This window comes from Dysidea avara, chromosome 5 (assembly GCF_963678975.1).
Source record: "Dysidea avara chromosome 5, odDysAvar1.4, whole genome shotgun sequence".
Lineage (NCBI taxonomy): Eukaryota > Metazoa > Porifera > Demospongiae > Dictyoceratida > Dysideidae > Dysidea > Dysidea avara.
Window position 1 is genome coordinate 9,811,993 of NC_089276.1, and position 144,179 is coordinate 9,956,171.

The following is a 144,179-nucleotide window of genomic DNA, read 5'->3' on the forward strand; positions in this document are numbered from 1 at the left end:
ACGATCATCAAAGGCAGCGGTGTGCCGGAAAGCTACTGATAACATCCACATAACTGAGTTTTCCGGTAACGAACAAGTAACCCATATCTAACCGGCCTCTATACAGCTGTTTCATTGGGGGGACCAATTGAAGCAGGGCGGACCACTTGACGCAACTTCACATGGTCCGGCCGGACAGCCTGAAGTGCGCTAGTTGGTCCGGCCGGACCACTTGGGGCGGGGGACCATCTGTAGCGTGACAGGGCCAAACATAGCCATAACCAGTCAACCATAAACTGCATGATTAACATCCATACAGACACACAAGTCCTAGTCTCGCGTGGCCAGACCCTTTCCGCGCAGCCGCTTATCGATTGGAAATTGTAGCGCGGCGCTTATAATTTCCAATCGATAAGCGGCTGCGCGGAAAGGGTCTGGCCACGCGAGACTACACAGGTCCGACTCCTCTGTACCCAGTTCATACGTATACGTGCATTTATATAAAAGTGTTGTGGGGTGTGTTCACTAGCTAATAGCCTACACCCATACTGCATGGCTATCAGCGTTGAAACCGTCCTGCTGACCCGAATTAATTAAAGCCGAGGCGTGCGATAAGAACTATGTTTCGGATAGTCTCGAGCGAGCGAGTGAGACTACGTTTTGAGCGTTCGAGTAAATATTGCAACTTCAGCCTAACTGTAGGTTGAAGACCACAAAAAAAAAAAAGGTCATCACCTACTGACAATAGCTACCCCTCACCATAGATATCCTCAGTTTCGTGCTACATACTGTATTTACAAATAAATGGGCGTAGCTGAGCGTGTGTTGGTAACGCGATAAGTGGGCGTGGCTCACGAAAGAGCTACGCGATAGCGTTTATAAGTTCCACCTCGTCAAACGAACAATTTCGTTTCTCACGTGATCCAATCCCGGTCAGACCCGGATAATTAGTAAACCGGGTCGGACCCGGATGACCCAGGAGAAAATGTGATCCGGTTGACCCGACCCGGTTTCAACGCTGATAGCTATCTCTTCACTCCCTACACCCGCCGCTATGCTCCTCTACACCTGCTGCATGTGCTCGATTCATGTATATATCACATGAGAAATCATGGTCACGTGAAGGTCTTTTCTTTCCGCGAGCTTTATGTACTTCACACTACAAAGATTACAGCAGTAATAGTTGTTTTTCGCGAAGTGCAACATCTTTACCTTTAAGGAACTACAACTGGGATGTCTGCTCTAGCAGGTGTTCCCAAACTATATGACACTCAGGTGTTCCCAAACTATATGTTCACTGTTTAAACTTCTCACTGCACGGGCCATGATCCAGGAAATATTTGAACAACAGATACCGTACGCAAAGAAATTTTGACGTCAAAAAAAATTGACGAATTCAGACTTCAGCAGATTTGACGAATAAAATGTTGACGAAAATGAAGAAATTGTAGGCAAAACCTGTATTTTTAAGGGCGCTTATAAACATTTGACGAATTAAACTGATTCGTCAATTTCGTCAAACTTTTTTGACGTCAAAATTTCCTTGCGTACGGTAGCACGTGCAAACATAACAAAAATAAAATTACAGGCGCTTTTGTGGTACAGTGTAATGAATGGCTTGACAGTTACGGTGGACTGGTGATGCCAGCGGCGGAGGAAGTAGTTGATATGAGGGGGGGCTGGGCTGATCCAGACTTATTTCTATAGTTTGGTAAGGTGAGACCAAAAAAAAAAAAGGTCACAACCAACTGACAAGAGCTTTCCACTTCACCAGCTACCATTTCTAGCTGATAAACTACATAAAAATCCTTACATAGCTCGCTACACACTGACTACTTTATTAGAGTGACTGCTCTATTAGAGTTTCTCGATCTTTATCACGGTTTTCAGCCCCACTCCAAGAAAGATAATTTCTGTGTGATATCATTCTCAGCAGACCGAGGGGGGGCTTTAGCCCCCTAGCCCCCCCCCCCCCCCCCCCCCTTTCCGCCGCCTATGGGTGATGCCACACCTCAGAGTGCTTTTGCGTGGTGGTTGTATGGCTTCTCATACGGAGGTATGTATTTCTGTGTGTATATATAACTTTGGCTGATTGGCTACTATTTTGGGACAAGACAAAACGTACATGCTCCTCTGAGAAGGAAGCTCCACAGGCACAAAGAGCAGGTGTTCGAAGAGGGGGCCACCCATACTGCAAAGCCAAAGCATCCTGAAACAACGCCATGTGCAACACTAAGTATACGTGGTCATTGTGGGAGTTAGATCTTTTGCGTAATGTGGTTGGACAAAAGTAGAGGTTTTTATTTATTTATTTATTTATTTATTAGCAAAACCCATAGAGGTAACACGTTTACCATTTTTATGAACATCGAGAGCATTTTAAAAGTAGCACCTCGATTTGCCCAAAATTTTGCCCAAAATGCTTTCAGGAATTTCCCAAACTTTGTGCTCTTCAGTGTTCCAATATGCTTAGCACATTTCTTACAATTATATTGAAACATTTTAATCAGTTAATGTTCTATTAGAGTATTTCATTACAAAGTGACTGTTCTATTAAAGAGTATTTGATCTAAGGAGCTTATGTACAATGTATTTGAGTGCTCTATTGCAGTTTCTACTGACTGCTAAAAGCCTATAATACGGTGTATCAATCCATTTTCATGAAATTACTCTCCCTAGTTTGAAATATCCACCTATTATGCTGCTGCATGGCATGGCACTCCAGCCTATTATACTTTTTAGTATGCCGATGCAGGCCTATACCCAAATATCTATATTGCATTTATGTTTCTCTGGCAGTAGCAGTCTATAGCTACTGCACCTGGTACATGTACAAATCAATACAATGCAAACCCACTTCAATGGGTTTTGACTATCCTCTCTCAAAAGGATTTCTCCAAAATGTCCAGGACACACGCTAACAGAGCATGCAGTCACCTATTATACAGCTGGAACACCATCTGAGGACCATGTCCAGGTATATTCATTTCAATAAGACTGTGGATTTCATTGATTACAACACTTAAATGTTTATATTAATTTGGATGATCATTATATTAGAGTAATTGACTGCTTTATTACAGTATTTCAGTCTGGCTAATGTCCTGGACATTTTGGAGAAAAATTATGTAGACATTTTTTAAGAGAGAGGATAGTCAAACCCCCAATTAGGTGAATTTGGATTGCATGTATGTGTACCAGCTAGGCTGCTACTGTCAGAGAAGCACAAAAGCATAATGTAATGTAGCTATTTGGACAAAAATCAAGGTGTGGTCATAGTACATGTATCTATTAACTATTGAACAGTAGCTGATGCTCTCAATGTTCATAAAATAGCTTTGCATTTGATATAGATAACTATTTGATGTGCATGAGCTTCACATGTGGCCGAATTTAAGATTGCACTACAGAGGTGATTTTGGAGTTTTGTAATTCATGAGGACTAATTAAGCCAAATACGTATCTGCATATAATATTTGGAGAGTAGATTATTAGGGCAGACAGCCAAGGCTGATTAGGCCCTGTACACATTACAAACAATCAATTATGGCTTCTGTAAAGTTAAATTGTCCATTTCAATCACTAGAGCATGATTCACTTGGATGGCACAGTAGAGCTTCCCCCTAAAAACTGAAGTGTACATTTCACACAATAAGTGTGCCCTGTGACACCAAAGCGCATGTGTGCTGCTTTGGAGTCACAGGACATGCACACTTTTGTGTACAAAGCACATGTAATTCCACTTCATTTTTCCAGTGCTCCTTCGTTTACACGGCTGTTCAATATAGATGATGATCCTAATGAAAGGAACAATGTTGCTGACCAACATCCTGAAATAGTGAAGCAGTAATTGAAAGGGATGATTGAGTATTAAGATCTTAAGTCCAATTCTGTCAATTTTGATGGTGAATAGACACCTTAGCTGGTTGCCACACTAATATTATAGATAAACTGAGAATTGAGATTTGCTCCATACTAATCACAATATTATAATAATTTCTTGGCTACTTGTACACATAATATTAATAATGGCATACTTATTTCAACAAATCCAGTTGTACGGGTTTCTAGTACCACTGTACTTGTATTATGCATAAATGAGCACAAATGCATAAACTCTATTTTGATTCTATCTGAGAAAACAATGTCCAACTTTCCTTATCCTACATACACTATTATACACAAGGACTAGCTTTTCCCCAGACAATTTGCTGTACATGTTACAACTGACAAAAGTATTGTATTTCGCTTGTGTTATATACACATACACGTAAGTACATGTATATGATGTGCGCATGTGTGCTCCTTTAAAAAGAAGTAACCACACATCACATGCTTGTAATTGTAAGCATGGGTATTATAAATATGAGTATGTGCAGCTAAATACTATTGTTTGTATGCATACAGTATATGAATACAAAACTTACATGCATGATCTTTGCGTCTTCTGTTGAGCAACCTCAACAATCATATGTACACTTGTACAATCACACTGCAATCAAGCATGTGCTTGATCAACAACCACAAAGATTGTCACCATTAACTAAAGTATAGCCTCCTTAAAATGACAAAACTCTCACACAATAAGAAAACATGTATATGTGAACGGTTAGCACCTGCCTATTAAGGCTAAGAAATCTTGGCCCAAAAGTGGCTAAGTTAGACAGATTACATTGTATTACATTTACTTTTGGTTAGTGTAGACAGGTAAACATATTGTACACTCATAACGTTTAGTAAAACTTTTGTAATTTTCAACTCTAAAATAATAATATTCAGTTTTTATTTGAACCGTTCACATATAGTTGAGGTTTTCTTCTGTATGGGTAGCCACAAGTTCAGCTGTTGTAATGTCATAAACAGAATTCTGAATTTGTCCTTCAGTATGAAGACGTTAGCTAAGTTTCTAAACTATAAAAGTAATGCAAATGTAAAAAAGACACTCTATAATAAAGTTGTCTTGTATAGTGTATTTACCACAATAAAGCAGTCAAAAGACGACAGTATTGACAGCCATCAACTATTTCTGTCTATGTACCTCATCAGGTCTATGGAATGTATGTATAAAGTTGTCATACGTTAATTATCTGCCCTTGATTATCATCCTGTAAAACTAAAGGCAAAGTAATGTTATTTAAGCCAGCACCTGACATTGCAAATTAGTTGAAGGAGGTCTATACTGCAACACAGTGAACGGTTGGCCCTTTTATTGATATTTGGTCAGATCTCTTAATTTCATATATATGTATGGTGGCAGCAGACACCATGGTAGAGCAGTAACTTGCGTATACTTTGGTGAGTATGCTACATACACAGCTGACTTTGGGGTTTGTTTTTATCACATCTATGATTATCACTGAAGACAGACTTATAAATGTATTGTACTGTTTAGTTCAACGTTTGGCAATATTATTCCAGTATATAGACTCCTGTGCAACAATTTATACTATAATGAGAAACAAACACTTACAGTGATCATGTTAATGACAATACTACTAGGAAGTCATGTCATTATATAAGCTTAATGTGTGAGGTGTTAAATTTATCAAGTTGCTAGGTTGAGAATGTCTTGTAGAAAGTGGCAAATGACACATAATAGTGCTCTACTCTCTCCTTCAACTGCTTCACAATGTCACGTTCAAGTTTTGCAGTAACATTTTGGTGATAATTAAGGGCAGATAAAGCAACATAAATATACATTTTAAGGGCATAGGCAGGGGGGGTTCGGATGGTTCGGACGAAACCCCCCATTCAAAGGCAGATTTTTTTTTTTAATTTAAAAATCACACCAAATCTTACAGCTCTAGAGCTCTCCGGTAGCTACTTGCCCACTGGCGCTCCTCTGTACTACTTTTGAGGGTCATATCACATTAATGCTGAACCATATCTATTGCATCACGTGATCAATTGCGCACGTGATGCATGGTTGAAATGGCGCGAGTGAAATGGCGAAGGACTGTTCAATAGTCGGTTGAGGCATATTACGAGGCAGCAGCTGCTAAACTTGAATGGTCGTGTTATACATGTGTCAGGTTAGCACAAACTGTGAATTGTTAATGTACGTTTACTTGATGAATGGTTTGTTTATTGTTACATGTTGTGGGCACGTGATGTCTCTAACATATTGGAGTACAAGCCAAGTCTGAAGTTATTGACCATCAACAGGAGGACCGGCCGAGAAAAATGTATAGCTGGAAGAAGTATTGCCAACTAAGGGACTCGAGTGTGGAGGGCTTCCGTGTGCTAGGAAATTGAAGTTGGCTGTCAGTATGTTGTCTGGAAGTGAAGATTAGTTGCTTTTACAATAGGTTTATAGTTTCTATAAGCTGCATAAACAGCAGTGTGTAGGTTTTAGCTAGTTAGATGCACAAACAGCAACTTTTAATGTTACTGCCTAAGGGCACATTTTGTGTATGTATCACTTTCTTCCAAACATGGTCTAGGGGAAGCACCCAGGCCTTCCCCTTAAGACATTCCACTTTCATTCTGAACCCCCTCCAAAAAAATCCTGGCTACGCCCCTGCCTTTACAATGAATAGCAGCTTTATGCATTTCATGGCAGCTTATACATACAAGTGGCAAATATGTCTAAACGCATCTATATAGTATTTGTGACCTGATCTTGGAAAACCTACCTTTTTGGCACATCAGTCAATTTTCTGTTTTATAGCTTAAATTAGGTGCTCGTCTACCTTGTGTTAAAATTTCAGCTCAATATCTTTAAGCATTCCTGAGATATGGCCAATTTTCTGTCCTGTACATTACAAACTAACTTTTATGGTGATGTATTGAGTTGTGAGTTATTAATGGTGACAAATCACTTTGTTTTCCAATAATTCCATTCTTACCATCTAAAATACTTTAAGACATTACTGATAGATTAATGAAGTATTCTTGGTACTTTTCTGCAATTAAATTCCATGTATCATTGTCTAAGACTAAGTTTTAGCCTGTCCAGCAGCTGAACAAATCACCCAGATTGTAAGTTAATTGTTATCCCACGCACATGAAATTACTACATGGTCTGATATAATCACCCATATCTCCTAGAAAAAAGAAGCTATGGGTGTGAAACTTCACAGCAAAAAGCTTTAATAGTTGCTTTATCCAAATGTGCAAAAAAATGAATTTTTAAAAGTGTTGAAATTTTCATTTGAGTTTTCCCAAAAAGTTTGCTTGTGCCCAAAAGGTAGGTTTTCCAAGATCCGGTCACATTTAGCATTTCAGTTTTAATTTCAAATAAGGAATCTTATCAACGTTATATGTGTGAAATCCTCATGGAGTTCTAAATATTTTGGAGTTCGCTAATTTATCTTAGTCTCATCATTGTAAAGTTGTTTCTGCCAAGGCCAGGAGATCACTTAACCTGTGTCAGTTTATGGGAGCTATATACCACAGCTGTAAAACCTGTACTTACAACTTTTTAGTTAGACCACTGCTGTAGTACACTTGTCAAGTGTGGAGTTCACATACTGCTTGTGGCATATCTGGCTTAGAATCCATGTCGTTAGGCAGGCATGTGAAAAAGGCTGGTGGGATCTTAGTTCCAGGAAATGGAATAAACCATCTGATGACTGTTTAAACTCAGTGCTGACCTAGTCTCACTGATCATTATAACTACCTGTCTGTGTCAACACTGTATGCAGGGGGCATACACAGGAATTTTGAAAAGGGGTTTCCACACACAACTAAGTGACTGTTATATTAGAGTATTTACATTGCCTGACAGTTGTATTAGAGTACCTTGCAACGCTGTTGGTCAGAAGAGTTGCTATCATATGAGAAACCATTACTTATCAACTAAGGCAAAGGTTTAAAATGTATCCGACTTCATGCAAGATTCTAGAAATCTGAAGTTTCAGTATAGTGTATGTAAAATCCAAAGGGGTTCTGGAAACCCTGGGTATGCCCCTGGTATGATATCTCTAACTACACTTAATTTTTTATGATTACTACGTATTACTACAATACTTCCTGCACCAGAGCTCATAAACCGTCTATTGTACCTTTACAGTCTTCTATCAACAGTTACCATTATTCCTTTTTGTGAATGCTGTGTTTTGTGAACTGATACACTCACTATCAAAACTGTAAATTCTTTCCATCATGCCATTTATCATCTTTTTGTACTTAGCTTTTGATCTGAGCCTCTGCATGTGTGTTCTTTTGCATTGTACGTTGTGTTATTATCCTTTGCCCTGGTAATAAATGTTTATGTTATTTTTGTATTGTTTATGTTGCCCTTTTACAGGCTATGCCACCCTGTCATTTTGACAAACTAGATAAATAATAATAACAACCTGACGAGGTACATAGACAGAAACAGTTAATGACTGTTGTATTAGAGTGGTGTAACCAAAATAGGTAGCTTATTTATTTAGTTAGTTTACATGCAGGATTTATGATGGAGTGCTGAAGTTGGGTTTTAGACCATCACCAGGACTAAAGGTTGCAAAAACAAAACAGCTATTAATACAATCCATACAAAAACAACCAATGCAAGCTGTAAAAAGATGTGGTCTTCAAAAGCCTGGGTGAAAAGAGTTGTGAAATCTAAGGTAGTATTCAAGAAATGGCTGCAATGATGTTAATATTAATAATGCACAAAGCCATTATTAAGATTTATTAGCATTATTGCAGCCATTTCTTGGCTGCCACCTTTGATTTCACAACTTTTTCACCAAGGCTTTTGAAGGTCACATCCTTTTCTACAGCTTGGCTGTTTTGCATGGACTTCACTTCTTTTTGTGTTTTATATACCCATAACCATGCAGTCATAAACTGGCTTTGGGACTTGTTTACAGAAACAGTGAAGATAAGTCACATTATCGACTTCATTTGATGATTTGTTTAAATATAGTGCACATTTTGTTTGAGGACTTCTAATAGAGCACACATAGAATGTTTTATATAGAGCAATCTAGATTTTCCATTGGTAGATCTATGAAATTATAAACTTTTACTATTAAGTTTTCTGAACATTTATAAGGTATAAATTTAGTGAGCTGATCAGCTGACGGCAGTGGTTCAGTGGTGAAGAGGGAAATAGGAGTGGAGATCCCTGGTTTGAACCCTGGACACGTTTCATGACTCCCATGGAGAAAAATTTTTGGTATATTTTGTGTTTTCGATAACTGTTATGTTAGAGTATTTAGACCCTGCAATTTTACACCAGGTTGGTTTTCTCCTTGTTACTTGATGTGATTTATTTGAAACTACAAAATGTTGAGCTATGATGGTTAACCTATGCACAGACCAATTCTCAAGTTAATATGCAAATCAGGACATTAAGATTTCCCTATTTTTATGCAATTTTCAGGCATTATTAATATTGATAATTAAAACTACTTGACAAGGATTACATAATCAAAATGTCCATGTGTGATGATAAAGGTGAAATATTGAACTTCAGTAAACATAAGTTTCTGAGTATAATTATTCTACTCAATAATTCAACTGAATTGTATATTCTATAGAGTGCACGCTTATGGGAATTGTGCTGATAACATATTATAGATCAATTGATGACTTAAACAAGCAACCACACAATCCTATATAATAATAATAATAGGTACAAGTCTGATTCTTTCCTCGATAAGTTTACTCTATAATATTATGTTGATACACCACAGCAAGAACCAACTCTCTGACAGAATAAAGATGATGGTTGCATAAAATAAAGTAATAATTATATTCCTGGAGTAGCAATATGTACATAGTATAAAACATGTAGATAATGACAAAATTTATGCAAATATTCTGAGTGATTGAAAAGGTAATGAATATGGTGAATAAAATCTGAATGTCATTCAGGCATACAGCTAAGTATTGGGTAAGTATATTAATGCCTTAATCACCCCAATTATAAACATTATAACTCTTCACTCCTGACACTGACCTAATTAATGCTATCATGTAGCCATTAGCTATCTATACCATTCTATCCTTAACACAATTTGAACTATAATCAAAGCCAGGTAAGGTTGAATACAATACATACATGCAGTCACAGCATGCATTATTGCAAATTCTACAATTTGATGTTTCAAGTTTTTGACAAGACATCCAGGGATATCAATATTTTTGTAAGATTTGAATTAAATGCAGGAAAATGCAATTAGTAAAATTCCCTTATAGCAACCAACATGTCAGAAGATGGAGTAAATTAAGGTACCTTCATGGTAACATGCTGTATTGGTTTCCCAAGTACATGCCTTGGTGCGCTATAGCATAGAGCACAATAGCACAATAATATTATACATAGAGTACAAAAGGTGGTTATGTATACAGACTGAAGCTCCCATGCAAATTGGATTCTCAACTTACGATTACAACAGTCAGATACTCTAATAAAACAGTCGGGAATAACTGAGTGCAAACTCCTCCGACAGATAATTGTCTAATAATGCTTGATACTTTCCCATTTTAACCAGGGGGTGACAGAAGTAAAACTGCAAACACGTTTGTTGTATTGATGCAGTCATAATACAGCCATTAGCACACTGACTGCGAACAAAATATGACTAATGTGGTATGATATTCAAATACACATAATTATAATGATAATATCCAGTGCACTCACAAACAATACACATAAGTTATCGTAACACTACTTCAACCATGGTGTCCACACACCACCATGGAAATCAGGATCTGACCGAATATCAACAATAGGAGCCAACTGCTTGACATGTGTTCCATTGTAGTACTCTATTCTCTCCTTCAACTGCTTAACAATGTCAGGGTAGGCTTCAGCAACATTATTCCTTTCATTTGGATCGGCCGTCACATTAAACAGCCAAGTAAGGGATGGAGTAGGAGGAGGAAGCTCTATTGACCCATCCAAGCCAATCCAACCATCAGGACAAGCATCTCCTTTTTGTATGGGTGCCATGCTACAATTAGGCATGCCAGTTATAAGCTTCCATTCACCAACCCTAATAGCTGCTTGCCCAATATATTCCCAGACTTTATTCAGGGGATCTAAACCTATGAGTATTTCTTTACGAGGTGTCTTACTATTAGTAGTAATTGTTGGCCACACGTTGTATCCATCTAAAGCCCACTTGTCTTTATCCAGTTCCAAACCAGCAATACCTTCTACTATTGTTGGTAGCCAATCAGTTGCATGAATTAGGTGGTTATTAACATAGTTAAGTTTCGGTAGTTTAGAACCCCACACAAAACCAACACCTCGAACTCCACCTTCAAACACAGTTCCTTTGTTTCCCCTCAATGGCAAATTATTACCACCTTGCCTAGTCTGCCCTCCATTATCAGTTGTGAATATAATTATAGTATCCTCCAGTAAGTTATTTTGTTGTAGTTGTTTAGTAATGTTTGCAATTCCCTCATCAGCAGCTCGTAGCATACCACAAAATATGCGTCTTCTTTCATAAGGAATATCTTGACACTGATCAATATACTTCTGAGGAGCTTCCAATGGAGCATGCACTGCCTGATATGCAGCATAAATAAAGAATGGTCCTTTATCACTATCATGATTTGCAATGATATCTTCAACCACATCAGTGAATATGTTAGTACTGTAAACGCCATCTTTGTCTTTCACAGGTGTGGTATTGTTCCTGAAATCCAGTCCTTTAAAAATCTCTGAATCACCAACTGCCGCAGATGGATCATACACTGTGTTATTGTAGAGGGGTACTACTGAAGCTTTGTGAGTGAAATAATCTTCCACAGCATCATAATATCCATAGAAAGTGTCAAATCCCCTGTAGGTTGGGGTGTACTCCCACTTGTGCATACCAAGGTCCCATTTGCCTACACAGTGCGTAGAATAACCGCCTCTCTTCAACTCGTTAGCTATCGTGGTTTGGTTTAAAGGGAGAGCAAAAGCTCTACCATTTGTGATTACGGTATGGGCCAATCCCATGTGATATGCATAGCGACCGGCCATAATCGCAGCTCTTGTTGGTGAGCATATCCTTTCGACGTAGTACTGCTCCAGGCGGATTCCTTCGCCAGCTAATTTATCGATGGTCGGCGTTGGTATGTCGGAACCCTTGTAGCCGACGTCATTCCATCCCAAATCGTCCATTACTATCATAAGAATGTTGGGCTTTTTCATAGACGCATCTACACTCTCAGTTTCAGAGCTGCAAGTAAGCAGCAGCAGCCAGCTAAGCAAGAAAACGACCTCCATTTGTTCTTGTGCTGTTGTGTAACGAGTTTGTCAGACCACTACACAGGCGCGTGTGCGTGGGCAGGGTTAGTCTGCATGACCTCAGCCTCATGACCTGGGTTCGGCGCGTTGATGAGCCCGTTCACGTTTTCACAAATCGCGAAATTTACGGTGCGCAAAAAGTTGGTGTGATTTAATGCACGTGTACTAGCTATACATGCATGATTTTTTTTTGGTTTGGACATTGCATAGTGTCATCTGCAGTTGGTACTTTCAGCCACATAAGGTTGAATAAAGAATTTTATATATAGAATTAACATAATAAATAGATAAATTCTAGTGAATCCATGGTGTCCATATGCCGTGATGAAGTGCCGGATCAGAACGTAAATCAAGTTTAGGTGACAATTGTTTCACAGGTGTTGCACTGTGTTCCTCTAGCATCTGTGTCAACTGTCCCACAATGTCAGGATGATCCTCAGCTAAATTGTGCCTCTCAGTTGGATCAATTATAACATTAAAGAGCCAAATGAGGGATGGATTCGGTGGAGGAGGCTCTATGGTTCCATTTGTGTGAACCCAACCACTTGGACAATTAAGTTCATATGTGTTACGTTTTGATTCCATACTACAGTTAGGCTGGCCCCTGATTAACTTATAATCTCCAACTCGTATAGCTGCCTGTCCTATAAATTTTTTCATTGGAGGGTCTAAGTTTATTAACACTTCCTTGCAAGGAGTTTTACTATTAGTAGTAATGGTTGGCCACACATTGTACCCATCTAATGTCCACTTGTCTTTATCCAGTTCCAAACCAGCAATGCCTTCTACTATTGTTGGTAGCCAATCAGTTACATGAATTAGTTGGTGATTATCATAGCTCTGGTTTAATAACTTAGAACCCCACACAAATGCAGTACCACGGACTCCACCTTCAAATACAGTAGCCTTGTTCCCCCTCAACGGCCAGTTTCTACTTCCCTGGTGAGTTTGTCCACCATTATCAGTTGTAAAAAGAATTATGGTGTTATCTAGTAAGTTTGTCTCTTGCAAACGTCGAGTGATATTCGCTATTCCCTCATCAGCAGCTTTTAGCATCCCACAAAATGTATGTCGGTTATCATAAGGAATATCTTGACATTGATCAATGTACTTCTGAGGAGCTTCCAATGGAGCATGTACTGACTGATATGCAGCATAAATAAAGAATGGTCCTTTATTACTATCATGACTTGTAATAATATCTTCAATTGCTTCTGTGAACAATGTGGTACTGTACTGTCCCTTTTTATCCATCACTGGGGTGGTATTATTTCTGAAGTCAATTCCATTGAAGAACAATGGAGAGTCCAAGTCAAACGTGGCATTGATGATGGGAGCCACACCTGTTATGTGAGTGAAGTAATCTTCCACAGCATCATAGTACCCATAGAAGGTATCAAATCCCCTGTAGGTTGGGGTGTACTCCCACTTGTGCATACCAAGGTCCCATTTGCCTACACAGTGCGTAGAATAACCACCTTTCTTCAACTCGTCTGCAATCGTGGTTTGGTTTAATGGCATACCAAACGGAAATCCGTTCGAGATGACAGTGTGAGCCAGGCCCATGTAGTAAGGATAACGGCCCACCATTAACGCCGCCCTTGAAGGTGAACACAAAGATTGTACGTAGTACTGCTGTAGGCGAATTCCTTCGTTGGCTAGTTTATCGATAGTGGGAGTGCTAATATCGGATCCCTTGTAGCTAGTATCGCTCCATCCCAGGTCGTCTATTACAATCATCAGTATGTTAGGCTTCGTGGCTGCATCGCAACTAACGACGAGAGACGTAACGAGTAACACAAAAACCCGAGAAGACGCCGTGACCTTCATGGTTAATTAACATGGCGGCACCCGTCGTAGCCGCTTTTAGTACGCGGGGACATTAAATTTTGTAACCCGGGAGCAGAAATAAACTAGGCTTAGGTCTCCATTTTTGATGATGTACCTGTAAAAAACAAAAAAAATTATGTATATACACCGTGTTTAAGCGTAGGTGACAGTTTTGGCTACAGATGCAGTGGCAGATCTAGAAATTTTCAGAGGGGGTTTCAGATTCCACTGAACTTCAGCCTAGCTGTACTCGAAGACCAAAAAAAAAAAAAGGTCACAATCTGCTGTACAACGTTATAATTGTGATTTCCAAAGCTAAGCTATGAAGATTTTCACCTATCACTGACACGACGACTCGTCAATAAATTTGGGGCACGTGCTATTTTCAGAGGGGGTTGCAGCTGAAACCATTGCAACCCCCCTGTATCCGCCACTGAGATAAACCTATAGACTGGAACATTACATGTGCACACACAAATAGTTAATACCATTGCTACATGTTGGCATTGAACACAACACAAAATACACATGAACCACAAATATTGCTAGAAAAAAAGGAAAAAATGAAAACAATTCATTTTACGGTTACTATTTTCAAATCTTCAGCCCTAGTGCTCTTCACTTGTAACAACTGAGGATTCTGTTTCGGTTGAAGGCCCATCTATGGTCTCTATAGTACTAGCTGTCTTGAAGTCCTTTAACACTCTCAACAACTCCTCCCATTTGGTGAAGCACTGTTGGAAAAAAGAGAAACAAAAACAACTGCATTTAAAATAGCTATGTACACTTTCTTGTTCTTAATTCCATATTGTGTTTATTAGCTACTATTTATTAGCTACTACTATACTTTGGGAATGGTCACAGCTAGTTAATGTCCTACCATGGTTGGCACTAGATAGATAGCTACCTGGTTGGGTCAACCAGGTCTGCACAACCATGGTCAGGTATACACTTTTCAAAATATCAGGGGCTGTATGCAGTGACAATAGAAACCAACCTCTTCAAATTAACATGAAAGGCAGTAGTGGGCATGGCTCCAACTACACAACTTGTACATACTGTATTAATGAGAGAATTTTACATACTGTAGATGATATGAATGGCTTCCTGATTTGTGCCTTCAAAACGTGCGACAGTCAAAGCACTGAATGATTGAAATATTCTAATTGAACAGTCAATCTTCTAATAGAGCAGCCGCATGTATTGATTCAAACCTGCTTTCAGGAGATTTGTGAGGAATAAGAGCAATCTTGTTGCCTGATAACTATATATAGTACAGAAACTGGTTTTCAGCTTCTTTTACGGATGATACACTATGACTATTATTGAACTCATTAAGTTTAAAAGGAATACAAAGCATTGTGGTGTCAAATAATAGGCAGACATGTGCATTGTGGTGTCAAATAATAGGCAGACATGTGTATGTACATATTTCTGTGCTACAACAATTTACCTTTTGGTGAAAATTGATGTGATTGTCAGCGGTCGCTGTCATTAGCTGACAGAAGTCAGCATCTTTCTGTTTGTGCCAGTGTTCTATGTCCATCCTTAGATCAGCATTGCATTTCTCCAGATCATCCAGTGCTTTCTCTGATTGTATAGTCACCTAACATGTAAGTTTGCCACATGCATGTGACATGTATACATACACACGTGCATGCACGCACACACATGCACTAAACACACATGCTTAAAGGTTAGAGACCAAGTTCAGTGGATTTTTAAAATGTGAGGCAGACCTGATGGTTTTACAACACTGAGATACAGGTGTATGCAGTGCATGGCCTCTAGTATCACATTTCGGGGAATATATAACACTTTTGGACTCATAAACGAAACCTCTTAGCTGATAATTCAATTTCATGCTAGAGTTGTGCGATTATCTAGATACATCCAATTATCAAGACTTATCGAGACAAAGATAATAGGTTTATTATAGACAATAGTAAACTACTTGTATACTGTACCAAAGAACATCTGACAGTGTAGTACCTCTAACTCTAGGTCACACTGCTAAAACGACTTCTGTATAATCCTCAAATTGTAATTTGCTCACTTTACTGGTTACATTACTGGCAGTTAACTAAAATATGTATTTGCTTTGATTATCTGGATATGTTAGAAAACCAAGATAAGTTCAAAAGGAAATATCAAAAATTCAAGATATGTCTAAATTTGTTATTGCAAACCTCTAATTCAGACATATAGCTGCACAAAAGTCCAGTTTGGTGGCTTTGGTAATACCTCAATATGGCTAAATATAGGTATATTACAGAGCCGTAGCTTCACCACTTACAGTTTCTACATCTTTTTCCAGCTTGGGTAATCTTGATACCTTAGCAGCTGCTTTCGCCTGCAAAAAAGCATTTCCACACTAAACACATAAACTGATACTATCTTGTAGTGCTGCAATAACTTCCTCAAGTGGTTTCAAATATTTTAAAAGCAAGCACATGACAAAGTACAATATCACATTATGGTATTCAATACAAACTGACCTCATCCCGTGCCTTACACTTCTTTGCTTTCTCCTCCAACAGTGTATCACTGTTTAACTGCATCCTATCCCTGTTCTTCAGTGCACTCTGTGTATGAACAGTAGTACACCATTACACATGCTCTCATACAGTAAAATTTGTGTAATCAGGTAACTGCATAATGAGGTTACCCGGCACAATAGTCCCCAAATGTATCATTTGTATACAAAGTGACTTATCTAATGCAGCCTCGCCAGGTCAGGAAATTTTGGCCCAAAATTAACAATCAGAATAGAAACTGTAGGTTCTTCAAAAGTATGTATTACTTATTACTACAATGTTACAGTTACATCTGGAAATACCCAGTAATATTGTATGTTGTTAAATAAAAATCAATCAAGTTGTCTTGTTTGAGTAGTTCTGTTCGCTAGATTAACAACTGGACTAATTTTTGACTAATAAAAGTTAATTTTCGGCTATTGTTTACCTAATTCAGTAATGCGCTAGTTAAATAACATGTTAGTGCTCGTTAGGAGTGACCGGCAATGTGTTGCTACAGCAATGTATTACTTTTGTAAAGTAAGTATCCATTACATTATTACTAACTCAAGAAATGTATGCAGTAATATATAGAGGTTATCCGTTTACATTATTGTAAGTTAGTAACAGTTACTAGACATCATATTTTTGAAGCAAAAATCAATGGAACCCATGCAAGAAAATAAAAATAATAGTTATACAGGCACAATGTGGAGTCTATGAAATTTATAAACCCGAAGGCCCGGGCTGTAGCGCCCTCGCTTCGCTCATGCACTACTAAGGGCCTGAGGGTTTATAAATTTCATAGACTCCACATTGTGCCCGTATATCTGCTTTAGACTCTATTTCACATTACACTCAGATTACTTACCTGGTCCACGGCTGTTTCTGCTGTAGGCTGGGCAAAAGCGGCTGGTTTTCTTGCAACAATACTAGCGTCATGGCAACTATGCGTCCTCACGTGACAAAATAATCATGCTCGTTAAATCACTGCACGTGAACAACACATAGCGATTGGACAAACCTAGATTTTGAGCATACGTTATATTGTACCTGAAGACGTGGAGTATATTAGAAAACAAGGTGGAGTATATGAGATTTATTACCCACCCAAAACAGAGTCCAACTTTTTGTAATTGTGTACAATTGAGGAAAGACTGGGGGAAATCGCAACTCCGAGTGAGTTACTTATATTAATAACCAATTGAAGAGCAGGAATAAAGGAGATTGGGTTAACTCTGTGGTACATATGAAGCAGCTGGAGTTTCATAACCCTGTTTCTTCCAGCTGCGAAGCAATATTACTAAGCAACGAAAACATAACAAATGCACCACAGCTTTCTTATTTTCACCGGCATTCTTCAGCCTGTAACTCACTCTTGCTTCACGCATCCACAAAGATAACCTGTAACTATATGGAAAATATTTAGTGTGACGTGTCAAACGGACAACCTCTATAATTATTACTTCATTACTATCAAGATTTCATAACATATATACTGAGGAGAGTATCCTACTCTCACATACCCTTGTAGAAGGGCGTATTGTGAAGTTATGACGTAACAACAAGATGTTGTGGTTTGTGACATACGAGCAGCCATAAAAGTGCAAGAATTGTTAGCACTATTTTACACTCACGGTGCTTAGGATAGCCGTACTCGCGAATGGCCTAGCAAGAAACGCCTACGAAGTGGACTTAACCCATGAAGGGACAATCGTAGTTTGGTGAGAAACGCTTAGAGCTGGAGTTAATTTGGTTGCTAACAACGATGTTAGGCACACGTTAAATTTATTTATTTTTTGAAAGTGAGATTTTAATTTTATTCCGGCCCTAATGGCACTCCCATCCTCCCCAATCTCTAGCTAGAAGTTAAACCTAATTTATAAAAAAAAACATGTTAAATCGATACCTTATCCTCCACTTGTTAAATTGATACCATGTTCAACTAATGACATCATTAATTATACAAAGAAACTCAGAAGTTCTACGTCATAACTTCACGATACGCCCTTCTACAGGGGTATATGAGAGTAGGATACTCTCCTCAGTATGTATATATATTATGAACTCTTGCTACTATTAATATTACATTGACAATGTGCTACATTAACAATACGTCATGTCCAGAACTGGAAACTGTATATAACCAGTAGGGCTGAAATGGATAGCAATTTTATTATCCAGATATCCTGAACAAACTCTTTCTGGATATCCTATGGATAGTGACATCATCATGCACTTGCTGTTTTAAAAATTGTATATATTATGGATATTTCAGTAATTGTCTGTTTACATAAAATGGTAATATGAAAATATGTACATGGCAATGGGTCTTTGCTCACCAGTTTTTTTTTTTGTTTTGTGTGTGTGTGTGTATGTGTGTGTGTGTGTGTGTGTGTGTGTTCAATCGTTGTTCTACAAGGAAAGTGTAGTAAGGACCCAAGATAACTCCAGCCCACTCTTGAAAGCAGTTACACAAACAAGTTCCTTCAGGGATCTACTTGGCAGTGCCAGAACTCTAACATTAACCATTTTTCTATCATGTTTTCAGTTGTGTTTAGTGGCCAAATATAGCAAATCTGTTACACTATGCAATTATTAATCATGGGGTAATAGACCCTTATATACTCTTGTATATGTATACAAACTATGGGTTCAGCGCTTCTATAATTCATATTGACTCATCTGTACGACTAATACTAGAGGGTTTGTACTGTCAGAGAAATATGACTCCAACTCTAACTGACCTGCACTGTGGCACAGTATAGCTGATATTCCTTGACCTTCAACTGAAATGTCAGCATATTATCCATGTTCTGTAATGTATGTGTGTGAAATATCCTTCATGGTTAACCGGTAATGTCTTACCAATTGTGTGATTGCCTTACAACACTCGTTGTTACAGGTAGCTAGTTGGCTGAGCGGGTCAGCCAAGATCATTTCTGAATTGGCCCACGAGTTGACAACAGGATAGAAGTCTCTGTTGGCTGTTACAAGTGCTACAGAGCAAAAATGTTGAGAATTATCCTGTGCAAGCATACACATAAACACACAATACATTATATGCACACAAAGCATAAGAAGTAATCTGCTTCCCATATAACAGTGGAGATCTAAAGTGGAACACTACTAGGAGACACTGCACTATGAGCAAATTCTAATCAGCGAAATGCAAAGCATGAGCCTTCTAGGAGAGATCTGGGGGGCTTTAGCATACATGTTTAGCAACTAACGGTTAACTGAAACTTGTAGCTGACTGCTCTATTAGAGTTATTGCATTGACTGTTCTATTAGAGTAATTCAATCTTGGAAAAAATGAAAAATTAGTCCTTTTATGATATTTCTGACTGAAATTACTAATTCCAGTTAACTGTTTTGTATCTTAATCTTTGTAAAATTCAATTGAAAGTGATCTGGCCAAAATTAGGTAGCTGACATTGGACCAGCCTGAGCAGTTCCTATGCCCTTTTAAACATGCATACGTATGTACATCCATCATACATACGTATGTCATGCATACGTATGTACATCCATCATACATACGTATGTATATCCATGCATACATACCGTACATACATACATACATACATACATACATGCAGTCATGCACTTACCATTTCGCTCTTCTTGTAGCTTGTTACCAGCTCTCTCTACAGCAGCCAGTTTCTCAGACAGATTACTGGCATATTTCATATGCTTTGCAAAATCCTGATCAGGGTTACGTAACCATAGTGACGCTGTGGCCTTCTGCATGCTATCTGATAAGCCACTCCAAAAACTGCTGTTTATACTGCCAACTTGTTCACGGGCAAATTGCTAACAATAATGCAAGATCATGTGTTATTGACCAGCTGTGTACTAGTGTGTGTGCGTATGTATGTGTGTGTGAGCATGCACGCGTGTGTAGTGTCAGGAGCTTATTAGCACCTAAAGCATGAAGACATGATACCAATTATTGGCCAATTAAGTTAAACCTCAAGTCCATATAGGGTAGTCATCTTATATTCACTGCTGCTCAGTGGTTTGTTGCATCATCACCTTCAAGCTGTTTATAATAAAAGAAGCCATGATAAGTTTAGTTATTTGTAAACTGAAAAGGTCAGTAACCATTTTGTAAGCTTTCTCTTTCTCTCTCTCTCTCTGCTGTAAGGGATTACAGAACTACATTGAATTTACCATTCTTTTAACACCACAACAGGATTAACACTCTATGATTGTTTATTAACTGCTAGTACGTACTTGTTAACATAACTAGGAACAGCATAGGCAATTACTGCTCTCTATATGTAAGGACATGTGACTGTAAAGACATTCCACGATAATTGTTAAAATACAACTATATCCTGAGTGTTGTGCTCCTTTGCACCTTGCAGTACTTATGACCTCCTAGTAGTGTGTATGTGTTATGTGTGTATGTGTGAAAGAGTGCAAGTCTAGATCAATTTTCCACTCACTTCAGATGAAGCTGTAAGGAAGATCTTAAGGTATTTGTCAAATGTCAATATCGGATGCTCCACAAGTCGTGTCAGGAAAGTTACCAATGCCAGTTTCCTATTATTAATGAACTCTGGGGACAAGTGATTTAGTAGCTTGCTTAACTGCTTGCCAGGTAGTGGCTAAATTGAAGGGGAAAAAATGAAAAGAAGCACACAATTCCTTATTCATAATGTAAATAGCATAAAAAGTGGACACTCCAGTATTTAAGGATTATTGATGGTGCCAAATTTCACTAACACAATGGAACCCTTTTAAAACGGACCACCTGAAATAAGAGCTTAAGCAAGGAATATTAACTAAAAGTAATGTCATTAAATGTTAGTACAGGTACATGCATAATATTTAGGATCAACAATGGCACACACATACGTACAGTACATACTAAATTTTCAAATCAATGAATTATGTGGAAAGCTCGAGTTACATGTGTTTGCTTCACATATACATACAGTATGATACTATAAATTCTTGTGGTCCTAAACACATGCTACTTTAATTTACCGGTACAATCAGAGATGGGTGGGTCTTTATCATCTGCCTTCGTAGCCAATCAAAATCATTGTAACGTCTCCACACCTCGTAGGACTCTTGTTCAAATGAACTCAATCTTGTGGTCTGGTTGAAACACAGTATATAAAAAAAAGAATCAAAATACGTACCTTAGTGCCATGAGGGGCACATTATTAAATTGTACTAACAATTAACACTCTACACTATATTACATTATAAGATCATTAACTACCTAATACATCATTTTAATTTGCACATAAGCAACATACATAGAAACTCAGTAAAAGGGGGTATGGCAGTCGTTTCGCTCGAGAATCTTCACCTGTCAATTCCAGGAATGAAGACACATGAACAAATGGCTGTCATGCCCCTTTTTAGCAGATTTTTAAATCACATGCATTCTTGTGCATTCGAGCACTTGCGACATTACATACACTCATAACACACACACACACAAACACATGCATGCAAGCGCACCTTTACACAGACTTTATAGCTGATAAACAATTCAGTTCCATCAAGCATATGCTTCTGGTGGTCCTCAATGGACACTTCAAGGTCTCCCTTAATCTTCACTACTGGTATGTTCCTCATGGCACCAGTACGCCCTGGTGGTGGCAAGCTGAGCTCAAGATCTGCTCTCTCATAGTGATCCAACAAACTCTGCTGTAGGTCCTCAGCTGAAAAGAATAAACATGCACACACATCAGCAATCATAAGCATGCAGTGTACATTGGGAATACCATAGGTAAAAGAAATTAGCAACAGTACTAGTGATGTCATTCCCATAGGAATGACATCACTAGTACTGTAGTTATGAACGGCAATCCTCGCTACGGGTCTGAACTTTGAATGGCCATATCTCATTAACTTTACTTCGGTTCTTCATGAATTTACCTTGACAGTTTCTTCTCCACTATTACATTGGGTGAGTGTTATCAAATCACAGCAGTACAGAGCCAGTTTGTCTTGAACTTCATTAATATGGTTGCCCAGGTGTGGCACCAAAAATTCTTGTGGTACTATTACTAAGGGCCCTGACAATTAGGCACTAGAATTTTTTCAACATTAACGAAGTCCAAATGGTGGAAGATTTGTATGAAAGATATATTATGTGAACTGAGGCTGATTCTGAACTCATAACCAAAACAAGTCAAACTCATAACAAGGATTGTCCGTAGTGACATCACTGTTGCCGATCCCTTTTACTATGGGAATACACCACATGATCATGTATACTTGCATGTAGGCTGCAGCACATGTTGCTGCAGACCTTCAGTGCTGGTCACTGTAAAGCATTAATACAATACAATAATACAATACAATGTGGACATACATAGAGTTGGGAATTAAATCAATATTTCAATATTTGATATTGTGACAACTGAAATACTACAAATACTGATAGTGATGGCAGTGGTATAATATATTACAATCAAACTATTCCAATGTATTTTATTACTTGACAACACCATGGTGTTTCAGTGAAACTATTAATGTTCCTTGATGTCCATTAGATGTACACAATTACACAATGTCAAGAGCAAATACTATTCATTAACCTCAATTGAATCATTTATACAATGTCGATTCTTAGAAATCTCAATACCGCCCAGCATTACATGAATATATTGTTTATCTGTTTAGTTTAGGTATTACTATACATACAACACAGGACATTAACCCTTAGGAGCATATTTGAGTAGGGAATTAATGGTGAATTTCCTAGAGAACTAGTAGCCAGCAGCTTAAAGCTAAACGTGACTGACCCGAACACCAGTAATGTTCCATAATTTACACATACCTAAAACTTCTCTGAACCCCTTTGAAGAAGGCTGCATGTCATCGGAAAACGGACTGAGGTGTTCAAAAGAATTTGAATCAATGTCATCATCACCATTATCTTCATCACGATGTTTTGTAAAAACATCTTCATCTGTTTTAGGCAGATCCCTAATTTTGTCGTCATCATCAGCAGTGGTGATGGTAGGAGATTCATCTGTTGATAACAACGGATCAACAACCTTGTCTTCTTCACTATCTTCTGGCTTATTTAACAATGGGTCAACATTGCCATCTTCTGATTGTGGTTTTAACTCCTGGACTTCAGTAGTATTGGTAGCAGTAACAGTATTGGATGTGTCTTGTGGTTCAGTTGACATAGTACCTGGAATGGCTTCGCTTGAAGTGACATCACCTGTTTCTGTTGTCTCTGTAGTGTTACTTTCTTCATCCATTACTGTTGAGTAACAATTGATAGTTGACGAAGAATGATAAAAAATGCTAATATACACATGTCTTTTAGCTGATGGCCATCACTACTAGTTAGGGGTAAGACTAGTACCCTGCAAGCCTGTCAGAGGCTATACCAGGTTGGTATAAACCATGGATCTGATAATTTATATACTTCACACAATGTTTATACATATATACCTAAGCAAGCCATGGTGTCTGCCTTACATAGCCAGACCATTTTTTCTCCATCATGGTGCCTCACACAATGCCTATATCAAATAAATATTACGGCTGCTCAGCAACGATATGGACTGCTTAGCATTGCACACTCATGCTGCACGCTGAGCAAACTAGTCTATTACATCATTTAGCTACCGTATTTTACCATGTTATTAATGCTAATACCTGCAAGTCACAGTGTACAGTCAAAGCTGCCAGACCACTTTTTTCATCACAGCACCTCACACAATCCCTATTTCAATTGCTGACAGTTAGAAATTACAAGTACCTAAGTACCTGTACTACTGAGCACTGTGTCTCCTTCTTCACACCTCTCGTCACACAGAAGTATTATTAAATCTTCTCCTATATGCACCACATGAAGCCTGCTCGTATAACCTGGCTGCTGAATATGTATGTTTCCACAATTTTTTTGAGCTTGGTATATATACCAAATGGCAGAAAATTTGATGGGAGGAAATGTCAAACTTCATTAATTACTTGTTGAAGATAATCAAGAAATCATAGATCTAAACACTCACTTGGCACTTATCAACAATTGATGAGTTAAAAAGAAAATAAATTCATCAAGTTGTAAACCTATGATTTTTTGATTTTCTTCAACAAGTACTTTGTCAAAGCTGACAAAGTGTGACCTTTCCTTCATTATTGTACCATATTTTACTGGTTAATAGCTGCAGCTCACATAATAGTCTGGAGAGTAGCTGCAAAGCAACCTTGAATTGTTATCATAAGAGCCACTAAGAGTTGTGGCTTGTATCTGAACGCACTAATGCAAGCATTGGTAAGCACACATTTTAAAGAAAAACTAACTGTTTTAAACCCGGAAATAGTGTTTGTAAGAGGAGCAGGGTAGATAACAGTATTAACAGATGGTTAAACAAGGTCATGCAGTCATCCATACACACACCATGGGCTACTGCCACACAAGCTCATAGCAGCCATATTCACATAGTAACCACATGGTTTTTTCAGTATATAAAATTCTAAGACAAGTCCAAAGTTTATACCAACTCAGCTGAACCATGCCTCATAGGTAAGCTCACCTGTCATATCAGACAGGCAAAGTTGAGATTTGCTCCAATATAAGCAAGGTTTTTTTATACTCCACAGTAGCAGCATCAAACCTGAGACTATTTTTGGAAGCCTCTCCTCTCCATTTGGACAAAAAGAAACATAAAACAAAAATTAACCAATCACTGATTTCATAAATCATAACCCAAACGAGCTCATGGCCTGACAAACGAGCAAACTTGCTGACATGGAGGTCAAAGAGTCATTTTAGTAACAGTTAACGCGCAAATATTAAACACGTCGTTGCTCTGATATTCAACGACATACAGCAACTACCTGGGATCAGTTATACGAAGTAACACAGTGGCTGGGTCGGATATCTTTCTTCAGCTGACGAAATCCGTACCGCTTCAAAAAATAAAGATAAAGCTAAGCATAACCGAGAAATTACGGAGTTGGCAACGAAAAGTGGCACCAGAGGCACGGACAATCTACTCACTGTATTGTACGAAAGGAGATATAACTTTAAAGCAAGGAAAGTACCACTAAACCAGTGCTATTAGTTTTCCAATAGACCGTGAATTGACACTAGTTGGTGTGCATCATTTGGAATAATCTCAATTCATAACGAGACGGAATGGTGGTATGGCAGAGGCGAACTATAGTGAACAAGATACGCGTCCCGAGGTAGTAGTATCAGCTTATGAACAGTACAGTAATAAGGCGGCAATATCCGAGCATCATGCCGCCGTAATGAACCACCCTATGTTTATACCTGGAGGCTTGCCTGAACAAGAAGAAGATTTTCTACAATATGGTGCAGGTGATGGGGCCTTCCAAATGTTCCACCGTTATGACTCCAATGACATTGTTTATGAAGTACCCAGACTTAAAGCAAAAATTATTGGTGGACGCTATTTAAAAGGTGAAGTTTTAGGAGAAGGATCTTACTCAAAGGTGAAAGAAATGCTGGACTGTCAAACGTTATGTCGGAGAGCTGTAAAAATTATGAAACAAAGAAAGTTACGACGAATCCCTAATGGAGAGCAAAATGTGAAAAGGTGAATCATTGATATACTAACCCCTAGCAATCTATGGGTGAATATAGTCAGTGTGTAGCTTATGAATTTTCAATTCATGGGTTTCATTCACCAGCCATTTTTCTTCCATAGAGAAATTGCAATACTAAGAAAGTTACGTCACAAGAACGTTATAAGACTCGTGGATGTTCTAGAAGATGTTGAAAAGCAAAAACTGTATCCTTGTTATTAGATGGTGAGCTAATTAAATACCAACACCAGCATCTTGGAAATGGGCTCTTTCTAGAAGCCATGGTGATCATTATTATTCAGTCTCTTAGCAACATGTAGATGCACCTTGTTTTCTGTAAAAAAAAAGTACATTCATTTGGTAACCATGGCATTACCTCCTAATATCATTCACTAAAGCCACGGTAGAAATCAATAGTAGAGCTGGGCGGTATGAGATTTGTCAAAGCTGGTACAGCACTATAGAAAATATCTTAGTACAAATACATACCACGGTATGGATTATATATTTGAAATAAAGTAATATTAAGTGAAACTTTCTTATGGATGAAACATGTTTAAAAGACTTTAGTGCAATTAGAAGGTTATCTTTTACATTGGTAAAGTATCTTCACATTGGTAACAGCAGGAAATAGCAGGATGATGCTATGAATCAGTTGCCATCTAACTCTAGACAGTATGGTGGTATTTTCTAAATTCATCCGGTATCATTAAAATACCTTCTATGATACGTACTGGTATATCATCCAGCTCTAATCAATAGGAGGTTGGACACCACTAAAACATTACACAAAAATTTATTTTATTGAGGAGAGTAATAATTATGTCAATCTCAGTATATCATTGTTTCATTATAGAGTGACAAATCTGGTGAAGTTGCATGTATAGTGTACTAGTGAAACATTTGAGTTACTGGAATCCCTTGTGCTGTAGTTCTTTAAAACATGGGGGTGAAACAGAAGCAGAATTTTAAGCTCTGTATTAGTTTGGCAAGTAATTTTCCTATGATTAAACATGTACTGTACTGGTGTGATAAAATAGTTAGAGCAAAAATTCTTAGTGAGAAGTGAAGTGTAGGTTAACATATGTCATTACTGTTATATTGCTTGTACATTATTGGAGCTGTTCAGACTTAACAATTCACTACAGCTATGTTGTACTGGAGTATTGTATTGGTGGTCTACAGGAGATGCTGGACAAAGCACCTAACAATAAGTTCCCTGCATTTCAAGCTCACAGGTATGTATGCATATATGGTACAAACTCATGCATGCTCTCCTCACTCTCACTCTCTCTCTCTCTCTCTCTCTCTCTCTCTCTCTCTCTCTCTCTCTCTCTCTCTCTCTCTCTCTCTCTCTCTCTCTCTCTCTCTCTCTCTCTCTCTCTCTCTCTCTCTCTCTCTCTCTCTCTCTCTCTCTCTCTCTCTCTCTCTCTCTCTCTCTCTCTCTCTCTCTCTCTCTCTCTCTCTCTCTCTCTCTCTCTCTCTCTCTCTCTCTCACGCACGCACGCACGCACGCACACACACACACACACACACACACACACACACACACACACACACACACACACACACACACACACACACACACACACACACACACACACACACACACACACACACACACAAAGGCCCTGTATAAGAGTAATGGTTTCTTGTAGGTATTTTGTCCAACTGATAAATGGTTTGGAGTACCTACACTGCAGAGGTATTGTTCATAAGGACATTAAGCCTGGGAACCTTCTGTTGACCACTGATGAGACTGTGAAGATATGTGACTTTGGAGTAGCAGAAGTGAGTATGTTGTATAGTGAAATAATTATATGGCACTGTGGTACCGCATATATAAGAGGTTTGGTTTTTCTTGCCCAAAATATCGAGCCTCCATGAAAGCTTGGCAATATTGGTTAAACCAAAGCAATGCCTTCAGAGCAATTTTTTCATATAACTGAGTTTTCTACTAATTGACTGCCTGACTGACTTCTACCTGACCGATCCCTTCAGCTCAACAATAGTTAACACTATGGGCTTGTAATCCCATTTCTGTCTCCATGCACTACTGCATAGGTGTTGATTTGTGGTTATATGTCATGGCTTAGATGCACTTCTCAGAGTACTGTTCTTTGCTTGTAATGCTGTATAACAGGTGGAAACAGGTGGAACATAGCTGAAAACAATCATTTCACTTTCAGAGCGCTCATACAATTAATTTCTATATAATGTGGCAGGCACCATTTTTTCCCCTTTATTGTGGTATATTACAAAAAGTAAACAGTGTATGTGTGTGCACAAGGGTGTGTGCCTTACACCACATAAAACACACACAGCACACACATAATGGTAACAGTTAAATGACATTTTATCTGGTTTAGGAATTGGATAATTTTAATCATTCTGACGAATGTCAGAACTGCCAGGGCTCACCGGCATTCCAACCACCAGAAATTGCAGCTGGTACTGAAAGTTGGTCTGGTTTCAAGGCTGACATTTGGGCCAGTGGAGTCACACTGTGAGTCTATGTTTGTTAACATCAGAAATTGTGTTTTTTGAAACTTTAAAAAGCCACTTACACTAACATATTGTTTAATAATTGCATGTTGAGTTTGCATCTAGATGTGAAAGGTTGTAGTTACTGTTCAATAGCACACCGTTGCCAGTGTACCATGTGACACACTATAATATAAGTGTATTTATATGTGTCTTTGCTGTTTACATCCAGATGTATATATAGACATGTGTGTGTGAGCTAGCATTGTATTTCTTTGTATTTAAGATTTCAGTTCACTGTTGGTAGACTGCCTTTTGAGGGGGAAAATATTTATAAGCTATTTGGAGTTATTTCCACTGGAGAATTCGACATGCCAAGGGATCTACCATACTCGTTACAGGATCTTCTAAAAGGTACAAATGACTCATGACGTTTACCTTTAAAATACATGTTAGTTAACGTGTGTAAAATTTTACTACTTTGCTTCACTTAATAAATGAGTAGTGCGTATCATACAGTACTGTAGTAGGGACCACAAAGGAGGCTGGCATGGCCCATGAAATACGTCACCAAAAAACTAGCCTCACTTTTACCTGATGACGATGAGGCAGTATTGCTTAGGTAAAACTAACCCAAACAGATCGACCCACAACATTTTAAATAAGTTGCTACGGAATTTTTACAAAAAATTATTAAACAGAATTTTCTACTGCCTGACTGATTGCCTGCCTGTCCTCCTTTGTGTCCCATTCATCTTTGCTGACAGTGAAAGGTGTCGATTTGGTGGTATCACGTGATGGCTTCCCTTCGCAACAGAAATCATCATCCGTATTTTTTTTCATAGTGGCTACTTGGATTGCAGAGGTGCTTTTTGAACAGTTCTAGATTTGTAATGCTGTACGTGTAATGGGTTGAACATAGCTAGCTGACAACGAAGCGTACGTAATGGATACTTCACTTTTCAGACAATAATTGGTAGCTGGGGTGCGCAGCACCATTTCTTGCGGTATGCATGGGTTCACCAGTCATAATAATTTTATTTTACAAAAAAAAGTTAACAAACAAGTACACAAAAAAATTGCAATATTCAACTACCATCCCTTATGAAAATTTGCACACATGCACACGCAAACACACACGTATATTTGCATGCAAATGCATGTAATCAAATGCCTGTGTGTGCATGTTAGTATTTGGCCCGATTACACACATGCATTTCCAAAGCTGTTGCATGTAAACGCTTGCATGTGTGCTATTGCATGCGTGCAACTTGTGAGCAGTTTAGCAGTTGAGCGACTGCATGCATGCAGCTTGCAAACGTTGGCTATTTATTTCATATTTGTATTTCTTTTAAATTTGTAATTCACATCTACAAAAAATGCGTGCAATACAATACAAAACTACAAGTCAGTTACAAGCCACAAACTGTCTGTTTGACCTCACTGCACACAATTTTTTCACAAAGATGATCTTTAGTTGAGCTTTGTCCAAAAGCAATGTAGAAATTGATACAGGTTCAAATACTCTCGATCCCACTTCTTGTCTGCTTTCAATTGTACATTTCTGTAGTCTTTAAATCAAAGGTTAAAAGTTACACTCCCTCATTTTGTTACAGAAAGCAAAGAAGCCATAATGAACAGTAGTAGTAGTATTTTATTCATGTTTAGAAATGTTTCTCCACCTGTGACGCACAACTTTCAGGGAGACTCAAGACGCCAACCTCAGCAACTCAAGGCGCCAACCTCAGCTGTACTTGTAATGTCATGTACTGCTACAACTAGTTTTCTTGTAGAACATCACATCCCACTAACAAAGACTACTTGTTTTCTTTGTACAGGTTGTCAATAGTAGCAAACAGTTTGGGCGCAAATTTTAAACATTTGTTTGTTCTCATCTGATTGGCTATTTCGTACTGTATACTGCATGTAAGCAGAAAGAGAACAGACTGCATGTGTGTAATTTGTGAGCAAACTAACCCCCTATTACAGCTAAACTTATGAAAGCAAACTGCAAGCATGCAGTATGCAAGCAAAAAGAGCACAATGCATTGCTATTGTATGAGAACAAAATGCACGCGTGCAATATACAAGTAAAATGATAGCATGAATAATGCTATTGTAAGAAAGCAAATTGCATATGTGCAATATGATAGCAAAAGAACTCACTAGGTTATTGCTACTGAACTGTATGCATGCAGAGAATATGCAAAGTTGTGCTATTGTTTTGCAACCATCTTAAGAGCACTGCACGCGTGTAGTTGCAAACCGCATACAAGTTACACACAAAATTTTCATAAGCAGGGCTCAACCCAGAATATAAACCTAGAGGGGGCGAAGTAAGTCGCTTTGGATTCTAGAGGGGTCTGGGGGCATGCTCCCCCAAGGAAATTTTTGAAAATTTAGGTGTAAATATACTCAATTTTGGTGAAATTTTACTGTGATGCCATTGAATATTGACCATTGGATTATACAACTTTGGGATCAATTAAACCTTTCCATTTCTCAAGGCTTTAGGTATAAACCTAGGGGGGGCAATAGCTAACCCAGAGGGGGCCTGTGCCCCCCCCCCCCGGCCCCCCCCTAGATTAACCCCTGATAAGGGATAGCACATTGATAAAAAGTACTGAAACAAGCTGGAGTAGTGCATGATATTAAATCACAGTAAAACAATAAGAAGTGCTATATCCCTACTGTGCTCTTCTTTTTTATCAATGTGCTATGGCCCCTACTCTAGTTGAAAATTCCTGTGTACTTGTACATGTATCATCCTACAAGAGCATGTATCTTTTGTATGCAGGCTTGTTGAGCAAAGACTCTCAAAAAAGAATATCCATTGCAGAGATACGACAACATCCGTAAGTGTGTATGTTTAGTGTGTGTGCGTGTGCACATGTATATGCGTCCATACATGAATTTGTTCACACAAGCACACCTATTATTTTTTAGGTGGGTGCTTCAGAAGCAGCCAAAACCTATCGCATCAGAACTAGTACGGTTTCCATCATACCCCACCAGTGAAGACAGATGCAGAGGGACTACTGTTCTCCCTTACCTAGAAGCCTATTATAATTACAACGAAGATGAGTTTGCCAACTCCACCCAAGCGGCACCCGTAGCACAAGGCAGGAGTCAGCTCAGTCAAACACTTCCAGCAGGCATCACTAACTTGCACTCAGACTCGGACAGTAGAATATCGCAGTATAAATCAAGAATACCTTCCCAGGAGAATGGTGAGCAGTAGATGCATCTGCACAGATTCGATTGTGCAATGAACCTCATTATTAGGGCCATCTATGTAACTGTAAAAACTGGCCTCAGTTATGGGGTGACCTTATTACATGTAGTTATTACTGAAGTTAAGTCTTTAGCTGTGTTAGAGGTGGCCATTAAGCGATGTTACAGTGCACGCAGAGGAGGTCGGAAGTGCTTCAAGCGCTACTTACAAATATTTCGTTTATTGCATATTTAGGCTAAAATTTCACACGAGCCTCAATAGTTGATTGCAATACAAAAACTAACAAATGGTGGGGCTTAATGGGGCTCATCAGATATTTAGATTGTGCTTCATTAAGGTAATGTAGTTTGTTTTGTAAAAGCCCCTGCAAAAATTATATAACTATTTGAAGCGTATCTTTTTTAGCACTGAACATGTATGTATATTCTTGTGAGCAAAACAATGTCACACTCTGTTACGTTGTCCACACATTTTATTTCATACCATAATTAATTTCTAAAGGTACTTAATCGCTTCCGACCTCCATTGCAGTGTATGGATCACAATTACTCTAATAGAGCAGTCGGTTACTAGAAATCACAATATAGCCACACATGTTAGCTGTAGTTCCCTAGTCTTTATAAAACAGCACACCCATTAATAGCTATATCATATTTGTTTATCTCATCTCTCCTCACAGTCTTATTTCCTCACTCAAGATCATCGGAGACTTTAGAAGAGCATGAAACTAAAATCCACCACAAAAAGAAGCGCAGTTTAGTCCGGATGATGAGCGAATCACAGTGCCACCAACAGTAAACAGAGCAACCATCTCTATTGTGTGTGTCATGTAATATACACAATTTATAATATTACGTACATGTGTTAATGTATGTCAACAAAGATATTCACAATGACATTGTATACTGTTTAATAAATGTAATTGTGTGCAGAAATTCATTTTTAATAAAAGTTTGAACACCTGAATTATTAAGAATATTTGCTTTGTAGCGTTGTGATGGTGGAAAGGTGTAAGGGACCAAGAATTGCCTGAGACAAGAACCAGACATGTTGAGACCACAAAGCAATGACGGGGTGTGCAACTGTTTTTCACACCTCCAATCCTTGCTTTTAGTTGTAAATTTAGATCAGTAAAATGTACTGCAGATACTATTTTGGATCTTTCATTTACACCAAATAGAGAATTTTTTCCATGAAAATACAATATATATATGCAACCTGTACAATTTGTTTTGCTGTATCTTTCCCAGATGATATAACAGTGATATATGTACATAAGAGGCTGTTAATCAGTGTCTAATTCTTGCGATAGGTGTTCTACTAGAAGAGGAATGGCAACATCATGTCTGCTGCCACGACTGTTTGCTGCGATGAATGACTCGATGGATACCACGTCAAGGCCCATCCGATACACTATGTTGTAGTTTCTGACCAATCGGATTGCTGTCCTTGTGTCAACACAACCTACATGTAATACAGTTTTTAGAACAGTATGCTTTCTCTAAAATATACATGGCCTATATACTGCCTTCGAAGCACCATGGTATAAATTATTAATACATTGAAGCAGATAGGTCATGCCTCACTAAACACATGAAATACGGAATAATTAACTTTAGAAGGAGTTGCTTGGATAACTAAATAACTGTACTGATTTGTGTACAACAGTCAAGAATATAAAAACAATCAAGCAACAGATATTATATACTCTATTAAAGCATTCACATTGAACAAGGTTTGGGTTTGTAGATTATGGTGGTAAACAAATATAATTTCTTATTTTAAGTGTGATACTTTATATTTGAAGGCAATGGACATGTACAAAATGTGTAGTGTAGCAGACATACGTGTGTGTACATGCGTGTGTGTGTCAAACTATGTATTTATGGGCTAACCAGTCCTGTGAGGATCACAGGTGTACAAAGCATTACACAGTCTTTGTAAAGGTCCATCCACAACATCATGTTGTTGTGATATTCTCTTGTACAACTGTTCAGCTTGTTTCCGTAGGCTATTATTGTGCTCCATTGTGGATGCCATGCTATAGGGAGTTCCTCTGTCCATGGAATAATCATCATCATGGGCCACTGACAGTTGCTGTGTGTTGTTTACATGATGCATCGGTGGTCCCGGTAGTGACTTTTTAATTAGTTCCACCAACTCTGTCCACCTATATATAGGCATGTGATTAGCACATGTCACCCATGATAAATCTGGAATAAAAAGGACAACCACCCGAAGCACCAAAATGATGGGTTCAAATTTGTTTGTACATATAATTGTAAATCTTCAATTTGCAAGAATTGTATGTTCCAATTGTACATACCTTATCATCCCTTGTTCCTCACAATGTTGGAATGTTTCATCCATCAGTTCATCTCTTAATGGTATACATTGTTCATGAAACACACGAGCTACCTATGATGAGTTTTTACAAGTGCAAGAAATATGATGAAAAATAAAATCCAGGAACATTTGTGTAAGCAAACGTTCACTTTTTTAATGTACAAATTTTGCTTTGCTATTCATATTTATATTACCTATCCTCACAGCACAAATGTTTCCAGATTCACAATATTAAAAATGCTATGGGTGCATACAAGTGTACTATGTATGGTACGCACACAAAATTACACAGCACAAAACATACACAACACATACCACGGTGGATGGTAACAACCCTTGGTGATGTTTGTCAGCCATGGCCAACCTTGACTCTAGTCTTTGCACATCACCATGGTTACCCCATCTTTTTCCACTAAAGCAGTCCTGTAAGTCATCCAATAATGAGTCATCATCATCGTCAATAATGTCATGTGTGGCTGCCATGGAAACTCGGTCAGGACAAGAAACTATCATACGAGATAAGACACAATCATTGTCACTAGACAAATTATTGTTTTTTTCAGTTGTTTGCCTTTCTCTATGATGAGATAATAATTTCTGATTTCTATTTCTTTCCTCCATCTCAAGGATGGTAATGCTATTTCGAGGGTGAGTAACTTGTCGCTGGGTATTTACGCTATCACGATGATTGCTGCTACTACTGTTGACAGATATCTTGGACACAAAATCTTTATATGACACTCGGTTACCATCGGTGATATCTAAGTTACTGTGGTCACAAAATTCTCTTAGTGTCTCTTTATTGATGGAGATTCCATTAATGTATAAGAGATTAGCTAATTCTTGCAACGAGATTGTCCCGCTCCTGAATGCATCAAGCCGTCTACATGAACATTCAATATCTTCTAAAGTGTGTGGCCGTTTTCTTTGTACGGTCAACAGCTGTCTGTTAAACATGACCAATGAGTCAGAAACGGTGGGTTCACTATCACGGGACAATGGCTCAAGCTCAGACGGCTTGCTATTCCTTTTGGGTGTTAGTAACTTTGGTGGAGCTGAATGAAAGGTACTCTTACTATGAGGCTTACCAGCAGCTGGTTGAATTGGGGGCAGTTTGTGTTTATCTCTTGGAGAGTCATAATTGCTATCATGGTATCCAGTCTTGACTGTTGTCTGCTGCTTAGAACTGTCAGTCTGTTCTTCTTTCAGTGTTTTCTTCGTTCCTTCTAAGGGATACTTTGAAATTTGGACTATCCTTCCATTGATTAGTCTGACATCGAAATCATCTTGTAGGTCATTGCCAAAGGGGGCTGTCCGTCTGCGCATGTCTTTTGTTTACTGGCGTTACCCAGGAGCGCTTTATTTAGAGCAGCAAAATTAAATGCCACGCGGAATGTGACATACTAGATGTGTTGATTTAACTCATGTATTGTGGCGAATTTGATGAAGATGCTAAAGATTATAAACCGTTCGTGTGGGAATTACCTCCTCGTATTCTAGTCAACCCAGAGGTTGTAGTATTGAACAATGACCGCAGCGTCATCTTCCACCCATCGACAAGTTTCGGCTGTGTCGCTGTAAGAGGATCAACTGCTCTCCGTAATAACATGGTACATTGTTTTGAAGTAGAATTCTACCCGCCTTACTTTGGGGAATCTAGAAGTGTTGGGGTGGGTACTGGGCGGGCAACCTTGCACTATAAAAGAAGAAAAGACCACACGGTGTATTCTAATACATATGATTCGCTTGTGGGATTGGATGAGCACAGCTGGGGTTTGAATTATGATGGTAACTTAATTCACAAGAAAATTAAAACTTGTTTGTATGATAAAATGTCAGCTGATGCAACAGCAAAGTCAGAACCACTTCAAATACAAGTCACCTTTGATGGATATTCTGGAGTCCTATTGTTTCATGTAAATGGTGAGAGTTTAGGTGTAGCATTCGAGCACATTGATCAACCAGTGTATCCAATGGTGAGTTCTTCAGGTAGAAACACGCACGTGAACTTTCTGTGGAAGAAATCTTGTGTTGGAAATCTACAAACTATGTGTAGAGGTGTGATTAGAAGAAACATCAGAAAGGACGTTAATTTTAATGGCCTTCCTTTACCACTGCATGTAATTGCTTTCCTAAGATTTCAATAATACTTAAACGATTTATATTTTTTACAATATTTGTATATAATTACCAATCAGGAGAATGCATTCAATAAATATAGTACATTTCATGTGTATTAAAAAATCATTGTGAGATGAAAACACTATTAAAAATATAGTGTACAATTTGTATGGCATTATCGTAGGGGAAATGCAGGGGATAATGGTGGTGTTAGTGGTGTTGAAGGTATACATATGGGAGTCTGTTGTCCTGAAGATGGTGGTGTTGTACTCTGACTGCTGCTTCGACTTCTCGTCCGCAACGACGCCACAACTCCACTATCGACGGACTCCATACACGTGGGACAATATATGGAGCGGAGTAGCCAGTCATCTATGCACTCGACATGATAGAAATGCATACAGGGTAGAAGTCTTATTGGTTCTCCAATAGCAAAATCCATCATACAGATTGGACACCTGTAAAATAACAACATACAAGCCTAATTCATGTCCACTAACATGCTAATGTGTAACACACATCAATAGTTGTACACTTATGGTGGTCATGCATGATAACTGTGCAGTGGACTGTAGTTGGGATTACACCCGACTATATTCAGTACATCCTGCATGTACACTACCATTTCAGTATGAGAATGAACACAATGATTGTTCTGGATAGCTCCTGCTATTTGTGCATACCAATGAGGTCAAATAGAATTGGTTGAATGAAGGAGTTCATAATACAAAGTGTAGGATTTTACTACAATGTTAGTGTTATTGTACTATTTATGCATACAACAGAAGTCTATTTTTATCTCACATAGAAATGTAACTTCTCAATGGTATGGCATTTACTCTCTACCCAACTCCTAATAAGGCTCTGTACAACATAGCTTGTAAACCTTTTCAGTATAATCCATTATATGGCAAAAGAAATGTACACCACACAATACTCAACACAGATTTTATTGACAATTTGGTCTCAGATTGATTTAACACATTACCAACATCAAAAATATCATGTCAGCAGTGCTGACTGTACAGGCTGTTTAATTCTAAACTCTGAAAGGATATTCCAATTTAATCTCCTACCTATTGACAAAACAGTATTAAATTAAAAGCATTACATCATGTCATAGTTATAATATCCCTCCTAAGTTCACTATTACATCACAGTGTAGACAAAATATTACATATCCTGTTACTAGGTATTGCTATCCAAACATTTAATTGTAATGTGGAACATACGTAGGTTGTGGTTAGCTACTAAATATACAATGTGGAACTCACAGAATCTAAGCATGCTCTAAGCTAAACACGGATCCAATTAGTACAAGCTATTCATACACGACATGTGATCCTACACACAAGCCATATTTACTGGAATCATATGACAGGTATATACATGCAGCAAATGGAAATGAAACTTCTAGTGAAATCTTATATCATGTTTTGACGGTATTGCAATAGATAAAGCATATACTATATATGTGTTGGGTTCTATTTCAAAGATAAGACAAAACGACTATTTTCAAAATCATAAGCAGTTAACTGTCCACTAAAAGAACTGTAACAATGGTTGTATTCATCAAGTTGATGTGTATGAGACAAAGAGTGTTAAAACTAGTATGCTTCTTTGCATATCCTCACAAGTGCAGAAAAAGGTCTTTAGTGTCCTAAACACTATCATAACATCTTGGCCTTAGTAATAATGACTCAAAGAGACTTACAAATACATGACACATTAGTGTATACAAAGTGAAATGAAATCAAGTACAGTGGTATTGACACAATACCTGCAGTGTTTAGTATGTGGACACACTGAAAGCCTTCCCATGTGTGTTATGCTCACATACGTGTAGTGCACAGCTGCACGCATGCACATGCACAGTATGTGTATGGATATAATACATGTGTGTGTTTAGTGTCTTTTGTATGCAGTTGCATGTGTACACTTGATCTGAAATTCAATGCAGTCACAATAACACCAAGACACACATGCTTCATGCATCCATACACTTCCTGAAACTAAACATACCCATGTAGTTGCAAAACAACTACAGGCACTTTAAGAATGAAAGCCATATTTTAGGTGGATGGTTTTGGGAAAGTTTAGCTAGATACCAATTGGGAATTATTTGAGAACACACTAATGAAATTCCAAATTACTGTCACAAAGATGATATAATCTATGCACAGAGTAACTCACTCTCCCCCTTTTCCAGTGGGTGATTTTGTTGGCGTGTATCTTGCAATAGGTAACGACTGTAGTAGGGAAAGTCTCTGAAGTAAGTGTAAGCGAGCTTCCTCCGACTGAAACACCGGCAGATGAATCTACAGTGGATAGGAAAAAGTAAACGTACAACACAAGGGATATAAAACACTACATGCTGGTCTTGAAGGCTCATAGCATGACAATAGCAAAACAACACATGGCATGCTATGTTTACAATTAACCACTCATTCATTCATAAACCACATCTGATACTATGGGTTGTACAGTGGTGTACCATTTAACACCACTGATATATTTACACAACCTTGACCACACTCGTTTAATATGGCGAATAGACACATACACATACGACGCATCAACACTTCATTGTGCTACAAACTGTCAACAAGCTTACTCACTTCGTATGGTGGCGGTGGCCCACGCCGTGATACCCCGTCTCGTTCGGCATACCCTGGTAACAGTGGTTCATCATCCACGCTAGGCCGCCCAACACAATTACAATGATTTCCCATATTTACTCTTGATTTAATGAGTAGTTCTATTAGCCTTTAAGCCTACAAGAATAAGAAGAGTGTACTTCGTAGCTACTTCTCTGGTGCAGCCATACGTGAGCATGTAAACAAATATCACACCTACCTTACTTTGCTTGTTCGCCTTCTCCTTTACAAGTACAATAGCTGCTTAAGGTTGTAGTGGAATTTCCGGTATCATACACACAGCTGAGTTAAATTCTACTTTAAGTTCTTGTCGCCAGAGCTCTCGTTCTGCTGTCACCACATGACGCTAACTGTTATAACTGCCGCGAGACACCCACATCGCGTGATTGTGGGAACGCGTGACAGGTTGTTTACTTCCTGTTATGATGTCACAATCGTGTCTTGACGTCATCTAACAAGTAGGCTCGCGCTAATCTGGCCGGTTGATTAGCATCACGTGAAATATACGCGCAAAATGTGTGGTGGTGCGCTGTAGTTCGAACATGTTTGAAAGTTGACCAGAACATGCCGGGAATATCAGAGCCAGTTATTTCAGCTGAGGCTCTGGAAGAAGCAGCTAAAGAAGTTGAAAAGTTGCTAGCTGCCGACTCACAGTATGCGGAACTGAGTGGGAAACTTCGAGTAACATCTCATAGTGAGTGATTGTATGTGTAGTACCACAATCGATTGTGGCGTATATGTTCAATTATAATTAATTTAATACACATGCAAAATGTACAGTCGAATAGGAAATCTTGATAAGGACACTTGTCCATGAATTGGTTTATTCCCTGAGATCAAGATACCTCTTTAATAGGGACACCTTAGTTTGTCTGAATAATTCTGCTGTCAATAATTTTGTGTTTATACTAAAAGCTAAAAATACAATATGTGTTATTTTAATGATTCTGTTGTCAGGCATGCCAACTGGCAGTGGCAAGAGTGACTATGATTACCCAGCATTAACAGCTAGTATTCCATCACTGGAGAACTTGCCATTCTACTCTCCGGCACAGAGAACACCATTACCACCAGACCTGATTGAACAGTTTGATCGTATCCATTTATGCTTTGATCCTGTGTGTGTGCATGCATGACTATGTAGTGTACGCCTATGGATGCATATGTACATGTGTAGGTTTAATACAACCTTAACTCATGTATCAGAGATGCAATGTAATTGTTCAATGGGCTTATTCCCTGAGATCAGCAGAGTTTGGATGTCCATTGATACTAACATATATTTGTGGAGTTATATTGATGGGTAAGATGACTTGTATGTCTATATACTGGACATACTACATGTCATCTGTATTTTTTTAAATCTACAAACTAATGTAATAATTTATTGTATTTCAGGGGTGATTTAGCATATTTTGATGGACTTAGTGAAGTAATACTTACAGCAGGGCTTGTTGTGCCCAAGCCAGGAATATTTCAGGAGCACATACGATTCTTATTGGTGCTCACTACGCCAGTAGATATTGTAATTCTTGGAGTTAGCTTTGCAAGTATGCGTGTCTGTGTTATGTAAGATTATATTAATATGAGTATTTCTTATTCACCCTTTTAGCTGTTGGATCAGACTGTTTTGGTGAAATGCACCTACAACCTGAGCCATTATTTGCTATACCATCAGACAATGTCAACCTACTCAACATAGCTGGATCGCGCCATGGAAGAATCTTTGCAGCTGGGAAAGATGGTTGTCTTTATGAAATAGTTTATCAAGCGGAGGATGGATGGTTCAGCCGGAAATGTCGCAAGATCAACCACTCAACCTCAAGATTGTCATTTCTGGTGCCATCATTTTTGTCTTTCTCTGAAGAAGGTATTTAAATGTGTGGTTTTGTCAGGCCTCTTGTACCTGATTGATAATCTGGTTTTGCTTTCTAGCAAAGGGATAAATTCTGCTGGGACTATTTTCACTTTGCGTTGTTTGTTAGTTAGTAGCTACAGTAGTTTCACTAGTGATACTTACATCCTTTTATGCAAGACAAAATTTTCCCAACTCTGTACATGTGCACATAATCGATTACATAGTTTGTTCATTGTTTGGCACTGAAAATTTTATAACAGTTGTATTTTGCTTACTGTATTCTCAAGCAGTTATTCTTTTATGAAAGGAAAAGGAAAGTACAATTGTGTAGCTATAAGATATTGGACTGATGCACATTTTGTTTTCTACTGACAGATCCATTGGTACAGATTACAATTGATGAGTCCAGAAACATCCTTTACTCAAGGTCGGAAAAGGGAGTGATACAGGTACATATACTGTAAATACATATGTACATACATTGTGACCATATGCCATACACTGTACACACATGCCATACACTTCAACTTCTGCTAGTCTGGAGACCATCATTTCTTGAGATCATCATCCCCACCCCAACCCCCTCCATGGAAGGTACACACTCACCCAGCCAAGGGATGCTGAATAACCCTTTTACAAGCCATTGAATTAAGGCTAGGAGAGAGAATTCACCTAGCCAGGGGATGCTATTTTACAAATTATGCCATGAAAGAAGATCCCCAGGAGGGTGGATAGGCCATAGACAATTGCAGGAACCGAAGTCAGAGACTCATGCAAAGTATGGTGTACCCCTTGTATGCATAATGTAAAGCCCTCCTGTTGGCATGCAAGACCAGCACAAAGGAGTCCCCTGACCCTGCCTGGCGTCCACCATATGGCAGAGCCAGGGGTGCTACTATTAGCCACATCACCTACAAGTGATGTGTTACCGTGTCTGCCATGTGGAGGCTGGCAGTGTGGACACACACACACACACATACACACACACACACACACACACACACACACACACACACACACACACACACTTATATGCATGCGTACATACAGACAGACAGTCACATGTTACATGCACCTTCCAACACATTACTGTATTATCATTTTAAGAGCCCACCTAAGAGCTGTTGGTGTAGCTGTGCTTGACATGCACGATCAGGTGACCTAATATACAAGAACATGTTTAGGAGGTTAGGCTAGTATATGTCATGCCATGTGCATGCTATGCTTGTCAACAGTTGAAAATATGATTAAAATGTGAAGTGGACAACCTCTAGTTAACTGCTATCTAATGCTCAGCTTGTGGTGTTAAAGTAATAATAGTTGTCACCTATTGTGAGCCCTGTTGCTAAATGTGAAGGTTTTGTAGTGTTAATGATGTACTTTTAACACAGAATGTGTTAGCTTTGAAAAGCAAAGCCAATACCTAATGCATTTGTCAGAACTATAACAAGAATAATCACATGCGAGGGTCCCACGTGTGAACCAGTAATAAAATAGGTACATTTCTGTAAGCTATCATTAAGATTTAAGTTGTCCAACCACAATGAATGCTGAAATTTATTGGGGAAAATATAATTAAATTTCTCTGATAAAACATTTAACATCTCAAAATCTGCTTGTGAAGATACTGTACATGTAGTAATGTCTCTTCGTTCCCATCAGTGTTGCTAGGACTGTATTAAAGTATGTGGTTCAATTTTGTAGGTGTTTGATTTGGGTTATAATGGTCATGGAATGAGTCGGGTGGCACAGATGAGCACAGATGGGTACATGATTCAGAGGGCGTGTCAAGTGGTCGGTACTCCTGACAAGAAACTATTCACTCCCATCGTACACATTGCACCCATTACTAACACTGAGTCATACACACTTCATCTGGTAGCTATTACACAAGCAGGTACGTGTGTGTGTGTAACATGTATTGCCATGAGTGCATGTGTGTAGTGTATGTGCATGTGTATTGTGTCACATGTAATAAAAAGTTATAAATATGTAGCATGTATATTCCTTACAACATTACTGTATCACACGTGTTGTGTGCATGTCACCCTACATGTAACATGCATGGAAAATACACATGACTTGTGCATGCTGTGCCCATGGAGTGTTACAAAGATCTGTATCAATTTTTAAATTCAAACTATGCTATGTATAACCATAATACAAAAATTGGTAGGTTTTTCCAGTCCGTTTTCCTACATTGTGTACATTGATTGACACATACGTTTGGTACTGCAGAAAGAAATTGCTGACTTAAGAGATTTAAAATATTTCTGTGTCTTTTGCTATGGATAATTGTAAATGTGGTGAAACTAATACTTGTAGTGCTGTTGTGACTCTGTTATCAAACCATGCGTGGCCCTCAAACCACCATCGTTTTTAGTGCATATGTAATTGTAACAGGACAACAGACTGGAAAAACCTGGTATTGTGTATTTCACTTCCTCCAGTCCATGCACGCAACACTGACTAACCCACTGGCAGTAATCACATTTTAAAATATTTTATGGAGTGTCTAGATATATGTGCTGTACTGATTCTCATTTTGGTGTCTTAGTAAGGCATAGGCCATGTTGTGTGTACAAATGCAATACAACAAAGGTCTTGTGTTGTTTTATCAAGTGGCTTCCTCACTGCTACAAATTTTATCATGATACTTGTGATGTGTGTATTTGTGTATTACACTCAATTTTGTTGGTGTAGGCGCAAGGTTATATTTCACCACAACTCCTGATGGGCAGAGAGGGAGGCCAGTGTTGATGGCGATGGTACATGTTCGTCTCCCTCCTGGATACTCTCCATCTTCTGCAATATTTAAACCTGGAAACACTATACATTTAGCTCATTATAGGAGAGGTGTGTAGTGTAGTGTGGAGCAAATACCAACTCTCCATGTCTGACGTGATTGGTTTTTCTTTTTGTGTGTGTGTGTTTGTGTGCGTGCGTGCGTGCGTGTGTGTTTATTCAGGTTCTATACTTTGATCTCCCAGGTACCTTGTTGTTAGCCTCATCACAGACCGACAACAGAGATGTTTTATTGTCAGTTGATCCTGACATTTTCCCCTTTCAGTATTCACTTACAGAAGCACAGGTGTGTCTACCATATATATCTCTTGGTATACTGTGTGTATTGTGCAGTGTTCATACATACGTATTTAGTTTGTGCCTAAATGTGACTATGGGCCTGGCGTGTGTGTAAATGCTTATGCATATTGCACACATATTCCTTACTGTGTACACAATCTCTTCAGGTGTCATTTCCAATTGACGGACGATCGTGGGCCATCACAGAAGTGCCCAACATGTCAGAACCTGTTAGCTCATCACGTCCCCTGCCCCCTACCATAGTAACACAACATGCACAACCGCAAAGAAGATTTGTCCTACTCACCGCACAGGTAATTAATACTTGCACTGTACTGCTACATACAGGAGAACTTGTTATTGTGGACACTAGAAACTTGTGTAATCCAAGCATGTATATAATATTGATAGTGAAAGTTAATCCTTGGTAACAATACAAGTCATAAGGTGCCCCTCAGTATATTATGATACTTTATTAAGAGTTTGCTTTCATATAACTGATATGAAATGTCAGGACACTTTTCATCATTCCCCAGTTCTTTATGTTAATGATACATGTACCACCAGTACATGCAGGTGGTAAAATCAATAAGTGCACACTAATTCAGTAAGCTATGTGAAAAGATATTGTTGATGGTTTATTACAGGGCACATACATACTGGACAAGCTTCATCCAGTGGACCAGTTGAGAGTAGTACTGGTCCAGTGTAGGGGTGCCACTGGGGAAGCTGTAGATGGATTCTGTCGTCTCTTTAAGGTACACAACAATTTAGTGTATGCTATTCTGCTCAGAAATTTCTTTTCAGTATGTATGCATGTTCCACTGGGTATCATACACATATGTATGTATATGATTTATCACAATTGCTTTGGTGATGGAGTGCTGGACACTTTTAAATGCTACCACTGCTACTAGTATGGCAGAATGCTGAATCATTATTTGTGTTGTCATTGACTATAATTCTTGGGTGATGAAAGCTTTAATTTATGCATCATTAACTCTGCATGATCATGCTACCAACCAAACTATGTTTATCCTTCTTTAATGTACTGCTAAACCAGCATCATCATCCTATAGAATTTGCTATTGCTACATATTGCTATGTGACAAGTTTCCTGATGCTTTCTTCAGAGTATTTACTTGCACCTCAAAAAAAATCTTGAATGCAACAGTAGTGTCCTAGTTTCAAGATTTCAGGAGTATGATTTGTGTGTATTTATGTGGATCATAGACATGTGCCATAACTTAGATGTGTCCATTTTTCTTTACTGTAGCCAGAACAAGTGTGTGCAATGTGTCTGGTGTTGGCCACCAAACCAGACCAGCAGGTTAGCAAGTATCTCCTCAAAAACTGTTCTATTACTTCTTTCATTGGATAGGTGGCAATGTGGGCTACTGAGGTGTTCTTTCAGTGTGGAGGAGAGCCACATTTTATGTTCCCAACCACTTCAACTTTTCAGTCACAGGCTGCTCAGCAGCCTTCACCACAGCTAGCCACTTATGGCACTCCTGGCTCCACATATGGCACCCCAGGCTCCAGCTATGCTTCTCCCAGTGTCCTGGGTAGAGCAATAATGGGCCCTGAGTTGGTAATGTCTGGTAGACACCAGGGGTTTTGTCTTAATCTGGCAAGATTAATAAGGTATGATTCTTTATCACTCTATATCTGCTATTATATACTTTATTTAGTCCCTTTTGGAATGTTGCTGTGGTTATAGAAACAACTATTCCTGGCCAGAAAGATGCTCAGGTACATGTATTGTGGCTTTGTTAAGGTTTAAATAGCTCAATTGAGCACGTTGTAGTCAGGTGCGGGGGTATAGCTCAGTGGCAGAGCATTCGACTGCAGATCGAGAGGTCCCCGGTTCAAATCCGGGTGCCCCCTCACTTTTTTTTTCTTTTTCGCAACCTTTTTTGTGACACGTTTTTTTGTATATGTAATGTACGTTTTTCAGTTTGTATTTAATGCTTTCTTTCATTAGTTTTGTAGTACATTCGCACAAGAGCAACTATCAATCTTTTCCGAGCAATTGAATTCACTTAGAAGCTTCATTGAACATAACCCACAGTTGATGGCCACCTCACCCAATACCTCAATAGTTCAGACCAGTTCCCCAAATGTTCACCAACGCCTGCTGAACTTTATGAGGCCAGAGGGAATGTCAACAGCCAGCCCTCTACAAATCCAACAAAGCCTACAAATTAAATACAGAAGTGAGTGAACATTTATCTATTCAAATAAGTATGCTTAAAAATCCTTGGTTGTTTTAAGCTTGCACATGTATGATGTATGTTGCCACTTTGGGAATAAAATTGCTTGACAAATATTATATAGCTTGAGGTTATAATGAACACTTTGGGAGTATCCTATCATAGTTGGTACCAAGAATTTTACTGTTATGTAGAGGACTAGAGGTTTTATTCATTTAGAGGTAAAATGCTATAGAGCCACACCATCTTTGTTCTTGTTTAGGTTTTTGTTATAGAGGCTCAGAGTGTAAGAATCTCTAATAACAGTGACAAGGACACACGAGGCAGAACAATTCTTATCACGTGATTCCAAACACACCTAATTACATTCCTTACATTACAAAAGAAACAATCAATAATATTACACACTTCCCCCCTTAAAATGTTAGTCCCACTTACAGAGTATGTCCTACAAAAGAAACATAAAAACAAGTCAGTATCCATAATAGTCTACTGGACGAATTACACGGCCACTGCGAGTTGTCTGTTCCACTACATGATTATTGTCTAGAGTTGGTGGATCATTCTGCTCCTCTGCGGTGCTTGATTCAGTATGTGTGAATAGGGGAGGTTCCCAAGTGAGAGTTTCAGTAATTGAAGTGTCCTTCATTAGCAGTGGACGGATCCGGTTCATGTGAATTACTTGTTCTCTAGATCCCATCTTCACCTTTACACTGGTTGCATCGATTTGTTTTAGTACAGTCCATGGCCCAGTCCACCGTGCATCCAGTTTCCCTCGAGTTGGATTACTTACAAGTACTTTTTGTCCCTCAGCTAGTCTTATTTCCTCTCCACTGTGATATGATTTCTGTTGTTGTGCTGCAGACTCAATTATGTTGGCTTATACAAGTTCTCTTAGTTCAAGGAGTTTCTTTTGTAGTCGATCACTGTACTTACTAGGATCTAGTGCCTCTGGAATGTTTAGGCTGGGGATAGCAAGAGAGGGGGGATTGTACCCAAAAAGGACTTCATGTGGTGACAGGCCTGTGACACGATGTCTGGTAGTGCGATAGATATATACTAGCAATTGGAGATGATCTTCCCAATCTTCGTCATTCTGTGTATAGCCACGCAAGAGACTTAGCAGTGTTCTGTTCATTCGTTCCACCAGGCCATCTCCCATTGGGTGATATGGGGTGGTACGAGATTTTACAACCTTAAATGCTTTGCAGAGTTCTAAGAGGATGTGGCTCTCAAAATTACGTCCCTGGTCTGAGTGCAGCTTTTCAGGTGGGCCCACCACTGTAAAGATTTGGTCTTTTAGGATTCGCACAATTCAATCTGCCTTCTGATCAGGCATGGGCATAACAAAAGGCCACTTAGAAAAGTAGTCCTGTGCCACCAAAATGTATTCATTGCCATTTCGTGACATTGGCACCTTGAGCACATCTACAGCGACTAGCTCCCATGGTCTAGAAGCAATTACAGGTTGTAATGGGACTGGAGTGTGGGGCAGAGCCTTGGCCGTTTGGCAGGTAAAGCAGTGGCTGCAATACTGGTTCACCTCTCTAGCCATACCCACCCAGTATGCAGTCTGTGATAGCCTGTCAAGTGTCCTCTCTGAACCCTGATGCCCTGCCCTGTCATGAGCTTCCTCTAGGAAGAATTGGTGGAGGGATTGGGGGGCAACAATGAGCATCTTGTCCTCAACCATGGTTGGGGATTTCACTACGCGATACAGGACCTGATTAGAGAGTTTGAGCTGGGACCATAGCTGTTTATAGCGTCGAAGGGGGAACTTTTGCCAATGGTTTGAAGTCGGCACTGTCCCTGGGTTATCTCTTAAATGTGCACAAACCATTGACAAAATAGGATCCTGGTTCTGGGCTGTGGCAATTTGTTGTAGTGTGATTGGTGTCTCTGAAGCCACAAGTGATACAGGTAGTCTGGACAAGGTGTCAGCACACTGGTTATCTTTACCTGGACGATAAGTGATTTTGAAGTCATATGCCCGCAATTCAAGAGACCACCGCTCTAGGCGTTGCGAACGGGCATGGCTCTGTTTGTGGGATTGTAACCACTCAAGTGGTTTGTGGTCAGTTTCTAAAGTAAACGATGTGCCTAGAAGGTAGTGACGAAACTTGCGTGTGGCCCACACAATAGCCAGGCACTCCTTCTCTGAAGTGGTGTATTTCTTCTCAGCTGAGGTCAGTGCTCTGCTAGCAAATTCAATGACTGTTTGTCGAGAAGTGGAGAGCACTGCACCCAATCCCACATCTGAAGCATCAGTTGTTAAGATGAAGTGGTCAGTTCTTTTAGGGTAGTCCAGGATTGGAGGTGACATCAGACTCTATCGGAGGGTGTCAAAAGCTGTTTGGTGACATGCTGTCCAAGTGAAGGAAGTCTTATTGCTGGTTAGCTCATTGAGTGGGGATGAAATGTTGGCAAACCCTGGAACAAAATTCCGGTAGAAATTAGCAAGCCCTAGAAAGGACCTGAGTTCCTTGGGAGATTTAGGTGTTGGCCATTCTGCAATCACTTTGGTCTTGTCTGTAGATGGGGAGTGGGGAGACTCCTTGGGATGAGTACTGAAAGCCTAGATGAGTGATGGAACTCTGACCCAGAAGGCATTTGGATCCCTTCAGTGTGAAGCCTGCAGACTGTAACTTCTCTAGCACTTGTCTCAAGTCGGTTATGTGAGATTCCATGTCATCTGAAAATATGATGATGTCATCTACATAATTGTCAACACAATTATGGCACTCATTGAATAGTCCATCAAGACCACGCTGACAGGTCTGAGTGGCACCAGTTAGTCCATAAGGCATTACCACAAACTCCCACAAACCATATCCTGGCCCTGGACTGAAGGCTGTCTTCTCTATGGATGCCTGGTGCATGGGGAACTGCCAATAAGTACTTTTCAGGTCCAGTTTTGAGAATACCTGTTTGCCTGCAAGACGTTGGTGGGATCTGTCTGCCCTAGGGACTGGATAAGAGTCCTTCTTAGTGATACGGTTGAGTTGCACAAAGTCTACGCAAATGCGTATCTCCCCATTTGGCTTTGGTACGTAGACAGCTGGTGCACACCAGGGACTACTGCTTGGTCTAATGACTCCCTCTTGCACCATGTCTCTTAAGTTGATGTTCGACTTGGTCAACAAGGTGGAAGGGGATAGGTCGGGGTGGAACTTTTACTGGTCGTGCATCACCTGTGTCAATGATGTGCTTAGTGATGTTGGTCTGTCCTAGCTGTTGCGAGAATAACACCTTGTACTCATCTATGACTTCCTGCAAAGCTGGGTGAGCATTCCCTGGCAGGTCAGACTGGCAGTGACTTGTGCTACTCTTTGATGGTATGGCCTGTGGCAGATCTTCATCTAAGAGTAGGGGATTACAGTTCTCAGTCTTATGAGTATCTAGAGGTAACTTAAGGGTTGGACACCCTGACCGGTGTACTGTCCCTGCTTGGATATCTAGGACGAAGCCATGCTGAGACATGAAGTCACACCCCAGAATGACAGGTATGGACAGCTGTTCAACCACTACAAAACTGTGGTCAGCTGACAACTCCCCTAGTGTCACTCTCATCAGTGATGTACCCAGTGGTGTGAAGGATCTGCCATCTGCATTAACAAGTTGTATGGACTGCCCAGCTGACATGTGTGGTACATTTATGTGCAGCTTACTAACTTCTGAACAGGAAGCACCTGAGTCAAGGAGCATTTGTGTTGCCTCATTATTTATTCTACCAGTTATACATGTAACTCTTACTAGATTGTGTGTCTGTATGATTGCTGGAATGTGTTGTGTTGTGCGAGCACTCACTTGCGTCTGGGAGCACTCCCTGCTCGCTGAGTTGGGATGCTCCCCCCTGTCGTTTCCCTGGTCCCAGCAGTTGCGTGCTAGATGTCCTCGCTTTCCACAATTAAAGCAGATTGGCACTGTGGGTGGTCGCCGCATTCTACAGTTTCTTGCAAGATGGCCTTGCTTCCCACAATTATGGCATTGAGTGACATCCCTGCGTTGGGTACCGAGGGCCATTAGCTGTGCAGAGAGATTCTCTAGTGTTGCTTCCATTCGGTCTAGTCTGGTAGTTGCCACTGTGTCCTGGACCTGGTTGACTAGCTTGGCGGCATCTGCCCGGTTATAAATGAGACAAACTTCCCTGGCCTTTGAGATGGTATCCGCAAAGCTAACTTTTGGTAAGAGTTTTAGCTGAAACGCAACTTTCTCCGGAAGAGAGTTAATCAAATGAAACCTTAGCTCTGTATCTCTCACGTTTGCCGGAAGTCCCGGTGATGCCCTGTCTAACAATCTCTCCGGCTCACGAGCTAGTTCATCGATGCTTTCTGCTCCATCTTGAAACTTCCTCACGGATAATCGCTCGCGAGCAGCCAGTCTGTCTTCCTCGGTGTCTGGACTCAGACGGCGAAGGAGCGCCGCCTTCAGGTGTTCGTATGAGTCCGTGTCAGCTTCACCCAGAGAGTCGAAAACCGCCCAGGCACGGCCTCTAAGCAACGTAGGAAGACGTAACAACTTCTTCGCTTCATCCCATCCATTCGCTGCCGCACACACTTCAAATCTCTTGAACCATGATCGAGAGTCTTCATCATGTAGGGGTTCGGGTAGGGCAAGTCCTACTCCTGTCGCCATAACTGTCCCGGGTTTCGGAACCAATGTAAGAATCTCTAATAACAGTGACAAGGACACACGAGGCAGAACAATTCTTATCACGTGATTCCAAACACACCTAATTACATTCCTTACATTACAAAAGAAACAATAATATTACACAGAGTTTGAACACAAATTTGCCAAGGTTTCATTTCTCGTAACCTTGTTTTCAAACTTCTAAGCCTGTTTAGGTAAAAATGTGAACACCAACTGGCCTGCCTAATGATAGCACCTGCTTAGTAAACTAGTACAAACATATTGTAGACAGGTTTTTTTTGTCTGAAATGGCAGAAATGTCTCTGTTTTGGTGAATATGTACAAAGTATTATCTCAATCTTGTCACTAGCTGTCTGTAACTTAACTGTCATACATTGCTAGAATCATACACCAGGTATTCCATGCTTCCTTGTTCTAGATGAAGCATTTAGTAGAGAGAGTCGGTCACTACATCAAGTGTGTCAGCTAGTCATCAAGATCTGTGACTCACTAGCGTTATGGAAATTGTTGTGTGAAAACCAGATACACCTCATGGTCGCCAGTATGACAAAGGTTTGCTATTATTGTATGTGTTACTTTGTGGAATATTTTATTCTCCAGACAGATAGCATTTCTAACATAAATATGCCTTTAAGGCATCGTTGATATAATTAATATTAATTGATGTCTGGTCTCACCCAGTGTTCTTAATCAATTTTCTCAATCATACAAGTGTACAGTAAAATCCTTTCACTTTAAATAGACACTTTTTGACTACATTACAAGTGCACTGCTAGCGAAGCAGATTCCTATATGAACAGTTGTGTGTGTGCGTGCGTGCGTGTGTGTGTGGAGCCCTTAACAGAGAGTGTGAAGAAATATTTCACTATATAATAATAAGAATTGGTTAAGTCTTCTGTTTGTATCTTAAAGCTGTATATGAAACTCTAGTTAATGTGGTGTCAATTTCTTTATAGACTGAAAAGGACCAGTTGAAAGCCACCACATTTAAGTTGCTTATCACCAATGGCAAGCAGATTGCCAACAGCATGATTACAGCAATGTTAAATCGTTTTGCTGGAGACTCTGTTATGACAGACAATGTAGTTAAGAGGTTGAGAGAATTAGCACCAACCATCTATAGCGAGGATGATGCAATCGCTTCAAAGGCCAACGAGCTGGTGATGGTGGCAAGAACTGTTCAAGCACATTATGACCAAGTGGGAATGCTAAGGGAATCATTACAGGTATTGCACTATAACTATGCCATATACCCTGTACATTATGGATGTTTCATGCAATGAAGTCTATGGAATTGGGAAAGATGTGTGTATGTGTGTGTCTTCTGTGTAGAATAAGAGAATAAAACTATTTCTATTAAATTAGGAGACTAGACTATTGTTTACTGATATTGTATGCTCACATTTCAGTATAGGGTTGTATCTCTGGTACTTTATCTTTCATGGTCTTTACATACATACATGTACATCAATGAATATTAAATTCACACGTAGCAGTATACTTTGTTATTTTACACACATGTGTGTTTGTGTTAGCTTAACTGTAAGGTAGCCCATCAGCTGGACTTGACATCAGTGTGTACCGGATACCAGTCAGGTGTGTGTGTGTGTGTGTGTGTGTGTGTGTGTGTGTGTGTGTGTGTGTGTGTGTGTGTGTGTGTGTGTGTGTGTGTGTGTGTGTGTGTGTGTGTGTGTGTGTGTGTGTGTTTCTGTTGTAGTGTATAGTGTGTGTATGTGTGTGTGTATATAAACTTCTCTTAAACTGTTTAGTGCAATTTTATGATGGTGTGGTGGAAGTGTGTCTGTGTTCAGCCAATCAGAAAGACCCACAAGGACTAGCATTACGTCACTACAAATCTGGCCAACCGGGAGATGATGTTCAAGGAAGAAATGCCTTCACTGAAAGGTAGCTATACAGTATATAGGCTAGCTATATCTTTATAGCTTGTCTCCGACTTGATGAGGCTTCCATCCTCCCACTGCATTCATGTTTTAAGGCTTCTGATTCGTATGCATGTATATGTGTTTTATCAAGAATACACATGGTTTGCTATAATACCAGATTTTGTATACATGGCTAGAAAATCCAGAAACTTAAATAGTGAATGCCATAAGGTATATGCCACTTAGAGACCAAAAAAGAATAAGGACACTAATGGTTTGTCCCAAGGTGTCCATATTACAGTGGAAGCTGTCTTAGCGACCACCTGTATAGAAAGGCCACCTTTCTAAAAAGGCCAACCTAGACTTATGCACTAGTCCCATTGATATTAAGGCCAAGAATTTTTGGCCTGAAGGTGACCACCTTAGGCAGGTGTAATTATGTAATGATGCATCTTCTCGACAGGGTTACCTGTTATACTGCCATCACTGCAATGTTACAACAGTTATTGGATGCCAATCATACACATGTACCGCCCACACACTCACCAGTTAAACCGGGACCTCCCTCTTCACCACCAGCCAACCAAAATCAACCACCTACACCCAAACAGCAGGTAAAATTTAACAATAGCAAAATAGTGTACGTATCTAGCGCTTACAATGTGTTTACAACAAAGTTTGGATATATGCAGTTTTCTTAAAGGTATTTGTATAGAACATACACGTAGTACTAATGCTCTAACCATTTTCACTTGTTTCACTGTCAGATTGTATAACTAAGGGCCTTCTAAAAGAGTGCTAGTAGTTGTAGCCACCATTTAAATTTCCAGTTGGGAAATTTGGTCAGTAATTCACCCATTAAATGCAACCACTAGCTACATGTTTGATAGTTTGTTATTTTCCTTGGCCTGTATTGTATGTGTATCAGTTTAGGGAGTGTTCCCAAGGTGTTTAGTTGCATGTTTTAACTGTACAGAATATTCCTAATTGTGACCACCTGCCACCTGTTGTCCACTCTTTGTTTTTAACTCTTGTGTACTGCTGCTACTGTAGTTGGAGGAGACATTGATGTTGTCGCTACAATCTGATGATGAACTGTTCCATATTCATCTGTACACTTGGATGATGGGAGCTAACATGTCTGACCGACTAGTTGAAGTGAGTGTGTATAATGTATGTAGCTTGTGTGCATATGTGCGTGTGTCTGTGTAGTACCAACAAATATACACTTCTCTGTTTCAGGTACAATCACCATTTGTGGAGGACTACTTAAAGCAACTAGCTGCAACTAAGGTGAGACAGCAACACGCAATGTGTCATCTGTCTGTCTGTCTGTCTGTCTATACACTTGTGTGTAACAGCATTGAAATCAATGCTGTTCTCACAATACCTCTTGTTCAATTGCATAATTATTAGAATTACTCTAATTGAACAACCAATTACTATTAGCGTTCTCATAATTAGGGCTCAAACGAATACCGTATGGAGGGAAATTTTGGCACCGTTAAAATTTGGCAAATTACCATGAATTCGCCAAATTTTCCCCATCCAAATATTTTGCTGGTGAAGAAAATAGCAAACCAAGCCTCGAATTAATCAATTTTCTACTCAACCATGGGCTACTGGGCCAGGAATCACGCCAGAGCCAAGCCTGCCTCGACTACCTCACTAGGTAGCTAGCTACTGTACACATGGTATCCTCAAATCTCACCTCGAAATGGGCATGACAAGTAGCGAGTCCTACCATATTAAGTACGATATTCACTATTCCAGAGGGTGTAGATCTACTGTCTATATAGTATTACCTTTTAGTTGATAGCTGACTCCAGGCGCCGACAAGGCGTGGCACTCCCAGTTCTCACTTCAGGCATATAGCAATTAGTAATCTAATTAATTAAATAGGGCGTGCGCTTTGCTAACAATTTGCCAAATTTTATTTCACCAACAGTTATATTTTGTTTGATTCACCAAATTTTTCCTCCTCCAAAGTTTCCCTCCGTACAGTAGTAGTTTTCTGTATTTATTCACTCAACTATTATTCGAATACTTGAATAACCGGTATAAGGTTTCATTGTTATGAATCAGGACTATGAATACAATCCAGTAATTAAGGCAGCCACTACCAAGAAGCCTATAAATAACCACAAACGGGTTTGTGGCTTCGTATGGATAACTTACTGAGAAGAAAAGGATACATAGTGCCCTTTCTGAAAAGATTACCGCAGCCATAGCAATATTGTGATGGAAAATGTTTATAACCATAGATAATATACGTCACATGGATTGTAAACGCCCGTTAAATTATTTTCCTATCCTAGTTACGGTGCGCCAATACATTCGGAAATTTGTTGAAATGTACTGACTGGTCGCTTGTTTGAAGGACATGGACATTCCTTTACATTGTTTATCGTGTTGCGTTGTGTACTGAACGAGAACACAGCGTGTCTGTGGACATTGGGAGAAATATTGTTTGCGACAGGTGACATGGCAGATACGCACCAGCTAATAATTCAGCAGCAGTGCTATCATCCAACTTCTCGTCACCGCATTTACACAACCAAAGAAATGTGTGATATATTGAAATAAATTTTATGCTGCAGTACTGCTAAGCTTGAGCTAAGCAATTGCACAAAGTAGTACCTGTTTTCTGAAGTTTTATCAAAACAGTGGAAATATACAGCAAAGCAGTGAATATCTAGCTAGCCTACTACACTCTACCTGCTACAAGTGGTGTAAATAGCAGCAACTGCACTTTCTGTTTCTTCAGGAAATTTGCACAACCGTCTTGAAACACCATATTTTACCTTTGAACCTGAATTTTCTCACGCTGTTGTTGTCCAGTCTCCAATTAGTGTAGGTGGTAACTAACCCAGCTGTAAACGACAAACACTGATTTAATCTTCCACCTGTCGAGGCCATAACGTTTATGCGCACCAAAATGAGGGTGGCCCATGACGTTTCCAATCCATGTGACGGTATATTATCTATGTTTTAACCTCGTACATCAAAAGTCGTGCAGCGTGCTGGCCTGAAGGTCGAACCACGACGGGGCGATACACCCGATCCAGTTACCCGATCACATGAACCTTTGCATCACGTGAGACGCATGGAGCATAGAAAATATGCTATTAGTTCGGGTAAGCTGGTGGCGGGCAGCATGGTATGACCGTGATCCAGCCTTTTTCCAGTAAGCAATACTGGGGCGAGCTGAATCTGAGATACCACCCAAAGTACCCCCAACGGTTTCTCGTCCAGGCCTACTCTACTTTTATATTAATTTTGGTTTACTCTTTCATGTTGTTGTTTTTTTTAAATCAATTTGATTTAATTTTTTATTTAATTTTTTTTATTATTATTATTAGTGCTATACTGAGTATAATTTTTTTTTGTGATATTTGGCCTACCTGCCGGAGACCTACGGGTACACTCATTGTGATCAAGTAAAGGTATAAACAGCTATGTATAAAATAATGGCTAGACATGCAGCTATACAAAGTTATGGATACAATTTAGCATACCTACCTAAATCTACTCACAACCACAAGATCTACGGCTCCTGTTACAAATAGGTAGTAGTGTCAAGTTAAGTGGAGGAGTGTGCCTCCGTTATTGGGTCTCGCTGATCCTTGGGAGTCCTGCCAGAGAACTTGTCAGAGGAGCCAGGGGTGTCCTCATGTATATTTGGTAGGCTGAGCACCTTCCAAGCAGTTTTATCGTGGCGTCCCCTATTCCCTGACTTGCTGCAGTGGTAGCTGCCCCCACTCTAAAGCTATGACCCGAGTAGTTGTATGGATTCACCCCAATCCTCTGGAGGGCCCGGCGGAACTCTGCAGTGAAGTTACTCTGAGTGAGAGGAGCTCCATTGGCGTACCGGAATAGGGGGCCTGCGTCGTTGCCCCGTCTTACTAGCCATGACAGTAGTGCTGCCACTGGACACAGAGGCCTTCCAGTCTTGCCTAAACAGACCAGTGTCCCTTGTCTCAGCTGGTCGGTCTTTGATTTCTTCAGGAGGACTTGAATGCAAGATGGTCTGCCAGGTTGTCCACTGAAACATCGGAGAAAGTCATGTTGCTGGTGGTGTCGAAGCTGTCCCTGGACCGGATGCAAATTTCTCCTGACCTGAAAAATCCAAAATAGCACAGCGTCATGGCTCCCCAGAGCATTATCCTGTCGTCTGTTGGGGGCTCTGCTTCCCATGATGACTTGATCGCGCGCAGTATTTCCGGTGTAACAGGTTGCCGCCTAGGGGCGGAGTCTGGCTGCTGGGCTGCCTGAGTTGCCTTTATTCCCCTTAATACCTGAGAAAGACGTGACATCTCCGTGAATTTGGGGTCCCTTCCTCCGGAACTAATCTGAAGTTGTCGTACGGCCGATAGGTATACCTTAATAGTGCCAGCCGTCAGGCTTTTATTGGCTAATACTGCTGCGTATTGACACAGTGTTTGTTCTTGAAGTGGCAAAGGATCTACTGACATATTGCTACAATATTCTAAGTAGTGTTTCTGTCCGGTGGAGTAAGTCTTTTTGAGAGGAGGCTGCTAGACCGGCAGAAAAATATTGTTCCACAGAGTGCTCCACTGAGGTGATGTCCACCTGGCTTGAATGAAGGCCAGGCATCTCATCAGGTGCATAGCTTCACCGTTGTGGCTTGTCCCGCTGTTAATAATGTTCACAGTTACCATATTGATTGAGCGTAGGAGAATCGTGCATCCCTTCCGTTTAGCCCCCCATACTGCTACTGCCATAACTATTGGAGTGAGTTCATTGACGGTGATGTGGGAGTGGCTAAGACTACCTCCCCAAGGTAATTGAAACCATTCACTGTCTGAGAGTGCGCCACATCTCCAATTTCCTGACGCATCGGCGGTGATCACTCCCTTTGGAAGTTGACTCTTCAAAGCTGACAGCATGGAGACGCCATTCCACGACTAAGCAAATTGATGCCACCACTCTATATCTGAGCAGGCTTCTACATTTAGGCGGACTCCGTCATCTCCTTCCCGCCGTACATAGGTGAGGTCAATTAGTCGTCTTAAAAATGAACTGCCTGAACGCACTGCCTTACATGCATGGTTTAGCAAACCTACAATAGATTGTAAATCCTTCTTGATACAGTTCTTCTTGCCATTCCAGGTGTCGAGTAGCTCCTGCAGAGCCCGTAATTTGTCAGCCGGCAGCCGTATCACTCCAGCTACTGTGTCCAATTCCATCCCTAAGAAGGCGATCCTGGAGGCGGGACCTGCTGTTTTGGAACGTTCGATGGGTAGACCTGCCTTGTCACACGTGCTGTCCATAATGGATAATGGCCATGTTCCTCTGGCACTCCTCTGAGCCTGCTGGGCCCAGTGTAATAAAGTCATCCAGGTAGTGACCGACCCATGAAACCCCTTCCCGGAGCATAATCCATTGCAGGGCGTCCGCCACTGCTGAGAAATTTATAGGGGTGGAGCGTAGGCCGAAACGTAATGCCTTGTCGACGTAGATATTCCCTCCCCACTGCATGCCCAGGAGGCGGCTGTCCTCTGGAGCTACGGGAATGTTACGGTAGGCCTGTCAAATGTCCATTTTTCCCAGGAGTGCTCTGGGGCCCAGTTTTACTATTTGCTCTACCACATCCAGCACTGAAAGGTATTGCAGACTGCACCAAGTCTTGGGAATCCCGTCGTTTACACTGTGATTTTCCAGCGCGGACAAGTCCAGAATAAGCCGCCAGCGGTTGGGCCTCCCTTTCTTGGGGATCACGCCGAAGGGACTGATGTGTATTTTCAACAGGTTTGCCTCATTCAAGGGTCCGCAGCATGCTATGCGACCCTCCTGTAGTTCCCCCTTGAGGTAGGTAGATACTACATCTTTGTGGGACCCCGCCGACAACATATTTTTACGAGAGCTTCTTAGGGGAGCCGCTTCTTCCCTTGGGTAACCAATCCTGAAACCCTCTGTGAATCCTTGAACTATCCAATGAGAAAATCTCTTGTCATTGTGGCTGGCGAGGTGAGCTTGCCAGAAGGGCACCTTGGCTGGTGTGACGATGGGTCCCGTCCAACTTTTCAAGATGGACGTGTCGATGTCTTTCTTCTCCTTGCAGCGGTCAGGGCGAGAAGTTGTTCCATGTAGGGGTAGCCTGGAAGGAGACCATGGAGATATAAGAGGCGCTATACAAGCTCTTCATATAGAACCCCATATATTATCTACAGTGTACTTATCATTGGCTAGTAGACTGCACGCGCCGGGTGCAATTTGAATGGGCCCCCGCCAGGTGGGCTAACGCGCCTGTGGCCTTATATTGAGCGTTACATACAAATGCAGATCATAACACAACATATGAGGGTTCAGTCCATTCGTTGTCCAACTAGCTACTGCTTCTTCTTCGAGGGGCAGGCTGATGCTGGGTGATCCCCATTACATCTTCTGCATTTGTGCAGGTACCTGCACTGTGCCCCGAACTTGCATACCCCATTGTTCCTGTTGAAGTTTCTGCAGTAGGGGTCTTCCTCCTTTGGTGGGCCACTTGCTGGTCTGGGCCTCTTAGGGGAAGGGCCCAGGGGGCACTCATGGTCGAAGGACAGGCATGATTCACACCAGCCTCCAGCTGAGCAATCCATGCCCAAGAAGCTCCTGGAGAAGATGCTAGAATCGACCTTGGCCCATGACTCCTGAGGCCTTCCCGCCATCTCCTGGCGGAAATTCTGGTCATAAACAACCCAGGAAGGCCACTTGAACCTCTTGGCATGACAAGCAGTCCTGAACATGTATGCAGCAAGATCAGCTGCTTTACTGGGGTAGTGGGATACCAGTACTGTGGTGTACAGCATGAAGCATTGAGCCCATGTACAAAAATTTGCAATTGGCCTTCGGCGTGGACCTTGTTGGCTCTGGGAGAGCGCCATCTCATCCTCGATGGTGAATTGCCTTCCTGGCTTGCAGATTCCTCGAGCTGGGGGCAGGTCATTAAAGTCTACATAGTCGCCTGCCAGTATCTTGTCCACCAGACGTTGGGGGAGCCAAGGGAGCTCGGGTCCGACGTACACCATTGAGCTTGAGCTGCTTTTGTGAAGACCATTGTTCTCATACTGTAGACCCATCGTATGGGAGACGATGGGTGTCGAGCTGGATTGAACCAGAGCAGTTCCCTGTTGGCAACTTCCTCCTACCCCCTGGGAGCCAGGGGGCATTGTTGACCCCAGGTAGGGGGCTGAGGGCCGCTGATCCTGGTGGCCACACCCAGGTTCGCCAACTGATTGTGGGGTGGCATCTGGCCCAGTCCTCCACCTGTAGTAGATGGTAAAAGGTGGGCATTAGTACAAGATTCGGTGTGTTTTTTTTTATTTACTTTTTATTTGTTGTATTTATTTTTTATTCATTTTTTTTGTTTATTTTTTATGCACACCCATGTGCCCACCCTTGTAACAGGAGGGGGGAGGCTGTTGATAAGGGCATATGGGCCGTTGCATTGGGAGTTATGGCTTCATTTTGCCCATGTGCAATAACAGCACTTAAACTCCGCATTTTATCTCATTTGGCTGCTCTAGAGACTCTTGTTAACTTTCAATCGGCTTATTTATATTAGATTGATTTATTTTGGCCGTCTATTTGGTTTGCTTTATTTTCATTTTTTTTCCCCATGTTATTGCATCTGTCTGATGTTTGAGTAACAGGATGCCTTACCATAGTTATGATAGGCACAGTCATTGGTTGCTCAACTGAAAGCCCATAGTTTGGTACCAGTGACTGGTTGATAGATGGGATGGAGAGTTCCATTGCAAGCTTAGCTATGTTTTTTTGCTTTGGCATTTAGTGGCGTTAAGGGGTGGTGACTCCTCAGTGGTGGTGAGTTGCCTCATGCCAGTGGGGTCAAGCCAGGCTATGTCCCCATTACTGTCCTGCATGGAGTAGTGAATAGCTAGCAGAAATGGTAGTCCAGGTGGTCTGAGCCTTCAATATAGCTGCCTTGATTTTGTCAATGGAGGTGCTATATAAGCAGGAATTACTGAGAGCATGCACTTACCTTTTAGGGCTAATTGGGTTGGGTTTAAAGTGGCCTGATAGATTAAGCTATACAATAGTTAAATTTCCTGTAACAAGGTATATAATAGTAGATTCATAACTGATTTCGTCAGGCAACCTAGTGGTTACGGGCGGGTACTTAAGCCAAGTTAAAGGGGTTTCTCCTAAAGCCTGGACTAGCCACGGATATTACCAAGGCCAAAGTTAGTTGGCCCCCGTGTGTTTTCGTCAAGGTCCGCAGCGCTGAACCTGGCTGGGGGCTGACTTATGCCGGTCGCTCAGGCTTTTTCAGCTCCCTCCTTGCTCCCGCGTAGCTATACTATAATGAAAGGCAATGTGGGGAGGATTATTTGCGGAGGGAAGGGGTAGGGGGTGAGCTGCATTACGAACCCCGGGCTTCTAGCGCAGTACAAAAATACACTAAAGTCACTTCTCCACGATAGGAGAAGGAAAGAGGGCTAGGAGGGGTAATCACAGCTGCACTTCCCCCATGCAATGGAGCAAACGCTTTGCTGCTAACAAGAGTAGTATCAGACACAAACCTGTAGTGTGGTTGGAGGTGGCGGTGGATCCTGGTAGGAGGCACTGGTAGATGCTTCGGTAGACAACTCAGATCTTCCTGGGGCCCTCAGCTGATCAGCTACTCCGGTGATGATTCGCTGCAGTGCTTCGTCGTTTAGTCTTAGTACCATCGTCTGAGGGGCCGTCGTGATGACGGGCAGAGATGCTGTAGTTGTCAACAGGTCGGCTGAAGAAGTCTGTCCTACAGCTGTTGTTGTCACGGAGGTCGCGATGCTGCTGGGAACGTTGCTGTCCAGATGAGACATGGTGTAGCAAGCTGCAATCCAAACGATCACAGGTGTTGCACGATGACGGGTTGAGAAGACAAGTTGAAGAGCAAACCACGTGGAAACTTGACTTGGATGCGTGCCAGGATAACTGAAGCACGTGATCACCGGCTTCCGGTGATAACGTATACGTATCTGGGACTGGACTCCTCGGATAACATCATTTAACAAGTTAAACTACATATAAAAAGTAGAAGTATCAAGACACACGGTAGTGTGTCGTGCAGCCCAAGAAGCCGGCGCGTAACACCCGTGAGTATATTGACAGGAAGAAAGAAAACGCAATTTTCGCACCTCCGTAGCTCTGTGCTTCCTTGATGAAAAAAGACGATTTTTGCTGTGGACATTCCCCCCAACTGCAGCACTCCACATTCCAAATTTGAGCGAAATCGCTTCGCGCGTTCCCGAGATATGCGACTTCAAAAATTGGCTCAGTTTCTTCGTTTTTTTTTTCTTCTTCTTCTTATTTTTCTTTTTCTTGTCGCACACTTACAAAAAATTGCTATAAAACTCGAACGCCATATCCGATTGCCTTGAAATTTGGCACACAGAAGGGGGATATAAAGGCGCATCTCGGTACCAACTTTGGCTGGAATACGATAAACAGGCAAAGAGTTATGAGCGATTATTCACGAAAATTAACACCAATATGTTGTCACGCCTACAGGGTAAACCGCGAATGGGAAAAAGCTGAAAATCAGTGGGTGAATAGGTTAACTATTGAATCTCAAACCTTTTGTGGTTTGAAAGAAATCGAGCTAAAAAACAGGAAGATACAACGAAAAAACCAGCAGTGTGTAACAGTTACGCAATCGAGATTAGCTAATAAAAATAACGACTGCTTGCCACGCCTACCAGATAAACCGCTTCGGGTAATGCTTTGAAAATCGTTGTACAGATGGAGTAATCATCTTAGAAAGGCTCATCAATGGTGTAGAAGAATCAGACTTAAAGCCACGGAGTTATAACACGAAATCCAACTTGGTGCAGCAAGTGCGAGATCGAGATACTCTAATAGAGCAGTCATCCTAATAGAGCAGTCACCCTGAAGAGAATTCAAGAGATCAGCTAGAAACAAGAAACCTGTATAGAGATCAGCTACACACAAGTCACCCTGTAGAGAGATCAGCTAGAAGAAGTTACCTTGTAGGGAGTTCATGCAACTATGGAAATGGATAGTTCAGCTAGAAAAAATCACCTTGTATAGAGTTCAGCTACAAAGAAACCACCATGTAGAGAGTTCAGCTACAAACAAATCGTCCTGTGGAGAGATTAATAGAAGAAGTTACCTTGCAGAGAGTTCAGCTACAAAGAAACCATCATGTAGAGAGTTCAGCTACAAACAAAATCTCCCTGTAGAGATATTAGCTAGAAGAAGTTACCTTGTAGAGAGTTCAGCTACAAAGAAACCATCATGTAGAGAGTTCAGCTACAAACAAATCTCCCTGTAGAGAGATCAGCTAGAAGAAGTTACCTTGTAGAGAGTTCAGCTTCAAACAAATCACAGTGTAGAAAGATCAGCTAGAAGAGGTCACCTTGTAGAGAGTTCAGTTACAAAGAAACCACCATGTAGAGAGCTCAGCTACAAACTAGTGACTTTGTAGAGACATCAGCTAGAAGAAGTTACCTTGTAGAGAATTCAGCTACAAACAAATCACCCTGTAGAGAGATCAGCTAGAAGAAATTACTTTGGTGAGAGTTCAGCTCCAAAGAAACCACCACGTAGAGAGTTCAGCTGCAAAGAAATCACCCTGTATAAAATTCTGCCACAAGCAAATTGCCCTGTAGAAAGATCAGTTAGAAGAAGTTACCTTGTAGATAGTTCAGCTACAAACAGATCTCCCTGTAGAGAGATCAGCTAGAAGAAATTACCTTGTAGAGAGTTCAGCTACAAAGAAACCACCATGTATAGAGAGTTCAGCTGCAAAGAAATCACTCTGTAGAAAATGCAGCCACAAACAAATTGCCCTGTAGAAAGATCAGTTAGAAGAAGTTACCTTTTAGAGAGTTCAGCTACAAAGAAACCACCCTGTAGAGAGATCAGCTAGAAGAAGTTACCTTGTAGATCGTTCAGCTACAAACAAATCACCCTGTAGAGAGATCAGCTAGTCTAAGAAGAAGTTATCTTGTAGAGAGTTCAACTACAAAGAAACCACCCTGTAGAGAGATCAGCTAGAAGAAGTTACCTTGTAGATCGTTCAGCTACAAACAAATCACCCTGTAGAGAGATCAGCTAGAAGAAATTACCTTGTAGAGAGTTCAGCTAAAAAGAAACCATCACGTAGAGAGTTCAGCTGCAAAGAAATCACCACTGCCCAAATTTCAAGGCAATAGCTCTTTCCAATCTGAAGTTATCAATTGTCAAAGTTGGCAAATTGGATGTGTGGAAGGCCCCTTTTCGCAAATCCGGTCACATATGTATTATATGTGACTGGATTTACGAAAAAGGGTCTTCCACACACATCCAATTCTATGAACTTGAATGACCATACCTTTGTGCTCAAAGAAGATACTAACCTGAAATTTTGTTCATGCATTAACCTATGTAGTTACTCATCACTGTCCAAATTTCAAGGCAATGCTATTTTCCTATCTGACATTATGAACTGCCAAAATTCGTAAATTGGATGTGTGTGGAAGACCCCTTTTCGCAAATCCGGTCACATATATATAATTTGTACATTTACTGATAAAATATTTAAAGTACATCTACTTCATCTTTTCTTCTTCCTGTGGTAAAGAAAAAAAACATAGGTTAAAATAGTCCCAAAGCTGGCCATAGGCCGGCTTTGGGGTATACAAATACAAAAAGAAATGAAATCTAATCCAAAACAGCCAAGCTGTAAAAAAAGTGTGCGGCCCTCAGAAAGGCTATGGTGAAAAAAGATGTGAAATCCAAGGTGGCGGCCAAGAAATGGCTGTGATGGTAGGTTAATGGTAAAAATTTTAATAACGACAATTCAGGTGAATTTTTGTGCCGCTTCACAAAATTTACCTGAATTGTCATTATTAAAATTTTTACCATTAACCTACCATCACAGCCATTTCTTGGCCGCCACCTTGGATTTCACATCTTTTTTCACCATAGCCTTTCTGAGGGCCGCACACTTTTTTTACAGCTTGGCTGTTTTGGATTAGATATATATATACCTGGAGTAAGCAAGCCACAAATCCATACAAAGTCTTGCACTTATGGCGATTTGCCACAGCATTGGTACATCTTCACCAATTAGTGGCTGCCTAATGCTATTTCTAGCCTTTGCCTTATCACCACCATCCTTTCCTTTCATTAGCATCGTGTCAAGTCCACTGTGTTAATTGCTGACAGCTAATCACATGCCTTTGTATAACAATCACATGCAAATAATTGAGGGTATTTTTATTATTCGAATACAAGAATATTAATCCGAATAATCGGCTATTCGTTTGAGCTCTAGTGCCCTACTAATAATCAGGTACACTGAAAGATTATTTGGTAGCTTGATATTTAGTTATACACAGCACATAGTGTGATAATTTTTGGTAGACGATGATGAATTCATTGCACACCTAAACTTTAAAGTCTCCATTTGCTGTAAAGTTCCCATCAACCTGTTATATGTTACTAACTAGTGTTTGACATGTTGTGTTGGTCTTTGTCATAATAACATTGTGTTTAGGATAACTTTGTGGAGATCCTCAACTTGTTGTGGAGGTACTATGAGAAGAATAGAGAATATCAAGCAGCTGCTCAAGTGTTGGACCGACTGGCTGAGAAGCCTGGGTAAGCTGTGGCTGTAGTGTCCTAATAGTCGGTAATACATACTTTGAAATCCTTCATAAAAGCACTGTGAATTGTGAACACCTTGATAAACAAGGCATTTGTGAGTGGTCCTGTGAAATCAGGACACCTTTATAATCAGGACCTTTGTCCTTGGTCCTATGTGTTTTGATGTACACACATTTTTGCTCTTAAAATAAGGACACGTCACTAACTAAAAAGGGCACCACAGCATGGTCCCAAGTAATGAAATTTGTGGTATGGTTGCATGCACTTGTGCTTGTGGGGAAATCTTCTATAATATGGGCAACAATTTTGGTTCCAACAGGTACAAGCTCCTTACATTTTTTGCCTCTGAAAGAGTAAATCCTCTATATGACAGAGCAATTACAAATAAATAAACTAAATTAAATTAAATATATTACAATAATAGCAATTTACCATTTCTAAAGGGGTAAAGCTCAACATAATAGGACACTCACCTGCTACTAATTGAGCAATCACTTTTCTTTTGCATAACTGAGGGTCTCCTGTAGTATCAGGGGCGTATTCATGATTTTACAAAATTTGCGAGATTCATATGTTATGGTATAAACTATTTTCAACACATGCTTGGTTCCTAAAAATGTCATTATTATAGCTGGTCAGGTAATGTAGTGATCCTAATTCTCCAATCGAAATGAAAAACTGAAGATTTAGCTGCTTTAAATTTAAGTTACTGTAGTCTTACAGTACATTTGTATTAAAAATTGTAACAATACTGTATATTATTTTCCGTTATGAATGTTTTAGTAGAGTAGTTTGACTGCACTATTAGAATATATCTGGCTGCTCTATTAGAGTATCTCGATCTTAAAGGATGGCATTCCTTTGTTTAGAGGAATCAGTGTAAGTTCCTATTACCCTGCCTTCTTCCCATTTATTCTGCATATTTGTGCTGCTAAACTAAAATAGTCTGGTGTTCCAGCTGCAAGCTAGGGCTGGGACGAAGTTTCAAATGTTTCGGTGGTTCGAAGGTTAAGTAAACTTCAAATTTTAAAAGTATCCTTTGAAGTTTCGTAATGTACTCATAGTCTACGAAAGAATTACAAATAAATGTCATTGTCTTTATTGCAGCTGCTTATTGATCTTGCACGATCGATATTCGTCTCTTTCACGAGTGCCACACCCACTTTTAAACCATCGCAGTTTAGCTTGCTACCATAGTTATAGCCTTGAAACACCTTATAAAGTGATAGATATTGCAGGAAAACATCCGTTTAGCCATTTTGCCTATGCATGATTGTAGTATAGCAGACACGCCCATTTGCAATCAATCGATCGCATAATTCAGTACTGCTGCTATACACTTTCCAAATGTTTGCAAAACTTATTAAATAGGTTTAGAAAGATAAAACTTAAGATGGATGTTAGTAAGTACAAGAAAATCTATAACTTGAAAGCTAACACCGAAGTTTCGAATGTTTGAACATTTTACAAATGAATATTCGAAGGTAAATTTCAATATTCGCCCCAGCCCTAGTTAAAATTTCAGAGGGGAATTTTTGAAATCCCCCTAACTATGCCCTTGAGTATGCAAGTGATGTGTGATAATACGTTTGCAACTATATCGATTATTCACGATAATTGCATCATGATACGATAGTTATCCGATAATAAATCCAAATGATAAGATGCACAATGTAGCACTAATTTTACTTATTTTCTATTAATACGGGTAAAGGCACATCCTGTATACCCAAATGCATATATGTTGCAGCAAAGTTCAATCTCAGAAAACAATTAGAATACATAAATGAATAATGTTTTAATTGTTCGAGTAATTGTAAGAATGTATAATATTGGTGCTCACAATAATCACAAGCTATTATCATACCACGATAATGAACCACTGCGATACGATTATCACACTATCGATATTATTGCACATCTCTACATGTCTGACCTGTATACTTGTGCACTGTAGTCAATTCTGTGATGATGAATATGACTATCGTGAAGGTTGACTAACAAAGAGTAACCAGCAATTTTAATTTCAATACTCAGAGTTATTTTGTATGAAGAACTGTAATTATAGTGACATTATTAAGTGGTTATTATACAGTATTGCCTCAGTAGCTCAGTGGTTAGAGCACTGGTCTTGTAAACCAGGGGTCAGGAGTTCAAATCTCCTTTGAGGCTTTCCTTTTCTTCTTATTTTTTGCATCACATTTTTATTACGTACCATATAGCCTGATATATATATTTGCTGATTTCAAGGTTTTGGGGGGTTGAAAGTGAAAATTTAGACCTCCATATATACTACATTCAGGCAAATCCAAGATTTGAATAATTTACGAAATGACTTGATTGAAAGCAACACTATCTCTGTTCAAATCCAAGTTGCAAACAACACTGTTGTCTTGATGTGTTATTCTTTTGGGCTTGTCCCCAGACACTGTTGAAAATATTGCCCCTCAAAACAGTTAGCTATATGGTAAATCCCTCAAGATGTTTTGTCGTCAGTTCTGTCAGTATTTATATGCTGTATTTGGTTGTCCTTGAACACTTTTTATCTCTAAAGTTTGTGTATTGGATATTACCATTGTTGTACTATTGTATCTATTGATTTTTTTCAGTTCTGAGCTCAGTTTGGATCAGCGAATTGAGTGTTTGTCTCGGGCAGTCATGTGTGCCAAGTGCTGTAACCTAGCAACCACTGCCAGCAGTGAAGGCGAGTTTCTTCATCAACTTGAAGAGCGTTTGGAAGTAGGCTGACTCGTGTTAAATCATGATTTATCTTATTACTGCACACCACCAGGTTGCTAGGCTACAACTACAACTCCTTCATGCTGTTGCAGCCCTACCAAGATCACACCAGACCACAAATGCCCTTGATATGCTCAATGCTGAACTATTGGACCTCTCTAAGGTAGGTGTTATAAACATATTAATATTTTGTCCCGAAATGGATGTTTTTTGGATGACTGGTTATGCTGAAACATTGCGATCTATTTCATGTGAGATTATGATATACAACCTATACCAAGCATACAAGGGCATGAGGTATTTTCAGTGACGTTCAGAACAAGAACACTTTTGTAAAAATTTCCTTTCTGGGTGTTCAATTCATGAAAGTACAGTTTGAAACTGTGATGGGTAGGTAGGCTGGCACACACACGCAGGCAGGCGCACACACACACACGCACCCACACACACACACACTTTTTTCTTGAACCAACTTTGAAACCCAAGGGCTGGCTTTGGAGATGTACCTGGTTTAAAAATTTAATGTTGTGGTTTTCCTTGTGTAGAAACCTTTGATACAGTGAAACATGCTAGTAAGGGAGTTACTGCATTAGACAAAGCACAGTAGGCAACTTGGTAGCCTAGTTTTTGGCTATTCCAACTTCAGAAAATGTGGTTTTGAAAGCACATGTTACAACAAGCCCTTGTAGCTCAGTGGTAAGAGCACTGGTCTAGTAAACCAGGGGTCAAGAGTTCAATTCTCTTCTGGGGCTGTTTTTTTTTTTTTCTTTCTTCTTTTTCTTCTTGGGGAATATTTCCTATACAGTAGAACCTCAGTTATCCGGACCCCACTTATTTGGATTCTCCGTTAACCAAACTACGGAAATGACTGCTCTATTAGAGTAGTGACTGTTCTATTAGGATAATTGATAATACTGAAATTTTTAAAAATGTTTTCTATGCTATTTTAAGGTTATTTATACACAGTTTCAGAGATATGGACTTTTCAGACTTATGGACCACCCCTTGGATTCCCAAGGGGTTTGGATAACAGGTTCCACTGTACTATGGCAGTAGTCAGACAATTGTTGTCATAATTTTTTTTGAGAATGTACAAAAAGCAATTTTCATATTTTGCAGGCATTTGATTGTCACCACGACACAATCCAAGTGATACACGTAATCTCAAACATTCAAATTTATAGTTAACCGTGTCTCAAAAAGATTGTCCCTTGTAATGTATGTGATAGGTGATAAAATAACGTGACTATTGGACACTCTTATATACAGAGCTCTATGCAGTTACCGTATAGTGGGTTTTAATGGTGAGGAATTAATTTTAGTGTTTGGGGTCATTCGCTAAAATTTAATTCGCAATAATTTTGGCACTGTAATAACGTCATCACGTGATTTAGTCTAAGGTCATAGCTTCATCACTAAGCACTCTGGAAAGATACATTTGCCCAGCTAAAGCCAGGGATAAAGCTGTGAATGGTTAATGCAAGTCGAAGCAAGAAGTACAGATAAGGAAAGGTGCGCCTGACCTGAACCTAATGGTTCAAACTAAAATTGATTGCGATGTAGTCTGCAGGCCTGCTAGCAAAGTCCAGTTCTTTTCTCCCAGCCCATGCATAACTAGAACTATGTGTAATGATGGATACAACTGGGGATGTGAAAGACAACTGACAAGGCAATGCAATGGTTGCGTGTACTACGCCATAGATCACAAATTGCTCTGCTAGTCGAAACAAAACTGGTTTGTGCTTGTTCCACATTGGATTTTTGTGGATATCTTAATTAAAAGCGAGATTTTAGTGTTGCCATTCAATCACTAAGTTTTCTGCCACGATTTTTTAATTTCGTGGGAAATTTCAGATGCTACAATAACCCACTATATGGTATATGCATATGCCTTGTTTAACAATAAACGCAAACCATGTGTAATGTACCCCCAACAATTTTTAACACCTTTAACGTTCCATTTGCAGTTGATAGTTACTAATAATTATTTAGACACCTGTGTGCAGTAAGCACTCTAATAAAACAGTCACTACAATACTGGCATCCTGTTTATTTTGAATATCTAGCCACTCATCTATACTGAAGTGTTCTCTGTACAATAGCTATGCGAAGTTCTTCTAGAAGGCAAATTTTTAGGGCTTGAAATTTATAGTCTACAGTTATGCAGTTTTGTTTATATGCGCATCTTTTAATATTTTGGGTGAATTTATTCTGCTATAGCTACATTATATACAGCATATCATATGAGTGAACTCTCCACAAGTAACATATTGTATACTGCTACTACTATCACAGATGTATGGAGACTTTGCTGAACCATTTGATCTGTATGAGTGTCAACTAGCAATCATCCACTGTGGTAATCATGACGACACTGCCCTGATTGAATCACTATGGCAGAATATTATAGACAAAGGTATGAGCTTTATATGAGTGTGTAGTGTGTCACATATACGATACGTTTGCATTCAATTGTGTGCCTGTGAAAATTTTAGCACCATTTCATTGGCAGTGTTTTTAAAATTAGATTCCTTTTCAACACTTGTACGTACCTCTTCTATACCTAAATGCCTGTGTGCCAATTCTATTAGTGAACCTTTTCAGATAAATGAAGTGTTGTTCTTCCTATAGAGAATTTAACCTCGAACTGCATGTTGGGCTCGGGTTGTATAGCTGTATTATCCACTGTGTTATATGTGAGCTGTGGCTAGCAAAAATATTACCATTCAGCTGTAGTACTAAGACTCTGGAATGTACTTAGGTGATATTTTTGATGGTTTGTGGTGACCACAAGCCATACCCTAAAAGCCCTATCTTGGATACTTGTGTGATTAGCAGCTTTGACTAATGATGTATGTGCACCCTCATAGTATAGCTTAGTGTATTATGCACTGATGTAACTTGTAGAGACCTACAATCGGGTATCAGTTAACTATCACCTATTGGTAAAATAGGGTAGATATTAAGCTTTAAAAGATGGGAATTGGTGATTCTAATTAGTATCCTTAACTGTATACCAACAGCATACTCTGTGCGATTCATTGTACAATGGAGCACATTTAGGATGTGTCCCTTAAATGTTTCTTGTTCATTTCTTACACAGAGGTCAATGGTACTACAGTGGACACAGATGGTATTCCACGACTGTTGAAGACGAAGATGATTGCCCTTGGACAAGCTCACTATCCATCTGAGAAATATTTCCCATTACCACTGATCATTAAATTACTGGAGCAATACAGTTGTGAGAAGTGTTGGAATGTCAAGTTTGTCTACATAACGATGAGAGAGATTGGAGTATCTTATGTTGATCTACTCCCACTATATGACCAAATGTTTAAGGCTAGAGTAAGGCAGACATATTGTGTGTGGAATTTAACATAGAGGTAGAGCATATATAGGGCTCACAGCCATTTTATGTGGAAACAGTTTAGCTTAGAATCACAAAATACAGGGGGACTGTTGCAAAGAGCCATGTTTACTTGTATGCATACAGTTTTATTAAGTGTATTGTACTCTATAATAGTGGCGTCATTGGACTTAACTATGTGTCCAGTGGAGTGTCTTTTTTTATTGCTGCCATTTTCAAAAGGTCCTAAATATTGCTAGACCATCTCTTTATGTCAAGTAGCCCCTAAACAGGGCTAAGGTATACTTCATGATCTCCTTGATAAGGCTCTAAGTAGGCAGTTCTGTAAAGTTTTCTTATGTATTTATATATGTGGCTGTGCCTTCGAAAACAGTGTGTGAAATCTCTACCAATTCAAACCTTCATTGCTAATATATTAGTTTGCAATTATGCTATCGTCAAGCAATATTACACCCTCATTGAGCTTTTAATTGGCTTTGTAATACAAGTTACAGAATGCAAATATTCTACCCTGGTACTGAGATATGACCTGTTTTGTGATGGGATATGGTTTGTGCCCACATGCTCATTTTGAAAGCTTGATCACTTATGTAATGTCATTTTCCTTATAGGATCCAATCTGGCAATCGTATCACAGACCGTTACACATTCTAGACGTGATCCGATGCATGTTTGCAGAGTATGCCTCAGCACCTCACTCCATGGTGGCATATGAAAGGTCAGAATTGTTAGATAATGTCATGTACACATAGTGATAAGCATGCCATGAATGTGTTAACTAGTTTATACTTACATAGTATTTTTAAAAGTAATACCAAGAGTTCATAATATATATACTAAGGAGAGTATCCTACTCTCATATACCCCTGTAGAAAGGCGTATCGTGAAGTTATGGCGTAACGACAAGATGTTGTGGTTTGTGACGTACATGAAGCCGTAAAAGTGCAAGAATCGTTAGCACCGTTTCACACTTGCGATGCTCAGGATAGCCATATTTACGAATGGCCTAGTAAGAAACGCCTACGAAGCGGTCTTAACCCATGAAGCAACGATTGTAGTTGGGTGAGAAACGCTTAGAGCTGGAGTTAATTTGGTTGCTAGCGACGTTGGTAGGCACGCGTTCAATCGATACCATGTTCAACTAATGACATCATTAATTATACAAAGAAAAACGGGCGAACTCAGAAGTGTTACGTCATAACTTCACGATACGCCTTTCTACAGGGGTATATGAGAGTAGGATACTCTCCTCAGTATATATATATTATAAACTCTTGGTATTACATAACTGCATAGCTTCTAAATTGGTTGGTATATACTGCTTGTAAAGCTCATATGTGGAAACGCATAACCTGCATCACTTGACATAATGGTACAGTGTATATTGTGTTTTTCAGTGCTAGGCTTCACTGTGTGGTATACAACTACAGTTGAACCTCTCTAATCCGACACCTGCATAATCCAGAATCCTCTCTAATCTGACCAAAATGTTGTTTACCAACACTTTTGTAAAGAAAACAACCTCTGTAATCTGACACCTCTGTACTCCGTAATCCAACACAAAATTTGATTCCCTAGACTTGGAAATACATTGTTTTCAACCTTTGTAATCCAACAGAGAATAATAGTGGCATTAAAAACAATCACAGAATATAATTTTTAAGCAACCAAAGTATTTAATTGGTTGACAGTGACAGAAAAAACAGCTGTAATACTTGCAAATTCTAAAATTAATTCATGTTGAAAACCTTGTGTGATCCGTTTTACCTGTAATTTATTGCATAATTGTAGATATTATACAATGTCGGATTACGGAGGTGACTTGATAATCCAACAACCTCCCTAAAATCCAGAACAAATATTGAGTAACTGCTGTGTGACTGCTCTATTAGAGTATCTTGATCTTTGCAGTACTGGAACAGTCACAGAGTTAAAAATTTGAACCTCAAATTGACATGTAAAAATAATTTAGCTCAAATTGACATGTAAAATTTTGCGTACAATTTTTTTACAACAGAAAACAAAATATTATGTTATACATGTAAAATGTTTACTAGTGATATATTGATATTAATTTTTGTGTTAACATAAATTGTATGATGTCATTAGGCAATCATTCACTAGCAGTGTAATGTCCTGTATTAATACCTACCTCGTGGAGTTGGCTACCATGGCACCGGGGACACCAGGACTTAATGAAATACAATCAGCTTTCCGTAGACTTCAGCCTCAGTTGCAAAATATATAATAGAAACTAATAACTGCTTTTTTCCTTTATGTATATGTGACTACAATACCGTTTGCTTTTTGATGTAATATTGTAATTAATTTATTCATGATAAGAACAGTAACCATTTGTAGTGTGTGTGCGTGTCAATTCTCCAACTAAAAATGGAATACTTAAATAGTTTTGATTGATTCTTTAGTCCTGCATTTACACCCATCTTACTCAGTGACCGTTCTGTTAAATTGATCTTGAGTAGGTCGAGGGTTTTTTCCCATGTACATGTAATACACTCTTGTTCTCTCTTTATCCGATTCTGAGGGATCATTGTAAGTTTCCTAGACCTGTTAGACATAATACATTTTACTATTCTTTTGATCTTTATTGTGTTATCTAATTGTGTTCTTGCTATACAAGTTCCGTTTTCTATCTGAGAAGCATTATTTCCTGCTACCAATGCATGATTGTTAAATTGCCGTGGCAGTATGCAGCTGTGGAAAACGTTGGATAGTCGAGTCTGTCTCTACCAAATGATAAGGTTACTATTGTAGTGCCTTTTGTGGATTTATTTCCTTTGTACAACCAACTATAGTATGGACGTGTTGAGCTGGATCTTCAAAACGTTTCATAACTCACTGATGCAATTACACAACAATCTTGAAATTTGGCTCATTTGTAGTACTGCTTGACCTACGTGCTAAAAATATTTCAAAATCTTTTCGTTCAAATGTCTGACACGATATTTACAGCCGATCAATATTCTCACTGTACATATCCTATGGGGAAGGTGTCCATTCCAACCTTTCCCAGAACTTGTAATGGAGCCAAACCGTATGTGTCTGTTGTTGACACCTTTGCTGTCACCACTGATAATCTGGTTGGCTGAAATATTATCTCTCTTGAGAAAAACTCCACTTTTTATTTTTAGCTGTTTTTCCGGATCCAGTTCAACTTGTACATACTATAGATATGTACATCAGAGTAAGACATACACAGTACATGTTACTAACTTTATAAACTCAGCCAGTTTATATGGAGAGTCAAGGATAATGTAAGGGGAAACCATGTGGTTTATCCATACAACCTATTTGATACAAAAAAATGTGGGCCTATATATGTCCATGATTATGGTTGAAAATGAAAGTAATATGGAGCTTTTATCACAACAAATATAAACTGTTTTTGATGTTAGTTACCACATCAAGCAGGTCCCAATTTCCTATGATCACTTTATTATAGTGACCATGTCAAGTAAAGCTTAATGCAACATTATAATTATAACAATGTAAGTGTTTCTTCCATAGGATCCAATCTGGTAATCATATCACACAGACCATTACACATTCTAGAAATGTGATCCAATGCATACTTGATGAGTATGCCTCATCACCTCATTCCATGGTTGTATATGAAAGGTCAGAGTTGTTAGATGATATCACATGTTCTAGCATGATACAATGAATGTGAAAGTGTGAACATTTTCCCCAAATCTTTACAAACAACAACTACCACTCCAGGAGCTAAATAAGCATTAATTCAAATAAATCAGCTTCTTTTATGTACTGAATTTCACCCCCCACGCATTCTTGAACATTGTTTTGCTCAAAAATATTGTCTTGATAATTTTAGCTACATTATGTGATGGCTACTTTATTCTCATATGTGTGATTTTGTCAGGCAATCGTTCACTGGCACTGGCATGCAGTGTAGTGTCCTATCAATATAATGTTGTACCTGCAATCTCATGGAGTTGGCTAACATGACATTGGAATGATTGGGTACTCCTGGGTTTACTGAACTATGTACATGCATACTTCAGTCTCATGCAATTGCTACAAATCTGTGTACATTTGTATATGTGACTAAATGTAACACTATGTGCCTTGGGGCTGGTAATATATAAGGATTCAGAGCATCAGGAACAGGATAAGTTGCATGGACTGTCTGTGCAAAAAGGTGTCTTCCACACATATCCAATTCTATGAACTTGGAAGACCATTCAAGAAACATAGTTAACATATATTATACACCTGAAGTGTTCTACATCCATTAATGTATTTTGTTACTCACTGTTGACTAAATTACTTGGTATTGTCAAGGTTAGTAAACTGGATGTGTGTAGAAGACCCAATTTGCAAGCCTGGTCACATATATACATACACACTTTCCCAACTACTGTACCATAATGGAAAGTTAACATTGGATTTCAGACATATGAGGTAATCAATGTGACAATGTTAATGAATAAAATCATTGCCTAGTTTTCATGGCTTAGCTGTAGAAGCCATATATGCATATTATATCGAAGTTTTATTTTCAACATGCAAAGTAATTAAAATATTTGTGTTATGTTGCAGTATCAGGTATATCCAGATCTGTTTCAATTAACATTGTCAATGTGGAACCTAACTGACCATCTGTGGACATTAGAACTTGGACCATCCACAATTATAGCCTGCATGGGTATGTCCCAGTGAATGATTGTCAGTTTTTTCTACCATTGTATACACATCTTGAAATACCAAAGTATAATTATCATGCTTATTGCAGAATTTCAAATTAAGAATTCTATTCACATATTAATAGGATTGTAATCCTTGGCTATACATTCCACAGGCTGAAACATTTTGAAGAGCAGCTAGACCTATAGAAATTGTTTATGGTCACAAGACAGAGAGGCAACTAAAGCAATTTGCCAGGCCCCTATAACACTGCCTACTTCCACTACTGAAGTATGGCTGGCCCCATAACACATACTTCATGATTTCATTCTATATGGATTAGTTGTAGGAAGCATTACTATAACGAGGTTTCATTTTCAATGTACGAAGTGTTTGGTATGCTATGTTGTGGTGTCAGGAGTTCATTAGCAGATAAGTGTTAGTGCATGTGCATTCTCATGCTGCTGACCACACTCCAGAATTGTTAAATGCTTGCAACCATGTAACGGAACTGTGTTAGTGTGGAGTACTGTGAACCATTTATTTTCAGTGTATAAAAATCATCTCGATAGTGTATAATTATATCTGTTATCTATGGATATCCCAGTAAGGTTATCTGTGGACCTGTAGAGTAGTATATAGACTACACCATTGCTTGCGATTAGCACACATGCACGTATAACCAGCCTTGCGGTGCTTATGAGCTCCTAGCATGAATTGACAAGCCAAACAAAGGCAACTACGTCACAATGTTTGTCTTTCCACAGTGGAATGGATTAAAACAGGACAGTTGAGTCCTGTAGACCTTCGGCTTTTATGCTATGAAGTTTCAATAATTAAAAAATTAACAAATAAAATTCAAATTTCTTATAGTCAATTTTAATAAAAGGAATATCTACTGCTGTTTACATACATCACTAACGTTCAAGACGGTGGTGGAACAAACTGATAATCAGTTACAAAACCATACACTGGGGCATACTGTGTCTCCCCCATGGTGTAATTGTCATCTCCAATATTCACTGGTGGATGAGCAGCAGAGTAATTGTAAACTGGTGGAGGATAAGGATTACCAGTAGGTGGAGGGCCATTTGGAGGAGGATAAGCATTCCCTGCTGGAGGAGGATATGGGTTGCTTGGCAGTGGATAATTGGCTTGTGGTGGTGGATTTGTCACAGGCTGTCCTCTTCTATATGGCACATTTCCAATTGTAATTGGAATAGTAACATGGAGATCAGTACTACGAGGTATTGCAATGGTCACCTGCAAAATATATGACAACTTTAAAATACGACAACTACCAATGCAGGGAACTGTGGCTGGGATGGGTAATAATTCATTACTCCAGTTTGATGTGCTGCCTGCCTCGATTCCAGGACCTGAATAACATTAGTACTAGTATGGGAATGTCCTCGGGCATAATACACCACAATCTGCTTCAGCATGCATGGCTTGTACTACTGTTATTCTTCTGTTGCTATGATTCTCAGCTTCTGTACTGATAGCAATTGACTCTCCAGGACAATATCCACCTCTGTCTGTAATGACAGACAGTGAGATGGGACTAGAAGCACAACAAAGACAACACAGTGTCTTCTCGTTGGAACTTGAGAGTCGAACTGCCAGTTGCAGTGTGATGATGTCAACAATTTCATTGATGGTTATAGCTTTCTTTGTAGTGTGGTTAAATTTCCATGATCGTGATATGGTAGCAGTCAATGTGTATCGAATAAAGCCAGTTTGGCTCTCATAAGATGTTGGTAACACCACGGTTAGATGGAAGTTGGTATTTGAATGGAAACGTGTACCTGCCAGCTGCTAATTCTTGAGAATGCTTTCCATCACCCCACAACTGTATCATCAAGCTGTTCAAGCCTCGGATTGTTTCAGAATCAGAATAGTGTATAGTCTCAGTACGTCGTTCTCCTCCCTCTGTATCATGGGTGCGTTGTTCCGTCCAGTGAACATAGGCTTGTCCAGACAATACGATCGAAATTCCTTGCATTTTCTTCAGCTCAGATAGTTCGAGGGTGATACTGATTTCCTTCAATGTTTGATCCCGGGAAATACACCGGATTGTTACCTACTAGATTGATAAAAAATACCTTCGGCCTTCCCATATTTCACACCTCAATCAAGCTAGCTTGACACCTTTCAGAACTTTCCAAAGTGTCAAACTAGCTATTTTATAAATGCTTTAAATTTCCGTAAATTCCAGAGAACCCGGACACTAACTAAAGGAGCGGGCGCCGCCAGACTAAGATGTAACCAACATGTAAAGGCTCGAGGAGCGTACGCAGTCGGGTAAAGGATAAATAGATTGACTGTTTTATTAAAGTGATTAATATTTCCTGAGTGCCTTATTGAGAGTATCTCTAACTTTTTCACTGAGAGTACAGCAAATACACTAAACCGGATAGCTAGCTGTGTAAGAAACCATCACATTTATTTATTTATTTATTTATTTATTTGTACTGACTGCTGGTATGTTCAGGAAAAAAAAACAACAACAAAAAAACAGTTCTAACTTAACATACAGTAAACCAATTGTTCGACTAATTACAAGCTAGTACTAGTGTGGTAATATGATTGTAAAAGTGATGTGAACGAATCTGGATCAGACGTTTCAATGATGTTAACAGGCAACACATCATTGAGATAAGGCCATACCAAATTAATAATTAAAAAAAAATAATCGTATGTTTCACGGAGTGTTTGCCCTCTAGTAGTGACCCAGCAGGTCGAAAAATATAAACCGTTTCAGGCTTCAGCTGCAAATGACTGTTTTGTTAGACTAATGACTGCTCTATTAGAGTATCTCGATTTTGACAGGTGCAAAAGCTAAAATCCTTCCGAAATAAAGTCAGGGGTGGATCCAGGAGCTGGCAAGGGGAGGGGCACACACAGGCTAAGTTGTAGGTGGTTGGGGAGAGCAGATTTCTTGTTAGTTGTTGCATTTTTGAAGCAGCAATGATCACCTCTTAGTTGTGTCTTACTGTTGTTTTGGCCATTTTGGTTTTTGCAGATGGTTGTGAGGTCTTAAAAGGCTATTAACATCTTGAAAAGTAGAAACACGATAAATGTTTTAGAGGCGCTTACTACATACGAAGGTGCTGATTGATTGATTGATTGATTCGCTTGGTTTTAGGTGAATTTGTAATAATAAATACTAGTGAATTGTGTATATTTTCATGATTTATAAATTGATCTTGGCCTGAGTATTTTAATCAAAAGAAGTAGCTAGCTATGGCTACTCCACAAGGTGGGGTTGGGGGGGGTGGGGCATTTGCCCCAAATGCCCCATCCTGGATCCGCCATTGAAAGTGATGGAGCTCCCTCCCATTTGCTATCGATACAACTTCACCTTCTCACAGTGGTTCTTTAGATACAAAGCATCCCATTGGTGGAACAGTGTACCTGCTTCCCTCCACAATACCATTGCCAGACACCATTTTAAAGGTTTTTCGAATGATTATTTTGTGTATGTACATGTATGTCCTGTTTGCACTTGTAACTTTAGTGTTTGTTTTTGTAGTTGTATTGTACGTGTGTATTGTATATTGTACGTGTGTATTGTAGTGTCTCCTGCAAGGAAGAACGGCTTTAGCCAATTGCGTGCTACACAATATTAAAGAGTCTACAGCCATATTAGCGCTGTTTTTAAGAGATCATGTGATTTATATTTATTTTGGAGTTTGCCAAAACACTGCTGCATCCGTGAAGCTAAGATTAATTTGTCATGGCCTAAAGTTATAATGTTTCCTGTATCATAATGGATATCTGATTTTGGACACTTAATGTTATAATTTCTTAATGCTCCAAGTCAGTATTGTGTAGCTACACTGTAAATACAGTGACACCCTAAAGTGCAATGCAGGGGATGCCACAATGGCACTCTAGCGCTACCACAATGCTCGTGTGTTCTTATAACACCCTTATAATAGAGTGGGATGTGCTGATGTTAACAAGTTCATTGATGGTAGCACAGTATCTCTCTGTGTGGTGTGGTTAAGTTAATGGATAGACTAATAATGAACATCTTCCAGTTTTACAAAAAAATAATCACACTTTGGATCTGTGTCTATTACACTTCATGAGCTTTAATTTCCCATTTGACAGAAGTGTTGAATCTTCACAGGATTCTTATTATAGCAAGTTATAGCCAGGTTGACCAAACTGTTCTGGCTGTATACATGCAGAGGAGTTGACAAGAGTTGTAACTTGTCAATTGAAGGTCATGCACAATGGCAGGAATGCCCAGCTCTTTTAGCCAATACTTTTATCCATAGGCACATGTGCATGTTACATATTGCTTTTCAACAGCATTTTACATTATCATAACAGATCTACGTATAGGCTTGTATATGACTTTGTTGTCTTTAACTCACATTATAGTCTCATGCTTCCTTTTTTACATCTGTGACAGATTTTTAACACCAAATTGGCTACACAAAGATATTAATAGTAATTAAGTTTCTACATTATGTTCTAGACTAGCTGCTAGGGAAATACATGTACCATGGGAAGCAGGCTGTGGTCTACTTGGATTCTGGGAACTCCTTTAAAATTATTTGCACTGTAAAGCCATGAAGGGTAGCAGCAGAGATAGCAAAATTATAATGTCAGCGTTTGGCGGCACATGTAAAAGTACAGTAAGAAAGCAAGAACAAAGTTATAGCTACCAATAAGCTTATAGTTACATTGATTTCTCTATGATGGTTATAAGGATGATACTACAGTGTTGCTCTATGATTAACTTAAGTATATAATTGTAGTTCTACACTATAGTATCACCAGTCAACAATATTATAGTTTTAGTTCCAGTGTTAGTTACTGAAGACTGAGCTGGGTAGTCATTGGTTGCAGTTCTTATTCCTGTCCAAGAACACTTCCAGTGCAAGATTATTATTTATCAAACAATTTATTTTGCCTCTTGTAACCTCTCCCCTAGAAGAAAGTATCACTTTCCACAGAAGCTTAGGAGAAGTTGTTTTGATTTAGATCTAGCACAAATTTCAAAGGAAATTTAGAACCAGATACCCTGGCCAGGTCTTCAAGTTGCAGTAGCACAAAATATTCAGTTCAACTTGTGAGATTTTTTTACAAATAAACAAAAGCTAAACTGGCAGAAGCTGTTACACACTTTTAGGTACTGTATCACATGCTTCAAGGAATGGTGCTATAAATAGCAGTGACATCCATCATGTAAAAGGACACGTACAGCAGGATCACGTGAAACATTTTAGTTTTAAATTGAAAGTTCAAAGGATTTTAGTTTTTTAACTATGGGAAATTTGTAAGAATTTTAGATTGTAGTTTAGTTTTTTTTAAAACAAACTTGATCATAAATTTAGTTCTAAGAACTATATAATATCTACCGTAACACTCTAACAAAACAGTCAAAAGTACTCCAGTAGAACAGAAAGAGCATGTTGACATTTGAAATAGGTTTAATCCCCATCTGTGTCCCCAATTCCTTGGTGCATACATACTATATATTGGATGCTGAAGTGCAGCTATTTACAGTTGGTAACCATAGCTAGAACAGGCTAAACATGCATGGTGCATTCTTTGTCATGTGAGCTATGCATTACAACTGTATCTACGTAGTGTATAAACACCCAACCTCATTACTATTTTGAGTATTGATGCATAGATGAGAAACTAATAACTTTTGTGGGTTTAGTTTTACTTTATCAATTGGAATTTCAGGTTTAACATCTGGATGATATAGCTACAAGATGTCTTCATCTCATATGCAAGCACTGTAAGTATAATTAACAATGAAGATATGCTTGCACTGCAAAAAAGCCAAAATTAAGTGTGCACGAGGCTTTATGCAATGTTTAAGAGGGCAGGAAGTTATCAAAAGTTATTATCATCAGTGATTAATAAACTTTTATTATATGAGGCTGTAAAACTCACATAATACATTACATATAGTGGCACTTCTGTTTATAGGAGTGAGAATCTTCTAAGCATGTACTGTGGATTGATTACAAAACTTTCCATCTTACCCTGGTATTCTGTGACTCTCTAAAATTCTTGCGGTGCCTTCATGGCTTCATCTTTACTGCATGATATTCTGAAACTGATTTTTAGAGCCTCTTCTTGAAAAAAGGCCCGCGATTTCAGTGAAAAGGTCCACAACTTTAGTATGGTCCAAATTTCAGTAGTGAAATGTCAAACTTAAAATTTTGTGTTATTTTTAGTGACTAAAATGTCACCGAATTCATTCTTTTTAGCATCCATTTTCAGTAATTTGATCCAAACTTATGCCTTGTGCTGCCTCAGCATCAAAAGCATTTGTGGTCACAGACTTTTCTCTGACCATAAAAGTGCCACAGTGGTACGTACTTCTTTAATCTAAAGTGTCAAAGTGGTATATGAATATTTGAAGTCTGTCAGCAGTATGCATGCATCTGTGATCTACTATATACGTATGTATTAAAATAGGAAACTCTGGCCATACCCCTGCATGACCCTATATATATTTTCTCTGTGTAACAATCATTGGGTGGAGCACTAAATAATAATTTCCCAATGAAATAGGGTCAGGACTATAATGACTTCTTCACCAATGGAAACAGAAACCTTAAATGGACAGAAAAAATGTAAGAATGGTAAAGATTTATCTATAATTTCACCTAGACATTACCTGTTTACGTAGACCACCTCTTCACAATGACCATATTGTAACTAGAAATCTGTAGATCACATGTACATATCCCATGCACCACATGTCAGATTATTGTATGTAGCAAGATCGGCTTGTATTCTGCTTACGTCTAAATCTATGATGTTATGCAACAGATTACTAACAGTTCTGTACTTTAAATAGAATAGTCAGTGACACCTTTCATGATGCCTGTGAACTGTTCGAAGAGAACTTTCTTTTGTGAATTCTACCATAGGTTTCAAGTCACTCAGATGCCTATATATGTAGATGTCTTTAAATGTGATTTAGGTGCACAGAAATACAGCTCAATTATGTTACGGCCCCCACACAAATGCAGGGTTATAATAGTAAATAAATCAAGTCACTACATGCATGTATAGCGAACTTAATGAGTGTTTAGCTCTTCGAAAACCATGTTGACATGTTGACGCAGCTAGCTACACATGTTCATAGCAGGTATAAACACATAGTAAACTGAGATGATGACAATATAGAGGACTTGTACATGACATGCTACAACTAGCTAACCATTAGGGAGTAACCGTGTCACTGCTTAATAATAATATTGCTACAGTGAAACTCATTTTATCAGGTCACTGAATAACAAAGTCGCCTGTCTAATCACAATAATCCTCAAATGTGTCATCTGTGTATATACAAAGTGACCTATACCTAATTAATGCAACCATGTGCTTAAAATTGTCTGACCCAATACAGCCACTGCTTAATAAAGTGAATAAAGTTTGGTCCAAAGGTGACAGATTCTACTGTGTATATATACTCCAGACCGTCTACCAATGTTTTAGTTGACAACTAAATGCCAATAAGGCCAGTGCAGTTATTCACAATAGGAATACACCACACCACACTCCTGGTATTAGTGAAACTCTTATCCTATTAGTATTTCTGTGTCTGTGAGTATAACAACCCTAGCTTTACAGTTAAACTTGAGTCTACAGAAAACAGATGGCATCCCCTCAAGGCCAGTTGCATGATAATCAAAGCTCCAATGTTGTCCTTAATCCTCGCCTTAATCATGGAACCATACCAATGACCGGAGAAAAGAATTAGTTAAGGTGAAATGATCTTCTCTGTCATTCACAGACTCATACTAAACACTAAAATGTGTGCAACATAAATATTTTGTGGATACGCTCAGATTCCAGTTATGAAGGGAATCTCGAAATTACAAAATGCACTTCAACGCGCTATACATTAGCATGAATTGTGATTAATGATTATTTATATACAATTAGAAGTAAAGTCCACCATTACAATATGAACTGTGTACCTTACATAGCTAGAAAGCAAAGAAAATGTACAAGTGACACGCCCAAAAATGTAACTTCGATTCTGAATAGTAGTAAGGCTTGAGTGTTTACTCATACAGTTAGTAGACCTATAGCTAGAGCAGATTCTTTTGTTAGTCTTTGTTCTCAGGGTCATTCTCCTTTGCTACTGCTTCTTGATAACTCGGTACCAGAGCAAACTGAGTTGGATAGCTGTACCTGATGGGTTCTTCGCTTATCAACTGAACCATTGCCAATGACAATGGGTAAAGTGACACTGAGATTAACGGACACAAGAGTTACCTTCAAAATGTAACTTAATTTCAAAATACGGCAGCTACTGATGGTAGGAACTGTGGGTGGGATGGGCAACAACTGATCACTCCAATTTCCAATGTCACCTGCATCAGTTTCTGTACCCTCAATTTTCTTTATGACAGTAGTGTCAGCACGAGAATGTCCTCAGGCATAGTAAACTACTTTCTGCTTCAAAGTAGCTTTTACAGCTGTTGCCCTTATGTTGCTATAATTCTCAACTTCTGTACTGATAGCAATAGACTCTCCTGGACAATATCCACCTCTGTCTGTAGTGACTGACAGTGAGATGAGACCAGAAACACAACAAAGACAACACACTGTCATCTCCTCAGCAGTTGACATCGGAGCTGTCAGCTTGGGAGTGTTTATATCCACTACTTCATTTACGTTGACAGTAACCTTCGTGGTATGTTTATATTTGTACTGTCGTGTTATTGTAGCAGTAAGTTCATACCTAATGTAACCTGTGTGGCTTTCATAAGATGTGGGTAACACCCGGCATTATGTACGTTAGCAGGAAGTTGGTATTTGAATGGAAAACTAAATCCGCCATCTGTTAGTTCCCGTGTATCTTTACCATTACCCCACAGTTGTATTGACACCGGGCTCAAAATAGTTTCAGAGTCAGAGTAGTGCACAGTCTCGGTATGCTGCCCTGTATTTCGTGACTCTGTCCAGTGAACGTAGGCCTGTCCAAACAGTACGATGGAAATTCCTGTGATTTTCTTTGGCTCGGATAGTATCACAATAACATTTCCTTCAATATTTGATCCCGCAAAATACACTGGATTGTCACCAGTTAAGGTGATAGCAATTTTTTTCAACTTTCCCATTTTCGGTAACATCAACACACTGCTCAGCAACTGTACTGAGGTAGCAAAATATTGTGACAATATTTATAGTACATGAGTCATGGGTATAGCTATTGAATGGCTATGTATATTAGTAGGCGCATGCGCGAAAATTCTAGGAGTATGGAAATGGGAAACACCAACGGAAAAAATGCCTGATATAAAGGTCATAATACAGGTTGGATTAAAGTGCAATGTTTCTTTGTAGCACTGTTGGATTCTTCCATTAAAGCGATCGAAACACTCTAATAGAGCAATCAGGAATGTACTATTGACTATTCCACCAGGGACCCGCATTATTGAAAGCTAGCATACGTAGATTAGATGTAATCTAATCCAAAACAGCCAAGCTGTAAAAAAAGCATGCGGCCCTCAAAAAGGCTATGGTGAAAAAAGATGTGAAATCCAAGGTGGCGGCCAAGAAATGGCTGTGATGGTAGGTTAATGGTAAAAATTTTAATAACAACAATTCAGGTGAATTTGGTGCCGCTTGGTCTTGGCACAAAATTCACCTGAATTGTCGTTATTAAAATTTTTACCATTAACCTACCATCACAGCCATTTCTTGGCCACCACCTTGGATTTCACATCTTTTTTCACCATAGCCTTTTTGAGGGTTGCACACTTTTTTTACAGCTTGGCTGTTTTGGATTAGATTTCACGTCTTTTTGTATTTGTATACCCCAAAGCCGTCCTATGGCTGGCTTTGGGGCTTTTTTAACCTATCTTTTTTTCTTTACCACAGGAGGAAGAAAAGATGAAGCAGATGTTAATTTTTATTTATTATTACTGAGCAGGCAGCACTCAGTGCTGATTAGCTCAGGAAAAATCTAGCAATTACAAACATAGTTACAGTGATTACATGCATACAGAAGTTAGGACTAATAAATTTGCTGGATTTCATTAGTAAATTGGTCAATGTTATCATGATCAATTAATCTGGGTGGTAAAGCGTTCCAATCACGAATTGATCTGAAATAAAAACTATGCTGCAATACGTTGGTGGATGAAGTATAGGAAGAATGTAATGTCTAGGATGATATTGTCTAGTGGCTCTTTCCATTTCTAAATAGTAGGATGGGATAGATAAAGGGTACTCATTGTGGATGATTTTAAATAGTGTTTGTAACCTACATATCTTACAACGTACTTGGAGACTTGGCCAAGAAAGCTGTTGTAACATATTTGTGATTGAACTGTATCTACTAAAATCATTTAAAACTCATCTTGCAGCTCTACGCCGCACTTTCTCTAACTGTTGGATATCAGTTTGATAGTATGGGTCCCATACAACCGCGGCATACTCCATTGCAGGACGAATCATGGTGAAGTAAGCTGATGCTTTTACTTCTGGCGAGCAACTACTAAGGTTTCTTTTGAGAAGGTTTAAAGTTTTGGTGCCTTTAGCAGCTGTGTTTTTTATGTGAGATGACCAAGACAGTTTATTATCTAATAAAATTCCAAGGTAGGAATATTCACTAGATGTTGTTAAATTGTAATCATTCAGTTTATAATTGAATAGAACAGGTGATGAAGATCTGGTGAAGCGCATAATAGTACATTTTGTTACATTAAAACGTAGTTGCTACTTTATTTCCCAGGCAGATAGTTGGTCGAGATCATTTTGTAGTTGGATAGCATCTTCTTCAGTAGTTATAGTTCTGTAAAGTATGCAATCATCAGTGAATAGTCGTAATGGTGAACTTATGCTCTCTGTGATGTCATTAATGTATATGAGAAACATCAAGGGACCAAGGACAGTTCCTTGAGGTACTCCAGACTGAATGGACACCGATTCAGATGAGGCACCATCTAATACTACTTGTTGAGATCTTTGGGTAAGCCAGGTACTGATCCAGTGACAAATGTTATTGGTAATGCCATAATGTCTGAGTTTTACGAGAAGTCTCTGGTGTGGGACACTGTCAAATGCTTTCGCAAAATCGAGAAGAATAACATCTGTTTGTTGGTGATGATCCATGGAATATGATAAATCTTCTAACAGGAAAATAAGTTGAGTGACACAGGAGTCCTGAGACCTGAATCCATGTTGGTTTTCAGTGAGTACATTGAAGGAGTTCAGATGTTGTATAATAGAATGATAAATAATGTGCTCCATGGTTTTGCAGCATATAGATGTTAAGGATATTGGACGATAGTTGGAAGCATGAGTTCGGTTTCCTTTTTTGAAAACAGGGCATGCATTAGCCTTTAACCAGTCAGATGGTAGCACACCTGCATGGATTGCATAAAAATGACTTGTAATATAGGTGATAATTCATTGGAACAGTGTTTTAATATAAATGGAGAGATATTGTCTGGGCCACTAGCCTTGTTGGTATCTAGTATAGATAGTTGATGTTGTATTCCAGTAACCGAAAAAGTTATGTTAGGCATTCCAGGTAGTAAGTTATTACTTTGGTTCAAAACGGGAACATTAGACAGATTTTGCTTGGTGAAGACTGACTCAAAGTGCTTGTTTAATACATTGGCCTTTTCTTTTGAATCAGAGATAGGTAGTCCATTTGTAACCAATGTGGAAATGTTATGATTATCTTTTCGTTTGGCTCTAATATATTTCCAAAATTGTCTGCGGTTTCCACTAAATGAGCCATCAAATAATTTGCTAAAATAATTATTATGTGCTGTTTTCAACATACTGTTTATAGAGTTTTTCATCTTTCGATAAGCATCTCAGTCTTCACTTGAATTTCTCTTTCTCGCTCTGTTATATAATCTTTTACGCTTTCTCATATTCCTCTTAATTTATTTATTTATCCAAGGCAAGCTGGTACGGGAACGCATAGTTTTGTGTGGGACATTTTTAGAGACAGTTACTGTAATTGCATTCTTGAGGTCACACCAATTTTGTTGAACAGATCTAGAGTAAGGATCACTTTCTAAAAATGATGTTTGAAAGCTGAACAAATCACCTTTGATGCTTTCAAGGTTGGTTTTATGAGATATTAGAGTAAGTAGAGAAGACAAGGTCAAGTATACTTTCCCGTCTAGTGGGGGATGTAACAAATTGTTCTAAACCAACATCATTGACTACGTCCAGAAGCTGTAAAAAAAGTGTGCAGATAAAAGCGTGCGGCCTGCCTTCCTTTTATCTTCATGAAGCGGTTTACCCTGTAGGCATGATCTTGTTTTACCCGAATAATTGGTCATAAATCCTGAACTGTTCATCGGATTAGCTAGCACCAAATTTGAAAATAGGATCGCCTTTGGACTCCCTTTCTCTGTGCCAAATTTCAAGGCAATCGGAGGACGCGCTTGCGTTTTATAGCAATTATTGCAAGGGGTATCACTCTTTTCACCCTATTTCATAACCCTACAGAACTTAGACAAAAAATGGTGAACCAAAAAGGCGGAAAAAAATTTGCAGTCTTGAAGGGGGGTTGAACCCAGGATCCCAGTGTGATGGTCCAGTGTGCTACCAATTATGCTACTACTGCTAGCTCCCTTAGTTCCTTTCTTTTGTATCTTATAAATGTGACTAACGAAATAAGCTGTATATAGTAAGAAGAACCTAACCCTAAAGGTGAAGAAGAAACCAAAGCTGAACTCTAACCCTAACCCTAACGCTAACACTACTAGACGCTTCCCCTAAAGTCTACTACTCGTGGTAACTACAGGACGCTTCCCCTAAAGTCTACTACTCGCGGCAACAATGGACGCATCCCCTAAAGTCGACTACTCGCGGCAACTACTAGATGCGTGCCCTAAAGTCGAAGAGAGAGAGCAACAACTACAGTAGGAAGTCTGCATGCTTTTGAGCTTAATATTACGTAAGGGTTATGAAAGGTGGTGAAAAAAGTAAAACCCTTATTGCAAGTGTGCGAAAAGACGAAGAAAAAAAAAACCAAGAAAAAAAACCGAAACGTTGGCTGCTCGTATCTCGGAAATGGCTAGAGCGATTTCCTTCAAATTTGGAATGTGGACTCCCCTAGCTGACGGGCAACTCTGCAGAAAATTTGGTTCCAATCGGATGAGGTATCACCGAGATACAAAGGTGTGAAAATAACGTTTTCTTTCTTCCTCGGTGTGGCGCGCCGGCTTCTTGGGCCGCACGACACATTTCCGTGTGTCTTGATATATAGACTAGCTAAATCATAAATACTGAAAGCTAGCTACTCCCTTGAAAGATAGCTACCATAAAAAAAAAAAAACATTTTAAAAAGATTCAAGTAACTGAGGTTCACAAAGTATTCTATAAAAGTATAATAAAATATGTGGGTGAATTTATCTGATTTCACCTATAAAGTATTACAAATATGCTATACAAAATTCTAACTATCTTAACTACCAAACTAAGTACTTTAACTACAAAACTAGCTACCTTAACTACAAAACAACCTGTGGGTGAATTTATTGCTATCCCATTGTCCATTATCTTCAGCAAATCATTTAATAGTGGAACCTTACCACATGACTGGAAAAATGCCTAAGTGACACCTAGGGACCCGCCGATTATGCTCACAATTTTACCTATTATGCTATGCTGCACTGCTCAAAAATTCACCTATTATGCTTAAATTAATGCTCAATATTTACCTATTATGCTCGATTATGCTCAATGTTCATGCCGCCTTAGTTCATATGCTTTGCTATTAGTTTAACAATGTATAGAAAGAAAAAAATGAGTGGCTGGAACACAAATAATAAATTCTTACTGCATGTAAGAGAAAAGATCGATATACTCTAATAGAACAGTCAGTTTGATGATTGTTCTATTAGAGTTACTGATTGCTCTATTAGAGTATATCGATCTTATTTTGCAATTGTCATTTTTCCAGCAAGAATTTATACTACATGTATCGTACAAATATTTAACCTATTATGCTGGTATTATGCTCAATGCTTTTAGGTACCTATTATGCTCAAAATTATGCCAGCATAATCGGCGGGTTCCTAGTGACACCCATTTACAAGAAAGGTGCTTGAAACAATGTTAGTAACTACCGTCCAGTCAGTCTTACGTCCACTTTTGGTAAGTTAATGGAGACTATAGTTAAAGATCATCTAATAAGTCATTTAATATCAAACAATTTGCTCTCAGCTTACCAATTTGGATTTGTACCTGGCAGATCGTGTACTACTCAATTACTTCATGTACTTGATTATTTCACTAAACACTTACACAAAGGTTACTCTGTTGATGTGATATATCTAGATTTTCTAAAAGCCTTTGACACAGTTCCCCACCAACGCTTGATTCAAAAATTGTCTTCTTTTGGAATACATGGTAAGATGCTACAGTGGATAAAAGATTTTCTTAAGGACAGAACACAAGAAGTAGTGCTTAATGGAAAGAAATCTAATTCCATTCCTGTTACAAGTGGAGTCCCACAGGGTTCAGTGTTGGGTCCCATCTTATTCACGACATTAATTTTGTCAATGACTTACCTTCGGTTGTATCAAGTCCCGTGTATATGTTTGCTGATGACATTAAGATTTTCCGTGTTGTACGAACTAGTGAGGATTATTCATTACTACAACATGATTTGGACTTACTGTATGAATGGTCAATTCGTTGGCAACTTAAGTTCAATATCTTGAAGTGCAAGCATATGCACCTTGGACCGATGCATCACTATGGGCCATATTATTTGGATGGAACAATTATTGACAATATTGATTCTTACAAAGAATTGGGCATTATCTTGGACCACCAACTTAAGTTCCACCTGCATACCACAGAGGTTGCTGCAAAAGCTAATCGATTACTAGGATTAATTAAGAAATAATTATTTTGATTATTTAGATTCTGATATGTTGACTAAATTATTTACAGCTTTCGTACGTCCAACACTTAATATGGTAACGCAGTATGGGGGCCTTTCTTTGTACTTGATCAAAGGAAAGTGGAGAAAGTCCAATGTAGGGCTACACGTTTATTGCCATCATTAAGAGATAAACCGTAAGAAGAGAGACTAGCAGCACTACAGCTACCATCCCTGGCTGACAGGCGTCATAGAGGTGATATGATACTACTTTACAAGATTATCAATAACTATTTCAATTCAGATTTTTCCACTCTATATATATACCTACTCCGATACCACAATTACATGGGGACATCAGTTTAAGCTTTTCAAATGTCACTCAAGATTAAGCTGTCGATCAAAATAGTTTTTTAATAGGTTAATTAATGATTGGAACACTTTGCCTGCAGTTGTAGTTAACGTAAATTCTGTAAATAATTTAAAATCCTTATTAGATAATCACTTATTTGATTCGAGATTTACTTTGGTATAATGGTTAATTGTACTATTGTGTGCAGATCCGGCTGTGCCTTTACCGGTACTTTAATCATAATCGTAATCAAAAAGTGCCTATAGTAGTTACAGTATGTATGCGTTGGGGTGGATCTTCAAAAACATTTAATAACTCATGGATGCAACTACACATGATCTTGAAATTTGGCTCATTTGTAGTACTGCTTGACCCACTAAAAATATTTCAAAATCATTTAGTTGAAATGCCTGACACACTATTTACAGTCAATCAAAATTTGCACCATATAATTTCCTATATGAAGCCATAAAATTACAGTGTCTGTTATAGCCCTTTCAGGAGCTTGTAATGGAGTCAAACCATCCATGCCTGTTGTTGACAATTTTACTGTCACCACTAATCATCTGGTTAGCTCAAATGTTAATAGTCTGGCAGACAGCAGGGTGAAGTTTGCAAAATGGTCTACAGTTTATTTTTGGATTGTCCTGTATACCTAAAACAATATTCCACCTGCTGGACAAGTGTCAGCCTTGGGCATTTTGCCATAGCAACCAAAGTTTAATTAGCTGCATAGCAACCATACAAATTTCACAAAATAGCTTCTGTGGGTTTCAGTTTTACTCAAAACTGTTTGATAACCTGACCATATCTGAGGTCAGAAAAAAAACTGAATAATTAAATAGTCCCATAAACCCCTGAAGGAATCATTATGCATACCGTAGTTATGTATGTCTCAATTACGGTCATAGGCCCTGCTGGCACAAACTACACCTTGTCACACAACAGGATGTATCTCAGTACTGGAGTAAAATATTTGCATCCTGCTACTTGTATTATAAAGCCAATCAATTGCTTAGTACATGCTTAAATTTTCAAAGCTATAGCACATTGGTACATAAAGTTATGGGCGATTAAATTTCGAAAAATAGGCAAATTCTATGTGCCCACATTCCCTTTATTCACAGGCCCAGGATTTGTTCTCTTGACTTTCTTTAGTCTGCTTATTAAAAAAAATGCTTGTTTCAGCTTAGCTATACTATAATGGTTACCATTACTTTTAGACTTGAGAGAACAAACACAGTTTTCTGGTAGGAAATTTAATTCTGGCCTTTTCCTGTTGAATGCATGATAAAATCAAGTGTCTCGGTGATAATGATTTGCCTCTTTTTGGTTTTGCTGGAGTGGAAAAGCTCAGTTAATGCACCCTTTCTCCAGCTAAAGTACATGAAGTGCAAACAATTTATCAGGTGCAGTATTACAAAATGTTCCATAACATTGGTGCTAATGAGTTTTATTCATAAAAAAAGTTAATGTCCATGTATGTAGATCATTAAATGTAAGCTCAATAACTAGCACTTGCTATATACTTGCAGAGTATGTTGCAAAGCACTCACTATACAGTAAATAGCATATGTGTGTTTTTCATCTATGCTTATTAACTGCCTGGTGTTTAGATTCTTCACACCTGTTACACTATCATCTAGCTCACTTATATAGCTTGTTTTCAAGAAATAATGGAAGTTATGCCTTCTTTGGGGTATCATATGTGGTATCCATGCAGTACAGTAGCTGCCTCATGTACCCCCTATATACCCTGAAATGTGGACACCGTGATAACCAGAATATTATTTTGTCTAAGGTCCCATTTGTATAAAACACACATACAATTAAGCCTCTGAGATCAAGCCAAACATAAGTTTCAAAGTGGTGAGTCCCATCACCTTGGTAGTTACCAATCAAATTAAGTGTCCTGATTATCAAGGCATCCTGATTTTCCATGTTAGTTTCCTTTGGGATCATTACCAAGTGTCCAGATTATGCATGCAGGATTGCATCATGTGTCCTCCTCATTTACAATAACCACATCAAAGATTTCACTGAAAAATTTCATCACACTTGTCAGCATTTTGTTCACAATTGAACAATGAAATAACACCATATCCTTCAGTTGATAAGAATTGTTGAGTGGATTCAAATGTGGCACAATGTAATGTCATTGACTCTAAAGTGTGCAGTCAAATGTTATTTTCTGTTTTTTGATCAATTGGTAATGATCAAGAGAGTACTTAACCTAATGCTTGTCAGGTCAAATTGATCATATGATTTGTACGGCAACAATGATGGTAACTTTCACAAAGAAATTATTTTCAATGTAGCTAAGAAGGATGGATACAAATATATAATATCATTAGCTAGCCTTACATAGGCGGTGGACCATTTTTTGGGACACCGTTTGCAAGAAAAGATCAAAATACTCTAATAGAACAGTCAGGATCTAGATACTCTAATAGAGCAGCCACAGTATTTAGAGAAGCAGTGTAGCAAATTACTTAGCTACGTATGTGTAGTTATAAATAAGGAGATATAATTGGAGAGCAGCTATTGTCAACAGGCTGTGACCTTTTTTTTTGGGCTTCAACTTACAGCTGGCCTGGCCCCCTCACTCTTTGGTCTGCTCCACCACCCCTGTAGCCTTATGTTTTTAATATTATTGCATGGCTCACTCCACCACACACACACAAATTACTAGCTCCCTTGTGTATTCTTGATATCACATACACATTTTTTAAAGGTATATATCTGCAGATTAATGCTAGAAAGTCTTTTAATAATAAGTATTTGCCCTAAATCATCAAACATGAATATTATTATTATACCATACTCAACACAATGTCTGTATCAAGTGGAAAATGCTCTAATAGAACAGTCAAAGTTCTAATAGAGGAAATCAAGTACTTCTTGTTTCACGAGACTGCTTTCAATGAAGTATACATTATGTTTTATACTTGTATAGTTAATACAATATCATCCAAGCAACCTGAATTTTTCACTTTCTGTGGATTCGAGTTTGGCAGTATAGCTAGGTTTAATTTGTGATAGTATAGTGGTGTATTCCCCCATATTAGCAAAATCATGTACTTTTTTCATAAAACATGAAATTTCCACATAAATACACCATACATTCAGTGGTACAAATTAAAGATACTGCATATGGTAGACAGCTAAAAGTTTATGTCTAGTACTATTATTTTTCTATTTCAGTCTGATAATTCATAGCTAGTCCCAAATCATTTATAACTCCATCACATTTGTACAAATCATGATCAATAATTAATCACATAGTCTATACCATTTAACATACGTAACAGCTGTATGAACTGTATAACTTTCATAGTAAGCAAGTAAAGAAAACAGTACATTTGGTAATAGCTATACTACTTAAGCATTTACACAAAACTTACATGCATATTACACTTATGGTAGAGAGGCACAGTGTGAAAGCTGTGTTATTCATATCAATTGCACTACTGAAAATAATCATTTTTTTGACATATATATATAGCGCCATCACAGAATTGACTTTTGGTGACCTTTAAAGCCATTTTGTACTGAAAATTCAGTGATTTTGCCCTTATCTCCTTAAGAAATTATTTTGCAATAGTTTCAAATTAATGGTCTGGTTGAATGAAAGAAACAACTTGGTTTTTAGTCAATAGGTGATTTTATTCCCAAGTTATGATCATCTTTCAATGAATTTATCACCTATTAACTTCAAATAGCAGCAAGATCTTTAATTTATAGAACTTTGTGTGGGCGAGATCAAAGAAAAGGTTTACTTTAAATGTCATAAAGTACACTTTAGGGCAAACAGTGCTTTATTGACCACAAAGAGTGCAATAAAGCATAGTTGCCCACGTGCCTTAGTGCAGGCTAATAGCCCCTGGCGCTCACGCCAGTATGGCTAATCACCCAAGCCGGTGAAGGCTGATAGCCTCGCCGCGCTTATCTACCACTGGATTGCTTATATAGACAGGCAGTGTTGCTGTTACATTTGTTAATGTAAATGGACAAGTCCTGAAAACATCACGGAAATACTTCACCATGTGTCACAATAGAATCGATTGTGGGTTGTGACCGAAACACGTGATGAACGTCTACTATGCCAAACTATGGTGAACTACGTGTGAGTTACTTTGTTAAACTAGTTTGTGTGCATTCAGGCTGCTAATAATTCGTGCAACATGTGTTAATTACGAGTCCTAGTGCCACACTATTGGGTGAAGCTATATGACTAGAAAGTTCCATAAACCATTTAAAGCATGTGCTTATTGCTATATGAAAAATATAGCACTTGGCGCTTGGCCTCATGCTTTATTATTTTTTTGGCTGTACCTAGAGCCACAGCAGTCATGTGAATAAAAAAAACTTTGACAAAAAACCTAAGAAAATGAAAAAAATCAACTGATCTATAAGTATGCATACACTAGAGTCTAGTGTTTTTTAGTGCTTCTGTTTTTGTAAGCACTTTAGTGTATTCATAATTATTGTCTAGCCATTCATTCTATTATTCTCCTACAAGTATGAAACAACGAGCTGGTGAGCTGGTGAATTTCCCTCAGAACATTGCCAATGATAATATAGGGGTAAGGCAACATTGAAATCAATGGCTTGTCGTAATACAACTGTTTTATGTACTGTCAACAAAACACAATTATTATGACAACTTTAAATGTAGCAGCTATTATTAATATGGTAGGAGCTGTAATAACCAAAAGTTAGTTGGCTTACTTGATCACATGCACTTATCCCATTGTGTGGCTGGCTTTCCAAGTCATTAGTGAGCAAAGTGAGATGGCACATATCAGAACCCCAAAAGGCACATGCCACACATAAGTCTGTTATTATGGCATAAAATGGCAGTTGAATGATGCGTAGTTTAGCCTCCATAGCCAGAAAATCAGTTTTTATTATAGAAGTTCAATATTGGTGTTTCTGTGAAAATTTAATGCCAGATTTGAGTTTATAACATTGAGACTCTTCACTCAGTAGTGCTGTTGCAGAGAATGTTTCTATGATGGTTTTTTACTGAAGCATAAGGCAGGAGCCTTATATTATGGAGGGATCTCACCTATACAGTACTACATGTCTATATTGTACTGTATGCTAACATAAACAACGCATGCACATACATGTAAATATATAACCCTATGCAGAAATGCTCTTACACATGCACGATATATAATACATAGTCAATGAATACTCATGATTGTGACTGTTATATTCTTACATACATATATCACTGATATAATTGCATGACTGGCTATTCTCTTAGTCTTCACTCCCCTTCACTTTAGCAACTGCTTCAGAATAAGATGGTGGTGGAGCAAACTGATAATCAGTTACAAAACCATACACTGGGGCATACTGTGTCTCCCCCATGGTGTAATTGTCATCTCCAATAATCACTGGTGGGTGAGCAGCGGAATAGCTGTAAGCCGGTGGAGGATAAGCATTTGTTGTGGCTGGAGGGTAATGATTCCCAGCTGCAGAGGGAGGGAAGAAATTTCCAGTAGGAGGAGGGTAGGTATTGCCTGCTGGTGGGGGATTACGCACTGGTTGATAATGATTTTGAGATGGTAGATTATTTGTAACAGTTCCTCTTCCTCTAAATGGTACATTTCCAATTGTTATTGGGATGGTAACATGGAGATTAGTTAAACCATATCCCCTCATGCGAGTTATTGATAGAGTTATATTTAACTCGTAAGATACTTGTAACATACCACAGCTACTAATGCTAGGAACTGTGGCTGGGATGGGTAGCAATTCATTACTCCAATTTGAAGTCCCTCCTACCTCAATGCCTGGACCCTCGATTCTCTGAATCACCCGATACTTAATACAGGATCTCCCGCATCGTGAGGAGAGAGTTATCTTCCGCTTCAAACTAGCTCGTACAGCTGTCACTCTTCTGTTGCTATGATTCTCAGCTTCTACACTGATAGCAATTGACTCTCCAGGACAATATCCACCTCTGTCTGTTGTGACTGACAGTGAGATGGGACCAGAAGTACACCAAAGACAGTGTAGTGTCTTATCTTTGGAACATAACAATGGGGTTGTCAGCTGGGGTTGGTTGATGTCAACACTTTCATTGACAGTAATAGCTCTCTTTGTGATGTGGTTATGTTTCTGTGGTGATATAACAGCAGCTAATACATATCAAATGTAGCCACATTGACTTTCAAAAGAAGTTGGTAACACCAAGTTAGAAGGAAGCTGAAACTGAAATGGAAACTCGTACCTGCCAGCAGCTAATTTTTCAGACTTTTTCCCATCACCCCACAACTGTCTAGTAAAGCGGAATATAGCATCAGAGTTGGAGTAGGGGGTCCACTGACTATTCCCATACCCTCTAGCGGAATAAATATTTCTCTCTACCCAGTGAATGTGGACTTGTCCAGACAGTACAATTGAGATTCCTTGCATTTTCATCGACTCGGATAGTTCCAGGATAACACTTCCTTCTACGATGGATCCCGCAAAATACACTGGATTACGACCAACCAGAGTGATAACGAATACCTTCACTTTTCCCATTTTGATGCAGTGATGCTTCTCTCGACGCTACTCTCTCGTAGCAAGAATGTTCGTTTTATATCAGTGTAGGCGGCATTATTAAATATTATACATAGACTAGATAATTTTACGTGGGGAATAACTTATACGTTACGTAATAGCAATGACGTAACTCCTTAATTTCCCAAAATTGTAGATTATGGCTTCTTAATAAAGTCATTATTATGCCTCTACGAATATATTAATGTGTTACCTGGAAGCCCAAATACGCATTACTATACTCATAACAATATAAGCCATAATCTGCAACTAGATATACGTGTAACGTTTACACAGCATCGACGTCATTGCGTTTACACAAAATGGCGGCCGATATAGTATGGGCACCTTCGTAGGGGTGGGGTAAAACCGGGACGGGGACGGGGAAAATAAGGATAAAACCGGGACAGGGACGGGGATGGCCAACAGGAGTAAAACCGGGACGGGGACAACCAAGGGTATAGGGACCACAGACGGAAGGTAGCTATCATCTAGCTAGTCTACTGTGTACTTAGCTACTACAGGTATGATTAAACATGCATTTAAGCCTATAGAGGCTCGTGACCAGAGCTTCATGAATTAGCTAGCTAGCTATGTGCTGTTAGAGTATCGTGCATAGCGATCATAAGCGATTTTCTCTGAACAGATTGGATATAGCTATGTAGCTATAGCTAACCAAAAAAAAAACCAAGTAGCTTTGAGGTAACCTTTAAGCATATAAGGTTTGAGAGATTTTGACGTCCTTAGCTAGTGCATGGCTTAACTAAGGAAAAATCAAGTAGCTTTCTCGGGTAACCTTTGAACTACCGTATAAGGTTAGAGAGATTTTTACATCCTCAGCTACGTAGCTACATAAACCCAGACCTCACAGTAAGAGACTCTTGAGCGATTTTTCAAATGGATTGTGAAATGGAAGACTAGTCAAATTTCGCGCTCAGATTGTAAACTACCTTCTAGTTGTAGATTACTTGGAGAATGCTGTATAAGGAGTACATCAACACTTTTGGATGCTAATCCTCCCATCCAACCTAAAGGAGGGACAGTGTTTCTTTATGACCTAGGAGCGCAGTGGAAAGTCAAGAAGAAGCTAAGGCAAGTGGAATTATTCAGCTAAAAGTGCATGCTGAAAATTAATTTACTCACATGTGCCCGTATACTATATAGTGATACTATAGGTAGCTATGCAATTCAATTGGCATAATTATGTGTTCAAATGCATTTCATATGTATACATCAACACTACTGTACGTTATTATGTTTGAGCACTACATGTGTACAAAAGAAACAACTTTTTTTGGTTTTTCTCTGTTATAATTAGCTATAGGCCCAACTTTGTATGGATATATTATTATTATGCACAAGACTTTAGCAGCTAATTATCAAAAATTCAAAATGTTTGTCCTTATTTTCTATTAATAGTTGTAAATACACTAGTTTTTTTCATTTATATCTTCAGCATACAATGAGCCTGCCACAATGGAGCTGAACTATCATGCTGGAATTGCTATTAGTTCTTGCTTATCACACATAAGTTCAGTGCTTTATAATACTGATTATGCAGATGTTATTACAGTAGTACATGCTGCTCAGTAATTGCAGCTTGTATGGATGAACGCCTACAAAACTGAATTGGACAATGAAACTGCTACAAAAATTCCATACACGATTTCCTTTCTTTGAAAGAAGCCAGTGATAAAAATGTTTGATCTTTCTTCCTCCTCAGGTAGAGGATTTTTTCAGTCTGAGATGGATGATGAAGTTAAACTTCATTGCTTTTGCTTGACTCCTTGGATTGATGGATCACATTTCCCATCCCAGTCGATGTCATGGGTTATCGTGGAACTGAATTCCCCAGCAAGCCACCTTGAAAGGCACAATATACCATCACTGATCGAATTGATGCTACTGCCTGTACAGAAAACAGTGTAAGGGATCAGTTTTATGCATGCAAAGGTAAATCAAACGTTTTGTCATGCCTGTTTACCAATAACAGTCCATGAATAATTCTGATCAGCATAGAATCAACCAGGCTCAAAGAAATATAACTTGCCATTGTCACTTATCATTATGATCAGCGTTATTGACTTGGTGGTTGCACCATCAATACTGGAGGACATTGTGTCTCTATCATGATGTGGCATGGACGTCCCTACTATTATGGTGGTATGAAGCAAAACAGGAGTGATTTGTCAAATATTCCTGTAACATGGTCACAAAGTTGAAAACTTCAACTGATTCATATGCTAATTAAATTTTGTAGAGAATAACTCTATGTTTCACATCCACCCTATATAGCTACATCTATGATTTCTCTTAGCATTTGTTTTATTATACTATAGGTATACTGAGGTGCATTTGTAATTCATTGATTTTGGTGTCTTGTATAGCTAATCCAATATTTTCAGTGTTTATTATGTCATCATTGTCTTATCAAGTATAGAGCTAGTGGCAATCTTCTATTACTAAGTATAACTATACAATAGCTCTAGTGCATGTTGGAAGTATATCAGTCGCCCTGGCCACCCCAAACATTTAATTTAAGCACCATCATGAATATGATGAACAAATGAAATTAAGTATATAGATCTAACCTAGTAGCTATAAATGCAATGTGCACAAAATCATTAAGCAAAATCATATACATATGGCTGAGCTACTTGAAAATTCATGTGTATGGACCCTCGGTCAACATGCGACCACATGCATATCTGACCAACTTGGGTCAGCTGTGGTAGCGATTCCGGGATAATTTTAAAAATAATGGAAATAATTTTTATTTAGCATCGCCTTGTGCAGTAGTCCCTGATGATCTCATAAACACTTAGTTTTTAAAAATCCGTCATAGAATGGTGGAGTTATAAACAATTTTGTCCTTTAAAATAGGCAAAATTTTCTCCGTATCTTTCCATTGAAAAAGTCCCAAAAATGGTACAATTTGAACAATTGCTTATAACTGAGCTTTGCAATAACATTTTGAACTTCTGTTTTCTGTTATAAATACCTTAATACATGGCCCACAGTGTAACCTTACTTGTAAGACCCTCTGAATAAAGGTCACCTCCATAGAAAGCCACTAAATAGTTGCATGCATTTAGCATCTTGCGGATGGCAAAACAACATATACATGGTGAAGTGCAACCACTCTGTACCAGTCACCTCCACTTAAAAATACAATGTGCATGCAAAGCAAGGAGTTGTACTGTTGATTTATAGCTGCTTATATGATTATTTTGTCTATAATATACAGCTCCTTGACAGCTACCAAAATGGCGCATCAAAGAGATGAGCCGTTTGTGGTGCAAATTTGCTGACTTTTAGCATAGTAGCTAATATTGAAAACTAAATAGACAAAAATGCTCACCTTGGTGTAACTAACATGTGCTGGGTCGTTTCTTGCAAAATGAGCATAACATTGTGTTGGCTATATTGCAAAATAATCTTATAAGAAAATCCATCCCTCCTGGAGGAAGACTGAGTGTGGCCCCGACTAGACATTGGGTGACCTGCAGTTCGATTCCTGGGGTTGGAGGGATTTTTTTCCTTACTTTGGCCCCTTTTCTGTTACACCTTTCCAGCTACTGTATAAGTCATTAAGTCTAAGTCCTTGAAACTAGGTTAGGTAATCCTAAGGCTGCAGCACATGTTGTTGTAGACCTTCAGTGCTGGTCACTGTAAAGTGTTAATAATAATAATTATATAACCAAGTACTAAGAATAATACGAAACGCGGTTAAAATTACGTAATAAATAAATAAATAAATAAATAATTAAATAAATAAATAATTAATTAAATAATTAATAATTAATGTTTGAGAAAACTACGAGGCCTAGAGACATGAACTAACCGGGGATAGATTCGCCTGTGAATGAAGGCACAAACGTATAATCGTCGCTCCTGTTTGTGCTGATGACTTGACCATACGTGTAATTCTATATAACGCCCTGTACCACACCCTTGCTTAATTACTTACATATTGCGCGAAGAAGATTAGTGATGCCCGTGCAGGAGAGCCAGAAGCCACCTGTGTAAACAAGAAGATTACAGAAGCCACTTGTGTAAACAAGAAGATTACAAGTAAGTTTATATGTTTGTAACATCTCAAGTCTCCATGCCAGCTGCCAGTGGATTCACTGATTCATGTAAATAAACAATACAAGAAAACATTAAACTGACATATGCCACGCTCTTTACAATAAGCTTACAGTTACATATAAAATACAAGTAAACAATTTTGTCTTGTGCAGCTGGCATGGCGAACTTTCTTTGTGTTGGTGTCAGGCAATTCAATACGTGCTTAATCTTTTTTGCCTTCACCTGGCGTAGCTACTAGGCTCTAGTGGCTTGGCTGTCTTCCTTTATCTGGTTCATCTGGCTTGCATACGCCTACAGCATTGTGTAGCTATCTCCTGAAAGTTGTGTATGCATAACTATGGTGTGTCACCCATCACTGTGCCATTGCTACATCACTGATGAACCTTACTTAGCTCTAGTTGATGTTGATATGCATTGCTGTATATTGGCTAATAATTTTTATCTGCATGGTGATGTTGCCTATAATGTATTGCTGCATACAATACTGCAATAATGTATAGTTCTCTCCTGTATGTTTTGTATACATATACTTTGTACACATCACTGTGCCATTTATACCACACCAATGATGTACTGGCACTTAGCTACTGGTGGCCTTTAGTTACGATGCCACTATAGTGTTATATCTGTCACTACTGTGACATATTGAGTTGATTTGGGGATAATGCATTCACCACCTAATAGCCTCACCGGGGGGCTGTCACGTTGGTGTATGTACTTGGTTATATGTGACGCAGTCCTAGTAATAAAAATAATAATAATATAATTGGCATAAAACTCCACACAAACATATTTGTAGCAGGAAACTAACTGCACCATCGTATTCCTTGCCCCCAAAACCCTAGAAATGATCCAATTGTTTGATCAATCGCTCGTATGGCAGCGAAATGATTGTGCCAACTCTCCAATGGAAGATTCACGGAGAAAATTTTATGAAAAATCAGTTTACGGAATTCCGGAATCGCTAGCTGTGGGCATGGCAAGGAAAGCAAACACACTAAGTATAAAACTAAAAATTACAGAGAACAAACTTCATTGACTTCAAATCTGATCACGATACGTTTATATACTACAGCGGAATGCCGTGCCGACCTTGCTATCCAGCTTGAAGACTAAAGCCGCCATTTCGGCTCTTCCTTTAACATCGCCAGTTCTCTATATATGATGAGCAGCTATAGGGATATAACTTCTGGATACTTGCTGTCCCCGTCCCGGTTTTACTCCTGTTGGCCGTCCCGGTTTTACTCCTGTCGGCTGTCCCGGTTTTACCCTTATTTCCCTGTCCCCGTCCCGGTTTTACCCCGGCCCCTTTTGTACAGAAGGTTTATGATTATGATTGTATTATATTGGAAAGACAGCAATGTGCTGATACACATCCAATAATATAAATCGACTTATAAATGTTGGCCCAGGAGTTTGTCATAACTAGATGGTGGCAACTGATTCCATGGCTTTACTATAGTATATAGTTCTGTAAAAAAAAAGCATTCTTGATAATGTTGGGTGTGTGATGGTGGTAACATAAAATGTAGTTGGTGGAATTGTCTGGTGGTGGAGGTCTGTGGCAAAAAATATTGTGGCATTTGTATGGCTGGCTCTTGATGGTGAACATATCAAACAATCAAGCGACTTTAAAAAATTTTTTTTTCGTTCACAAGATACACGCGTCTACACTGGAAGCAGGTTTTCAAGGCTCTGTCATGGAGCGCAGTGGCGGATCTAGAGGGGTTTCTGGGGTTTCGACAGAAACCCCTTTTTAAATTTAGCTCAGTGGCACATAAACATTGTTGCACTGACAATTTGTCATAGCAAACAACTATATACCACTGTATTTCAGTGGTATGCATGCAGTTGCACTTAACTGACACCATTTATAGGTATTAAACCCTCAGCAACACTTCACTTTTCATCTCTCGCTGCATTAAAAACGATCGAGATACTCTAATAGAGCAGTCATGTAACTACTCTAATAGAGCAATCAAAGCTACAGATTGCAGTCACCATCTTCGCCCTATATAGTTAGCAATAGTGTTTGTTTAAAGCAATGGATTTATTGTAATTAGTAACTAAAAATATGGCCTAAGATTCGATCTCAGAACTTCTAAAGTCTCAACATTTTCCGGAGAAATGTCATCAGATGCCTTATTCACTATACCAACTTTCAGAAACCCCCTTTTAAAAATCCTAGATCCGCCACTGGAGCGTCAGATAACTTTTAAACCTTTCCCCGGTTCAAGCAGGAATGGCCAGCATGACATCTACTTTCACGTAGAACGTAACAGCTTAATACGGCCTTTTTCATGGTACAAAGTAGGGGGTTTAAACATTACACATAATACCATTGGCAATGAAAATATTGGCTCACCCCAACAATCCAGGCGCGAACTTTTTAACGAACCCCGGTGATACAAGGCTAGATCGCTCCTTGCTTGAACACTTCAGCTAGTTATACCGTTCGTGACGAACGTTTTACATGATACAAATAATTTTATAAAAATCACCATCTCAATCCAATAATCGCATACCCCGGCTGAGCACTGATTATTAGTGACGCGCGCTATATTGCGTGGGCGAGTTGCAATGGAGAAGCATTCCTTTTCGTGAATGTTTAATTCATCAACTTTTGAATGGTCAATAGCCCTTGTACATCATGCTAATAACACGTTAAACTATTTTAATCACATGATCCAACTTTGTACATGTAATCAAACAAATATTAATTTTTAAAAAAATGGTCATTATAAAACTAGCTGTTTGCAGATCTCCAGCATGTAAACCTGTGGAAAAAACGGTCACATTTTAATTGGTGAATTTTAAAAAATCTTTATATCACGCACACACTACACACACACACACACGCACGCACGCGCACTACACTACGCTACACTACATATTCACATAAAAATAAAACACTACAAGGTATGGTAAGGGTTGTTTACATTAGTTAATTTTGTGGTCCACCACATATAGCAACAAGGGAAATGTGTATCTGTGATCAAGAATTTAATTTAGATTCTAATATTATCATAATTAGATGGCCAGACTACCTTTGTCAACTAGAGATGAACTGACTTTTGGTAAAAAGCGGGGGGTACCCAATGCCTTGGGACTCTTGTACACTATGTGAGAAATCCAATCAGAAATACACAAATATTTTAGAAACCAAATCCTAAATCCAAAATCCAAAATCACATAATAAAAATAATGGAGAAAGTGAGTTTAACAAAGTAGACAATGATCGATCACGAATAGCTAGAACAAGATGTAGATCAACAACTGTACAGGTAGTTACTAGTTAGCAATCTCACTAAATGCTTATAAAATACATAAAGATTGGGACTCTCGTACACACCATTTCGGTGTTTTGCGTGGGCGTTGGCTACCCCTCGAAAAAACAAAAACAAAAATACTATACAGAAGATGAGCCCTGCACAGCTACGTGGGCTTCTTTGTACAAAGCATACACTCATCACCTTATTTGCACAGTGCCCAATCGTCATCGTGGACGCTTCCACCTCCCACCGTGCACTAAAGTAAACATTAATTTATTATTATTATAGCATAACACAGCAGCACAATATTACAGCATGATAAATAAACCAAAGTATTTATACAGAAAACTACGTCATAGACATTTAATCGTCTTGGAGCAAGGCCATTTTAACGAAAGCGCAAATTGTGCGTGGGCGGCCGACCACCCCTCCCCTCCGCACCCTCCCACCCACCCACCCCCTATATGATATACATGCTATACAGGTGAGCATATTAAAAGTTGCTAAAATTAACAGGTTTTGTAGAATCAGTTTTTTTAAAAAAAATTCTAATTGAACAAACAGTACATTTTCATACTATAGCTGAATGACAATAAAATACATTGAATTGTTCTGATATGAAAATTCTAGATAAGAGTGGCAATCTGCTGGCTTTCCGTCTTTCTTCAAGTGTAGACCAATTAAGATCTTTCAACATAGATGAAATACTACTATGGAAATCATAGTTGGAAAAACCCACCTTGCTGCTCGTCTCTGTATCATTTCAATTTTGTAAATTAAAGATTTCTGGTATGGGTCCCAAATTTGGGTGGAATATTTCAGACAAGTGATGCATAAGCTTTGGATTTAACCTTGTTGGTACATTTTCTTAGGTTTCTTTTGATGAAATTTAGCATTCTAGTGGCTCGGTTGATGATATTTGTTATGTGAGCGTTCCATGAGGGTATTGGGAGAGATGACGGTTCGCTATGTTAACGTTTGTATACTGCAGCAAGGGGCAGGGTGAAGCATACATACTTAATTACAAGACAAATGCGCGTGGTTTTGCGTCGATAGCAAACTTAAGTCTGTTTTCTTCTGGTGGGGCCATTTTTTTAACGGTAAGACAAAGACAGTTTACAGAAAAATACACATGACAACAAATGCTACAATTAGAATCTGCAAAACAAACTATATAATCACAACAAATAAAATACAACTAGCTACTCGAAAAGGAAAACAACAAAGAAAGAAAAACTACAGGGAAAGGGGAAAGTCATCGTCACTACCTTGCAGAGCCCATAGTAGGTATGCAAAATGTGTACATTTAGCCATAACTAACAATAAAACTTTCCTTAAATATAGCCAGCATCAGCTACTAAAACTGAACTAATAATTATGTGGAATTCATCTGATGTGGAATCTGATGTTCAAAGATAAACATAGCTACTGCTGCTGCTACTACTACACATGGTTGCTTGAGTTATGCTGGAGAATTGTGGATTGCCTTTTATTGACAATAATTTATACATATGGTTTATCTTAGCTGTTTGCGTTATAGTTTGTGATGAGTGTTGCCTGTTATGTCAGTGCTAATAAAGACAGAATACCCTGCAATTTTTCCATTCACAGTGGCTACTGCATGGAGTCTGAAAACTTGCATCTTCCTGCTGTAAGTACTCTATTATATTTAGAGTATATAAACATATGTTTTTTGTACACATAGTCCTCTCTACAAGAGTAAAATGTCACCTGCAGATAATGTCTCCGTCAGATAAAGTTATTGATATAGGACTAGGGACATGAATGATGATGTGGACAGATGTAGTTCATGTCACTTGTGAAGTGAAAGAAGCTAACTATATATTTGGCAACAGTTCATGTAAGTAACCATGGATAAAACCAGTGTAAATGTGTGGGATCTTGTGTTAATAGCCAAAGAGGGTATTGTAGGATTTTTGTGGCTGTATCTGTACAGTATCACCATTGTTCTGCTGTGTTTCAATTATAAGTATTGTCTAGAAATCATTTGATATTAACGTTCAAGGTCCATTGAGAAAGCTTATTGTAGACTACTATATAAACACGTATCAATAGTCAAAGGTACAATCAATTTAGCTTTTGGTCTGTAGTAGCAACATATTAAATATTATGCTTCTCTTGCTATAGGTCACAGAAGTGGAAACTGATTATGTGCAATGAAAAAGTGGCAGTCTCTTCTTCAGGTATGCATACAACAATTCTAATTGTTTGTATGTAATTGTTCTGATCTTTAGATAAATGGGCATGTCTGATTCAGCTGAACAAGTGCTACAGTAAGACAACAAGTATATCAAACAATTCATAATTTTAGCCATACCTTTATTTGATATTTTTTTTAGATTTGAGGTGGAAGAAAGACTTTGTGCTGATAACATGTGACAGTGAACATGGTATGTAGTAAGAACATACACATACTGTTTTGTAATTGCTTACCTTTTTATATAGCTATTTCAAGACTATTCCAATCACTTGGTAGTGGCATAGTTACTTCAATGGCAGCCACCTGAACAGCATTCAAAAGATCTAGATGGAGGAGAACCTTCAGATATGAGGATATCAGGATCAAGAGTGGCAGAAGCCAGTATCTTTGTCTTTTTGCACTAGAGATCACTGCCTGGATATTTGAAGATGATATGATGAATTAAGAACTCAACTATAGGACTGACATAGAACTCAGTTGTAACAGATGCTACTATTGCATTTTAGAGTGCTATTACGTATTACATTTCTAAAAGTGTCAATTCAACCAAACCTTGTAAATTCAACCCAAATAATCATGTTGTTTTAGCACCATCTATGCATTGGTTAATATAGCACCAGAAGGTGGTGTTATATTTGGTACCATCAAATTACACCTGGTTTTGGTGTTATTTCAACACATCACTTTTAACAGTGTAAGGTCACAGACAAAAGCACTATAAAACCAATGCCTATTCATATGGTGAAACATTTAGGCTCTATTTTTTTAACTGTGGTCAGACAGCTTTAGGCAGTAAGCTTATATTAAGGCAAACAGACTAAAATTTGGGTTTGGGCTGCGTCTGGCTTTAATACCACTAAGACTCTTCAGTTAAGATGCCTTTTCAATGCACAAAATATTTCTGTAATGGTTTTATGGGCAACATTTCGGGTGCGTGCATCATTTGGGAGGGGGATCCCTACTATACAACAGTACTATACTGTATGACAATGTAAAACCAAATGCACACTTTTAAACATTAGCTATATTATGTTCACGTGCAATCATGCAGTGAATATTCTGGATTGTTACTATATTATTACCATACAAATGGTACATAATGTATGTATATACATAAATAGAATTTTAGTTATCACCACCCTTCACTTTAGCAACTGCTTCGGAATAAGATGGCGGTGGAGCAAACTGATAATCAGTTACAAAACCATACACTGGTGGGTACGCAGCAGAATAATTGTAAGCTGATGAAGGATAAGGAGTACCAATAGGTGGAGGGTAGGGATTACCAGTTGCAGGAGGAGCATTGACATTTGGTGGAGGATATGGGCTACCTTCTGGTGGATAGGAAGTTTGTACTGGTGGATTTCCTACTGGAGGATAACTGTTTGTAGCAGGTTGTCCTCCTCTAAATGGCACATTTTCAATTGTGATTGGAATGGCAACATGGAGATCAAGGGAATACAGAAATGCAACTGTTAAGTGCAAAACATATGACAACTTTAAAATTCGGCAGCATATGCTAGGAACTGTGGCTGGGATGGGTAATAATTCATTACTCCAATTTGATATGCCACCTGCCTCAATTCCAGGACCCTGAATCCTTTCAATGACTTTAGTACTAGAATGAGAATGCCTTTGGGCATAATACACTACTACTTGCTTTAAAGTAGCTTGTACAGCTGTTACTCTAGTGTTGCTATGATTCTCAGCTTCTGTACTGATAGCAATTGACTCTCCAGAACAGTATCCACCTCTGTCTGTAGTGACTGACAGTGAGATGGGACCAGATGCACAGCAAAGACAACACACTGTCTTCTCATTGGATCTTGATAATGGAGTTACTAGCCGGCATGTGTTGATGTCGATAATTTCATTGACGGTAATAGCCTTCTTTGTTGTATGGTTGTGTTTCCATGACCGTGACATGGTAGCAGTTAGCGCATACCTAATGTAACCATTGTAACCCTCATAAGATGTTGGCAACACCACGTCAGAAGGAAACTGAAATTTAAAAGGAAATTCATACCTGCCAGCAACTAGGTTTTGAGATTGTTTTCCATCACCCCACAACTGTATCATTATGTTGTTGAAGATAGTCTCAGAATCACTGTAGTGCTCGGTATAAGAGCTTCGTCCTGAGTCAGTGCTATACTGTTCGGTCCAGTGAACATAAGCCTGACCAGACAGTACGATCGAGATTCCTTGAATTTTCTTCGGCTCAGATAGTTCCACGATAACATTTCCTTCAATGTTTGATCCCGCGAAATACACCGGATTGCTGCCAGCCAAGGTGATAACAAATATATTCAACTTTCCCATTTTCAGTAGCTCAACGTCTTTCTTGCCACTATTTTCACATGAAAGGAATGTATCCGCTGTACTGATTCTAAGGATTCTTTACGCAGATGACGCATTGTGAATCAATTAATTTACAGACAAGGGGTAGCTTACAAGCTGCAAGGGGCCATTCACGCTCAGAATCGCGTACGAAATTTGAAATTTCTCAGATTTTCGTAAAAATTTCAAGGTTTGAGCTTAAAATTTCAAACTTTGAAATTAATTTCTGAAATTTCAAAATTAATTTCTGAAATTTCAAATAAACTTAATACTACCTTTTTTGTGTTGCAATTATGTAAATCCAGGCAGTAAAAGATAACAGTGCATGCAGGTAAGTAACAAACAGCATTAGCTATATATAGTACAATACATTATTGTCTATATTGTTCACAGAACCAGTCAGCATCTTCGATTCTTTAACTTCATCATTTGGAGATATGCATTTGTCTTGGTGGAACCATTCTTGACATTGCTCACAAAACACCATTGTTCCTCCATCGTCTGGTTGTAAACAGACCGGACATATAAATAACTTCACCTGTGTTCTCATATTACTCATCAATCTTTTTTAACCACTGGAAACTCAGTCAAAATTCTATTTTCTAGGCATGATATTCAATATGCTGTACACCCTGGTCATCCCCTTGTACTTTTAGACCACCCAGAGTTAACTACTGCAGGACTAAAATTAATATTAAATTTTATACACTACTTGCATGCATACACAAAGGTATCACAGTACCATTAAATTAATGAAAATACCCTAGCTACAGTATAGTACCTTAGTTGGCACATGCAGTATACGTACGTATGTAGAGCCATAAATGAGGTTATATACTGCCTAATAATTATCGTAAATCATATAATAACCATAAAATTAAGCCTATTCTCATTATATAATTATAAAGACATGCTGCTTATGTCAGCACAGAGTGGTATGACTGTCAAAAGTTCATGCTCAGTGCTGGATGTAAAATAAAAAGAATTCTACATAGCTAGCTTCAGTTGTTTTTTTTTCAATTTCACATTTATAAATAGCCAACTATTTAAGCTAACAGCCCATGCACTTCCCTAGGTGAAAGCTACCACATACAGATACAAAATTCAGTACTGATAGCTAAATTTATATAGCTTGCATACCTCTTGAATGAATATTAGTTACTAAAACTGCAAACAAATCAGTTGCTCCTTGTGAGGTCCACTGAAATCTGCTATGCCTATAAAGACTGAAATCTGAGCTGTAAATTTCACTGAAGCAGTAAAAAATGAAGACACTATAGATTACAGAATTGTGATTTCTAAGATGGCTTATATGTACAACACTTAAATGATTTCTTTTATGTAATAGCTTGCATAGATATGGGTAATACAGGTGATGTTACGATAACGGGGCGCGCGTTAATGAAAAGTCCGTGCCAAAAATTTCTGATCTCACTCCAAATTTCAAATTTCGAAATTAATTTCTATGTGGTTGTACGAAATTTCATAGCGTGAGTGGCCCCTTGACAAGCTGGCACTCTCGTACACTGTCAGAGAAATCCAGTTATAAATCCATTAAATATTTAGAAATCCTGAAATCTATAATTGCCTTACATTTTTGTTTCCGTCCGTTCACGCATTAATTTCATGAACTTCGAGGGCAGCAACCAGCTAAAATCCTCGAAGATGAGGCTTTCAGACAATTACTAGGTAGCTACAATGACTATTTGGAGCAACTAGGTGTTGAATGTTTCGTAAATCAATCATTACAAAGCACGATTGTGCTCCTGTCAAGGCTTCTTTGGTCCCCTTTTGTCTACTGTCCCTGTTTCTTACACAAGTAGCAGTGTGAACACTACTGAACCATCTTGATAACTTTTTAAAAATATTGTATTATAAATACTTTGAAATACTTAAATATTGGGACTCTTGTACGCTATCGAGGGGTAAAGCAGATTGCATTTCCGTTTAAAATTTCGTGACGCATGCGCTTAGTTGCTGCACAGGGTAAGGTATATATTATCTATGGTTGCTGACGTTGAAGGCTAAGATTTCCACTCTGTAAAGGTAGTTCCGTGAAGGATTGTATTTATGCACCTATCAATGTTAAGCCCCCCCCCCCCCCCCCCCCCCTAGTATGGGGAGGGTGGGGATATAGTGGGGATTTGATCAAGTGGAAAGTCAAATTCCCCTACCTGGGGGAGAATTATCAGGTCAAATCCCCACATACTCCCATGCACCCTATGAGGTGGGGATAGGAAAGGGATTTAACAAAAAAAAATATTTGTGCTGCTTTTCATTGCATAGGTAACAGTCAACATAAGGATGTCACCAGAAGTATAACAGCAAACTTATCAAGTTTATTGTGTTTGTATGTATCAAGACACACGGTAGTGTGTCGTGCAGCCCAAGAAGCCGGCGCGCAACACCCGTGAGTATATTCACAGGAAGAAAGAAAACGCATTTTTCGCACCACCGTAGCTCTGTGTTACCTCGATGAAACAAGCCGATTTTTGCTGTGGACATTCTCTCTACCTACAGGACTCCACATTCCACATTTGAGCGAAATCGCTTAAAGCGTTCCCGAGATATGCGACTTCAAAAATCAAGACACACGTTAGTGTGTCGTGCGGCCAAGAAGCCGGCGCGCAACACCCGTGAGTATATTGACAGGAAGGAAGAAAACGCAATTTTCGCACCTCCGTAGCTCTGTGCTGCCTCGATGAAACAAGACGATTTTTGCTGTGGACACTCCCTCCAACTTCAGCACTCCACATTCCAAATTTGAGCGAAATCGCTTCAAGCGTTCCCGAGATATGCGACTTCAAAAATTGGCTTAGTTTCTTCGTTTTTTTTTTCTTCTTATTTTTCTTCCTCTTTTCGCACACTTACAAAAACTGCTATAAAACGCGAATGCCATATCCGATTGCCTTGACATTTGGCACACTGAAGCGGGGTATAAAGGCGCATCTCTGTACCAACTTTGGCTAGGATACGATAAACAGGAAAAGAGTTATGATCGATTATTCACGAAAAACAACACCAATATGTTGTCAAGCCTACAGGGTAAACCGCGTATGGGAAGAAGCTGAAAATCGGTGGGTGAATAGGTTAACTATTGAACCTCAAACCTTTTCTGGTTTGAAAGAAATCGAGCTAAAAACCAGGAAGGTACAACGAAAAAACCAACAGTGTGTAACAATTACGCAATCGAGATTAGCTAATAAAAAACGACTGCTTGCCACGCCTACCAGATAAACCGCTTGGGGTAATGCTATGAAAATCGCTGTATAGATGGAGTAATCATCTTAGAAAAGCTCTTCAATGGTGTAGAAGAATCAGACTTAAAGCCACGGAGTTATAACACGAAATCCAACTTGGTGCAGCAAGTGCGAGATCGAGATACTCTAATAGAGCAGTCATCCTAATAGAGCAGTCACCCTGAAGAGAATTCAAGAGATCAGCTAGAAACAGGTAACCTGTATAGAGATCAGCTACAAACAATTCACCCTGTAGAGTGATCAGCTACAAACAATTCACCCTGTAGAGAGATCAGCTAGAAGAAGTTACCTTGTAGGGAGTTCTTGCAACTATGGAAAGAGATAGTTCAGCTAGAAGAAATCACCTTGTAGAGTTCAGCTACAAAGAAACTACCATGTAGAGAGTTCAACTACAAACAAATCACCCTGTAGAGAGATCAATAGAAGAAGTTACCTTGTAGATAGTTCAGCTACAAAGAAACCATCATGTAGAGAAATCAGCTGCAAAAAAATCACCTGTGGAGAGTTCAATTACAAACAAATCTCCCTGTTGAGAGATCAGCTAGAAGAAATTATCTTGTAGAGAGTTCATCTACAAACAAATCACCCTGTAGAAAGATCAGCTAGAAGGAGTCACCTTGTAGAGAGTTCAGTTACAAAGAAACCATCATGTAGAGAGTTCAGCTGCAAACAAATCTCCCTGTAGAGAGATCAGCTAGAAGAAGTTACCTTGTAGAGAGTTCAGCTACAAACAAATCATCCTGTAGAAAGATCAGCTAGAAGAAGTTACCTTGTAGAGAGTTCAGTTACAAAGAAACCATCATGTAGAGAGTTCAGCTGCAAACAAATCACCTGTAGAAAGATCAGCTAGAAGAAGTCACCTTGTAGAGAGTTCAGCTACAAACAAATCATTCTGTAGAAAGATCAGCTAGAAGAAGTTACCTTGTAGAGAGTTCAGTTACAAAGAAACCACCACGTAGAGAGTTCAGCTACAAACTAGTGACCTTGTAGAGACATCAGTTACCTTGTAGAGAGTTCAGCTACAAAGAAACCATCATGTAGAGAGTTCAGCTGCAAACAAATCACCTGTAGTGAGTTCAGCTACAAACAAATTACCCTGTAGAAAGATCAGCTAGAAGAAGTCACCTTGTAGAGAGTTCAGCTACAAAGAACCATCATGTAGAGAGTTAGGCTGCAAAGAAATCACCTGTAGAGAGTTCAGCTACAAACAAATCTCCCTGTAGAGAGATCAGCTAGAAGAAGTTTCCTTGTAGAGAGTTCAGCTACAAACAAATCATCCTGTAGAAAGATCAGCTAGAAGAAGTTACCTTGTGGAGAGTTCAGCTACAAAGAAACGTTCAGCTGCAAACAAATCACCTGTAAAGAGCTAAGCTACAAACAAATCTCCCTGTAGAGAGATCAGCTAGAAGAAGTTTCCTTGTATAGAGTTCAGCTACAAACAAATCACCCTGTAGAAAGATCAGCTAGAAGAAGTTACCTTGTGGAGAGTTCAGCTACAAAGAAACCATCATGTAGAGAGTTCAGCTACAAACAAATCTCCCTGTAGAGAGATCAGCTAGAAGAAATTACCTTGTAGAGAGTTCAGTTACAAAGAAACCATCATGTAGAGAGTTCAGCTACAAACAAATCTCCCTGTAGAAAGATCAGATAGAAGAAGTCACCTTGTAGAGAGTTCAGCTACAAAGAAACCATTCTGTAAAGAGCTCAGCTGCAAACAAATCACCTGTACAGAATTCAGCTACAAACAAATCACCCTGTAGAGAGATCAGCTAGAAGAAATTATCTAGTAGATAGTTCAGCTACAAACAAATCACGTGCACCCTGTAGAAAAATCAGCTAGAAGAAATTACATTGTAGAGAGTTCAGCTACAAAGAAACCACCATAAGAAATCACCCTGTAGAAAATTCAGCCACAAACAAATTGCCGTGTAGAAAGATCAGTTAGAATAAGTTACCTTGTAGAGAGTTCAGCTACAAAGAAACCATTCTGTAAAGAGCTCAGCTGCAAACAAATCACCTGTACAGAATTCAGCTACAAATAAATCACCCTGTAGAGAGATCAGCTAGAAGAAGTTACCTTGTAGATCGTTCAGTTACAAATAATTCACTCTATAGAGAGAGCATCTAGAAGAAGTCACCTTGTAGAGTGTTCAGTTACAAAGAAACCACCATGGAGATTTCTGTAATCAATATATGTATTATATATATACAGTGTATAATTTCTGCATTTACTGATAAAATATTTAAAGTACATCTACAGTACTTCATCTTTTCTTCTTCCTGTAGTAAAGAAAAAAAAATTGGTTAAAAAAGTCCCAAAGCTGGCCATAGGCCGGCTTTGGGGTATACAAATACAAAAAGAAGTGAAATCTAATCCAAAACAGCCAAGCTGCAAAAAAAGTGTGCGGCCCTCAAAAAGGCTATGGTGAAAAAAGATGTGAAATCCAAGGTGGCGGCCAAGAAATGGCTGTGATGGTAGGTTAATGGTAAAAATTTTAATAATGACAATTCAGGTGAATTTTGTGCCAAAGCCTTTTTGAGGGCCGCACACTTTTTTTACAGCTTGGCTGTTTTGGATTAGATTTATAATAAACACTGATGGAAAACAATCAATTTTTAACACATCCATAGCGCAAGTATTCATTAGGTGCAACTGTTATCCCAGCACAGCCGTAGTGGAACCAAGCAGTACAGTTATCACAACCAATCCAGTTTTCAGTTAGATCTTCATATAACTCTCCACACACACTGCAAAACACAGCTTCTGGTGTTGAATTTTCCGTAACTCCACCACTTTCAGCAGCTTGTAATGTCTGTTTCTTGAGCCTTCTTGTAGCTGCAGCTTTAGCGGCTCCTCTTTTGCGATTCTTTTGTATTTGCTGCAAATGCTCAAACCAAAATGATACCTCATCAGGTGGTAGCAAACACTTCTTGGCTAATTCTGCAATAAACGAAGGGCTTGGTTCTCCATTCAGTCCCTGAAATGCCTCCTTCATAATGACTGAAGGGGGCTTTGACATAGCTGGAAGGTGATACTCCTTGCTGATATTCAAAAAGTGGCCATAGCATGTGTGAATGCATCAAATAAAAATCAGGAATTATTCACACCCAATATTTTTTCTCTTTATTTAATAATATCACTACACAAGGAATTAGCTAGATAGTATTAAGTTTTGATGCAATTTTAATGTAATAATTTATGGCATCATGTAAATTTTTGACTGTGTACATATTTTTATTGAAATTCTTTATCAAAATACAAATGGCAACAACGTTCATATGCTATGGTGCATAGACTTGAAATAAAGTTCAACAGGTTCACTACATCATTTACAGCAAGATGCCATTTAGTTTTTGTTGATAGGACCAACCATTCTAAAGATATGAATACGTGAAAACAATGTATGAAAGTTGAGGTAATGAAGGACAAATTAACTTCAAGAACTTCTCGGGATTTCTAAAACGTATTTTATTCCTGAAATTCACTTGATGCGTTCACATGTACCATCACATTCTTTACAATTTGTAGAGCCCCATGGTTGATCTGGATCTGGAATCGGAAGTGGAATAAATATGATGTCGGGCCCACCTGGAAACCACCACAAAGATTGTGAGTCACCAACACAGCAAAATGGGTGTGGGCAAGTTGGCTTGTAGCAGCATTTAAGCATGAAGCAGTACTGCACAGGCAAATTTGGAATGCCATGCTTCAATCAAACACTCCATACTCTTTCTATATACTCATATGTATCAGGGTTTTTCTTTTTAAGTTCTTCTTTCTGTACTTTGTTCCCTTTCAAGTAAATCAAAACATTCTTTCTCAGTTTCTGAGTATCTAAAGAGTCTGCACCAGGATATAGCTGAATCTTTGATGAGCCACAAGGTGCTCCATTAACTCTTTCAATGTATAGGTCAGTTGCAGATGTCATATTCTTGCTTAATCTGTCAGCATCCAGCTTACCAGTGTCAGGATTAAAACAAGAGCCATTCAAATTTGGTGGTATAAAACGATTTGCATGAGCAAGAGCTAAGCACCCATTTTGCAGCTCTACTCTGTTCATGTAGCTTGCTCCACTGTTACGGGCTGTAACTAATGTAACATGAGTTGGTCGCTCTAAATGCCGTTTACACCACCAAAACTGAACTTCAACATGGGAGGGCCCTTCATCAGCAGCTCCATCAACACGGACACATTCAATCTTCTTATTGGTGTTAGAAAGGACATTGATAAAAGCAGGTTGTAGCTCATTCACTTTCTCCGACATTTCTAAATCAACATAATGCTGAGCAAGATTTTTCTCATATATTCCAGCACTCCTGCACATAGTTCTCCAGTAGTTTTGGTAGCAGAGAAGTTATAACACGTCGTCTGTAAAATGGAAGGGTAACTGTTTACATAATCAGTATGAGTTGTTAGTAAGTCATGGCCTTTCACAACAGGACTGTGATGTAGGCGATGTGTACTTAATGTGCCTAGGCGAAAGCCAGAAGCATCATCTCTGTTTAAATTCATAATTTCTTTTCCATCTGTAAACTGCAGGTTTGTCAGGCCTCTGTAGAATGCAGCACTCCAATGGTGATCAGGATTGTATTTGATTTCAAAACCGTTACATGATCGTCTGCTGGTGACCTGTGCAACTCCTTTATAGCGACTGGCAGATAATCGACACTTGTTTCTTGCACAGCAAAGCTGTACAACTGTTCCATATGCAAAATTTCTCTGGTAAACTTCTTCCAGGTGTAACTTAATCCTTTCATAAGTTACCTTTTCCTTCACTTGTTTATTGCCATCAAAGGTTAGAACACCTGTATGACGCCATGCAGGCATCTGCTCCAATGCTGCGACTCTTAACAAAGTCCTCAATCCTCCAATGTCTGGATATTCCTTCACAATTCCACGAACTTGCTTGCTGTTTTTGTAATGTAAAAAAATTTTTTTCGGCAATCAGTTTTGCCTTTGTCCGCAAAGATTTTAGGGCTCAAACGAATATTCTATTATTCGAATATTCGAATACCATTTCTAGTATTCGAATATTCGTTTCAAAGGAAATATATAACATCAGTGGTAGAGTACATGAAAATTCTTGATCCTACATAAGCATATCTATGACGTAAGTGATCAAATCATGTTAATTCTAAATTGTATTAAAGAAACATCTTGTACAACCACAGGATTATTGATATCTCATCTATACCAATGCTGAAAAAGAATATTCGAATATTCGGTAGTTGTGAATAAAGAATATTCGAATAGTAAAAACCACAATTTGTTTGAGCCCTAAAAGATTTCCGTCTAATTGCAGCAACTCTTCTCTCAACTAAAGCTCTAGCTTTATCTGACTCATGATCAATTTGCAAATCTAAACAATCATCTGGATTGTCCTCATCTAATTCTGAAACAACATATCCATCTCTTACTGCAGCATCTCTCTCAATCATTGGTTGCACTTCATTCTCAACTGTACAATACGCTAAGTGGGATTGCTTGAACAGAGAATTCTGTTGGTCAGTTAGTCTAGAAGAAATAATTATCTGCATCACTGATTGTTGATTCTAGATTATTGTCATCTAGATACTGTTAAAAGGCTAACCAATAAATAGCACTCTTGAAATAGCACTCTTCAAGTATTTTGATTGTTTCATCTAAACTTAGCTGTTTCTTCTCTTGTAGTATGGCAATAGGATCAGGAATACAATCAGAATCTGATGAAGTGCACTCATCAGAGTCTAAGAGAGTGCTGCAAGACTGCAGAAGAGCCTTTTGCTGAGTTGCAGCGATTTCATCTATAGCAGCATATATGCACTTCCTTTCTTCAATCACACCATCTACCTTTTGTGACCGCTGATCCATCCTTTCTAGCCCATAATGCTTTCTTGCACCTTTAGCAGACAACCCAGATGATTGATACACTGCATACCTTATGCATTCTCGCTCTCGGTCACTGCAAGCCATACGTAAAATATCTTTCAGCTTCCCTTTACTCATAGAAGGCTTTGTATTAATTCCATCAGTTTTTTGGTATAAATTCTGCAATTGGATCAAAAACTGGCAGTAATCAATTTCTTTGACATGTTCCATCACAAATATTTTTGACACTCCACTACTTGGGTGAAGCAGTCGTAGAAAGACCACAGGCATCTTCCCTAGCAATCTTTTGGCACTATAGCTGTAACTGATGGAAAAGCTGTTTTAAACACCTGTGCCAATTCAATAAGGCCATTTGATATTATCAAATCCGCAGCCTCAACTAGACGTCTACATTGGTCACAATGTTGGTGATTTCTCTTGCAATAACATGGCAATGCTGTAATATACTCTTGCAATGACATACATGCAAAATTTGTAGTAGCAACAGAATCATTTAAATACGTTAGTCCATGTGTTGTAGTGTCAAACAGTTGCAGCAGTTCATTCAATGACCTCCTGTCGCTACTGACTTGTTGCTCTTCAACAGGAGGTCGTCGCAAAAATTCTGACAACTCTCTTCACTGTTACTTCCATCTTCATGTTTTTCATCTTCTTGTTCTGCATCTTCTTGTTCTGCATCTTCTTGTACTGCATTTTCTTGTTCTGCATCTTCTTTTCCTGCATATTCTTTTCCTGCATCAATAGTTTGCAGTTGCTCTCTAGAACTGTATTTGTCCTTTTCCATTCCTGACTCTCACACAAATAAATGACTCCAGCTGAAAGTGATGGGGAGCTGCATTTGGAATTGTTGTGTGATGATTGGGAAAGATCATGAGTGCTGGATGACAAGCAAGAAACATCAGTGGTATCAGACAATGTGTTAGAAGCATAATTTCTGGATTTGTTTTTCTGATACCACCTAGATTTCACTTCCTTTTTATTCAGTAGGTCAAGCTCTCGGGATAACAGTCTTTTCTTTTCTTTCAAAGATGTAAGCCATTCAGTAATTTCATCACATTGACGGTAGTCTCTAACTGTCTCAGCTTTGGATCGTCTTCTCTTTGAAAGATATTTCTTCATTAATGTCACGACTGAATATTTTCTTCTACTTCTTTCATTCTAGCTCTTCTGGCTTCCTTGTCAACTTTTTCCCTCTTCAACCCACTGCTACCAGCAACACTGTTTCCATCAACTTGCTTTGAGTGAGACTTTCCTTTCTTAAACTGATAGCTACCACTTGACAGCAACGAATCTCTGGCCCTCTGTAGCAGTTCACCACGATTAGCTAGGAGGATAGGATCATTTTCGGCAAGTTTTGCAGCTTCATCATTCAAACTGCGGTGATAATCTGTAAGGGGTTCCTTATGAAAAATCTTGGCTGCTTCTCTGATATTCTCAGGTATCGACTTCTGTGAACATACAAAGATAATAAAATGACTTGTTTTTGTTTTATAACTGAATGCTTGCATGCAAACCCATTATCCATAGATGCCATATTACACATAGTTTTCAAAATAATGTGGCACTAAAATGAGTTTAATTAAACATTGAACAAGTACCTTTTCTTTTCCTTTCACTATCTGAACTTGTCCTAATTCACCCATGCTTAATGTAGATTGCACCATTTTTGCAGCTGGGTATGTACTGATACTTGTAGCAGCAGAAGCAGTAGTAGCTATAGTGACTGGAGACGTAGTTGATTGCTGCTAAAAATTCAAGCATGTACACCTTAATAAATCTCAGTTTACGTGAAAGTAGCTACTTACAGGAGGATTGATTTTTATCACTTCCACATTCAAAATAGCTTGCGGCTCAACATCTTCACTTTCTAGCACATCTACAAACATGCCATCCCATTCAGCACACTTCTTCTGTAATACAAAATTGGACAGGATTAAACATAGCTAACCACAAAAACATGCTAGCTATGCAGCTATATCTGAATAGCTTTGACTAGTAAACTGTCTTCACTGGTGCTATCCAAAATGTCAGCAAACGTGTTTACAATGCTGGCCTTGACCTTTAGTAGATCTGACTTTCCACCTTCCGAAATAAACGTAACGGGCCGCCTGTTACATCCTAAGCAAACCAAAACAGCTTTTGCACTCATTTCCCGTGTTGTATAAAAACAGAAGCCACAGTGACAAAAGTACACGAGGTGCTGCAGTTTTATCACGGACCAATTCATGGACTGTATCTTCAAGTGATTGCTGCTCTCAGCTTAATCTCCCTACCCTTGAATCAAGACGTTAGTACCTTTCTATTTCTTTCCTCCATAATATTTATCTCCAACGTACATCCATCAAGTTTAATTGTCACTGTAAATTTAATTCAATTTCATCTACTAGAAGTCATCACTTGTCAATAAACCCACCACAGTCAACCATCAACTCTCGTCGTTATTCGTTCTTTGTTAACACTGTCTTTCTGTGGAATTCTGTACCATTAACCATCCTCAATGATCCAAATCCAAAATCCTTCCGGCATTCATTATACCATTATGTGTGTGTTAATTGATGTTTTTGTATTGTTGTGCAGTTTTGTAATTATTTGTTTGTTGTATATTTTTGTAATTGTAGTATTCTTTTTTGTGGCTGACACCTTGTACAGGCTTTGCCTTTTGTGTATGCCTTCCATTGTGGTAAATTTGATGATAATAATAATAATAATAATAATAATAATCACGTGTTCTCTTGCGCTTCACGTCTAAAAATTACTATAGAGTGCTTGTTCAAATTCCCCACCCCTGGGGGCAAAATTTAAGTTCAAATCCCCTCCTAACGCCCCACATAGCCTGTACTGGGGGTGGGGCTTGACATTGATAGGTGCATAAGCAAACTGCACATGGAAACCATTTCACATTACAATGACAAACCCACCAATGGGATGTGCTTTTTAGGGTTCTGACAAATGTGTACCCTCTGAGCCTTAATATCTTTAACCAGGCTGGTCATTGTCTTCTTCTAGTCTTGTTTCACAGCCGATTTTAAATTATAAGCACACATTTTAAATTATAAGCTTGCATCGAAGATGTGTGCTTATAATCTAAAAGGCCAAGGCTATTGACACCGAATAAGTGTCATTTAAAGCTATTAACACCAACTGGTAAAAACTTAGACAAAAGAAGAAATGATGGTGTTTATTGATACTGATGATTGGTGTCAGTAGCCATTAATTGCGTAGAAAGAAAAGTAGGGAAGTCACCTACACCTGCAGATATACTAGCTAGTGGACAATCCCTAATTCAGTCATTGATATAGACTGGTGTCCACTAGTATATCTGCAGGTGTAGGCAACCTCCCTTGTTTCCCTACTTTTTTTCTATGATCCCTAATTGAATTATCAATTCTGTGTTTCCATGGATTTCCTAGTTCTAAAGGTTCCATAGTTCCAGACGTTTCAAGGTTCCAGAGGTTCCATGGTTCCAGAAGTTTGTATCTACGTATGATCACTGAAATCCTGCCTATCTGTTGTTGGTAAATGTATATGCATGACAGTTTAGCAAATATTCTCTACCTGATGGTACATTCACTATATACAAATGGACACGCAGTGACTGTGAGTGAAGTAACATGCTGAATGCTGTAGAACTAGTAGTATGTGGAACTCTTTTAGCTGGAACTGATCTGCTGCTCTGACCCAAACTAATAAGAACAGAGGTTCATCTGATATGGTCAGAATAGTAGAGCAGCATAGTGCAATAGTTATGCAATTTTTGATACAGTTATGAAACTTTATATGTTGTACTCCTTGTGACATAATTTTTTGGATATAGAGCCATCGCATATTTGACCTTTGGTGACCTTTACAGCCATTTTTGTATTGAAAATTCATTGTTTTGTCTTTATCTCCATGAGGCATCATTTTGCACAGTTTCAAATTAAAGGTACTGCTAAAATGAACTACTTGGCTTTTAATTATTTGAAGTAAATAGGTGATTGCATTCCAAAGTTATGATATTAATCACTTAGTGATTTATTTTGCCATACATTAGTCCCAACAGTAAGAGTGCAATTAATCCCAAATCACATGGCCTTGTTTCTGTACTTGCACTGTAAAGTAGCCAACAGAATAACAGAAGCCTTTTATGTGCAACAAGAAAGTGACATAATGAATAGCCAATCAAATAAGCTGACAACAGAAGCCTTTCAAGTGCAGACATTTTGAGTAGCCTATCAGAATTACTGATGTGTGAAGCATTTTAAGTGCTATAACAAAATTAATGATGTAATACAAAGAAGGATGATGCAATCACCTGGTAGAAGTTAATGGCCACATAGAACTGGATAGATGTGTACTGCAAACCACGAAGGGTGGTCACTATGTGATTAGTAGGCAATCACAAACATTTTCGTGCAATTATGGAATAATTGTACTCGTAACAGCCAAAATTGCACTCGGCTTCACCTCGTGCAATTTTGACTGTTACTCGTACAATTATTCCCTAATTGCACTCAAATGTGTATGTAATTACCTATACTAACCATGAATTTCTATGAATTACTTGCCCATTAATTAGTAATTTACACCCCAAGGGCAAAAAATTTCAAAAATGATCATAACTTTGTAGTGGAATGAGATACTAACTTCAAACAAAAATCATAGATCAACACCTTTAATTTGATATCATGTTTTAACAGTGTAAAATAATGTCTCAAGGAGATAAAGACAAAAATGATTAATTTTCAGTGAAAAAATGGATCTAAAGGTCACCAAAGGTCAAATTTGTGATGGCTCTATATCAAAATATATGTAACGAAGAGCACAATTTGTGTGGAAAGTTTCATAATTGTATCACAAAATGCACGAAATGCCCATTTTTTGGTGCTATGCCACCCTACTAGAACTGTTCTTTTCTATGTGACTGACTCATTGTATTTGCAAATACTAAGGTGGTTTAATGGCAAATTTTGAAGAAATGTGGACACTCTGGAGTCTGGACAAAAGCACAACATTTTTCCTATATGCTACACATACCATAAATAGTTTACAATTTTTGATAGAAACCATCTTACATAAGACTTCCTACATTAGCAATGAAAAGGTTGAGATACCCTAATAGAGCAGTCAAACAAATATTAAAAGTATTCTAAACCACTGAAATCGCTCTCATGGAATTTTAGAGAATGCAACTTCCTTATGAGGAGGGAGTGGAGCATGTATTAGATCCACTAGATAGGTAACTTAGGATGTTTGCACATGATGCTTTCGATTCCCTATGCACAACCACAGGGTGTGCTGTGTTACACACATTATGTAGCTTAACACAGGCTGACAATGCTTCATCTGTTACAGCTGATGCATTCCTAAAGGCTTATCAGAACAATAAGGCATGGCCACCAGGTTACTGCTTGGGCTCTTGCAATGTTACAGACAATTAATGCTTTTTCTGGAATAAGTTATTTTAGTATATACATGATGACAAGCTAAGGCAGAAGATAATTATGATAGTTTGAAAGCATTATTAGCTACATGGTTCTTTGCTTTTATCACCATAATTATGAATGGTGGATCCCAGCACACATCCAAGATATCGGGAGTTTGCCAACATCATTCCAAACACTGCATGGTTGCTATCAACATTAAGTGAAAAATTGCTATCATGGTGTGATCGAATCAGCATGCAGACCAACAGTTCCATATTTAAAAATTGTTCATGCTATATACAGCTAATTTCAAGCTTCTAATAGATCAAAGCAAATACCAGACTATTGGACCACTTGCGAGATTCTCTGATTAATAGTGTACCAATTCTCGAAAATATTTCTGTAAATGATGGGTAGTGTTTGACACATTATCACATCAGCGCCATTTTTCAAAACTTGGATTTGTTGTAATAGCAATATTTCATAGTTTTACAGAGTGTGATTATACTGTATGTCTAACTTGTTTTTTTTTTGTTTTTTTTTGAGAACAGTGAGAAATCTGCATGGAGTTGGTGTACAACTGTTGTAATGGTGCAGTTAACTAATTTGGTTTTATCTTACATGTACTCTTGTGATTCTCCATACTTCAGAACAGTGAGTTAGCTACATAATGTTTAAATAAAGCTGCCAGCATATATGAAAAATTCTTTGCCAGAAGGGTAGGACAATGGAGAAACTTACTCCACAAAGGATGCATAATACATTGAATGATCACCTATGACACATGTACTATAGCTGAGCCATGTCCACCATTCTTTAAACAATGACAATCACAAAGTTCATAATTATACTTCTAACTAGCTTTACTATGTATACACATGAACATCTGGCACCTCATCCATTCTAGTTCTTGTACCTACACTTTAATAATTTGGTACAAGCTTTGGCAGCCACATGCAGTTAAAATGTTCCAAGCAAGAATCCACACATATATGAAATGATAAACATGAAAGTAATTATGTTAATATATTGTCATACAGTTACTTCATTCAACCAGTCTGTTGTTGACTGGACAGTTTTAAGTGTCAAATTCCAGTGATTGCTAACCCTCCAAACCTTTTGAGCTGTCATGATGTCCTGTTTCACATCTACATGGTGAGTTGTCATGGGGTGGTAGACATAGTAGGATGACAATCTTGTGGTGTTACATTGATTTCGGCATACCACTTCCTGTGGTAAGGCAATCAATGTGATGCCTTTTTTCTGCGATTTTCCCTTGAGGTAATAGTTTTTGTCATAATCAAATGGTGTCCACGTTATGTTGGATTTAATCAAGATACTACTAAACCTTGTCTGATCACTGGAAGCTAATTCTACAGGAGTGCTACCTAGTTTTTGCCACATTCTTTCTACATATAACATCAGGAAAACATAAACTAAAGCATATAAACATGGTAAGTCCACACACACACACACACACACGCACGCACACATACACGCACACAAAAAGGCAAAGCAAAGCCTCTGGAAGTTGTACAAAACACAGTTATTTCTTTTCAGTGAACCAGCACTGAGATGAAAAAATCCACGACTGAACCTGGGCAGCTTCAATCCTGTAGGTATCGAATTTACACTTGAACACTTACTAGAGTCTGTCAGGTGGTCAGGATGTTTTCACCTTGTTAATTTTATGTATTTGTATTCATAGGAACCCTAGGAAGTGACTTCTTTAAGACACTTTTATTGCAATGATTCCTACTGATTTGTTTGTAAACTTTCTGTAACAAATCTTATTGCTAGTAGCATCACATCATGAATGGTGCCAGATATGTATCATCTATTGTATAAAAAATGTGCACCCCTGTGCTAATTACTAATAACTAATGTAACCACATCACTGAAGTCAGCCTACATGGTAGTAGCCCATGGGGATTTCAGAAATCAGAAGCTGTCTTTAATAGAGATTATAATTCTATATAAACAGTCTTTAAAGAGAGGCTAATTTGGCCAACAATTATAAATTCCTTGTTTCCTGTCCTAGTCAGGCAAAAAACATCATGTGGGTGGGTGGCTATTATTTATTATATTATTAAAATCTATCATTTAATATCAAGGATATTAAAGGGAGCCCATTAACTCCTAGTTGCTTTTTTTGTCTCTCAGATACAGGAGAGCTAGATTCAAGGTTAGAAAGATTTTACTGGGATTCAACAAGATTCAAACCTCTAGAAGGTTAGGTTTGAAGTGTTGCAGACCCGTCCTAAGTATCAGATTCCATCTATCCAATAATACACCCATGACATTAGTCTTCATCCCAATTACATGACCACACAGCTCCCTGCCAGTAGTAATATTTAGGTCATGTGACTATTAATAAATTTGCATGTGGCTTTAAAATTACCATGCGAGCAGGTGACAGGAAACAAGGAATCTACAATTGGTGGCCTTAGGGACTAACATGTCTTTGGTGTAGTTTGAACATACAATTATAATAATGATCCCAATCAAATTATCAAATATCATGGTTGTCTATAGTAACTTTTATGCACTTGTGGTGCTAAAATGTTATTAGTACATTGACGTGTAGAAATGAAATAATTATATGTGCATGTGAGTACTTCTAGTGTAATTTTATTTTAAAATGACTGTCTGGCAGTTTGGTATTTGGAGATGACGGAAATGTGTATCATTTTGAAGTCACATAACATGAACAAACCAACATGACCAGATGCTGGATACAATATGATGCATGCATGACATGTGTATTAGCATGTGTCTATTTCCTTATGTGTATATGGCTGACATACCAGTATTAGCATTGCCCCTAATTAGCAATAATCCAATGCAGAGACAGAAGCTCCAAGCTTTACGAGCAGCTGATGGCAGACAGTTTGGTGCATTTGCAGTTGATGAGATGATGTCACTGTCATGGAGGTGATCAAATATTGGTTGAATGTTATTAATCAAGATAGCATCAATGTCCATAATGAGCACATCATATCCCCAGTAGTTTAGTAACCTCAATATTGTCAACCTCGTGATGACTCTGGCACTAAATATCCCACTACCATCCATGTCCTTTATTGAGTAAATAATATCATTTATTGTCACCAACTGAGATAGTATTCCTTTCTGACTTAGTATATCACGAGATGACTTATCCGTACACACTACTAACAAGTTCTCCAGTAAAGGCATGGCATTTGACTTAGCATAGATTAACCAGTTGAGTAGGACAGAGAAGTAGTTCATGCTAACTGTCACATATGTAAGTTGTTTACCTATTTTCGCTGCTTCTAATTTTGCTTTCATCTCGGTAGCCCATGGTGAATTCAGTATGTCATGAGGTAGATGTGTTATGTTAGGATAAGGGAAAAGAACTTCTGATTCAGGTGTTATAGAACTAATGACTTGAAGTTGACTATTATGTGTTGCCACATCAACTGGATCAGGATCTGATTTGGGATTTAATTTTTTTTTACGTAAAGGTTCAGAATCATCAATGGTACTATATTCATCACTATTATAATACACTGTTTCTCTACGTATAACATAGTGCTGTAATAGCAGTAGTAACAACAAGGCAAAGACAAGTTTGAATGCATTTCTAGCAGCTGTCATAATTGCTCCAGTTGTTGTTGATATGTACTTTTACTATTAAAAGAAGCACAAAATATTACATGATGTAAGAATGATTTGCTGTTGTTTACATACAGTTCATCAGGAGCAGATCTACAGGGTTTCTGGGCTAGTCAAGTGTATTCAGGCATTTTTTTGCAATGCTGTAGTAAAAGGTTACCCTAATAGAACAGTCACAATCTGTATTTTTTAAAGTTTTCCCTCAAGCATGGCTGACCAGCAACGGTTGCTAAGCATTTTGTGACACGCATTTTGTATGCAACCTCTCTATAGGCATGGATTATTATATTCCCTACCCGGGATTGGAAACCGCAGGCATTCCTGTGTAAAAACCAGCATGAGGCAGATCTGTGTTGAAAAACTTGGTCAATTCAGCTTTGTCACACACACACCCTTTGTAAATTTGAATGGTGCTAGACATGCCATGAAAATAAATCTGCATCTATTATTCACTCCAACAATCAATTATTGAAAAGTGAAGTGGTCATTATGTTTTGATTTGTTTTCAGTCATGTTCCACCCATTCTACAGCATCACAAACAAAGAACAGTAAGCATGAGAAGCGTTATCAATCCAGCTGCACAGGAGTTTAGTGTGATATCTAGTCAAAACAGCCACAGGGAAGTTGTATCATACTATCATGATTCCACACCTTTTCTTTTTTTGTGCAAACAAATTAAACTCACAATCGATGTTTTCAAACCTCTGTATAAGTGATGAATGCAGGTTTGTCTTCCTTCACATATTAGGCGAGCAGACGTGGTACATATATTACTTACAAGTATAAAGAAAAATTTAGAATTTTAAGCTTGGGTTAATGTCCACTATATAGTATATCTGCAGGTGTAGGCAATTGTTTCCCTCCTTTTTCTATGATCCTTAAAATTTTTAATGTTTCCTTATACCGTGCTTGTTTGTTTACCTTTTTGTAACATTATCATGACTGGTGAACCTGTGCATACTGCATCAAAAGAAAGGATGGCACCAGGGAATGCACCCCCCAAATACAGTATCAATTACTGACTTGAAATTCAGAAGTGACAGCAGAAGACAGATGGTACTGCCAGGCACATATGACTATTTTATCCTCATAATCAATAATCATTGTAGTAATTGCTTATGTAAAGAGAACTACTATAGCTATTGTTGGGATATTAAAATTTTTACTGGAATCATGAAATCTTTTGAAATCTCCAGAATCTTGAAATCTTGGCTAAAATCTAGTATCTCGCCCCTCAGTGCATACACCCAATTACTTTACTTACTGTCACTGTACACTTGCATAATGTATGTATGATGCTTGGCTTGTATAGCTAGTCGTAATCAATAGTCATGATCAAATGGTCGTACCTGTGATCTATTTCATTACCATCAATGCCATCAATTACTACAGGACACTTTCAATGTTTTAGAATTCCATAAGCCAGAATCAACTCTCACTTATTTTCCTTCTTGCCATCCACTGTTATAATTATTATGGAACAATTTGCCAGAAGACATGCTATCTATAAACTGTTTTAAGGACGTATTATTAGATTATTTGTCACTTTGATTATCCCCTTTTTTCCCGCTTATATGTATCTGTGTGTTATATTGCTTGATTGAGTCTTACACAGAAATATATTAAAAAATAGTAAATATAACTACAGCTGTAACAGTAGCCACATGTACATGACTCATAACTCTAAGTTATGACTTAATATTGACACTATGCACTCCAATAGAACACATATTTAGTACTAAATACACTACCTACCACAAGATCTGAATATGCATATTATGGCCTTGTTCATGAAGAAAGCAGATAACTGTGCGCTCATGTGCCTGAAATGGTTCCATTTAGTTTAACTATATATGGCTATAGTTACTGTTATCAAAATGTTCATAAGGCCTTCTTTATACTTCAGAATGTCATATGCAAGTGCATGGTTGCTAGTGTTGTTTTAGTAATGCATTTGACTTTTAGTTTTAGTTTTAGTTTTAGTTATAGCTGTACATAGAAAAAAGTTTTAGTTAAAGTTTTATAGTTTTAGTTATGTACCATCATTAATATATTTTAGTTATAGTTTAATTTAAGATGTTAGATTTTTATAGCTTTAGTTAAAGTTTTAGTCTTACCATCTTCAATACATTTTAGTTATAGTTTTAGTTTTAGATGCCAGACTTTTATAGTTTTAGTTAAAGTTTTAGTTTTAGTCGCCCGGCATCTTCAATGCATTTTAGTTATAGTTTTAGATCTTAGATTTCAAGAGCTTTAGTTTCAGTTATCCATACAGTACCATTGTAATTGTAATATTTAAGCAGGGAATATGCTGATTTTCAGTGGAGCCCTGAAAACAATATACAGAAATATAGCTACGCCCAAAACAAATACAATACCGTAGCTAGGATCCACAATGCGAAAAATCGATATCCTCCAATCAACTACCTAACCATTGTCATGTGTTAGGCTAAGTGTAACTTGAATAACACCAGCGTGGCAGCCAAGTTTGTCACTTTCTTCTGGTAGAAAACGATACAAATGTCTTAAAATCACGTGATTTTTCGGTGCAACAGTTCGTAGGGTTCTTCGTATGCCACGATATTCACTCTCAACATTGTTCCAGTAGTCTATCATCAACTCAAAGTATTGGTGGTTTGATTTTATTGGTCAGTTTCCGGTGGCAGCACGATCTGTGCAGCTTTTTGGCGACAGACAAAATGTTTCTTACTCTGGAGCACAGGACAAGCAGAGCAACAACTGCGCCGCGGGTCAGCAATGACCAGTACTATAGGTAAAGTACCTGCATGCGGAGTATGGGTATAATTGAAGCTTGTTAGCCATCTGGCTGAGCCATCTATATGCTGAAATCAGTCGGCCAAAATGACGCGATTTTTGCAAACAAATACCAGAATGGTTGATACATCAGTGAGACAGTCTCCAACAGCAAGGATACGAAGCTTATAAACACCTAACAATACGGCTATCTCGCCCAGTAAACGCATAGAGCAATCCAATGCATGAAATAGGCACTCATGAGATCGATATTCAAATCTCGGAAAATACAACCATAATCTATTCCAATGACATTAAAATCACTTGGAATCAAGTGAAAATCAGTTTGTGTGCATTAGGTTCAACATCTCGATTAGCCCAGCAGTCTGAGACTCTCCCTATGATGCCATCAGAGCATAACACACACCTGCACTGGCCCAGACCACGCCTGAGTGAACAATTAACACAAATACTTACAAAAGGAGCACACTACCAGCGGCGGATTTAGGATTTATAAAGGGGGGGGGGGGCTAACTCAAGGTACTAATCTCTTGGGTAGGGGGTCTGGGGGCATGTCCCCCAGGAAATTTTTGAAAAATAGATGCTAAAATACTGCAATTTGGAGACATTTCCACATAAAATTCATAATATTTTCTGCCTGTAGATATTGTATATACTGCCTTTAGATTATAGGTATGGCTCTCTGAAGCATTTTGTTAATGGAAAAGTTTGGGTAGGTACAGACAACCAAGTACATGATGCACCCTCTCACAATTGCACAACACTGAATATGCATGTGCATGTTAGAATTATAATGCTGAAAGTGAAAATTTTTGAAATTTGAACAATACAAGATTGAATCTGAGAGCCTTTTCAATGGAAATTGTGTACCTGAATTAAGTATTGACATACATATTAACTACACAAGTAGATGAATGAAGCCCTTTAACAGACCAATGTATACCTCAGTGTATGTATAGGTGCAGGCAGATCTGGAAAAATTCCATAACAGAACTAACTATATGCTTCCAGTGAATGTTCTATTAGAGTAGTTAGCTGACTGCTCTATTAGAGTATCTCGATCTTGTACGGGCGTCTGTATTTAGCGGATCACGGATCAACGGATCACGGATCGGCGGATCACGTGATATGCATGCTCAACTCGATTTTGAGCACTGGGAAATATTTATACCCTAGTGTAACATACAGCATACTGTAGAATTTATATTTTATCCACAGGTAGGAAGCCTGAAGAGATTTCAATCGATACTATATAACTATAATAATTAGAGCGCGCGCGTATTAAAAATTTAACACACGTACAGAGTAAGATTATTTTAATTCACCTTAAAACTGAATCACTGATGTATTCTTTACACCAACACAATATTCAATAGACTAGTTCTGTATTGCAAAAACAAACGACAAAGGATACACTAGCGCACTCACGTGTGAATAGGCTTCTAATATGTTGGCGTGTATCCTTTGTCGTTGGTTTTTACAATACAGAGCTAGTCTATTGAGTATTGTGTTGATGTAAAGAATATATCAGTGATTCAGTTTTAAGGTGAATTAAAATAATCTTACTCTGTACGTGTGTTAAATTTTTAATACGCGCGCTCTAATTATTATAGTTATATAGTATCGATTGAAATCTCTTCAGGCTTCCTACCTGTGGATAAAATATAAATTCTACAGTATGCTGTATGTTACACTAGGGTATAAATATTTCCCAGTGCTCAAAATCGAGTTGAGCATGCATATCACGTGATCCGCCGATCCGTGATCCGCTAAATACAGACGCCCATCTTGTACACCTCCAATACTGATCCGGGTCCTTGTTACATAAACTTTAGCATAAATCCACTGATAATACCTTGGAAAGGTGTTTATAAGGTAGTTTTATGAGTATTTGTATTATTAGTGATCATATAATTATGCTAGGACAAAATTTTATTACAATACTCAGCATATTGATCAAGTAAAGCCTAAAAGTGAAGAGGGGGGCTTCAGCCCCCAAAGCCCCCCCCCCCCTGGATCCGCCCCTGACTGCATGGTTCCTATTCAGAAATAAAAGCGATTTCATGGGTATTTCCGCGATTTGAATTTCGATCACATGAGTGCCTATTTCATGCATTGGATTGCTCTATGCGTTTACTGGGCGAGATAGCCGTATTGTTAGGTGTTTATAAGCTTCGTATCCTTGCTGTTGGAGACTGTCTCACTGATGTATCAACCATTCTGGTATTTGTTGTGCAAAAATCGCGTCATTTTGGCCGACTGATTTCAGCATATAGATGGCTTAGCCAGATGGCTAACAAGCTTCAATTATAACCATACTCCGCATGCAGGTACTTTACCTATAGTACTGGTCATTGCTGACCTGCGGCGTAGTTGCTGCTCTGCTTGTCCTGTGCTCCAGAGTAAGAAACATTTTGTCTGTCGCCAAAAAGCTGCACAGATTGTGCTGCCACCGGAAACTGACCAATAAAATCAAACCACCAATACTTTGAGTTGATGATAGACTACTTGAACAATGTTGAGAGTGAATATCGTGGCATACGAAGAACCCTACGAACTGCTGCACCGAAAAATCACGTGATTTTTAAGACATTTGTATCGTTTTCTACCAGAAGAAAGTGACAAACTTGGCTGCCACGCTGGTGTTATTCAAGTTACACTTAGCCTAACACATGACAATAGTTAGGTAGTTGATTGGAGGATATCGATTTTTCGAATTGCGGACCATACCGTAGCTAAATCAGCAAAAATTCGTCGTCAAAAACTTTTCGGCGCTGGCTGTAGATATCGACGAAAATTAAAACGACGAATTAATTTTAGGGATAATTCAGTCGCACATACAAATATTAACGTATAGCTAGCTAGTTATTCTGTCAAACAATTTTCGTCAATTAAGCAAGCGACAAAAATATGTAGCGTAGAAATTTTAATAGACGAAAATTTTCTACGTCAAAATTTTCCTGGTTTACGGTTGTACTAAATATGATCATTTGGTCTTTTCTGGCTTAAAATATCACTGCTGCACGTATACCCATATGGCTTTTGGATTTAGATGCAAATATGTTATGCACCTATCAATGTATTGCCCCACTACCCCCCCCCCCCCCCCCCCCCTCGGGCATATATGGGGCTATAGTGGGGATTTGACACAGCCGAATGTCAAATGCTCCATAGTAGGGCAAACCTATCGTGTCAAATCCCCACCGTTGGCCCCAGTTGCAACGCGGGATTTACTCGGGATTTGACATAGCGAAGGAAGTTACAACAAAAAATATTTAGGTGCTTACTGAACGATCGTCAAATGCCCCATAGTGGGGCAGCAGTTTCGTGTCAATTCCCCCTGTAAAGCCCCACTTACGCCCGAGGGGGGGTGGTGGGGCAATACATTGATAGATGCATTAAGTTCATGTTAGTTGCAATGATGTATTTATGGAGTTTAAACAAGGTTAATGTTGGGAGGTAATTGCATGTGTGCATGCAACAACGGTATACTTACTGACAGCTTGTAGCTTGTAGTTGATGACCAGGTAGATGCAATAGGGAAACAGTGAACATTAGAAAACAGTGAACAGTGAACATTATAATAAAACGAAACAGGAAACAGTGAACATTATAATAAAACGATACATGTCAGGTTGGGGTAGGATATGCACCCACATGCGAGTCACATGGGGTAGACTTTTGCTCCAATTCCCCCATTCCATGTCAGGGGCGGATCCAGACTTTTTAAAAGGGGGGTTCCACTCTGGAATTGCAACTTCAGCCTAGCTATAAATCGAAGACCAAAAAATAAATAAATAAATAAATAAAGGTCATCACCTGCTGACAATAGCTGCCCCTCACCAACTATATTTCCTTATTATAACTCCACACATAGCCCGCTACACTGGCCTCTTATGAATACTGTGACTGCTCTATTAGAGTATCTCGATCTTGACTGTTCTATTAGAGTATCTCGAGTAAGAGGCTCTTTCAAAAGGGGGGTTCCATGGAACCTCCCCCCCTGGATCCGCCCCTGCATGTGTAGCCTCCACTTAAAGGTTAGCTTGAAATGTGATAGTGCAGGGTTTTGTTACGATTGGTAGGATGACATTAGAACTTCCTGTGGCTTCAGATATAGGAGAACCATGGAACCCTGTACAATTTACCAAAACAACCACCAAGTGGTTTACAAGTGCTTCATGGCAAACAGTGTTTGTGTTATTGTATTGAGTGTTATAGAAATTACACACCTGCAAATTTAAAAGCATAAATTTGCTTGTTTGTTGTGGCAAAATGTATACTAAATGTTTCTGAAAATACAACATGCACAATGTGACAATTAAGGTACCAAGGTAGACATGGTAAGCACAAAATCAACAGAATGTACCAAGGTACCAAAATCAAAATGATTCGCTGCATTAAGTGCCAAAACAGTTGTAGTAAATATGAAGACTGGTTTAGCAGTCAGTGTATGCCACCCTTCAATAATTTGATGCACAGTTACGTTCTTTCAATCCACCGTGTTTGGTTTATGCAATAATGAATGCAGCAGCTACTTGTAGTTACCTACATAATTTTTTTTCAAAGAACAAGTATAATGCAGTGCACATGATTTTACTAATTTTAAAAGAGCTCTTATTATTAAATTCTGTGATAGTATAAGTTAGCTATGTCCTGCTTGACAACGTTGCAGTAGTAACTTTTTAGCATTAAAAAACCTTTGTGATGATCATTAAATATCTTTATAGCAAAATACTTTTAGTTACTTTTATATACACCGGCAGATAATATGTGTATAGTGAATAGTTAGCTATATCTGTTACTACAATATAGCAAAGTATACATATATGTACTTTTAGTTTTAAGCAATCAACAACTTTTATAATTGTAGATGGCAAGTACTTTTAGTTTTAGTTTCAGTTATTTGCAAACATTAAATGGTATTTTTAGTTTTAGTATAAGTTTCAGCATAAAAAGTGAGGCACTTTTAGTTTTAGTCTTTTGACAAATCAGAAAAACTTAAGTTATAGTTTTAGTTTCAGATAACTAAAAGTAAAAGCCCTAACTAAAACCACTTTTAGTTCAGTTTAGTTTTAGTTAACTAAAACAACACTAATGGTTGTACTCAGACTCCCATGAATGGCATCATAATGACAATACACAAACATACATGGTCAATGATTTTCGTACCGTTTATATAGCTATAATACGTAAGTCCACGTGTAGTTATAGTAGCTAGATCCTGGCTATGCTCTGATCTACAAATTTTAAAATACGTCTATTATTTGTAGTACAGAAAAACCCACAGAACTATATTTGATTTAGGGTAGTATAAACATACCTTGTAAATGCATGCATTTACAAGGGTTCATAATCAGACAATGCAAGACTTACAAGTTATTGTGCTAGTGTTGTAGTAGCTAAAGTTGCGAACAAATCTAAAACTTAGACAAGCCTACAGACCTTTTAAAAATCACTTGTATTGTCATACTTGTACCTGTGTGCGTATCCACATGTGTACTATAAAGCATTAATAAATTATTAGACAATGCTATATAGCTACACCTAGGTGGCATCAACCCTGATTTAGTTGTAGTTGATTTAATGCTATGGACTCTGCTGGCTCTTATTCTAGTAATGTGTATAGCTAGATATGGCGGAAGAACTGACCTGAATTGAATAGATACATGCATGTACTGTGTATATTATGTGACCTGGTCTGACAAAAATAGACTTATTTAAAGTTTGAAATTGAATAACTTTTTCTGTGGACATGAAAATTATTTTAAATTTTCACCACTTATGTAGAAATGTATGTAGATTTTATTGAATCTTACAGAATTTCTATAGCTTATACACAGAAATGGAGATGCACATTGTTAAGCAAACACATGTATTTCTGGCTATGTACGTGTGTATGTGTGTGTGTGTAAGGCTGGTTTCAGTCACATAATATTATATGATCATGAGTCACTGGTCCTGCAAGTCAGAAACACCACAATGATGGATCCATACATGTGCACATGTGAAGTATATACACTTACTGTTGTGGTGGCTATGTGTAGCTATATTAATTTTTATATGCAATCAAGGTAGTCACAACATAGTTAACAATACAATGTTCTCCACTTTAGCATGATAATTGTAAGTATTCTGTATGGACTAGCTATAAGGATATAAATGCACACTGAAGACCTCTAACTAGCAAAACATGTGAAGAGTCCACAAGGGTTTATCCTAACTTAGCAAATAAAGAACTTTAAACTATATATCAACATAGACAATTAATTTGATATTAATATATGCCACCTGTCCAGATGACTATCCAGATTCCAAAAGTAAAGATGCCTAATATCTATATGTGAAGGTATAAAAGCTGGAATGGAGGCAATTAGGATGTACGTCTAGTAAAAAAATCATTTCGATGAGCTTCTACACCATACCCAACCATTGCAATTAGGTAAAACTTACCTTGGACCTGCCTGCAGCTACATTCATAACTCTTTATGCCAAATTTCTATTTAATACCCAGTAGAATTCTATTAAACGCCCACCATTCTGCATTCTTTCTCATATGAAGAAGTTTGCTACATGGAACAGACATGGTTGTGCTTAATCATGGAAACACTGTAATTTTCACGAACTAACCTGCAGAACTGATTCACAATGCTTTTGTTTCATTGTAACACCGATGTAGTGAAGGTTAATGTGGGGTGTCAAGATGTTGAAATAGCATCAGAGCATTCCCTTCCAAATATCCACCATTCAATTTGCCGTAAAAAAGTAAGTGATTTTCAATCTTAAAAGCCAAAATTTCCGTGAATTGGACTTCTTCTGGCATCATTGTACTTGCAGAGTGTTACTCTACACATACCGTACCCAGAAAGTTACTAAACAGACTCGAGGTAGCTAGGCAATACACAATTATGTTTTTCAATCGAAATGTGTTGGTCATGCCTGTTCCAGCTGGTATTTTTGCCATGAACAAACTTAAAAGTATAGCAAACATCCACAAACTTCTTGAAATGTGGGCGAATCCTTCCATTGAAGGACAATCACAGGGTAGAATTACTTCTTAGTTGATCTAGCAGGTAAAATACTATAATATTTTTGTGCTGTAGTGTATATCCAAGCTTTTTATAACAATCAGACTGGTTTTCTGAACTTACAATTATTTTAGCTTATTGGCTGTAGTTTTTGCGTGAGGTGATATTTTTATTGTGAAGAATTGTACATTAGGAGACTTGAAGATAGCCTTTTACAGTGTAAGCTAACTCATAATAAGTATTCGTGTGGTGGGTGTTCAGTAGAAACTATAACTTCTATATAACATACCTGTAGGTAGAAAAAAACGAAGGTTATCGTTAGAATAGCCATTGTGCAATGGTTGAAAGTCTTGTACAATTTGTTGAAAAGCAATTTAAAGTTGGCGCGTGCCCTAATTTATTTATTAATGATTCTGAAAAAGACCAAAATCTTATATAGCCATATAAATTAAAATCCATAATTATAAATATACTGTCTCTCCAATAAATGTCTAGTAATATCAGTTGGAAGGGTGTTCCAGTCATTGATTATTCTGCTAGTGAAAAAATTTAGTCTAGTGTTGGTGTTGGCCCTTTCCTAATATAACTTCAAACCATTAGATCTTGTGGTATTACAACTTATTGGTTACATTCCAGGTTTTATACCTTTCCTATCTACAGACAGCTAGAGTACAGTATACATTTTACAAAATTACATGCAATAGTAACAATGTGTATATACATGCAAATACATAGTATTATGTATTAAGTCCTAAAAATCACACAAGATTTAATTCACATATATACTGTAGATGTCAATGTGAAGCCTGTGTGTATCTGGATAAGAGGTCATCTATAAAGTATATGACTCTGTGCAGTGCATGACAATACATAAAGCAAATAGTGAGAAAAATTTTAGTATTGTGTACCCTATAGAGTTCCAGTATATGCCAACAGATACACAATACATATTGTATTCATTTGCACATTCTCCTCTGCAAGTCAATATTGTGTATAGTAGCCCACCAAGTGTGAAGGCACACAGCATGGTGTTCAGTTCAGTTCTAATGGTATGCATGTTGATTCCTCCTTTAGAGAAGCTGTAATTGAATTGCCACCTTACATGACCACCCTCCTTCATTCACGCACAGTTGGTCACCTGTGCCATACATATTTGCACTAGTGTGCATATAGATGGCTTGTAACTTGTGGAGCATCAATTAGCACCTATATATGCCCCAGGTGAGCCCTGCTAATGACAACCTATAGTGGTTTCAATTAATGTATGTATGGTGTAGATGTAGCTACAGTATACAAGTATAGGTAAGACATGCAGTGCTAGCTGGGATTCTTCAGTGGATAAATGGAATGAGCAAGGCGGAGTAGTTATTTAGACAATGGCCCCTGTAACTGGAATTTTGTTAGTAACCCACAAAGTACACAATGTGTTTGTCAAAGTTAGTGGCTAGGTGTCTTACCCAGTAGGACACCTGTGTATAGGTCTCTTGCCAGAATAAAATCCCTGCAAATATCAAAGTATTCTCTGATGCCATTTGCGTGTTTTCATTTCAGTGGTACCTGAGTTAAAAGAGTTTGTGTATGTGTGTATTATACATAGCTATAATAGCTTGCCATATTGTGGGGACTTACATAGCAAAACATGGTCAATGGTATGGTAGCAAAGCATAATCAATAATTCATTACTAAAGCGATTGCAGTGAAAAGACTTGTTCCACACTGTGTCTGACCTGGGATGAATCAACTTTTATTTCAAAATAAATATACATATATCTAGTAGGTGTGTAAGTATTGCAGTGTGCACAAGGCAATGGCTGATAAACTATCAGGAGATGACTACAGACCTATAAGTGTGCAGTTAATAATTTACACACATGCAGTGTTACAAGATATAGAACAAAGATTAAGTATATTCACACAAAGGAATTTATGTGCCAAACAGGTCACAGTTCAGTGCATACTGTGAAAACAGTCTGATTCATGCGTGGCAACCATTTAATTGTACAGTTTGAATGAAGAAGGTTTCTATCAACAGTAGTACAGGGTCGGATCCAGGGGGGTGGGGCTTTGGGGGCTGAAGCCCCCCCCCCTTCATATTTAGGCTTTACTTGATCAATATGCTGAGTATTATAATGAAATTTTGTCTTAGCATAATTATATGATCACTAATAATACAAATACTCATAAAACCACCTTATAAACATCTTTCCAAGGTATTATTAGTGGATTTATGTTAAAGTTTATGCAACAAGGACCCGGATCAACATTGGAGGTGTACAAGATTGAGATACTCTAATAGAGCAGTCAGCTAACTACTCTAATAGAACATTCACTGGAAACATGTAGTTGTTCTGTTATGGAATTTTTCCAAATCTGCCTGCATCTATGCATACAATGAGAAGTGCATTGGTCTGTTTAAAGGACTTCATTCATCTACTTGTGTAGTTAATATGTATGGCAATACTTAATTCAGGTACACAATTTCCATTGATAATGCTCTCAGATTCAATCTTAAATTTTCCACTTTCAACATTATTATTCTAACATGCACCTATTCAGTGTTGTGCAATTGTGAGAGGGGTGCATCATGTACTTGGTTGTCTGTACTTACCCAAACTTTTCCATTAGCAAAATGCTTCAGAGAGCCATACCTATAATCTAAAGGCAGTATATAAAATATCTACAGGCAGAAAATATTATAAATTTTACGTGGAAATGTCTCCAAATTGCAGTATTTTAGCATCTATTGTTCAAAATTTTCCTGGGGGGGCATGCCCCCAGACCCCCCTAGTTCCAGCATGCTTCACATGCTGAGAAGTGTGCTTTGCACACCTCTACCCAAGAGATTAGTACCTTGAGTTAGCCCCCCCCCCCCTTTTATAAATCCTAGATCTGCCCATGTAGTGATTCATTTCTTATGTACAGCTGGGAGATTTTGTCAAATGAATCACTATGATTTGTCTGAAAAACACACTTTGTTAGGCTGTAGCTGATGTTGCATCTTATGTATACTTTTCTTTTGTTTCTTTACTCAAGGCCGGCTCTGGAGGGGGGGCCGGGTAGGCCATGGCCCACCGAACATTTTCCCAAGTACAGTAAACTTGACTAGTAGCTATGTAGTAGACTTACAGTACGAGAAGCCATACAATTATGCATGCAAGTCTGCTGCTTCAGTATTTATTATTATTAATAATTAATTAGTTAATTAATTAGCAAAGCCCACCAGGGGCAACACGCTAATGTCCATTACAATTACACACGATACCAATCAGATTGTTCGTAAAACAATCTTGTCAATATCAGAGATAGGTAGTTGGTTCCATTGAACAATTGTTCGTGGTAAGAAAGAGTACTTGTAAACATCGATTCTTGTTGGTAAGTGAAATAGCTTAAGGGGGTGGTTGGAACGAGTGTATGATACTGTGGAACTGATGGAGGTATGCAATGATCGGGTATGACTATTAACCTTCTCAAAATTTTATAATAGCAAAGTAAGTCGAGTCATTGTCCTTCTGTCTTGGAGACTAGGCCATTCAAGGTATGTCAGCATATCTGTTACACTGTCATGCTGTTGCTCACTAGATCTGAACCACGGTTTGTTTATATTAGAACAAAACGAGCAGCCCGATGCTGGATCATTTCAAGTTGTATATACTAGTGTTGTAGTAGGAATCCCAGATGGCTGAACAATACTCAATGGATGGTAGTAGTAGTTGTTTGTATAGATGGTCTTTAATTTCTATTGGTGCAGTGTGCAAGGTCCTTTTTAAGAAGCCAAGAAGTTGGTTAGCCTTGCTGCAAATATAGTTGATATGGGGGTCCCAGGATAATCTGTGATGATAGATAGTTATGTTCCGATACTGTATTGAGTGGGATGTTGGACATTTTGTATGTAAAGCTGCTTTTGTTGTGATGTAATTTGTAAAATGTTACATTTAGGAATATTGAACTCCATCAGCCAGTCACTTGCCCATTTGGTTAAAGAATTTAGACCATTCTGCAGAATGTGATGGTCATTTGGTGTTGCTATAACTTTGTAGAGTAATATATCATCTGCAAACAGTCATACGTATTTCACTTTTGATGTTCATAGCAATGTCATTGATATATATTAAGAACAGTACAGGGCCAAGTACAGACCCCTGAGGGACACCAGATGTCACTTCACAAATAGATGATTTGGAGCCTTCCACTACAACTTGTTATGTTCGACCGTGGAGAAACGATTTCAGCCAATGTAACATTATTATTATTTATTATTATTAGCACTTTACAGTGACCAGCACTGAAGGTCTGACAGCAACATGTGCTGCAGCCTTAGGATTACCTATCTTAATTTCAGGGACTTAGACCTAATGACTTTACTTACTGACTGACTGATAAGGTGTAACAGAAAAGGGGCCAAAGTAAGGAAAAAAATCCCTCCAACCCCAGGATTCGAACTGCAGGTCACCCAATGTCTAGTCGGGGCCACACTCAGTCCTTCCCCAACTGCAGGTCACCCAACATACTTCCTCTAATTCCATAATATTCTAATTTGTATAGGAGTCTTGAATGTGCAACTTTATTGAATGCTTTGGAGAAGTCTAGTATTGCAGCATCAACTTGATGGTTGCTGTCCATGTGTTTAGCTATATTATTAATGGTAATGAATAGTTGAGACTCACAGGAGTGTTTGGATCTGAAACCAAATATTGGCTTTCTGATATATAGGATGTTTTGGTCTTCTAAATGTTTCATAATTTGGCTTACTAAATAAAATATGTTCCATTGTTTTGCAGACTACAGATGTGAGTGAAATAAGACGATAGTTTCTTGGGTCAGATTTTGTGCCTTTTTTAAATATTGGAGTAACATAGGCATGTTTCCATTCAGATGGAACGGTACCAGACTCTAATGATTGTTTAAAGATGTGAGTTAACATAGCAGAGATTTCAGTTGCTGTAGTTTTCAGTATGTATGGATGAATGGAATCTGGTCCAGGAGATTTGGATGAATCACGGTTGGATAATAAGTTGTAGACTCCTTGCTCAGTAATCTCAAACATTGGCAAAGATGGAATTAATAGAGATGGACCTTTATCAGGGATGGTGGAGGTATCCTCGGTTGTAAATACAGATTTGAAATGTTGGTTTAAGATGTTGGCTTTATCAAATGGATCTGTCACGGTATGGACACTCTGTGGATCTTTTAAAGTGCTAATGCCACAGTTTCCTTGTTTTCGAGTTTTTAAGTAGTGCCACAATGGATTTTTATTGTTGGATGCTGAAATTAGGTTTGTTACATAAGATTTGTGTTGATGTTTAAGTTTATGATCCACCTCCTTCTGTAATGATTTATATTCTAACCAATCGTTTTCACGATGGTGGCGCCGTGCTCAGTTGTATACTCTTTGCTTTTTTCATAATTAATCGCTATTAAAGTAGTAGACATCCATGGTAAATGAGTCCTTGTGCTTAATACTTTGGTAGGAGTATGATCCTTAATGATTTGTTATAGGTTTTGTGCAAAGAACATCCAGTTTTCATCTAGGTTTTGAGGCGTAGAGTTATTTAACTATGTGATAGTTTTGACAGTTTTTCTCTGATTGTATCCCAGTCAGCTGACTTGTAGAGGTAGATGGTTCAGGGATGTTGTTTAATCATACATGTCAGAGTTTGGACAGATAATATGACTGCATCATGATCACTAATACCAGGAACTGGCTCGCAAGACAACGCAGAATCTGGGTGAGTGGTGAAGCATAATTCTAATGTATTATTACCTCTAGTTGGAAAAGTGACTAATTGAGACATCTGGGTATCTTCAGCTAAAGTAATGAGTTTTTCACAGAAGTGACATGGCACATATGAGTCTGATAAAGTACCGTGTTCCCAGTCAATGCCTGGGCAGTTGAAGTCACCACCAAGAATGACTCGGATACGAGGGTATTTCTGCTTGATTGCATCTACAGAGGATTGCAAGTCCTCAAGTACTGTGTCGGTTGAGTTGGGGGGGGGGGGACAATAAAAAGAACCAACGATTACATCATTGTTCTTGCCAACATGAACATACGTCCACACAATTTTAATAGGTGAGTTAGTGTCTATTTGTGAGGAGTGAACAGTGTTCTTGACTGAAACAAATACACCGCCGCCATAGTTGTTTCTGTCTTTCCTGTAAGTATGAAAGTTGTTTGGAAATATTTCTGAATTTTGAATAGTTGCAGTAAGGTGCAACTCTGTTCCTATAATAATGTCAATGTCATTGTTGATTAAAAAAGTCTCAAGCTGGACTTGTTTATTCACAGCACTACAAAAATTTGCAATAGATAGTTTTAAATCACTTAAAATTACTGTATTAGAGTTTGTAGAAGCAGGGAGTCAGGAGGACTCATGCTTGTAGTGGGAGCATCGACAGTTGGTTGAACAGATTTTGACATGAACTCCAATTTATTACCATCTGTGCTTACTTTGCACAGGGAATCATTTCTCATTTTAATATTTCTTCGCTCGGTGCCATTATCAATTAAAGATCTTCT

At 38.5% G+C, this 144,179-nt stretch overlaps 12 protein-coding genes, 1 long non-coding RNA gene, 3 other non-coding genes and 2 pseudogenes across 23 annotated transcripts; 7 read left to right on the forward strand and 11 right to left on the reverse strand.

The window, feature by feature from the left end:
* Nucleotides 1-10,508: 10,508 nt before the first annotated feature.
* LOC136255766 (arylsulfatase B pseudogene) lies at nt 10,509-12,242 on the reverse strand (annotated as a pseudogene).
* Nucleotides 12,243-12,406: 164 nt separating this feature from the next.
* LOC136256127 (arylsulfatase B pseudogene) lies at nt 12,407-14,030 on the reverse strand (annotated as a pseudogene).
* Nucleotides 14,031-14,455: 425 nt separating this feature from the next.
* On the reverse strand, nt 14,456-25,469 carry LOC136256599 (sorting nexin-30-like). Of its 7 annotated transcripts, none has more exons than XM_066049574.1 (15): nt 25,345-25,463; nt 24,271-24,339; nt 24,160-24,226; nt 23,953-24,023; nt 23,324-23,758; nt 21,997-22,199; nt 21,511-21,624; nt 20,967-21,128; nt 20,127-20,328; nt 19,381-19,511; nt 19,260-19,328; nt 16,495-16,581; nt 16,293-16,349; nt 15,450-15,602; nt 14,456-14,730 (listed from the first exon to the last, which is right to left on the reverse strand). In XM_066049574.1, the coding sequence occupies exons 4-15, from the start codon at nt 23,990-23,992 to the stop codon at nt 14,605-14,607; spliced, it is 1,779 nt and encodes a 592-aa protein (XP_065905646.1). In that variant the 5' UTR covers nt 23,993-24,023; nt 24,160-24,226; nt 24,271-24,339; nt 25,345-25,463; the 3' UTR covers nt 14,456-14,604. The 7 variants fall into 7 exon arrangements, with proteins under 7 accessions (XP_065905646.1, XP_065905651.1, XP_065905648.1 ...); XM_066049579.1 differs by lacking the exon at nt 23,953-24,023 and having other exon boundaries at nt 23,324-23,518; nt 23,687-23,758; nt 25,345-25,462; XM_066049577.1 differs by having other exon boundaries at nt 14,684-15,374; nt 15,407-15,602; nt 25,345-25,467.
* LOC136256601 (serine/threonine-protein kinase STK11-like) lies at nt 25,414-32,743 on the forward strand. The gene is made up of 9 exons (XM_066049583.1): nt 25,414-26,069; nt 26,181-26,264; nt 27,207-27,296; nt 27,717-27,849; nt 28,428-28,564; nt 28,829-28,956; nt 31,340-31,397; nt 31,489-31,772; nt 32,457-32,743. The coding sequence occupies exons 1-9, from the start codon at nt 25,654-25,656 to the stop codon at nt 32,573-32,575; spliced, it is 1,449 nt and encodes a 482-aa protein (XP_065905655.1). The 5' UTR covers nt 25,414-25,653; the 3' UTR covers nt 32,576-32,743.
* LOC136256600 (uncharacterized) lies at nt 32,514-36,162 on the reverse strand. Its single transcript, XM_066049581.1, has 4 exons — nt 34,439-36,162; nt 34,104-34,195; nt 33,673-33,947; nt 32,514-33,241 (listed from the first exon to the last, which is right to left on the reverse strand). Exons 1-4 carry the CDS (start codon nt 35,447-35,449, stop codon nt 33,063-33,065), a joined length of 1,557 nt encoding a protein of 518 aa, XP_065905653.1. The 5' UTR covers nt 35,450-36,162; the 3' UTR covers nt 32,514-33,062.
* LOC136256602 (SPRY domain-containing SOCS box protein 3-like) lies at nt 35,460-36,414 on the forward strand. Its single transcript, XM_066049584.1, has one exon. The coding sequence runs from the start codon at nt 35,548-35,550 to the stop codon at nt 36,268-36,270; it is 723 nt and encodes a 240-aa protein (XP_065905656.1). The 5' UTR covers nt 35,460-35,547; the 3' UTR covers nt 36,271-36,414.
* Nucleotides 36,331-39,284, reverse strand: LOC136256603 (RING finger protein 11-like). Of its 2 annotated transcripts, none has more exons than XM_066049586.1 (4): nt 39,106-39,284; nt 38,863-39,018; nt 38,438-38,562; nt 36,331-36,702 (listed from the first exon to the last, which is right to left on the reverse strand). In XM_066049586.1, the coding sequence occupies exons 2-4, from the start codon at nt 38,974-38,976 to the stop codon at nt 36,420-36,422; spliced, it is 522 nt and encodes a 173-aa protein (XP_065905658.1). In that variant the 5' UTR covers nt 38,977-39,018; nt 39,106-39,284; the 3' UTR covers nt 36,331-36,419. The 2 variants fall into 2 exon arrangements, with proteins under 2 accessions (XP_065905658.1, XP_065905657.1); XM_066049585.1 differs by having other exon boundaries at nt 39,101-39,284.
* Nucleotides 39,285-39,399: 115 nt separating this feature from the next.
* On the forward strand, nt 39,400-73,678 carry LOC136256598 (nuclear pore complex protein Nup155-like). Its single transcript, XM_066049573.1, has 29 exons — nt 39,400-39,595; nt 39,859-39,996; nt 40,108-40,204; nt 40,300-40,451; nt 40,514-40,771; nt 41,135-41,208; nt 42,464-42,656; nt 43,463-43,615; nt 43,750-43,850; nt 44,011-44,157; nt 44,491-44,601; nt 45,120-45,173; nt 45,225-45,487; nt 45,535-45,595; nt 45,828-46,059; nt 51,128-51,261; nt 51,666-51,935; nt 52,245-52,305; nt 52,479-52,614; nt 53,056-53,206; nt 53,646-53,750; nt 53,835-53,885; nt 65,104-65,207; nt 67,823-67,952; nt 68,005-68,115; nt 70,248-70,368; nt 71,056-71,300; nt 71,934-72,040; nt 73,432-73,678. The coding sequence occupies exons 1-29, from the start codon at nt 39,466-39,468 to the stop codon at nt 73,568-73,570; spliced, it is 4,029 nt and encodes a 1,342-aa protein (XP_065905645.1). The 5' UTR covers nt 39,400-39,465; the 3' UTR covers nt 73,571-73,678.
* On the forward strand, nt 45,659-45,730 carry Trnac-gca (transfer RNA cysteine (anticodon GCA)). Its single transcript has one exon. It is a non-coding gene; the product is annotated as a tRNA-Cys (tRNA).
* Trnat-ugu (transfer RNA threonine (anticodon UGU)) lies at nt 67,313-67,385 on the forward strand. Its single transcript has one exon. It is a non-coding gene; the product is annotated as a tRNA-Thr (tRNA).
* Trnat-agu (transfer RNA threonine (anticodon AGU)) lies at nt 68,632-68,704 on the forward strand. The gene has a single exon. It is a non-coding gene; the product is annotated as a tRNA-Thr (tRNA).
* Nucleotides 73,679-76,911: 3,233 nt separating the features above from the next.
* LOC136254980 (arrestin domain-containing protein 3-like) lies at nt 76,912-77,992 on the reverse strand. Its single transcript, XM_066047701.1, has 3 exons — nt 77,796-77,992; nt 77,415-77,731; nt 76,912-77,366 (listed from the first exon to the last, which is right to left on the reverse strand). The coding sequence occupies exons 1-3, from the start codon at nt 77,990-77,992 to the stop codon at nt 76,912-76,914; spliced, it is 969 nt and encodes a 322-aa protein (XP_065903773.1).
* Nucleotides 77,993-84,089: 6,097 nt separating this feature from the next.
* On the reverse strand, nt 84,090-85,106 carry LOC136254981 (arrestin domain-containing protein 2-like). Its single transcript, XM_066047702.1, has 4 exons — nt 84,769-85,106; nt 84,436-84,727; nt 84,259-84,384; nt 84,090-84,197 (listed from the first exon to the last, which is right to left on the reverse strand). Exons 1-4 carry the CDS (start codon nt 85,104-85,106, stop codon nt 84,090-84,092), a joined length of 864 nt encoding a protein of 287 aa, XP_065903774.1.
* An 11,284-nt stretch (nt 85,107-96,390) lies between these two features.
* On the reverse strand, nt 96,391-97,745 carry LOC136254983 (arrestin domain-containing protein 4-like). The gene is made up of 2 exons (XM_066047703.1): nt 97,450-97,745; nt 96,391-97,368 (listed from the first exon to the last, which is right to left on the reverse strand). Exons 1-2 carry the CDS (start codon nt 97,743-97,745, stop codon nt 96,474-96,476), a joined length of 1,191 nt encoding a protein of 396 aa, XP_065903775.1. The 3' UTR covers nt 96,391-96,473.
* An 8,272-nt stretch (nt 97,746-106,017) lies between these two features.
* On the forward strand, nt 106,018-107,883 carry LOC136256633 (uncharacterized). The gene is made up of 7 exons (XR_010701575.1): nt 106,018-106,414; nt 106,472-106,778; nt 106,833-106,988; nt 107,276-107,331; nt 107,383-107,433; nt 107,488-107,538; nt 107,594-107,883. It is a non-coding gene; the product is annotated as an uncharacterized lncRNA (long non-coding RNA).
* A 530-nt stretch (nt 107,884-108,413) lies between these two features.
* On the reverse strand, nt 108,414-109,768 carry LOC136256634 (arrestin domain-containing protein 3-like). The gene has a single exon (XM_066049608.1). It carries the CDS (start codon nt 109,665-109,667, stop codon nt 108,474-108,476), a length of 1,194 nt encoding a protein of 397 aa, XP_065905680.1. The 5' UTR covers nt 109,668-109,768; the 3' UTR covers nt 108,414-108,473.
* Nucleotides 109,769-115,554: 5,786 nt separating this feature from the next.
* Nucleotides 115,555-115,941, reverse strand: LOC136254984 (uncharacterized). Its single transcript, XM_066047704.1, has one exon. It carries the CDS (start codon nt 115,939-115,941, stop codon nt 115,555-115,557), a length of 387 nt encoding a protein of 128 aa, XP_065903776.1.
* Nucleotides 115,942-125,195: 9,254 nt separating this feature from the next.
* LOC136256846 (uncharacterized) lies at nt 125,196-127,617 on the reverse strand. Its single transcript, XM_066049905.1, has 2 exons — nt 127,027-127,617; nt 125,196-125,628 (listed from the first exon to the last, which is right to left on the reverse strand). Exons 1-2 carry the CDS (start codon nt 127,529-127,531, stop codon nt 125,252-125,254), a joined length of 882 nt encoding a protein of 293 aa, XP_065905977.1. The 5' UTR covers nt 127,532-127,617; the 3' UTR covers nt 125,196-125,251.
* Nucleotides 127,618-144,179: the final 16,562 nt, after the last annotated feature.

Excerpts from the sequence above, each read along its gene's own strand:
- LOC136256601 (XM_066049583.1), top strand. The coding sequence starts at position 25,654 with ATGGCAGAGGCGAACTATAGTGAACAAGATACGCGTCCCGAGGTAGTA. Across the intron at positions 27,850-28,427 it reads GTGACTTTGGAGTAGCAGAA|GAATTGGATAATTTTAATCA; the intron begins GTGAGTATGTTG and ends TATCTGGTTTAG. Across the intron at positions 31,398-31,488 it reads GCAGAGATACGACAACATCC|GTGGGTGCTTCAGAAGCAGC; the intron begins GTAAGTGTGTAT and ends ATTATTTTTTAG.
- LOC136254981 (XM_066047702.1), bottom strand. The coding sequence starts at position 85,106 with ATGGGAAAGTTGAAAAAAATTGCTATCACCTTAACTGGTGACAATCCA. Across the intron at positions 84,728-84,768 it reads GCTAACGTACATAATGCCGG|GTATGAACTTACTGCTACAA; the intron begins GTGTTACCCACA and ends AGGTTACATTAG. Across the intron at positions 84,198-84,258 it reads AATTAAGTTACATTTTGAAG|TTGATAAGCGAAGAACCCAT; the intron begins GTAACTCTTGTG and ends GCAATGGTTCAG.
- LOC136256846 (XM_066049905.1), bottom strand. The coding sequence starts at position 127,531 with ATGAAAGCAAAATTAGAAGCAGCGAAAATAGGTAAACAACTTACATAT. Across the intron at positions 125,629-127,026 it reads TAGGGGCAATGCTAATACTG|AAAGAATGTGGCAAAAACTA; the intron begins GTATGTCAGCCA and ends TGTTATATGTAG.
- LOC136254984 (XM_066047704.1), bottom strand. The coding sequence starts at position 115,941 with ATGAAGGAGGCATTTCAGGGACTGAATGGAGAACCAAGCCCTTCGTTT.
- LOC136256600 (XM_066049581.1), bottom strand. The coding sequence starts at position 35,449 with ATGCGCAGACGGACAGCCCCCTTTGGCAATGACCTACAAGATGATTTC. Across the intron at positions 34,196-34,438 it reads GGTTGTTACCATCCACCGTG|GTAGCTCGTGTGTTTCATGA; the intron begins GTATGTGTTGTG and ends AACTCATCATAG. Across the intron at positions 33,242-33,672 it reads CTGTGATCCTCACAGGACTG|GTTGTGTTGACACAAGGACA; the intron begins GTTAGCCCATAA and ends TATTACATGTAG.
- LOC136256603 (XM_066049586.1), bottom strand. The coding sequence starts at position 38,976 with ATGGGAAATCATTGTAATTGTGTTGGGCGGCCTAGCGTGGATGATGAA. Across the intron at positions 38,563-38,862 it reads GGCCACCGCCACCATACGAA|ATTCATCTGCCGGTGTTTCA; the intron begins GTGAGTAAGCTT and ends TATCCACTGTAG. Across the intron at positions 36,703-38,437 it reads CCCACTGGAAAAGGGGGAGA|GTGTCCAATCTGTATGATGG; the intron begins GTGAGTTACTCT and ends GTTATTTTACAG.
- LOC136256634 (XM_066049608.1), bottom strand. The coding sequence starts at position 109,667 with ATGGGAAAGTTGAATATATTTGTTATCACCTTGGCTGGCAGCAATCCG.
- LOC136256598 (XM_066049573.1), top strand. The coding sequence starts at position 39,466 with ATGCCGGGAATATCAGAGCCAGTTATTTCAGCTGAGGCTCTGGAAGAA. Across the intron at positions 52,615-53,055 it reads AGAAATGCCTTCACTGAAAG|GGTTACCTGTTATACTGCCA; the intron begins GTAGCTATACAG and ends TCTTCTCGACAG. Across the intron at positions 53,207-53,645 it reads CACCTACACCCAAACAGCAG|TTGGAGGAGACATTGATGTT; the intron begins GTAAAATTTAAC and ends CTGCTACTGTAG.
- LOC136254980 (XM_066047701.1), bottom strand. The coding sequence starts at position 77,992 with ATGCAAGGAATTTCGATCGTATTGTCTGGACAAGCCTATGTTCACTGG. Across the intron at positions 77,732-77,795 it reads CAAGAATTAGCAGCTGGCAG|CCAAACTGGCTTTATTCGAT; the intron begins GTACACGTTTCC and ends ATCTTATGAGAG. Across the intron at positions 77,367-77,414 it reads GCATGCTGAAGCAGATTGTG|GTCCTGGAATCGAGGCAGGC; the intron begins GTGTATTATGCC and ends AATGTTATTCAG.
- LOC136256599 (XM_066049574.1), bottom strand. The coding sequence starts at position 23,992 with ATGGTCTGGCTATGTAAGGCAGACACCATGGCTTGCTTAG. Across the intron at positions 22,200-23,323 it reads GGGGTTCAGAGAAGTTTTAG|CTGAGGACCTACAGCAGAGT; the intron begins GTATGTGTAAAT and ends TATTCTTTTCAG. Across the intron at positions 21,625-21,996 it reads GCTATAAAGTCTGTGTAAAG|ACCACAAGATTGAGTTCATT; the intron begins GTGCGCTTGCAT and ends TGTTTCAACCAG.
- LOC136256602 (XM_066049584.1), top strand. The coding sequence starts at position 35,548 with ATGTATTGTGGCGAATTTGATGAAGATGCTAAAGATTATAAACCGTTC.
- LOC136254983 (XM_066047703.1), bottom strand. The coding sequence starts at position 97,745 with ATGGGAAAAGTGAAGGTATTCGTTATCACTCTGGTTGGTCGTAATCCA. Across the intron at positions 97,369-97,449 it reads GAAAAATTAGCTGCTGGCAG|ATATGTATTAGCTGCTGTTA; the intron begins GTACGAGTTTCC and ends TGGCTACATTTG.